This window comes from Castanea sativa, chromosome 1 (assembly GCF_040712315.1).
Source record: "Castanea sativa cultivar Marrone di Chiusa Pesio chromosome 1, ASM4071231v1".
In the NCBI taxonomy this organism is placed as follows: Eukaryota; Viridiplantae; Streptophyta; class Magnoliopsida; order Fagales; family Fagaceae; genus Castanea; species Castanea sativa.
Window position 1 is genome coordinate 30,805,469 of NC_134013.1, and position 114,547 is coordinate 30,920,015.

Consider the following 114,547-nt stretch of genomic DNA (forward strand, 5'->3'; position numbering starts at 1 on the left):
TGCCAAGTCTAATACAAGAAGGGGAATCACCTCTTCAATGCGATTAACCTCTCTGACGAAGAAATTAATTGCTTTGAAAGGGCGAGCCTAAATGACTTGTGTCCAATGAGGTCTTCCTACGTTACCAGAGAACATGGGTTGGAGATGGAGAGGGAGATTGACCCATTTGGTGCATGCCTACCACTCAGTTCTCTCTGTTTTCTTTTACCCTTCTCTCTATTCCTTCATCTTTTCCTTTCTTTCTTTTCGTTTTTACTCTCCTTTCTATTTTCTCTAATTCTTTCTCTCTTTTCTTCTTGGTTTTTTTTTTTCTCTCCCTATCTTTGTGATTCTAGTAATTATATCCCAGAGGTTGCCGTCCCCCTTGTCGTGCACAACAAAGGCCCCTTATATAGTGCCAGCCATGCTTGGCTTTTACCATTTTAGCTCTTAGCCATTTTTGTCTGGTGTGGGTGTCCTTGTCGACCATTACTGACTGATCAGTCACCCAGCCAGTGCCACTTACCTACGTTGGTCGGGCCATTTCACTTCACCAGGCAAAGAAGGCTCTTTTGTTTGTTTGTTTGCTGTGGCATTCCTACTTGCCACAGTGTAAGTACTCTCCTTCTCTCCGTCCCTTATGGCATGCACCTAGTGGTTCCAACTCAGTTTTACCTCTTTTGGGTGGTATGTCATCTTAGCAAGACATTGTCTCTAAAAGAGATGGAGCAGGAAACACGAAAATGAGTTTTTCCCCCTCCCCACCGCCAAACCATGTCCTCTTACCTCTGACCCATGACTTTCACTGCTTCCTGTATTGGCTGGGTACAGGCTGGTGGTGTCTGGGCCTTTGTGCGTGCCTTACCTCCATGTTCATCCAAATTGTGTCTGCCGCGACCTGAAGGTCAATCTGCCCAGTCTGTCATTCATCTTTGACTTCTTATAGCGTGAGCTGCTTTTCCTAACTTCTCATTTATGGCTTGCTTCTTTTAGGGGCCAGGCCTGGCCCGATTGTGGGCTGTTCCATACTTTTATTCTTAACCCTTGTTATTTGTTTCCTGCCGCATCATTTTGTTATGCCTGCCGTGAGGTATGCTTGTCCTAGGGCCGCTGGGCCTCTTTGGGCTTTACTGTTCATTCTTTCTCTAATGGCCCCATAAACTCATTGGGCCCTTTACCACTTGCGAGCTTCCTCGTCCCGCCTTCTTTCCTTTGGGCCTCCTTGGCTTGTTTACTTTTCTTGGGGGCATCCTTGGCCCTTTCCAATTCTATGATTCCCATGGGCTTTTTTGGCCCAAGTACTTCATACTTCATCTTTGGGGCTTATGAATTCTCCATTATCCCTTACTCTCTTTACTTACATTGCTCTGGGCCTGTTGTGACAGTTGTGGTCCATTCTCACTTTTCTACGTTTACACTGCCCATGGGTTTGCTATTTCTTTCTTCCATGCCGTCTTAGGCCCATTTACTTCTTCAGGGTCCATTTGCTTGCTTTACGGACCCATGATTCATTATTCCTACCACTTGGGCTTTAATGGTATTTCTATCTCACTCTATTCTGCCCATGTCTTTGTGCCTTTCCTCCTGCTGGGCTTCTAAAAAATGAGCATCTACAGAAATCAGTACATGATAGTTCGTTATTAGTTGATGAATCTCAACTAATCTCTCTACTCTATCTAACTGTCTCTGTATCTTTGACTTTAAGATTAAAGAGTGAGTATTTGCTAGTTATGAGTGTCTATCGCTTTATTATAAATTTATATATATGTATGTATGTATGTATTTGTATGAATTGTGATGTATGTGAATGTGTGCATGTCTATTATAAATATAATATAACTTTACACAATTTAATTATTAGAAAATACTGAGGTTTTGTTATGTGTGTGTGTACCGTTATCATATTATAATAAAACTTTATTATAAAGTTAGTGATACAAGACAATATATATAGCTAGTAACTGTTCAAGTATTTGATTGGTATGATAGACACCAAGCGTATTATTTATGTATGAATGAATGTGGTTGTGTGAGTTAATAATTAATACAATGTAAGTGGGTTGAGTTTTGTCATTTCGTTTAAAATATTTTCATAAAAAAAAAAAGAGAAATAGATAATGATAGTGGCATAAAAATAATAATGTTATATAACCTTAACAAAATAAAATGGTCGAGAGAGAGAGAGAGAGAGATTAGTGATTTTTGTTATTATTTGGTTTTGGTATAGGTTGATTTGTGTTGTTGTTTTGTTTTGGGATAGGTTGATCCATGACCAAGGTGTGCAAAAATAGTTTTAATGGTAAATTAAAATTGTACCAATGTATGTGTGTGTGTGTGTCTATATTTTTTTTTCAAGTTAGAGGGTTCAAATGGTGTACATTTAGCATTGGCTATAAATGATGTTCAAGTTCAAGCTTATCAAAAATTCTAAAAGCTTTAGCTTAGCTTGATTTATTAGCCAAGTCAAGTTTGAGGTCAATACCATGCTCAAACTTGAACTATAGAAAGTTTTTGCACTTGAAATCTAACACAAGTATTTTATCAAGCCTATATCAAATTTATTATCGAGCCTATTTGGTTTGGACAAGTGCTCCTAAATCCTAAACTTAAAGTCTTGGTAAGATGGGAGTTTCATTTTCAAGATCATATCAAGCTTATTATGAAGCCTATAAAAGAGCTTAGGCTTAGTTTTTTTATTTTTTTATTGAGTCTTATTAATGTTCACAAACATGTTCATGAACTTTTTTTTTGTGGATTGGGCATGACTCGTTTATTAAACAAGCTTAAAACTAAGGCTCAAGTTTAATTTGTTTATAACAAACAAAGAAAAACGAGTTTTTGATCGAGTCAAACCTAAACCGTTTATGAACGACTTGGTTCATTGACAATGCTGCCTAGGGCTGTAAACGAGCCGACCTTTGTCGAGTAGTGAATGTTCAAACTCGATTTGACAGCAAAATCAAAATGTTCAAGCTTGGCTTGAGCTTGATACAAGCCCACAAATAATGTTCAAGCTTGAGTTTGTTATAAAGTCTAAAAGCTTGAGCTCAGCTTGACTTGGCTCAATTCGATTCATTAGTCAAGCCAAACTCGAGCTCTATATCAAGCCTAAACTCAAGCTCAATATTATGTTTTTGAGCTTGGGATCCAACACAAGTATATTATCAAGCCTATATCAAGTTTATTATCTAGCCTATTTGGTTTGGATGAGTAGTTTCAACTTATAATTAATTAAAGTCATAGAAGGAAATGAGTTTACTTGTCAAGCTCATATCAATTTCATTACCAAACTCATAAATAAGCCTAGGCTCAACTTGTTTTGTTACTTTTGTATCAAGCCTTAGTGTTCACGAGCTTGTTTATGACTCGTTTATTAAAAAAGCAAAAAACTAAAATTCAAGCTTGACTTGTTTATAAATAAACAAACATGAACGAGCTTTTTATCAAACCAAACCTGAGTTGTTATGAACGGCTTGGTTCATTTACAGCTCTAATGCTACCAAAACCATTACAAAAAGGAGCCAGTGGCCATGGACAACGCAATTGGCATTCTTTACAATATTAGAAAATGAGCAAAAATGAAAGGAACGAGACAGCTGGTTTATGTTGACGATGATGGAAGAAATGGCCCAATAAAGGGTGATTGCAATCAAATTGACCTCACTACCAAAATCAATTACCAGGTAAGCCAAGAACATTCACTATGACAGGTAGTTTTAAAGGTTTTATTATTATTATTTTTTATTTTTATTTTTATGAAAGAGCTAAATATACAATTTTTTCACAACAGTTAAATTAGTAAATTTAAAATAATTCTCATTTAAGTCACTTTTTTTATCTAACATTAACAGATTCCTTATTTTTTCTGACTACAATTTTCTTTTAATCTATTTGCTAATATTTGGAACTTAATTAAAATGCCAAATTTTTTAAAATATTATTTTAATAACCCGTTAACATTTAGTGTGGCAACTATGCGCTCTGCCTATCAGACTACCATCTAAGCTATTTCCATTAGTGAAATAATAGTGGGGATCAAAACAAAAACGCTTTTTCAATTTTGGGAACTAAAAGTGGTAAAATAAAAAAGTATGAACCAAAATAAAAATATGGTGAAAATGTAGGAACAAAAAATGCATTTATTCCTAAAGTATTCAATGGCTCTATATCTTAGTACTTCCATCTTTTCAATTACAATTCAAAAGGCAAACCCCCCCCCCCCCCCCCCAAAACAAAAAGAAAAAAAAAACTGCATCAAAAACCATATGCCAAAATGTCAAAAATTAAAGCAACCTGCAAAAAATGGGCATTTGAAATCACCATTAGGGGTTTGTCCCTCCTAGCTAAGTTGTTGCTTATATACTAGTTGCCTATTGTAAAAGTGTATATCATTTAGAGTAAACTGGGATTTCCATCTTTTGTGAAAACCACATAATTAACTAAAAATAACATATAGACTATATGCTGAATATCACACCAACTTGATGGTCATCCATTGGCAACAGCATCGGCTCTAGACCTTGTTTCTAATAGATGATGCTCGGTTTCAGAGTCTTTTTGGGGGTTTCACATTCCTATTGCACATTCCCGGTCACAGAATGATTGTTGGGAACATTCTCAGAATTTTTTGGTTGGGCCAAATCAGCTTCAATCTTAGCAGAAATAATCTCTTCTTGCTGCTCCACCTGTGTATTTTTTAGCTTATCCTGCAAAATCAAAGACATGTAAGCTCCAGCTAAAAATGAATACAAAATCAGCTTTGCTCAAGGGAGAAAATCTGAAAATATTCAAACACAGGTTTAGGATAACAGCAAACGTAAATTATGCAACATAGAACCGGATTCCCTGATTTCCCATGTTCAAACTAACCAAATAGCAAAGCAAACAAACCAATCTAAACATATTCATTACTAAAGAAACATCCATCATCCTCAATCGTAGATTTCTATGTCATTATCTTTGTTATCCTGTCAAACTAAATTGACCAAAATGCTGCTTCAGTGTAGTAATGTCTTGGTTAAACTCAGCAAATATGCCATTCCAATCACAATAGAATTGTTTCTGTCAGCAACCGTAAACCCTGACATAGTAGAAATTAAGGCCCTTAGTCCACATATAAAGAAGATTTCTCACTTTTAGATGAAATATAACCATACTTACCAAAACTCCAACATTATTTTTATTGGTAAGCATAGGCACAGAATGGATCTTGAACCCATGACCACATCCTCTACCATATGCTTATAGGGGAAGGAGTCACTTGAGCAAAATTCATTGGTATACCAACCATGTATCAAGAATTATAACTTCAACCAAGTCACTGGCTCAAGACTCGTGAGACAAATTTCGTTCAATTGAGTACAGGATTACCCTAGATCCCAGTCCACCCCAACAACAGCCATGAACTGAAGTCAGGCAACTATTGGTGCCAACTGATAGTTTGATCGCAGACATTATAATTAATTACCTCATAGAATCCAAGCATTAATGAATAAGTAAACATAAATACCAAGTACCAAAAACTGTGGCAAGTTGGCACAAAATAACAAGTTTCTTAAAATCAAAGTGCAAGCACCCGAGAAAGAAACGAACAGACTTTATGAGATTACCATTAATGCAGCATTTTCAATCCTCAATTTTTCGGAATCCTCTTTCAGCTGATCCAATTCAAATTTAAGGGCTGTATTCTCCACATTCAAGGATTCATATCTCCTCATAAGTTCATCCACTTCAGCCTGCTTCTTCAACCTAGATTTCCTTGCAGATTCTCTGTTTGCCTGTTTTCGTCTCTCCCGTTTCAGCTGCCTTTCATCCTGAGGGGAAAAAATTCAGAATGAACAGTGAGAATTTACAAGAGTACTTCTTTCCATTCTCTTAAAGTTGTCTCACATTCCAATTCAGATAAAACTCAAACTCAGCAATAGAACAATGATTAAGCAAGAGCTTCCCCCCCCCCCCACATCAAGGTTAAATTGACCCTGTCTGACCTAACTCTGACTTACAAAATTTGGGAAAATCTTTCATCAACACCATAAATCATAATTCAGAATAGTAAATGAGTTTAATTTCAACAAGTACAAAAGAATCAAGGTAAATTTTTTTAATTCTCATCTTATTAGCGTACATATCGAAGTAGAAAGACATAAAATTTGAGCCCAGAGGTTGAGATATTTCTGTACCAGGATGAAACCTTCAAAAGCCAACCCTGCACCAGCTGAGGAAACAACAGACACAGCACTAGGTTCTATTATCTCATTCGGTAATCCAATGGAGAATTCTGCAACTTTAGCAGGGGCAGGAGCATCCTCAGACGCTCTAGTGGCTCTTCCATTTCCTTTCTCTTCACTTGAAGGACTAACCTGGGTATCGACTTTCTTGTTGTCATCTATTGCCCAGATAATTAAGTAATAAATTAGTTAGTATTGGGTGATCTCGAATTACTGAAGACCAATAATAGGACTTATCAGTCTTTAAGCCAACCAGAAACTATGAGATATACTATAACCTTTTTTAATCAAAATTGGTAGAAAAAAAGGAGGAGGAGAATTAAGTTGAACATTTCATTTCAAAATGGATGCCACAAGAGGCATTAATCCCTTTCAAAAGAAACTCGCCTCTCTAGTCGAAGGATAAACCATATTTAAATTGTGAGCAAAGAATATAACCCATCTCTAAAAACTTATTATTACCAGTGGATAGCACTCTCTCAGAACCATTTTGCACTCTCTCAGAACCATTAATCCTCTGAGCTTGGCATGCCTATTAAAAAAAAAATCTAAATTATTTGAAGATCATAGTTTGATGTTGTGTATTCATCAACATAAAGGATATAAAGGGAAGAGAGAGAGAGAGAGAGGGATGAACAAATAAGCAGATTTAGGAAATGGAATCCTTACTCCAGTGTTTCCAGCATTTTCATCTTCCGAACCATCTGTTCCATGTACCAAACTGCAATCAATCAAAAAATTTTGAGTTTATTTCATTTACACTTAATCAAACGATGGATGCTGCTGAACGGAGGACAACCTCAGCCTGTGCAGAAAGAGCACACATCCCCCCCCCCCCCTCCCCCAAAAAATAAATAAACAAACATATAAAGGCAAAGAATAACTCCAAAGGTAGTCCATGAACCTCTGCGATGCCTCATGGATAAAGCCTCCAGCATCACCCGCAGCGGTATCAGTTCCAAATGATACTTCAAGTCCATCCAATCTTTTTAACTTCTTTTTTAAGCTTTGATCCAAATTGTCTGATGACTTGAAAGGCATTTCTGTGATTGGAGTTGCCACCTGCACCTTAGTGACAGTTTGTTAAGATTCACTTTCTATTCACAACTAACATGTGTGTAGTATAACAAAGTGCTTTCTTTAACCCCCACCCTTCCTCCTAGGTGAAAATGCTACTTTTTTATATATATAAATAAATAAATTATTAAAACACACACACACATATGCTCTCAACAATGCCCAGTTATATTGACATCAATGAAGGAGGCAGCCAAAATTTTAAAATCAACTCTTTGTCATCACTTCCATTATATTTCAAACCTAAAAAGGAAATAAACAAAGTTTTCATGATTTGGGAATTTTTAATGACAAGGAACAGTTGTCATTTATACTGTAAACAAGGAAAAAAAATCAGTATTTAGATTGTCAGAGTTCAACCATGGACAACCCCTTTTTTCCCCTCTTGATTCTTAAGCTAGAAAACCCAGACCCCGGTCAGCTAAAGCAATAACTTCATCCTTTAAGATGGTTCGGACACTTTGAATTTGGTTGGACCAATCGAGATGAACCTTATGAATAATTCTTTGGGATTGATTAAGGCCTATTTACCCAAACATATTAGGAAGACAGGTATTATGCAACAGTAAACAAAATAAAACATGTTCAAGTGATTACCAAACTCCAATTTGCAAATAATTGTTATCGCACAATTTTACACACATACATACATATTAAATTACTTGTGCTTTATAATTCTAAGTTACTCCTTAGTATCACAAACTCAGTATTCATATATGATTCAAAAATTTACAGGATCTAGATTGTTTCTGATGTACCCATGTAATATTTACAAGATTTACACATTTTACACCAAACCCAACTTTTTATTTTTATTTTTAATTTCTATGTTTTATTTAAATTAGTAAATTACACACGCAGCCTATTCGTTTCAGTCCAGACCAAAATAATGAACAAAATCAAACCCTTTTCATTTCATCAATTTCTTTTCACTGTTCTCAAATTATTCAAAAAAAAAAAAATTAAAAGGAGGAGCATTAATTAATTAATAAATTAACAATTTTTTCATAACAAAGTCCCATTGTTTAGAGGCTATTCGATAACTGAACATACCAGACCGAAAATATATATATACAATCTATGGGGAAAAAAAAAAGGAAAAGAAAACGTACCGGAAAGGTTGAAAGTTAAAATACGAATAGCAGGGAAAATTGGAAGAGAGAGAGAGCTAAACCTAGGTAAGTTTCTTGTTGATTTGTAATGGAATTGATGGGAATTGGAGGGAAAGGGTTTTGATGAGAGAGAGAGAGAGAAAGGGACAGGTCACGCGGGGTGCATGTGGAACGAATCTGGATCTGCCGATCTGGAGCTGGATGGATGGTATGTCTATACTCTGTATGTGTGATTATCTCTGAATATTTTGTGAGTTTTTTATGTGGGACCGGTCACCGGTGTTTCTTCTTTCTTGTTTCTTGTTATGGGATTATTTTATTTCAATTTTATAGGACTACAAAAATTGAACTTTTATTTAAGGTTGTTTTTAACATATTATTTTTTACGATATTTTCGTAACAAATTTTAAATGGCAAATTTTTACTGGTTGTTAATAGTAGAAAAAAAGTAGTTTTGTTAAGATTTGTTGTTTAAGTATTATGAAAATGCTGTGAATGTAGCATATATCTTATTTGCATTTTTTGCTTCTTTTCATCTTTACACTTTGTAAAAAGGTTTTTTTTTTTTTTCAATAGTTTAAAGACAAAAAAAAAAATCAATAATTTAGAGATGATTTTTTTTTAAAGTTTAAGGACAAAAAGTGAAACATTTTCAATAGTTTAAGAATGAAAGAAAAACAAACATTTTAAAGTTTAAGGATGAAAAGCAAATTTTTAGTCAAATTTAGGGATCAAAATAATATTTTACCCATTTTATATTAACCTTTTATGTTTGATTTCATATTTGGTCTTGTTGTTCATTTATGTTAATACTTAGTAGTCTAAATTCTGGGACATCTGACATTATATGAGTGACGTATCTTAATAAACGACACTTAATGGTCTGATTACTAATGGAAATAGATGACAAGACCAATTTGAAAACAAAATCAAATATGAAAAGTCAAAATGAAAACTGTGAAAGTCGGAGAAGTGCACTATGTGCCTTTAGACATGACAAAATGGAATCCTAACTCGATAACTCATTGGAACCCTAATGAAAAAATAGTAATATATGGGTAATATAATTAGTAACCCATTTAAGTTCAATACACGACCCAACCTAACTCGGTCATCAAGCCTTTATTATGAAATTTTAAACTTAATGGATTTAATTGGCTCATTTTCAATTTATATTTATATTTTTGTATGCTAAAGTTATATTAATTTTTTTTTTATATAATAGATGAAAATACTAATGATATTATTGGTTGATGACGAGCAATCATCAAATATAAATGTTTTCAATGTTAGATCTATTGCTAACATTAAGTAGCTTTTTCATGTGTTTATTATAAATTTTCTTCATAATTATTTACCCTTTTTTAATGTACCTATGGCTACGTGTTAAGTTTTATTTTATTCATAAAACTGTATATATATTGTGAGGGTGAAAAGGTCAAGATATGTTCTTGGGCCTTGGGCCTAATCCAAGGAGATTAATTTGTTCGAGGAAGGTTTAAGAGTAGTAACGATACTGTACTTAAAGGCCCATAAGCAAACTGTTGCAAAGGAAGTTGGTGGAAATAGTCCGAGGAAGGGCATTTCCTCGGCTATATGAAGTGAAGACTATACTATACGCCGTGACGTTTATAAGGACATTCTAAGAGGTTTGGTGGATGGAGATGTGTTCCATAAGGATACAAAGAAAAAAACTGAACAAGAAATATCTTAGAGAAAATTGCTACCACCGCATTAAAGACTCTGCACCTATCTCTCTGGCCACATTAATGAAGAAATGACCTCTGAACAGTAGTGATCAGTCTTACAGCTATTGTTTGAAAACTTCAAGAGGGAGGTGGATGGGACAAGTATCTAGATTGGTGATCTGAGCCATATGTGGAAAATGGAGGGAAGGAGGATGATATAAAAGGAAGAGAAAAGTATTCAAGCAGGGGGATCAAAGAAGAAAGAGAAAAATATTGTACACATCACCTTCAATTGTAATATATTTTTAAGACAAGGAAAAACAATACAAGTGATCCTCGACTTACGTCCGAGGAGAATTTCTATTACATAATCAGTTTGTCGCACGTAGATTGGGGATCTAGCTCATCATTTTTGTTGTCCAACATCCATAAAACCTAGGTTTTAAGCCCACACTCTACAAATTTCATTGTATAGAACTTTTTGGGCCTGCACCCTTCATACTATTAGGTTCAGGTGCGAATCGTGACCTTGCATATATATATATATATATATACATATATATATATATATATATATATATATATATATATATTATGAGTTTTAGATTAGGGTTTTTTTTTTTTAAATCTTTCAACTTTTTTACTTGTGTGCAACTTTTAATTTCTTTTTTAAGTATAACCATAATTTTGCCAATTTACAACAATAAACAAATAAGTTTTTAGCAAAATGCTAATCCAAAAGTACACTCACTTTATAGGCGATTTCACTTTATTCTATGGTTTATATATAACATTTTTACGTGATAGTGACGTTTTTAAGAAGGCTGACGGGAATACACAACCCGTCAACCAGTCTCATTAGGATGCCGCCTTTTTGGCATTCAAGGCCATACCCACAGACGGCGCCAACTGATGATGCCAAAGAAATCACCAGTAAGCTGCGAATACTCCTCAAATCGAAGCAACACCTGCGAAGAGAAAATAGATTCCCACCTTTCAACTCTGCGAGACTATACCTTTGAGTCTTTCAACCAATTAATTTAACCTTTCTATTTTAATATGTATGAAGTATTAAATATCTAAAGTATTAACATTTTTTTTGAACGGTAAGAGACACCGTATGAACAAATAAAAAAGAAAAGGAAGTCAAATCTAATTTTTAAAAACATTCTCCCACATCGTCGGGAGAAAATTGTTGACGGACCACTCTGAGGGTAAGATGAAGGGACGGTCATCACCAGAGGATCCCGAGGTGCTCACTAAGGCTTCCTCGTCACCGTCACTCTCACCCCCGTCACTAATACTTGCCCTTCCACGAACCCCCTGGTCTTCATCGGCTACCCCTTCTTCGTCACCGCTCACCTCACTTCCTCTAGAACTCTCTACTTCACCGTCAGAAGGAGTTGACGATTCTCTTTCTGACGACCAGGATAGGCCCTCCGCGGGCTCACGACCTGATGGGAAAACTTCGTCGTAACCCGCTCCGTCGCGGATTGACGATTGATCACTCGGCGTCTCCCTAGACATCTGACTACCTACAAACGACGGGTTTTTCTAAGATCCTAGGCAGACGACTTCACTAAAGGGCGTCACTAGAAAAAGTAAAAAGGTAAGGAAAAACTTACGTGTAGGAGGACGGTCTCAAGAAGGTGACGGTTGCACGATCGACGGTGTGATAAAATTGGCAGTGACGAATTCTCTCTCAAGATGAACAAGGCGAAAAAAGTGGGAAAAATGTAAATAGTGAGATATATATAGGAGAGAGGAGGCGCGAAAGACGAAGAGACACACCCGTCCAGACACGGAGCCAATCATTCTACGCCATGTGTCCCACCATTTAATGAAGATGGCACAAACTACCATGCACGAACCATTTCCCCAATAACGAGAACTCCATGACCCGTCACTTATATGTGACGGGGCAATGGAGTGGGGGGCAGTTGATAGTGACGTTTTTAAGAAGGCTGACGGGAATACACAACCCGTCAGCTAGTCTCATTAGGATGCCGCCTTTTTGGCATTCAAGGCCATACCCCTTACGTAGCGACGATAAGCTGACGAATCACGTTGACGAGTCAGGGCTGACGACCTTGGCTGTAAGGTCCTTGGCTGACGTTCTTTGTGGAGGCATACATAAGCTGACGACGGTGTAGGAGGTACACGTGGGCTGACGACCTTGGCAGGTGAAAGCTGAAGGAGTATTCCAACCTTCATTTTTAGCCTATCTTGACTTCTGCTTATGTGAATATAAGGAAAGTTCTTGCGCTACACGTTCGACTTTAGTCAAGAAGATCCCTATAAGGAAAGGGCTCAATACAATAGGCAAAGATCCACGAATTACTCTTTTAAAAGGAAAGTACTTCTTCACCAAGGCGCTTATTTCGGCCACATACCACTATATATACCCCAAGACCCTCATGACCCAAAGGTACGCACAATTACCTCAACTCTGGCACTCTAGGGTTGTTTGAAAGATTCTAACTTGATCGTCGGAGGGTCTTTGGCCGGCACCACACCGGTGCTCTCTGTTCGATCACCTATTTTCTCTTCGCAGGTGTTGCTTCGATTTGAGGAGTATTCGCAGCTTACTAGTGATTTCTTTGGCATCATCATTACGCATGTTCTTTTCTTCTTTTGTGGAGTTATTAGATTACTACTAGATTATTAGAATTAATTATCAAACTATAAACTTAAGGATTTAAATATAATTCAACTTTTATCTTTGGGTTTTTTTTTTTTTTTGATAGAAAGCAAAAAACGATGTTGCAAACTATGTTTATGTAAAAAATTACAAATAGTTTCAGGTTGAACCGACATGTCAAAAACCAGCTAAGGGTCCTAGAAAATAGAAATCCATTTTACTCCAATTAATTTTTGACATGAACTCAGTCAGGTCATACTCAAACCCGATCATCTTATTCATCTTGCCAAGTCTATATACGGTGTGTACCGCGCTCTTTCTTTGGGTCCTCATGAATATTATGTATTAAAACGTCACTATTGATTTTATAATTTATTAAAATGTTAAGTATTGAGTGGTGTAATATTACAATCCAACTACTAACATTAATATCACTTCTACAGTAAAACAATCACTATGAATCATCTTAAGAGTTGTGAAAAAAAAATTGTTTAATTAAATTCTTTACTTGTGTGTGTGCGTGTGGGTGTGAATGGATTAACTTCATTGAGAGTTAAGATTTTTTCATTATCAACAATGCAGTTAATCACTAGGTAGGCTTCGATCCACAAATACTTACCAAGAAATAGGGAAAATTTATACTAAACTCATTACTCATGGAAGAGCTAATTGGATTTTACACAAGCACACTTTCTTGAATTCTTTTCCAGAACCACTTGGTGATGAAACTCTTCGCATGATGAATCTTCAAAAAATCACCTTGCAGCAAGCCTCTCTTGGAGAAATCTATCAGCATGTCCTTATTGCTTTGGAAAAACTGTGCAATCAAAGAAAGTTTCTTTCGGAGATTGACAAGATCCATAGCAAGCTCAAAGACAATTGCAAAAGAAAAGATTTGCAGATTAAGTGTTATGATAAGAATTGTTCTTGTCCAACCAAGAGAAGAGATCATTACAAAAAGTATTCTTGGAAGAAGAAGAAATATTCTCATCCAAAGAAGAAGTTTTTTAGGAAAAAGAAATGGAAGTTTCTCAGAAGAAAGTAATTTAAAGGAAAAAATTCAAAAGTCTATTTTGTATGTAGAAAGCCCGGTCATTTTGCAAAAAATTGTCCAAAGAAAGCAAAAGCAGCAAAGCTTTTGGAGCAAGCCCAGATTCATGCAGATGATACCCCATTTTCAGATGTGGAATCACTCTTTTCACTTGATGATGATTATTCTCCCCAAGCCTTAGCAGTCATAGCTTATTCATCCTCAGAAGAAGAACCAAATTCAAGCATTACAGATGATTCAGATCCAAAAATCCAAACCATATACACATCTCAGCCTCTTATAGCCCCAATAATTGGCCCCACACCAATAGCCCAAGTTCACATCCTTCTTGATACCTACTCCAGACCCATCCCAGTGATAGCCTTGTTTGATACAGGAGCAGCAGCAACAATCCTTCATCCTAAGATTTTACCAGAAGATTTTTGCTTACCCCATCATCAGATGTTCAGAGCAGCCAATGGAGAAACATTCCTGATCACCCAGAAAAGCAACCCCATTCACATTAGAATATTCCCAACCCTTACCATTAAACACCAAGTCCTCGGATCCCCTCTCACAGGCAGAGACCTCCTTATAGGATTTGACCTCCTTCACCAAATACCTAGCCTCAGATGGTCTTCAAAAGGCCTCTTGCATAAACAACACCTTCTCACATGGACCCAGGTACCACATTTGTTTTCACTAAACCCTTTTGATTCCTTGAAAGCCCAGATCATCAATGAATGCTGTGCAGTTACCCACTCAGAATTCCTTCTCAAAAACCCAAAACCACTATGGAAAAACCCAGCCTTTTTCATAACCCTTCCCTTCAAAAAGAATGAAGATGTTAACCCCACAAAAGCTAGCCATAGAGGTATGAATCCAGAACACTTGTCCCTAGCTAAGCAGGAGTTAGCTACCATTCTTTCAGAAAACCTCATTGAATCCACAACTTCTCCATAGGCATGTGAAGCTTTCTATGTTAACAAGTATGCAGAACAAGTTAGAGGAAAGCTCAGATTGGTAATCAATTATCAAGATCTTAATCATTTCCTTGCTGATGACAAGTTTCCACTGCCAAACAAAAGTGCTCTTTTTCAGCATCTTTCCAATGCCAAAGTATTTTCAAAGTTTGATCTTAAAGCAGGATTTTGGCAACTTGGAATCCATCCAGAAGAACGATACAAGACAGCTTTTTGCATTCCAGACCACCATTATCAATGGAAGGTAATGCCTTTTGGCCTCAAAAATGCTCCATCCCAGTTCCAAAAAGCAATGGTAACTCTTTTCCAACCACTGTTGTCAAATGCATTGATCTATGTAGATGATATCCTCCTATTTTCAAAAGATGCAGAATCCCATGAAAAATTGCTTACTGAATTTTACAATTTAGTAAAAGCTCAAGGGATAATGCTTTCAGAAAAGAAAATGGTCATAGGAGTATCCTCTATTGATTTCCTTGGAGTAAACATTTCAGATGGAAAGTACACTTTGCAGCCTCACATAGCAGTCTCTCTCAGTGAATTTCCAGATATACTCACCAGCACCAAACAGATCCAACAGTTTCTTAGAATTGTTAACTACATGTCAGATTTCATTCCAAAGATTTCCAGATACAGAGATTGTTTGTCCAAGTTATTGAAGAAATCTCCTCCAGCATGGAATTCAGTTCATACAGAATCAGTTCAACAGTTGAAAAAATTAGCACAAAAGCTTCCCCCTTTGCAGATTCCAGGTCAGCAGAAAGGATTTTACAGACAGATGCAAGTGATGAGTATTGGGCAGCAGCTCTCTTTGAAGAAATTAATGGAAAAAGAAGTATTTGTGGATACAAAAGCGGTGCATTCAAGCCTTCAGAACTCCATTATCATTCCACTTTCAAAGAAATTCTGGCAGTTAAACATGGTATTGAAAAGTTCCAGTTTCACCTCCTTGGTCACAATTTTCTTGTAGAAATGGATATGTCTTCCTTCCCAAAAATGCTCCAGTTCAAAAGAAAAATGCTCCCCCATCCCCAGTTACTTAGATGGTCAAATTGGTTTTCACAATGGTCCTTCCAAGTCAAGCACATCAAAGGTATAGATAACCTTATCACTGACTACCTTTCTAGAAAGCCTCCAGTCCTCCATACCACAATAATTCCTCCACCCTTATGTGTATACCCAATAACTGATCCATCCTCATCCTCAAACCCTTCTTCATCCTCAGACCCTTCTACTTCATCCTCCAATGACATCATGGACATAATAGAAACCCTTCCCTCAGACATAAAAGACCAAATAAAAACCCTAACCCTTCAAGCCAGATCCAAAAGAATCATCCAAGTCCTCCATAATTACCTCACACAAAACCAGAACCATTTCCTTGCCATTTACCCAGATATTGAGCAACCATGGAAAACCCCATTTGCATTTTGGATAACACGATGGAATGTTGTTCATTACCTTTACATGTGGTACTTACTCAATGAGTACTACTTGTGCATTCACTTTGAACCACGTTTCTACTCATACATTTTTCTTCATGATAATAAATATTTTAACAAATTCTGGCATGAACTTTTGAAAAATGATGCTCATGATGGTCAATGGTCCAAGTATCACAAAGCAGATCACCCCAGGTTTGGTCAAAAAATCACTTCAAAGATGTATAGTTGCAAAGCTAAATTCCAAAAATAATGTTCAAGCAGATGGAATTGTCCACCCTCCAGATGTCCATTGGGTAACAAATGCCGACGGTACTATTCACAGACACACAGATGTATCATGGATATCCTGTCACTATTCACTTTCAATGGCAGAATCTCTCAACCAGGGAATCCTTCCAGAAATTGTACCCGCCGACCCAGACATTTGCAGACAGCAATGGCCTCATCAACACCATTGGGAAATGCCCAGTCCGTTTGATTTTGATGATCCCTATTACCATAATCCTGATCCAGATGCAGACATTGATGAAGAATGGTTCCAAGGAAGAGATGATTAGAAAAAATTATGTACAAAAGATATGTAAAAAAAAAAAAAAAAAAGAAAACGGAAATTGTGGGACCCACTCTGGACCCACTTTTGTCTTGACCTCCTTTTCTACCTTGCCGTCACACTCCTTTCAAGAATGCATGAATTATCACTAGTCCTTTACTTCAGTTCCAGGATTTCCGTTGTCAGAAGAAGATTTTGCAGAAGCCAGCCAGTCCTGCGTCCTCCGCCAGTTTCCAACACCTGTAAAGCAAGAACTCAGAATTCACGCTTTGCTACTGTAAATTATTTCGTCTTCTTGTAAGATATTTGCCTATAAAAAGGCCCTTTGTATCATTAGTTTGGAGAGTGAAGCGAGAACAGAAAAGAGAGAGTGAATAAGAGTAAGAAAAATTAGAGAGTCAGCTAGCTTGTGTAATATTTTACAGTCTATGTCTTCCAGTCCTGTAAAAACCTTGTTCAACATAATAATATCTATCAGTTTGTTGTATCTTGTTCTGTGTTCTATCCCATATTCTGCAGTTATTTTCTATAGTATTCTAGCAATATATGCCATTAATAAGCTTCCATGATCTTCTTACACCCTCCTATGTTCGTCTTGTAGTTGTCTCGTCTTTATCCACATTTCATCCTTTCCATTTCTTCTCCCGTAGCTTCCTAAGTTCATGAAATAATTTAGTTTTGGAGTTTTGTTATTCTTTGTATTTTAGTCTCCTTCGTCCTTTAGTCTTTTACATTTGGTTTCGTCTCCTTTCACTTACTTTTTCGTCCACTTCTCCCTATATAACAGACTATTTTAGAAAAAAATTTATACTACTTTTATAGAAAATATTAAAAAAATTCAAAATAATCAGTTACGTTTTTTTTCTAATAAAAAATTCTAAAATTATTTCTTTATTTTTTTTTATACAATTCTAAAATTATTTCTTAAATTAATGTCTTTAGGACATCTTTTCACTTTTTTCATGGTCAATATTAGTATAAAACACATGGTTATCTTCCTTTCTCTCTCTTGTTTTTTTTTTCCCTTTTTTTTTTGTTTCTTTTTTTCCCCCATTTTTCGGCTAAGTGGTAAAAGAGCCCAACAAAACCAATCCCAAAAGTTTTGGGGCTACATGACAGAGGAAGCCCAACAAAATCAAAATCAACACACCCAGACAATATAATTGATAGTTGCCGAATGGTAATTGTAGTTAGCTTATGATTCAGTTCTCTTGTTAAGGCTTTTAGCACTTTTATCGGGAAGTTAATTAGGTTTTGACTGGTCAAGAGTCTTGTTGGGTCAATAACATTATCTCGTCCATTTCATGTACATAACTTGGGTTTCATTCCCCATTCTTCACTAGTTTTAAGAAAAGCAAAATTCAAGTTGTGGATGCAAAGGTAAGGTTGGGGTTCCATAAATTGATTGCATGATTCTGTGGAAACTCATGCATGCGCATATACAAACACATTGTTTTAGACCTCATGTTCTATTAACATCCTAATTTTTTTTTTAAATCCTCCTAATGTGTTAAATTTCTAGACTTTTGAATTTTAATAACAAAATGAATTGGTTAAAAATGGGAAAAATACTTTGCAAGAATGATAATGAAGGAAAAAAGAAAAAGGTGATATATGCATCATATATCGTAAGACTCGTCCAGTTTGGATGGAGGGAGAGTAGATTAAAGTTGACCAAAGCTTGAGAAATAGCTCAGCAGCGTTAAATAAGAAAGAAGAAATAGTGTCGCCCCTTCTGGAGACAAACATTTTAAGCATAAAAGCGATGTCGTTCCAACTCAGGTAAATAGTGTTGTTATACATAGACTTAGCATTAGCATCCAAGGATGAAAAAAAAAAAAAAATTATCAACTCATTTTACAACTCACCCTACATCCTAGTTTTATTTTTACATACAACCTAAAAAAATAATATAATCTACCTAATAAAATAATATAAAGTACTATTCTCTCTCTCTTTTTCCTCCCACTCACTTTTTCTTTTCACACATGACCACAAGATTAAAATAATTTTTTTTCACAACCTATGAATAGGTTGCAAATTTTTTTAAGTTTACAAACTCGGATGGAGTAGGTTTTGGGTGGCTTGTATATGCAACCTTACTATTCATAGGTTGCAATTTTTTTTAAGTTTACAAACTCGGATGGAGTGGGTTTTGGGTAACTTAAGTTGTAAAATAGCAACTGAGGGGTGTTTACATTACACCCCTAATACTACCGCTCTAAATCATCAGTAGGCGATTTCTGCCCGACCCATGGGTACCCGACCCAGCTCAACCCTAATGGGCTGGGTTTTACCCGGCCCGATAAGGAATATGGTCGGGTATGGGTTTTATAAAAAAAAACCCGAAGGGGGTCTAGGTCGGGTCCGGGTTTTATCAAAAACCCGGCCCGAAACTCAAACTCGGTTACTGTGATATTACTAAAAACCCCTTATATATATATATGTATATATTTATATATATATATATATATATATATATAGCTATAAACAAAGCCTAAGTCCCTAACCTTGATTTCATCTCACGCCTCACCCTCACTCAATCACAGCGCCTCACACTCACAAAAGCACACTCACTCTCAGTCTCACACCTCACACGACCTCCGTCTCACTCACTCTTAAGCATTGCCGCCCAAGCACCGCCAGCCCAAGCTCACTGCTTCTCACCACCAGTTTATTATCTCACTGCCGGTTTGTTTTTCTTTTGTTTTCTCTACTTAAGAAAACTCAGATTGTATGTCTTTGTGGTGTAAAAGATTGTATGTATTTTGTTGTGGTGTAAAAGATTGTATGTTTTTCTTTTGTTTTCTCTACACAAAAGTACACTGATGCTTGAAATTCTGAGTCTTTGTGGTGTAACTATAATATATTCAAATTGTGAATATATCCAAAGGATGGTGAATAAAATAGAGGTGCATGATGTGGAGAAGTGAGCAGTAACAGCTTGGGCAATCTGGAATGTGAGAAACAAATATTACTTTGACCGGGTCCAACTCCATCCAAAAGACATAATGAGGCAAGCAAATGGTTTCTTGCAAGAATACCAGAGATTCATGCAAGCACAGCAGCAAGACAGAGAGGCAAAGGGTCAATAGTGAAGATTTATGAATGACCAACTACCATGTATCAATACTTGAGCATTATATTGTTGTTGTTTTTTATCCCCTATTTTTGGCTTGTTGAAACAAGGTATATACTCCATTTGTACTTACCGTTTTATGACATAAAAGTTTCTACCTATTTACCTCAAAAAAAAAAAAAAATATATATATATATATATATATATATATATGTATTCAGATTGTATGGATTTTGTTGTATCTTTAAGAACAACTTTTGTGTGCATTTATGAATGTCAAATTGATGGATGGACGAGGAACTAGGAAGAAAGTTTTTTATTCATGCTGTGCCACAAATTGGTAACCTGCATTAAGAAATGAAGCTTATTGTGTTGGGCCGCAGATTGGGCCCAAATCTGGTAGGGATAAACGGGGCTTGAAGGGCGGGTTAAAAAACTCGTTTATTAAATGGGTCGGGTCCGGGCCATGGGTCTAAGCCCGCAAGGCGGGTCCGGGTATGGAAAAACCCAGCCCGAACTCGACCCGTTGTCATTCCTAATCATTAGACTCATGAGTCATGAGATAAAGAAACGGTGTTGTTCTCATTAATCCAAGATGTGATGTTTATGTAACGGAATTAGTTAGTCCAAATGGATAGGAACAATGCACGTGATGACTAATGAGTTTTTAGTTTGTTAGATTTTAGCCCTTATTACAGTTATCATATGAAGCTCTGTTCCTATATATGTAAAGTAGTAAAACAAAGATTGGATCTCATTAAGTTAAGCAAGATTTGTAAAATCACATTTTCTCCTTCAATAAAATTCACTCTAGAAATTTAGGATATGTTTGGTAACTGTTTTTTATCCTTTATTTTCTGTTTTCGAAAACAATTTTCTATTTTTGAGACTAAAAGACTTGTTTAGCAACGCAAAAGGGATAGAAAACAAAAACTATTCTCAAAACTTAATTTGTGAAAAAAAAATTGAAAACATGCAAAAGATTGTTTTCAGTTTCTAATTTTCAAAAGTCAATAAAAACACACATTTAATTTAATGAATCTGTTTCATTTAATGAGTTAACATTAGAGTTCAAATACTAGTAACAACATATTTTAGTTTTTTTTTAAAAAACTATCTTTTTAATTTTAACTATCCAAACATGTTTTTGATTTCAAAAATACAAGAAATTTGTTTTTTCTTTATATTCCCAAAAACAAGTTTTGAAAATAGAAAACAAAAACAAGTTTTTGAAAATAGAAAACAAAAATTGTTACCAAACATAACCTTAGCTTTTCTTCAATCATTTCATGAATCCAGATCTGATGTGAGAAGAGTCATCCCTTGTAATATGTACCACACTTTTTTTTTTTGATAGGTGTACCACACTAATTGTTTCAATAATATGTACTCTTTCACCCTACTTACTAATCAGCATATTATCTTATGCAAATCACGTCAATTGAGATGAGACACTGTATTGGGATTTTTTTGGCATTTAACATTAATGTTGGAACATTTTAGTTAGTTGTCAAATTTGCAAAACTATTTAGTAAACTAGCATCTCAAGACTCTGAAACTCGAGTTTAATGATGGAACTCAAGTCTCTAAGAGTCAAGTTACAAGTGGTGGCAATCTAATGTGGAAGAAAAAATCCACGTGAATTCCTGCCGTTGGATAGGGTTGTACTTCTTTAGATCTTCTTCTTCTTCTTCGCTCTATGGAACTCAAGTCTAAGATACTCGAATTCCACGCAGATAAATTATTATATGTCAGTTATGTGCTAGAACTGAAACTCAAGTCTTAAAGGCTTGAGTTTTGTCACTAAACTTGAGTCTGAGATACTCGAGATGCTAGTTTACAAAATAGTTTTATAAAAAACTTGACAACTAACAAAATTGTTAAAAAATTGATGCTAAATGCCAAAAAAGCCCCACTTCCCCACTTTGTTGCTCAGTTGCTCTCCATTGTTTCCCTTTATTTGGTTCAAAATCATTGTGTGCATATGTTGAGGGTGACTTTGTGCGTGCAAGCTTGAGTTTCACATAGAGAGAGAGAGAGAGAGAGAGAGAGAGAGAGAGAGAGAGAGAGCTTAGAACCAGCTTACTAGGAGGAGTAGCAAAAGTTTCATTCATCAATGTACTTCACATCAATCCCAGTAAACCATGATTAACTAAAATCAAAGGAAGATGTTAATTCAATCTTGCCATGTGTGTCTATTACCATAAAAGAGGGCTAAAATTCATGTTTATCCATATGAATTGTGCCAACGCTCCTGACATGACATATTGCTCTCCTAAAGCATTTGAAAATTATTTGTAACATACAAGAAATAAGGAGTGTTGCACAACCTGCATGAATGCTTGTTGGAATTATTGCACAAATAATTTATTTTTGTGATTTTGTAAACAAAATAAAAAATCAATACATACACACAAATCTATGTGTGAATGTACAAGAAAAATTAGAGTAAAACTTACATAGCAAATGAATGTAGAATGGTTGATACAAAACTGATCAAGGCTAGTGTTTGACACTATGTCCTTAAGACAAATTTCACTCCTCACACTATTTATTCAGCGATGTTTTACGTCTCTTAGACATTTGTCTCCCAAGATACAATGATCAACAACACGTAAAAGAAGCACTACAATCTTTGTGCACAACGAATAAAACTCTGTTGAGGACAAATTTTTCACGCCACATTTATTTCATGGCAACCCGCACCACATTAACATTATCATGAATTTTGGAAAAATCTTTTTTAAAGCTCAAAAGAACCCATAATTAGACAAAAATGTGTCAAAGCCCATGATCCAAAACCCATGGCGATATTATCTCATCAAAGCCCATGGTTCAAGCTCGTGGCACAACATCTCATTTTCGGCTCATGATCCAAGCTCATGAGTCTTATCGGGAGAATTTTGGGAGTCGTGATTTGGAGGACCAAGAAGTATGTTTAGTAAAGCTCTAGTGGTTCAAAGTTGATAAAGGAAAATATGTTGCTTGGCATGTCTTCCCCAATTCCTTGAACTCTGACGAGTCAATGTGCAATAGGTAACATCTGGCAATTCTCTCATATCATAAAACACTTAAAATGATAAAATTTCCTATGCTTTTTACATAAAAATTAATGTTCATCATATAATATAAGTTTAAAAATGTAATTATATTATTTCATATAAATTATATTATTATTTTCATTTAAATCAATCCCAAGCACATGACTAAATCTATATTAATATCTCATATATAACATTAAATGCTCTCCTTGTTCTCCAAGATTTGGTCAAAACACAAAGAGACCATAATTACATCTCTAAAACTTCATCAAATGTCAACCAACTAGTCATTTACTTACAAAAATTATATATGGATTAAACATATAATTTTCAAAAAAAAAAAAAAAAACTTAGCCAAAAAATACCAACAATAGTTCTAGCAGAAGCCGTAACAGCTCTAGCAGAAACTGCAACAATTTCAGCAGAAACTACAACAACTCCAACAGAAGCTACAGTACTTCCAGCAACAACTACAATAGCTCCAACATCAACTTAGGTAGTTAACACATGTCTTAAAATGATATCACTTGCCCATTAATGGTCAATCCCAGCAACTCCCTACTATACCAAAAGAAGTAAGAATCCCATAAAAGAAATTCTACCATTTTAAGTTAAGATCCTTAGATTCCAACTGCAGTACCAGAAATAAGAAGGTCTCATAAAGGTTATCTTGCCATTTTTAACCAAACCCATGAATACAATGCAAAATATTTTCTCTAGCAGAAGACCTCACACAGCTGACATCCTTCAGTTGTGTTAGGACAGCTACTGCTGGAGACCTATTAGCTCCAATAGCTACTGCTGTACTGCTATAGTAGCAGCCTTAAAGTCTCAAACTTTCTTCTTTTGGCTAAAAAACACAAACCCATTAATGAAACCACTCACTTTGTCAAAGACTTTTCCTTATTTGCTAAATTTTCCTTTAAGTAATTCTAATCTTTCCTTTAAGTAATTCTAATCTAGTTACATATTTTGCTCTATATAAAAAGGATCAAGCCACACACTAACACGCACACGCACACACACACGCGCACACACACACACACACACACACACACACACACACACACACACTATCCATCCCTTTCTCATCCTCAATAGTCAATATTCTGAAACGTCATTCATTTTGCTGCCATATCTCTTACCAAATCTCTCTTCTTAGATAACACTTATTACACACACTACTACTCATCTCTCCCACACTTTAATATTCTGAAACTTCATCATTTTGCTGCCTAAAAACACATCTCCATCTCCTTCTTTATTTCTCATACCAAATCTCTTTTCTTAAAAAGCAACATAACCCATGACATAACACAAAAAACCACTCCAATAGCAGCCATAATCTTATGTGTTTACGGTATTTAACTTTCATATTATCTATCTCATACTTCCATATATTTTACAAACACATTCCTCACAAAATATCTATACATACTTCTTATATATCTTTAAACTTCATGTCTCACAAAGTAATTATATACAAGATCCATATTCAGCAAAGTATCTACATATACTTCCTATACATATTACAAACACCATATCTCACAAAACATATATATTTTTTACTTTCCCCATACATCTTGTGAGAGTCCTTTTTCGAATAGTATCCAAGCCCAAGTTTAAACAGTATATGGCTCTTTCCTTCCTACCCGTTTCATTGTGCTGACCAAGGACACAACTCATGGCCTCACTCCTTAAACAAGAGTTTACAGCTGACCCAGAGCTAGCCACACCTCCGAAAGACTCCATCACTTGACACTTTTTTATTCACATCGAAGAGCTAGTGCGCAACTAGTGCCCAATGAAGACCCAAGCAATGCATCGAGAAGGCAATGGTTGGTCCCTCCGGAACTGGTAATCTCCGTTTGACTTGAAAGGAGCCTTGTTCAGCAGGTGCGCAGCAAGTATTTTTTGACCCCGGACTCCCTAATTGTAGTTTGAAGGGATTGGGCTTGGTCTACCGCAGCCAAATGGGCTGTTTAAAGACCAAGTGGTGCATAGGGTGAGACTCCTGTAATACACATACACCAGTAATCGAGAATATACGTATTGATTAACAAGAAAACAACAGGGCAGACAAATGTAATAAGGAAAAAATGAAATAATTGCTCGTGATCCTGAAATCAGTGGGGAAATATTTCATTAATTTCCTTAGTTATAGATTACGATGAGCTCACCAAGATTTAATGCAATGTTCAAATAAGCTCAAAAATTACAGACTTAGATGACTCTTTTAGGTCTCCAAAACTTGCAAAATTTGAATCCTTTTGAATCCAAGCATGTGCTCTGGTGGTTGTTTTTGGAATACCGGGAGGTATTTCCCTGTTTTCTTTGAGTTTTACAGAGCTTCTTCTTAATGATTCTATTTGTTCTTTTTTCTTGCTGACTACCCCCACTGTTGGCTGCTCTCCCCCTTTTATAGTGTCACATTAGGGTTTCGGGGTATCATCGATTCTTCCCCCCTTAGCCCCCAAGGTACTAGAGCCCCTTGTTTATCTCAGCTCTTCTGACAACTGCTCCTTTCCTTATTTTCCATAGCTCCCTTCTTTTAATGTTTTTTCCTTGAAAGTGTCTTGCTGACCTTCTTTTCTGAGATGCTTTTGCCTTCCAAGTCTCCTTTTTTGTCTGTCTTCTTTTTTCAGGCTTACCCCTTTTTAGCCACCCCTTCCTTTTGTCATTTTTCTCAGTAAGTGGAGCCTTCTTCTATGAAATCGAAGGTTTTCCCAGCCATTTCCTTTCGTGGATTTCTTATTCTGGGTTCCCCGAGACACCGACTTCCTACCCCTGAGTCGTTGCTTTCCAAATCCTTAGGCCTTGTACTGTATTATTGGTTGCTTCGAGAAAAGTCTCATCTGTTTCTTGTTCCTGGTACCTTTTGAACTGTCTTAATCCTCCTTTAGCCATGCTGTACACAAAGGTCCCAGGCAACCCCCTCAGCGTCCTTCCCCAGCTCCTTTTCTTTCTCTGGTCCTAGCGGGTTGAATTCTTTTCTTTCCCCTCTCCGTTTTCCTATGGACTCCTCACCCCCTTTTGGGCCTCAGGTCCATCATCCCTCTTTCTTTTGTAGCCCCAATCTTTCTCTTCTTTTCCCAATTTTTTATTTCCCACGGATTAGCCCAATGTACCACCTCCTTGGGCCTTTTATCATGTTTTCTTATATATAATTTAGATCTCAACACATCTCAAAAGATATCAAACACTCTTCCAAGAACATGTTACAAAAGCCCTTTTCATGGAAGACATATAATCATAATGCTAAAAGCCCTTCATATGAAAGGCACAAAGTTATAGTTCTAAAAGCACTTCTCATAGAAGGCAATATCACTCATATTTGACTAAAAACTAAAAGAGTATTACATGAGAAAAATCATTAAAGTGCATGATAAAGGGGATAAACTTAACCAATTTATGCACATGGCTGGACATATTCTCTCTCCCTTCAGTTGCATCCATTTTTTCCTTTCAATCATGAAGTCACCATGAAAGGACTCATAATATCATACTGCACCGCTGGACTCATTTTCTCATGATGTTGAAATGTTATAAGTCCAATGATGTTATACGGCTGAAGCTACAAACTATGAAGATAAGTCATTATATTTTTATCTCTAAAATTATACTATTGAGTATATTTTAATTTATTATCATTGTATTATTGTACTTATATTATTCTGCCCCTAGAATGTTATTAATTCACTAACGCTATATGGCTGGAGCCACAAATCATATAAAGAACAAAGTGATGTTGTACAGCTGGAGTCAGAAACATACAAGATAAGTCAAAATCTCTCTATCTTCAAGATTACATTATTAAGTATACGTTAACTACTCACTATCGCACCGCTGGATGCAAGTTACTTTAATATCATCTCACTATTTAATAAATCATGATCTCACTAATACTTCATTAATGAACATATATATTAGTAAATTGATCTATCTCACCACCGGACATATATCATTTGAACCATGAACCACAGGTGGATATGTATTATTTGGATAGACCATTGCTAGACTTATCTTATTATATTGAACATGAACTATACCGCAGCTGGATATGGACCATTTTGGACTCATCCCATTATTAGACGTATGACAATTAATTAATCATTCTAATGGACATCACTTAACATACATAATAATAACGTTCAACTCACCATTTAATCAAATCTATTATGCTAAATATATTATTCATTTATTTCAACTATTATCATGATTCTAAGACTTTGAGTTTTATCTATTTTGTAGGCTTAAAATGCACCGGAAGCCATTGGTCCATGCGGCCCAATGTCGAGTTCCAAATTAGACTCCCCAAAACAAATCTAGGTCTAGCAAAGTCACACCTCCAGCGGAAGACATGTGGCTACGCGTAAAAACCGCCCCGACAAACTCTCTCTCTCTCTAAAGACTCTTATGAATGAATGAAAAACTAAGTTTTTAGAATAAAATGAGAGATAGTTTAGAATAGGTGTAATTGTGAATAAACATATTGTTACATACTCGCATTAGTTCAAAAAATATGCAATAGTGAATAGGCATATTATTACACATTCGCACTAGCTCAGAAAATGTGCAATAGTGAATAGACATATTGTTCTAAACTCACATCAATTCAAAAAAGGTGCAATAGTCAATAAACATATTAGTTTGGAATTAAGTACGGTTCGCACAAACAAACATTGAAATAAATCTAACCCATTTGAGCTAGCATTTATGGAATCAATTTCTCATCCACACCTTAATTGAACAAAATAATTTTGTTCAATTATTTTGTGGTTTTTATTAAAAAATAAAGGATAAATTAATCATTTGGTCTCTAACCTTTAGGCTATATATTAATTTAGCCCCTACTGTTAAGTGATAAATAAAAAATATTAACATGGCTAACAATTAAAGTAAAATAATATTTTTATGTCACATAAATTGCCATATATACTACCACATCAGCATATAATATTCACTCTCCCTTCCCTTTCCCTTTTCCTTTCCTTCTCTTCGGTGTCTCTGTACCCAAGGCCTATAAACACCCAGCACCCACCCAACCAAATCCCTCTCTCTCTCTCCATCAATCCCAGCTTCTCACCCCACCCATCAGATCCGAAAGCCCCCATAGCAAAACCAATCCAAGAAAAACCAAACTATGTATTGGCCTTACTTGACTCTAACTCCGCTAATTTCCGTAACCTATCATTGAACCTGCAACTCTCCTATGATCCTATCCTTCTTCATATTTGTATTATTTTGCCAAATTTGATGATTTTTTAAAGGAAATTAATGATGTTTGGTTCAACCTGTACGTAGAAGATGGTTCTTTGATAGCTTGGACCTTTTATCTTTCCTTAAAGAATTGAATGAGTTATCAATTAAACGCTTGTTTAGTGAACTCCAATGGTTAGTGAAAACATCATGACTCAGTAATTAAATAACAAGGTTATCATTGAACATAAATGAAAATTGCAAAAGAAGGACGAACTGTACATATTGCCAAATCGAAGCTCGTTTTTTCGATGGCATTTGGAGAGGGCTTCATTTGCAAAGTTGCAACTAGTTCTATGGGTCCAGAAATGACTGCAAAATATTGCTACCCATAGTCCACACACACTGTTAGATTTATTGCTTAAGAATTATTGGCTTGGAATACTTGACATTAGTCAATAAAAAATTCTAGTTTTGTCCTCGGTATTGGCTTGTTACTCAAGAATAACTAGTACTTTTTTCTCCTTTGTGTTTGGTTTATGAAAAAGTAGTGGAAAAGGTAGGGAAAATTGGTTGGGTGGGTGTCAGGACTCAGCTGCATGTGTAATTGTGTACTGGCCTAGGTACAGAGAGTCAGAGATGCTGAAGGGAGAGAAAGAGAGAGGGAGAGGAAGGGAAAGAGAGTTAATTTGGGGAGAGGAGATGGAGATAAGTTTGGATGGCAGGATCTCTTAGTTTTAATTTAGGTTTTTTTTTAATATGATGTGGCGGTCCAATTAGTAGCTGATATAGCATGAAAAAAAAATATTATTCTGTTTGACACATTAATTTTTTTCATTTTAGATATAATAATAGAAATTAAATTGACTCAGTACTAAAAAGGTAATGAATCAAATTAACTCAATTAAAATGTTAAAGACTAAATTAAAACATAGTATAAAGAATAAAGACCAACTTTGTAATTTATCCAAAAATAAAATTAAATATAGTTACTTTTAAGAAATTTTTAGAAATTCATTGTAAAAATTGTAATAACAAAGCAATGATATATTAGGAATGAATCTAGCGAACCAAACGTAGTAAACTAGTAGTGCTTTTTTTTTTTTTGAATCAGTAAACTAGTAATGCTATATTGCTGTAGCGTGATTTAATCAATCAATCCAAGATTACAAGAATCCAACATCACACGCTTGAGTTTTTGCCATCTGTACTGTTTTGCTTTCCAGGAATTATAATGAATGCGTTTGGATTCAGCGTTTTGGCGTCTGCGTTTATCCTTCAGGGTTTTGCTCTTTTCTTTTCTTTTTTTTTTCTTTTTCCCAGCCGCACTTGTTGACTTTCCTGCGTTTCACTTTTTTTTTTTTGCTGCAGCATGCTTTTCAGGGGACAAACGGCTACTGTTTATGAACAGTAGCAGTATATTTCTGACTTCTCAGCCATTTTCTGCCGTGAACAGTGCATTCGTGCACTCTTCACGGACTCACAAACTTCATTTTCAGCTATTTTTTTTTATTAAAAATGAGTCTCACAATACTATTTATACATTTAAAAATTATTTTGCTACAGTGTTTTCAGTTTTCAGCAATAAATTATATCCAAACACACCCAATATATATAAAAAGAGGCCATTTGCGCGCGCACACACCAAAAAAAAAAAAGAAGCGAAATTCTAGTTTGACCTCAAAATGTCGTAGGATGTATCTTTGTTTTTTCCTAGCTGCATCTTCCAGCATAGTAGATAACCTTTCCAAACATAATATAAATAAATAAGGGGATATCGGATCTCTTTATCTGATTTCCCCATAAAATTCCAGCAATACTATTCCATTCCAAATAATATTAAATTGGATATAAGTAATCATGTTCATGATAAGTTTTTTAAGTTGTGTAGGGACATGGAAGAACTCTAACGTATCTGAATAAATTCCCACTCCAAACGATTATATACCTTATCAAGATCTAATATTATTGCTAAATGGCCAACCGTTCCTTTCTTCCTTCTCAAAGACCTAATGATCTCTTGGACTAGTTAATATCATCACTCGTGTAACAAAGAATGAATTTTCTTAGCAATTCCCTTTCTTAATAGCTTGTCTGTAATTTGGATGGAGGGGAGTAGAGTAAAGGAAGGAAAAGTAAGTTAAATTACTTTATTTTAATGTTTTTTAAGGAAGAAGGGAGAGGAATTTGAATGAGTTTTAACTACTTCTAATTCCTCATTTTTAATTCCTCTAAATTGGAGAGATTTAAAGAGAGAGTAAAGCATAAAAATGCTTGACCAACTAAATTATCAAATTTATCATTATCATATTAACAAAATTAAAAACTATGAAAATATTAATTATTTTCCCCTCCCTTACTTAATTTTAAGAACATCTAAATAAAGTGGATGATAACAATTCCCTCTACTCTCCTCTCCCTCCAAACTTCCAAACATACCATAAAAAATCAATTGCAACACCCCTAAGTAAAATGAATAATGTAATTTGGCTTTAAACAAGCCCATGAATTCTTACAATCTTTTGAGGACTTTGACTTATGTTTTGTCCATTACTAATAGCCTTGCTTTAAGAATAACGCTAAGGTTGCATTTGCAACGAGTTTTGGAAGAATGCATTTTCTAGAATGTATTATGACAAAATGTTTTTATTTTTTTTTAAACTGTGTGGTATTATGCTTAAACTTTTACTAGAATGTAATTATGTTGAATGAGAAATGTAGAGTGCATTTTATTACATTAAACCAATTTTTCTTAGGATAACTTTAGTTGCACACATATAAATTGACATATATTATATAAGTGTCCTCCATTACATAAAATCTCAAAAATAAAATTTCAAATTATTAAAACACACAAATACACTCACCATTGCTAATAAGATTAATAGTAACAAAATAAATAATGCCAACGAAAGTTTTCAAATTCCTTATATTTTTATGACTTCTTTTTCATTTGGAAAATATTAGAATTACAAACTTTTTAATAATTTTTTTACAAACTACTAATGTGACAAGTGATTATTGGTAAGTAAAAAATCGATATAAATAATAGGCCTAGATGAAAACAAGTAAGAATTTGTTATTTGAACATTTTGTAAAAATATTGTAAAAAAGTTTGTGATTACATCATTACTCAGGAATATATTTAGTAGAACCGGGAGAGTGATAGAGATGATAGGTAGGGATTTGGGGAGAGATGATTTTGGTGTTTGTAGGTTCTAAAATAACAATTTGGGGTCTTACAGTTTAAACCCCAAATGCTAATGCTAAGGAAAAAAGGTTTATGTGTTTAAAAGAGGGATAAAAATAAAAAAATAAAAAAGATTGTAGAGAAAGAATGGAAAGAGTAATGCTATATCTATATTCCTGTCATGATGTGAGCTCAACCCATAAAAAAGTTGATCAACTTCGCCCATCCCAAATAATAATCTAGAAATTGCACGCAGGAATTCGATTTAGCCATTGAACAACCTCAGGCATAGTTGGCCTGCATCTTCGAATCTCACAAGTACACATACCAGCAATTTCAAAATACTCTTTGACTTGGACTTGTACGAGGCCGTCCTCCCTCGAAATATAGGCATCCACCATTTCCATATGCCGATTTTGGAACAGCATGTTCCTGGCCCATTCGACTAACCCAACCTCTTTCCCATCCAAAAAGTTGGGCAAATTGGGACGCTTCCCAGTGGCAATCTCGAACATTAAGATCCCAAAACTGTAAACATCAGCCTCGAGTGAGGGTACAGTGAGGCCATCCTTGTACTCGGGGGGCTTGTAACTGTAACCCCTTGTGCCCGTAGATTGGCTTTGGCTGGACGCATAAGAAGTGGAGTCGTCGATCCTCCTTGCGAGACCAAAACCAGAAATGTGAGCCTGAAAATGGGAATCCAAGAGCACATTGCTGGACTTAATATCCTGATGAGCAATGGGTTTGTCCAAACCATGCAGGAAAGAGAGACCATTAGCCACACCCCTCACAATCTGAATCCGGGTCCCCCAAGATGACGTAGCCACGTCCTGTTTCTCTTCCTCCTGCAGGCGCAACCACTGGTCCAAACTACCATTCTGAATAAACTCGGATATGAGGAGCCTATCGGAGTCGGTCATGCAATAGCCTAGAATCTTAACGATGTTTGGGTGATGGAGCATACCCAGGGTCACCATCTCAGCCCAAAACTCTTGAGAACCTTTGAAAGCGTCTGGGTCGAGTCTCTTGACGGCCACTGTGACTCCTTGGGAGAGCTGGGCCTTGTAGATGTGGCCGAATCTGCCACTGCCGATGATAAAGTCTCTGGAGAAGTTTTTGGTGGCCCTCCTCAGCTTGGTCATGGAGATTTGGAGAGTGGGGTCGAAGGAAGCGCTATTATTGACGGTAATGGTGGAGAATAGCTCGGTTGTAGTTGTAGACACGGGGTTTTGGACTTCTTGGGATTTCTTGCGTTTTCCTTTTCCACACAGGATGACCAAGAAAGCAAAGAACATGATTACGATCAAGGAAGAAGCATGCGGTGACCGCGGCAACCAACGACTGCTAAAACAGAAGACTACTATGACTGTTATGTTGTCGTCAATAACATAACATATAGAATAGCAGTCTTGGCAATCTTGCAGACATCATAGGAATGAATTCAAACACTTTATATATATATATATATATATATATATATATATATATATATAGAAAGAATTACGAATACACCACATATATTCCTTTGTGAAAACTTCACACTGCATCCACCTAAGATTTGTTCTCGAATCACAACTATTTTTTTCCATAACTCAGATATGGGATTATGATAAGCAATTGTATAGACTCACTATTAGGTTTGTCATATCAAAATTGTGGCAATATAAATTCTGTGACAAAGACAGGTGTGGGCATAGGAAATTTTGTCCTACTATAAACATGGATTGGGAAGTCACCTAATTATTTCTACTTTTCTACATTCGCACTATCTTAATTAGGAAGTAACCAGAACTTTACTTCTATGTACTAACTCGTTTTTTTTTTATTGGATGTACCAACTTATTATTATTGTTGAGACTTGAAAATTTACATATATATGTATTGTACTTAGTTCAGAAACGAGCGTGTTCTTCTGTTGGGTGGGAAAAGGAGATTATTGGAGATAATAACCTCCATACTTCCACTCATACCTCATAATTAAGAAGCCTACTGGCAGTGGGTGGGAAAATGCGTGTGTGGTTTCAAGGAGGTTTTCAGCCTTGAAGTTATTGACTTTCTTTTAGCGAGGAGTCACTGAGATACTCTCATGAACCGTATCCGAACTTTCGTGGAAGTCAGGTTTCTTTTCTTTTTCTTTTTTTTTTTTTTTTTTTTTTTTGAGAGAGACGTGGACATAAATGAATAAAAGTGGGATAGAGGATCGCTTGGATTTGTTTTCTTAGAGCATCTGCATCAGTAGGTGCATAATTTCTATCCACTTGGCAAAAAAAAACGTGTTTTTTTCTATTTTACACACCCACTTTTACACAACACCCACATCAGTTTGTTTATTCTACACATATATTCAATAAAATATTCATTTTTGACTCAAAACCCAGCCACCATCAATGATCCGAACAGTGGCAATCATCAACTAGCCTCCATCAACAACCCACACAACCACCACCATTAAGTTAGCCTCCATCATCAACTCACCCATCAAAACCCACTAATCAAAATCTCAAAACCCACTAATCAAAACCATCAAAATCCACGGATCAAAATCCCAAAACCATCAAATAAAGAAAAAAGATAGCAACAGCGATCGGCAAGAGCAATGGCGATTAGCATGAGCATTGGCGAGTGAGGTCATCGGTGGTGGCACAGTTGTGGCGAGACTTGAAAGAGTAGTGGACCATCAAAACCCACTGATCAAAATCCCAAAACCATCAAACCAAGAAAAAAGATAGCAACGGTGATCGACGAGGCAGTGATGATCGGCGTGAGCAGTGGCAAGTGAGGTGATCGGCGGTGGCACGAGGTGAGAGTCAGACCAGAGAGGAAAAAAATAGAGTGAGGTGGAGAAAGAAAAAATAAAATAAAATATCATATGCAAGAGCTATAGTAACCATGCATATATGCACGGTTACTATTTTACTATAGCACTTGTGCATTTATGCACAATTTTACACCCACAGATGTGAGATTTTTTTATATTATGAAAATGTGTAAAATGACTTACTTTTTATATTTTGCAAGATTATGCAACCACTGATGTGGTTGTTCTTGCTTCTTAATCATGAACTGACAAAGCTGTGTATGCACATGATATTTGATCGAAGTCCAAATCTTCAGTTTCATTCTTAATGCTCCATTCTATATTCCATTAATAAAACTTTGCCACAGGTACACTATATTTAATTCATATCTAATTTTAAGCATTTTTTACTTCTACTTCCTAAAATAAATAAAATTTCCAATAACCTGAACCATCCCACCAGTCCTCCACCGGCACCATCAACTTTCACTGGCACCACAAGGAGAAAATCACTGACATCATCAATGGCCAACAACCACCATCATAATTTGGTTTTGATTATGCATAGAAAATTAATACTAAATTTGGTTTTGATTATGCAAAGAAAATCATTTTTTCAAACAAAAGAGTAGATCTGGAATTATATTTGTAAAAGTAAATAATTTTTGTAGAGAAAATATCATTCCTGGTTTTTCTATAGCAAAACAAATGTTTTATATAGAGAAAATATTAGTTTTGATTTTGTATAAAAAAAAAAAAAAGAAGAAGTGTTTTTCATAAGAAAATATTGTTCCGGTTTGTATAGCATATAAAATAGTAGATCTCGATAAATAAAGCATATGGAAGCATGTTTTATACGGAAAATAATAAATTTATGAATATAATGTCTATTTGGGATTCCGCTTATTTTGCTGAAACTAAAATTATTTTGCTAAAGATACTGTAGATAAAGATAAAAGTTAGCTGAAATAGTACAGTGAAACCCATGAATAGTACCAAAAAAATGCAATGAGACCTAAGAATAGTAGCAAAAATAAGTTTTTTTTTTTTAGAGAGTGTTGAGGTACAAATTTTTGGGCTCTAATTTCTTTAGTTCACTCACAAAAAATGCCCACACAAGCCCAAGAATTATTTTGAAACCCACATAAATATTTCCCACATATTACTTAAATATTCTCCATGTTATTAGGCTCCCACAAATATTTCCTACATATATAAAGCCCCACAAATTACTTTGGGCCCTCTCATAAATATTGTCCATTGTATTCCACATATTATCCAACTTGGGTTTTCACAGAATTACCTATCACATTGCTACCAACATTGGGCCACAAAAAAATACTTCCTCCACAACAAAAAGTCCAAAATCATTTAACTTGTGGGCAAGACCCAAAAATCCCAACAAAACCCTTTACTAAGCCCGTTGTTACACAGCACCTCTAAGCTTGTTGCTACACGACACCTTTTTAAGCCCGTTGCTACATGGCACCTCTAAGCCCGTTGTTACACGGCACCTCTAAACCTGTTGCTACACGGCATCTTACTAAACTCGTTGCTACACAGCACATTTCCTAAGTCCGTTGCTACACGGCACCTTTACTAAGCCCATTGCTACACGACACCTTTACTAAGCCCGTTGCTACACGACATCTCTAAGCCCGTTGCTACATGGCACCTTACTAAGCTCATTGCTACACAGCACCTTACTAAACTCGTTGCTACACGGCACCTCTAAACCCGTTGCTACACGGCACCTCTAAACCCGTTGCTACATGGCACCTCTAAGTTCGTTGCTACATGGCACCTTACTAAGCTCGTAGCTACACTGCACCTCTAAGCCCGTTGCTACACGGCAATCTTACAAAGTCCATTGCTACACGGCACCTCTAAGTTCGTTGCTACACGGCACCTTACTAAGCCCGTTACTACACGGCACCTCTAAGCTCATTGCTACACGGCAATCTTACAAAGTCCGTTGCTACACGGCACCTTACTAAGCCCGTTGCTACACGGCACCTCTAAATCTGTTGCTACACGGCAATCTTACAAAGTCTATTGCTACATGGCAATGTTTTCACAAAAATCTCAAACTATTTTAACAAAGCCTAAATACTAATTTGATAACTATTTTACAAAGTCCAAATACAAATTTGACACTATATTATTTCGACAACTATTTTACAAAGCCCAAATATTAATTTGGCACTATTTCATAAAACCCAAATATTATTTAGGTACTACTTCATAAAAGCCCAAATATTGTTTTGGCAACTATTTCTAAAAGCCCAATATTATTTTGACAACTATTTCTAAAAACCCAAATATTATTTTTGGCAACTATTTCATGAAACCCAATATTATTTTGGCATTATTTCTAAAAGCCCAAATATTATTTTTTGCAACTATTTCATGAAGCCCAATATTATTTTGACACTATTTCTAAAAGCCCAAATATTATTTTTGGAAACTATTTCTAAGAGCCCAATGTTACTTTGGCAACTATTTTTAAAAGCCCAATGTCATTTTGGCAACTATTTCCAAAAACCCAATATTATTTTGACAACTATTTCTAAAAGCCCAATGTCACTTTGGCAGCTATTTCTAAAAGCCCAAATATTGTTTTGGAAACTATTTCTAAAAGCCCAATATCATTTTGGCAATTATTTCAAAAAGTCCAAGTATTATTTTGGCAACTATTTTATAAAGCCGAAATGCTATTTTGGCACATATTTACAAAGTTCAAAAATTATCTTAACACTTGTTTCACATATACTAAATCTTTCACTCGTGGGAAATATAAATACTCATCTTTCAAAAAATACTTCTCTTACAAAATTTATAAAAGCCCATGTACATTATCCATGGCAAAACTCTTCATTTTGTATGGATAATCAAGCCCAAAGAAGCTCAAGTATAAAGCCCAGCCCATACTTAAATCCTAGCAGCTAAAGCTCGCATGAGCTAATCAGCCAAAACTCAGCACAAGTCAACAGCTGAAGCCCACTGCCATCAAGTTTCAGCTTGTCCAATCGGGTCAAAACATGACACGTGTCCATCAGAGGTTGAGCCCTTCCTCCACAAGCTGAAATATCATCATTTCTCATGTGACATAAAGTTGAAATTGACTTGACATAAAGCTAAAGGACTTGACAGAAAGCTGAAGGACTTCAGCCATCCATCTCTTCTTTCTCCTCCAACCCATTTGGTCAAGCATCAAAGGCAGTCATGACCTGGCCATTAAAGCTCCTGAAACAAGCTGAAATCGACTCATTTTTCAAGCTAAAAATGTGCATTTTCTGGTTCATAGACCAAACACATGAACCCCTAATGGAGAAACTTAGGGAAATGTGGTTTGGAAGGTACCAAGGGGATTCCAGCAGAGTTCCTAGCAAAGGCTCCAAGGTTGACACCTGGCTTGGGGTGATACAACCTGCCTTAGGGAGCTCTGAGTCTAGTAGCAGCACAACCAAGATCATTAGCCTAATGCATGCTCTAATCCTATCAGCCAAGGCCAATCAGCATTAATGCTAAGTCAGAATCCCAGCTATTATTACCAAAAATAGCAAGAATCTTCCAAAAGGTAAGCTTACCACTCTTAGCTAAAATCTTAAGAACGAATCTCTAAGGATTTTTTGAAGATTGGGGAAGATTTAGCAAAAGTTGTTTGCTAATTACCCCTAAAACTCAACTATAAATGGAACTCTCCATTAATGCCTCATGGGGGGAACAAGAGCATACCAAGAAACATACTCATAGAAAAAAACTCTCACTAAACCCTTCTGTTACAGCTTCTCTAAACTCCAGCAAAGTTCTAAGTCACAAAACTCTAGGTTTCAAGCATAGAAACTGAATTCCTCAACTTCTAGCTCAAAAAAACCTCTCATACCTCTACTTAAAAACATACAACTCCTCCCCAGCAACCCTGCTATATACTCTCACTCATTACTCATACTACTCACAAATGGCTCTCTCCACTCATTATATATACTACATCCATAAGCATACCTTGGCACCATAATGGTCTTGCTGCACTAGCTGGGACCTCTCTCTCTCCTTTTATCTCACACTAAGCTTTCCTCATTATTTGTTATTATGGAACTCATAATATTTACTTATTCATTTACTATTGATGGTTATGATGTAACTGTTACCATAGAATTTTTCCCTCATATTATTGTATTAGAAGACTCTTTTCCAGAGCTAACAGATGATGATTCTGAAAATATGGATGTTTCCCTTAATCTGTGAAATACTCAAAGTTTATTTCGTTTTACTTTACTATTAGGTTACTCTTTTCTACAGAAACATATTACGGCTGGGTCATTTTTTGCAAAAGTACTTTACAGCTGTGTTACTCTTTTCTACAGAAACATATTACGACTGGGTCATTTTCTGCAGAAGCACTTTACAGCTAGGTTACTCTTTTCTGCAAAAACATATTACGGCTGGGTTATTTTCTACAGAAGCACTTTATGGCTGGGTTATTTTCTGCAGAAACCTTCTACTGTTGGGCTATTTCTTGCAGTATGCTTTTTATCCACACTAACGTGTCTACTGCAGGAATTGTTTATGGGCCATTCTTGTAAGTCCAAATCTAGGCTCAAGGCATAAAAATACAGTAAATTATTTGGATCTTCGCCGATAGCCTTTGAGTCGTGCATCGAGTCCATTGTCGAGTTTCGGTTTAGGTCCCCAACCCAACATAAATCTCATTTGTCAGAAAAGGAAACTTTTTTGCCTCCGACAGAGAGAGAAGCAAAAATAAGTTGAATAATAAAATAAACTGACTTTTTAAGTTGAAACCAAACATATACTTAGTAAAAGAATAACCCTAGGTCTAAGACTACATCATGGCATATTGAATTCAAAGCATGTGATTCGAATCTAACAATTAAAACATGTGAGCTATTAAAGCATGTGAACAATTCAAATCTAGCAATTAAAGCATGTTATAAAACATTAATCAAAATAATATACCTTCATGTAGGATAAAAAAAGATCCTAGTTCTCAATTTTTACTAGTTTTGACAGGTTTTTACTGGACAAAATTAGGGTCTTGTTCCTGATTGAACCGCATAATCTAGTCCGATTTTTAAAACTTTGGTCTTTGTGTTACTTAAAATAAACAAATTAGTGGTATTAGCTTTTTGTGCATACAAGAGATTTAATTGACTTTATGTAAATTACATCCATCATTTAGTCATGTTTTATCTTCTAATAATATTTTATTAATAGTTTTTTTTTTTTGTTAATGTGGGATGTTTAAAGCTTTTCAAACATTTGATTATTTGCACGGGTGTGTATAAATCTCTCATCCCACACATAGTATAACTACATAGAGAAATTCCTTTAAAATGACCACTGACTCTAAAATACTGACTAGGAGTTTTAAACCCAACAGTAGACCAACCCTTTAGGGTTACCTTCTTCTTTCTTGGTTCTTGACCTTTCCTGTCCCTGAATTATTTCAATCATTTTCAATATAACCTCAAGGATCACCTTCTTCTTTCTTGACTCTTAACCGTTCCTTGAATTATTTCAATCATTTTCAATATAACATCAAGGGCGGTTAGTCCTAAGGTTCACAACAATCACTTCCCCTCTCTCTATTAAAGTGTGGATTGGCATATCAAACTGATATGATTTAAAGGGTAAATACTAGTACACACAAGTTGTTAAGTCATGATTTTAGTGCAAAAGGCGTGGACTGTTGTGTGAAATAAACATTACCCTTATTTGAATGACAACGAATATTGCAACTTGAAACAATGGCATTTTATTATCTTTGCAAATATTTTCATACTGTCTTGTTTGGTTGTATTCCACATGAGAATATTTATCACCTTCGGTTTAATTGGATATCCAGGTCCTTAAAAATGTTGCTTGCATGTGAAAGTTACAGAACAAAAATTTTAAGATAGATTTAGTGACGCGGAAATCAATTTCGATGCATGGGATTGAGAAGTTTAAAAAAAAAAATTTAAAAAAAAAAAAAAAAACAAGATAATACAATAAAAGACTCCTACAACAGTATAACCCCATTCAGCAATACCAGCTCCATCAGGCATAACTATTAAGAACAAAGTGAATTGTAATGGTAAAATACAAATTAGGGATTGGAATTTGGACTTGGAATATTGAAAATTGATTGCAATCCTGTGGAAACTTACAGTCATATTCATGCATGCGCATATACCTTTTTAACCCGCAAGTTCATGACTTTCAAGTTTTGATAACAAAATCAATAGATTCAAAATGACAAAAATAATTTGCAACAATGAGGATGAATGAGAACAGGTCAATTATAATACACCATATATCGGAAGACTCACTAATCTTTCGAAGTCTCTGCGAATGAGAACTACATTACCTATGTACAGAGCCTCTTGAAAAATACTGATTAGCATGTTAGCATCTATACTCACAAAATCACTCCAATCGAGAAATCCAAGCTTTAAAGACAGCTGGAATCAACTTTTGGCAGAAAAAATCCTCTTCACTTCATGAACGTTGAAAACACATCCGTTAAAGAGAAGGGTCTTCCCTTGCTATATGTACCAATTGTTTCAATAATTTGTCATTGGAGGCAACTCAACTCACACAGCTGCACAAATTGCCCCTGAGATGTTGGGGGAAAAAAATATAAACAAAGATGTCACTCTAAATGAACTTTTTCCCTTTGAGTCAGAATCATAAGTTAAGAGAAATGTAAAACTGCCCAATCCACAAGTAGTTGAGCCTTCATAAATGACACACATCTATAATATTCTAGCCTCTTTGATCTTAGTTATACATATGTCTATGCATGTTTGGATATTCAGGAGTTTGCCCTTCTCTACACTTTTAACAAGAATGCTGAACATAGGTTGCCAATGGAGTGTGACCAGACATCATGGATCTTATTGTAGGGGGGAATAGAAAACTTGTACAAGGCTATGCTATAACATGCAAGAAGCTAAAAAGACTAAATGGAAACTAACTAGACATTGGATCAAAGAAGCTTCACTTCAGCAAAATTGTTATATCACACAAGTGGAGGTAATAGCAAGAGGCTGTTAGGATTGGTGTTGTGTTTTGCCCACAACCCAAAGAAGAAATAATTTTTTCTCTATGCCAAAACTTTAAGGGTCCCTTTGGTTGGGGTGAAACATGGAGGATAGAAAATGATGAAAAAAAAAAAAAGTGTTTTGTTGGGAGTGAAAATGAGGGAAGAAAATGGTGGGGCTCAATGGTTTTCTCTCCAGGTCCATCGAAACTCTCTCCCCAAATCAAGGAGAAAACTCAAGTGGAAACCTGTTGCTATATTTTGGATGAAATTGTCCCAATCCAACATCCATATTATTTGAACTTTTGTCTTTTTCTTCTCTGTTAAATTTTTTTTTTTTTTCTCTTTTATTTATCTTTTCTTCAGATTTTCTTCCCTTTCATGCATATCCTTTCTTCCATTTTTTTTTTATGATTCTTTTCTTTTGTGCTCATCCTTCTTTTCTCAACAGTTTTGGATTTTTTATTTTGGAGAAAAAAGTTTTGGGTTGTTTAAAATCTTTTTTTTTTTTAAATGAAGTAATCATTCATACATAATTTTTTAATAAAAATACAATGTATTAATTTTTGTTTTACCTAATTGGGACATAATGATAAATTTATACCAATTCTATTTTTTATCCTCTCATTTTTCTACCCTCCCAACCAAACACATATGAGAGAAAATAAAATTTCTTCTATCCTCTCATTTTTCCACCCCTTCAACCAAACAGGCCCTTAGAGAAAGTTGTGTCACCATGTAGCTGACTGTTAAGAGTTATCTTATGTTATAAAACCTAATATAAATATATGCTAAGGTAGCGGCTGACTAATTAACGCCAAAACCTTATTTTCTTCTCTGTTCTCTGTCACTCTCTCCCTTTATTTTCCCCTTCTTCCTTCTCTCTAACCTGAACTTCCATAGTTCACAATTTAACTTTGACGAAAACTAAAAAAATTATTTTACCAGTAACATGCATATGAAAATTAAACTTTTCTAGTTTTTAGTAAAACATGAAAGTCCTTTACGAGAGAACCCACCAGATGAGATAGGAATCATAGCATAAAAACAAAGACCCTTTCCCAATGCTCACTCAGCAATATAAGTTATCACCTCAATTGCAATGCCACTTGCTTTTTTGCTAAGTTGCTCTCAATTGTTTCCATATATTTGGGGCAAAAATTATTGTGTTTGTGTTTGAGAGAGAGAGAGAGAGAGACCTGAGGACCAGGAGGAGCAGCAAAACTTTACTTCACTAATGTGCTTCACATCAAGCCCAATAAACCATGATCCAGTGCTAACATCATCATGGGCATATGTACGAAGAATAGATCTGGAGAACCAAAAAAAGATGTCAACTCAATAATGCCAGGTGTGTCTATATTGTAATTAATATTACCATAAAGGAGGGAGAAAATACTTGTTTATTGATATGAACTGAGCCAGTGCTCTTGACATTACATACATCTCCCCTGAAGCATGTCGGAAATATCTGTAACATAAAAGAAACATGTTTTCAGTCAGTTGAAGAGGCAGGTACTGAAAAATTAAGAACAGGGAGCTGCACAGCCTGCATGCATGCTAACATCCTAGGTTCTTGTGCACTGCTCAGTTTTTTCAAACCAAGCAATCAGCTCCAACCATGGAATTTCCCCCCAAAACATAATATATTACCTATGATGATTATTGAGATAGAAGAATTTCACATTACAAGGACTGATTTGTGGGAAATCGCACTACATCATTGCAGCAATATGAAACAATCAGTTCAGTACTTTCATAGGCACATTTTCTTCAGTGGAAAAACTAAACCTTTTTTTGGTATGTTCTACACTAATGCACCTCACAAAACAGAATGAATATTTTAAGAAGCCAACCCTTGCCACCTCACTCAACTTAACTCGAAGTTTCAAGGGAAATTGCAATAAGGGGATAGTTTCAAATGAAGAAGAGTATTTTGACTATGCAGCAAGAAACAGACATGTAAGGCACAATAATAATATTGAATTTTGAAATTGGTGAGCCCACAACTGAGCCAGTTACACTCTGGAATAAAGAATTGCAACATCATACTAGAAAGACTTTAGGAAAAAAACCAAAGAATGAAAAACTCACGATTTTTTATCCCCAAATTTCCACCATTCTGGTTCATACCACTTGTGGGACCTACACATTTCAGACAGTATAGGTAATAATGAAAACATACTAAACATTTCCCATCATCAAATAAATATTTTTATTTAACTCACTGTTCTGAAAAAACTTCGCCTGATTTCATACACCCAATATAAACACGAGGCTTATCCATATGAGTAGTTAGCATTGCTCCCAGGGCATCTGTATAACAAACAATAAGCCAAAACAATCAGCATAGACTACAATAATCTGTTTAGGACTATAGGCTTCAAATTCTCTTAATTGATGAAGTCTGTAATTGCTGTTTTGTCTTTTCTTTTCTTTTCGTTTCTTTTTGTTTAGTAAATTTCTTTTAATTCATGTCAAAATTGAGCTTTTTACTGTGATAATGATGTATTTAGTGTTCAAAGATCAGCTAGCATGTAAAAGGATTTAAATAAAACTAACAAATTTCTGTGACAAATCTTAATGGGGTAAACAAGGGAAAATTTCAAGGAGGAAGGAGGATAAACTAGTTTCCTGTAACATTTCATGCGAACATGTGTTCTTGCATAGCCTACAAGATTCTCTCTCTTGCAAACTAGAAAAATTGAAGGTTACAGGGACACGCTATATTGTCAATCACCAGAAACATTAAGGACATACCTATGTTAACATAGACATCATCATTGACCTTAGCATAAAACTCAGCATCCCAATTCTCTACTGCATGAATAAAAAAAGATTTCATCTTTCTTGGAGACTCCTCAGGTGCCTCCACTTGACCATCCTGTAGGACAGAAGACAAAAAATTGGACTATTAATAACTACTCCTAGTTTGTATTCCCATTTCCTATTAACAAGTGATTCAACTCCATTAGAAAAACTGAAAATTATAAAACTACATTTCAGATCTATTGAACCTTTAAGAGTTAGATATCTGTATGTGAAACAATTGTTTAAGCTCTAAAACACCAACTATTTATCATTGACTTAAATTTAGTAAATGGTTTGACGTACAAGAATGATGAAATCATTGGTGTGCCTATTTTCATTGTCAATTTCTCTGTCCAAACTGTCTCCATGATTTGCACTGCAAGATATATAAACTTAACTAAATTAAAAAATAGAAAATTCTTTCAATTAGTGTTGAGTTAACAAAATAGAGACCTTCTTCCTATGACAAATCGTACAATGATGCCCTTTTCATCGGCCATTTTTTCTACAGCTGCACCTGCACATATTTTTTTTTAAAGCTTTACCATCATAAAATTCAAATAAAAAGTGCAATCAAGGAAAAAAAAACCCTGAAAGAAGCAGTTTCAAGATACTCTTTTCTTTTCTTTTTTTTTGATAAATGCAATATACTCAAAAAATTAATAGATATTGAAAAAGACAGTCACATAAACACAAAAAATCCAAATATCCACTATAAAATCCTCATTTGCAATTTAACCAAAGTAATTTATTTTTAGGTCATGATGTATATTAGCGGCTGGCTGGACACTTGTATGGCATACAGCTAAGGTTATCTATAGCAAACTTCAAACAGGAAAGACACAACAAAGCAATAGTCAGAACTAAATTTGACCAATCAAAGAGATTAAAAAAATTGGGTAACATATCCAGTAACAAAGCCCCAGCCATCACATCATCCTCCCCCCAACCTCCCAAGACAAAAAGGTTTAATTACACATTTAGTCCTCAACCTTAGCCCCATGTTTCAGAAATAGCCCCTATCTTTTAACAGGTTTCACTTTAGTTCTTATAATTTTGTGTCCAAAACAGTCCTTGCTTTGATTTTGAGTTGAAATAGTTCAACGAAATCCTAGGGCTTTTGATTGCTTAAAAGGAGTGAAGACATTCCCTTGTTGTGGCCTTTAAGCATGCCTATAAGCAAAGGAACAATCCTGAGCTAGAAGACATGTCCTAAGGATGGAGTGAAATTAAATTCATGCAAAATGTCCCCTATTCACAGGCTGTGGGCAGCCTCATGTATGCTATGACAAGTACAAGGCCAAATATTGTGGTGGGATTAGTGAGTAGATATCAATCTAATCCCAGTAGGACACATTGGCAAGCATTTAAATGAACTTTCCGTTATCTCCAGGCACCAAAGGAATAAAATTATGTTTCAGCTTCAATGATCTAGAAATAATAGGATATATTGATGCTGGTTTTTCATGAGATGTAGATGATTGAAAATCTATAAGCGGACATATTTCCTATTTGATGGAACGGTTGTTTTTTGGTTAAGCAAGAAACAGGGTTGTATTACAAAGCACACAATGGAGGTGGATATACATATCATGCAGCACAGCATTTATGCCTTCACTTATATGTTTTGCTTTAGTTAGGGTAGGTTACCCTTGTAGTGGTCTGTTTAATGCTTTATGATATGGTTTATGCTGATCTATGGTAATCGATATTGCACTTGTGATCACGTAATCCAATTAATTAATCATTAATTTTTTAATCCTCCGCTTAATTGTTTTGGGGTCAAAACTGGTCTTTTCAAGTTCAATACTCAATAATTCCAGCTGTGATTACTATTGGCTTATGTTTCACATACAGAAGCACCTAAATAATTCTTTCACTAAGGGCATGTTTGGTACACTGAATGAGGATTACGACAGAAATGATAATCTTTATTACTAGGAATAAAATGTGTTGTAATAGAATAAGTTTGGTTATGACGTGTAACAATAGAATAAAAATTATCACTCATACAATTATATTTCCCTAAAAGTAATATTTTTTAAAATTTGGGAGAGAAATGAATTGTTTTTTTATAATTTTTTATTTTATAATTGTTATATTTATATGGAAAGTTTGTTTATTTAGAAATATATTAATTTTCGAAATTATTACACATAATAAGGAATAACTATTACAACCCTTTTAGAGATAAACACTTATTTCTCATTTTAAAGAATAGTTAAATGACTATTCCCGGTAATAAAAACATAACCAAACTAAAAAATAACTAAACCATAGGAATAACTATTACATTACAATGCCTATTACAGTTACCAAACATGCCCTAACTACTTCTTGGAAACGTTCTAAGCCTTCAAATTGTCTTTCCGACTCATTATTAATTCATTTTAAATCTACTATTGTTTAAGCCAACTACATGTGTTGGATCTACTTCAGTTATTCATAATATAACATATTAGTTTGGGTCAAACCTTTCACTTCAAATGGTCTCCACCCACTTCTTTTTATGGTTAGGATAGCATTCAGCATTCTAGATTTAGAACCACCATATAACATGTTAACTTTAGCCACACTACTGATTTATTGAACTATCTCCTTTTCATTGAAGACAGAAATAAGATAACTCAAACGTTAACAGCCATACTCAACTAGCAGTTGCAATGTTGCATTTCAATTTAGCACTACACACTACCATGAGCTTATCCCAGACCCCCAAATTGTAATGTAAGTTTCCAGCCTTTATCCCCTCTAAATATTTTCAATTTTTAGAGCTCCTTTAGAATGGCATGCCTAAAAATTGTAAAGTAATGGAGCGTTTTTTACTTATTTATTTACTTTTAAATGATAAGTTTAACACACATCTAATGGGTCTTGAAGCCACAACCTTACCTCCACTCCTTTTAAGGATGGAGGAAGCGTTGTTTGAGCTAGAGCTCATTATAAGTGAAGTGCTGCCATTGACATAGGTCATTATTTACATTGATCTTACTAAAGGAGGGGAAAATGCAACTAGCAAACAGTTACCGGTTGGCATCCATGCCTTGCGAATAGCATCTCTATTTTTCTTTCGGCCAAATGTTGTGATAATTCCTATGGCAGCTAAAAGCTTTTTCTTAGAACGAGTCCCGTCATTTTTTGACAAGTGCTTTGGAACAAAGCCTTCCTGTGTGGCTGCAGCGAGGTCCATCTCGAGCTCCGACAACTTCTTTTGTTGCTCCCTAGAAAATAAAAAAGAATCCCACTATGAGCTTGAGATCAAAATTTGTCGAATGTGACAAATGGCTGGAATCAAATTACCTGCAGGTTAGAACTTTTAACGTATCATCAACAGAAATGGCAGATTGACCCTGAAAATTTATGACAAATCGTTCATTAATTTTTCATTTTATGCAGAAACTAAACAAAGCCTTATAAATAAAGGAAAATACAGGCGCAGTGTCATGACCAACAACACTTTGCCCAAGGACTTGACAAACCAAGACAACCCATTACACTCCTAACCATGATCCCATCAATTAAGTATTATTGCATCATGAAATACCATACCAGGCAATGCTGGCTGTAGATGACACAGCACATGATCCAATCATTTTTGGATTGTCAATTATTCGAGTATTGCCCATTTACAATAACGTTACTAAAGGTCCAATCAAACCCAAACAAGTCCATTGTCTTTTACAAAAACATCGTATTTCATATGCTGGCAGTGTAACCAAAAAATGTCACTAGAATCACCAAATTACTGCAGATTTTAAAACCATTTATCATTATTTAAAACAATAAAATTAGTAGAGACCATTTCAATTCTGCGCAAGTATAACTTTACAAGCACTTTTCCTTCACCAAATAAATTTACTTCATTAATCATATATTTAGCTGTTCTTATTTTATTTTTATTTTTTTAAAACAGAAAAACCTAAATTTGATACAGAAAATGAAAATTAAAAAACTAAAAAAAAAGTTTTTTTTTGATAAGTAAAAAGATTTGAAAGAATGAAAAAGAAAAAGAATACCTGGCCAGTTTGTTTATCGAGCTCTTGGATCAAATATACTCTATTCTCAGCATCCTGCCATAGCCTATCGAATACAAATTCTTATCAAACACTCATTAAACTAAAATTTACCAATACATCACAATTCACAACGCAAATAAAATTCTTAAATTAAAAAATTTATAATAATAAATAAATAAATAAAACCCTAACCGGCCAGCTACGTAAACTGCGGCCATGGTTGCGAACATGGCGAGCAAGAGAACCGAAATCCGAGACGGAGTAGATAGCCGGTTCTGCGATGCGCGGCTATGCATTGTGGTCAACGGGGAGAGAGAGAGAGAGAGAGAGCGCACTCAGTAAATTGTTGTTGACTTTGACATGTGATTGAATTGTTTTCTGACCGTCTGATTTGATCCGGGGGAATCGGAAGCTCGTTCAACGATGGAGCTGTGAGCGTGAGTTTTTGAATCTGAAATGAAGGGAAGGTCAGGTTAGGTAGTGTGGGCTCTTAGTTAGTTTTTCAGATAAATTGGCCGTTGTTGTAGGCAAATTTCATAGCATGTAGAGCACTAGCATCGGATAAGTAAAAAAAAAATTTACGTCGGTTTTTTTTTTTCTTTTTTTTCAAAATAACCTCAATTTTTAAACTATTTCGTTAGTTGGCAATGCTTTCAAACTATTTAAGAAACTAAGCAAATCTAGCATGATAGAGTCAAACTCCACAGAACTTGAGATTTGGAGACACGATTTGTATAAAAATCGAGTCCCTAAAACTTGAGTTCCCTAGAGCAAATCCAAAACAACAAGGCATAAACCCAGCGATGCCCACAACAAGAACGCAGCAACGCAACCCACAAAAACATAACAACGCACCAACAACGGTTCAGATTCTCTCTCTCTCTCTCTAAACCAGATTTGCACAAACCTTAGCCTTTGGGTTTTGGGTATTTTCTGAATTTTGATTTGGGTAGCAAAAAATTCATATTCTCACTCTCTCTCTCAACTAGATTTGCAAAAACAGAGACTGAGTTTTGGGTATTTTCTGAATTTTTGATTTGGGTGTTAAGAAAGGAAAAAGAAGGAAGAACAAAAAGAAGTGGAATTGGAACTCGAGTCCCTAAAACTTGAATTCCACATAAAAATCAAGTTGAAGGGACTCAATTTGCTACAGTAAACTCAATTTTTTCACACTTGAAATGTTAGTTTCCCAAATAGTTTAGAAACGTTGCTAACTAACGAAATTGTTTGAGAAATGATATTATTTTGAAAAAAAAAAATCATTTCACATCCTCAAACATTACTTTATCTATTTTACCAACTTATTTTACTTACGTCCTAGTTTTTATTTTTACATACAAGACCCTAAATGAGTGTAAGTTGTAACCCTGCAACCCATGTCACTACTCAAACTGAAATGGAATTGTCCTCCCCCAAATTGGTTTAAGCTTAATTCGGATGGGTCTTCACTCTTCATTAGTTAACCTCACAGGTGGTGGTAGACTCATTAGAGATGCCAGCGGAGCTTCGGTTATAGGGTACACAAAAGCATTAGGTTTACCACAAGCACCGCAGAATTTTGGGCCATTTGAGATGGCATAAATCTCTACTTGCTGTTGATATTGAATTAAATGTTGAATTGGTTGTTGATTTATTAAGTACGTTTGAAAAATGCAAAACTACATTGTTGGTCCCTAAAGTTTATCTTATGAGTGCAATTAGTCCCTCAAGTTTTAAGTGTGCGCTATTAGTTTCTTAAGTTTTAAAAATGAATAGTATTAGTCCTTCTGTTAAATGCCATTAGTAATATTGATTAGGTGGCTAACGGAAAAGTGATTAGTCTTGTTTTTAATGATGTGGCATTTTCTTAATGAAAAAATTAACAAAAATGATCTTACACGTAAGAAACATACTGACCCTAATTCCAAAATTAATACAGGTTCCAAATCAAAACCCCATTTAGCCATTCCCCCATCTGATTCAGAGATGCACGAGAGAGAGAAGGTGGCCTAGCCCTAGATGCCGTTGCGATGCCGCCTCCATCCACTATAAATGGTGACCTACTGCCTCACGCTTCCTCCAAGCAACAGCCACGGCCACGGTGGCCTCCTCCTTCATGCTGCTTACACAGCCTTGCCGGTCCTTCCTCCTCATATCTCCGACCAACCCATCTTAGTTATTACACTTTTTCCTCTCTACAACCCAGTTAAGCACAATATGTATGGCCATTTATGAATTTTTGATTCCTAAATAAAAATGTTTGAATTTTTTGTGTTTGTGTTCGTGTCAAGTTGGACACTTTTATGGCTAAGTGCATACAAGTTAATACAAGTTGGTCGTTGCTTTAGCTTATGTGAGTATTAATTAGCTTAAAGTGAGCAGTAGTATTAAAACAATGATGGTTTAAGATTAAATAGAATAATGTGAATGTTAGCAGATGGACAAAACATCTATTCTCAGAGACGCCATTGATTACACGAAAGAGCTCCTGGAAATAATCAATAAATTGCAAGAATAAGAAACGGAAGTGGCTAAAAATTAACTTAACCTAATGGGCATCTACAAGGAGCTAAAGCCAAATGAAGTTCGGTGAGAGATTCCCCCAAGGTAATATGTCTTGTGACTCTTGTCTTACTTTGTTAACCTTTAAGACCAATATATTACTCAATTCTTGAATTGAATTTTAATTATGCTTCCATGACTTTACAGCTTGATGTGGAGAGGAAGGACATGGATACCAGGATTGGTATATGTCGTGCAACTAAGCCAGGATTGTTGCTATCTAGCTATGGAGGAAGAGGTCTGTAGAAGAAGAAGACAAAAAAATTATTTTGGAGTAGTTTACAAGGCTTGAAGATATGGATTTTTAAAGTTGTTATTCTTAGGAATTTTACAAGTGAGAATGTTTAATAATAATGTCTTATAAATAAAGTGTTGCTCATTTATCTGGTTCATCTCAAATCAATTATGTATTGTCTACTGGATTATTATTTTTTCAATAGATAAATCAATAACAAAGTAATTTTGTTATACAATGTAAAAATATTCTTACTGTCATCTGGAGGATGGAAAAGTGTGAGGCGACAAACTGAAATAATTAAATCATGCAATGTTATTGACATGGAGTTGGCAGATGGAATAGCTTCACTGGTAGTCTGGTACCATATTGTCTCCACCTGCATTTAATCTATCAAAGCTAATGGAAAATTTTTCACATCCATGTTATTGTACCTAGCTTAATGTTAATTAGGGTGACATCAACTTATGCAAAAGCATAGCACAATGGCTACACATAAGATTCAGTACTAAAGTCTCCAAAAGGTCCACTACTTTGCCTTTTTTTAGAGTGTTATGTTGATTTTGCCTCCAACAACATAGCAATATAATTTTAAAAGAGAGACTAGCCAATTGCATCATTTGACAAGGTTTCAACAAACATCATTAAATTCCACCATTCAAAATGTTCCAAATAGTAGTAATCCTCAAACAGTGTCAGACAATAACAAAAATTTGTTCCAAACTGTGGTAACCCTCGAATTGTTTCAAAAATAACAAAAAAATATCTAAGTATTCCATCCACTTCAAAATACACATTTATCTCCATAAGAGCCTTCACTTTTGCACATTAATTCACAAGCAATCTTATTCGTTTATGCTCTTGTGCATTCATATAAAACTTTGTAATTCTTTTGGATGTCTCGCAACAGCCATTATTTCTGCTACAACTCCAAAGCTGTAACTTCTGGTAACTCTTTATGTCTCTAACCTGAGAAAGTGCACAAAAATATTAATCTAGTAAAAACAATGAAGGCAATTTTGTTGTTACTTATCAAAAAAATAATAACCTGAGGTGCTGGTTGACTTCGATATACTCCACCAGTCTGTGCTACTTGACATTGGGGTGATGGCTTACTTTGTGCTGTGACATCTCCTTTCCTAAACTGAATGCATTGTACTTTCATTTTAGTACATTAACAACTATAAATATGTCGTTTTCATGTGAGACTAACAAATATAAATATGTACTTGTTTTCATATGAGACAATCACTCACAAGTTGTTTTTTACTGCTTTGACTAACACATTTTTTCTGAAAATATAAATATAGAGTGCCCTCTGCCCCTAGTGCAGGGCAGAAAGGGGAAAAGGAATACTAGAATTCATGATGATATTTAAGAATTCAATGCTTATTGCTTAATATAACATATGGTCTTGGGAATGTATATTGTGTAATTAAAGGGTTTCATATGATACTCTTTTACTAATGTAAGCATTTGCCACCATCTTAAAACTAGCATACAACTGAAGTAGCTACCACCATTGTACATGTTTTGTTTTTGTGTGGGCTGCAAGGGCTGGTGGAAAGACAAATTATGTTCATATTTTGTATTGTTGGAAATACTTTGAAGAAACAGTAACCAGAAGAGTAGCACTAAATTGTTTTCTCTGAACTGTTCATCTTAAAGTAATAGGGTTTTTTTTTTGGTAGCAATCCAAGTGGCTTATGTGCAAAGTATAAAAATTTTGTTATTTTCAATTTCCTCAACTTTCCCACCAAGCAAAACAACCCAAAAATAAAATGCCAAACCTTCTTTTATGAGTTTATCACAAAACGGACTTAAACAATATGTCGTTCGTCTCCTCCTGTGGTATGAATTCATAAAGGGTTCACCATTACTGAAATGGTTCTAATGTGTATGGATTTATTCTAAAATAAAATTTTCTAAGCTACACAACACATTGTATAAAATAATATGACAAATTCATAATTTCAAAAAAAAAAAAAGAGGAAAAATATTAACTTGTATGCACTTATTAGTCACAAAAGTGTCCAACCTGACACGAACACAAACGCAAAAAATTCAATTTTTTTTTTAAGGAATCGAAAAATTCATACATGGGCAGACATATTGTGCTTAACTGGGTTGCAGAGAGGAAAAAGCGTAATACCTAAGATGGGTTGGCCAGAGATGGGAGGAGGAAGGACTGGCAAGGCTGTGCAAGTGGCGTGAAAGAGGAGGTTATCGTGGCTTTCGCTTGGAGTAAGTGTGAGGCAGGAGGTCACCATTTTCAGTGAAGGGAGGCGGCATCGCAGCAGCATCTAGGACTAGGCCACCTTCTCTTTCTCATGCATCTCAAAATCAGATGGGAAATGGCTGAATAGAGTTTTGCCAGGGTCAATTTGTTTCTTACGTGTAAGATCAGTTTTGTTAATTTTTTTTATTAAGAAAATGTTACGTTATTAAAGACAGAACTAATCACTTTTCTGTTAGCCACCTAAGCAATATTACTAACGGCATCTAACAAAAGAACTAATACTAATTATTTTTAAAACTTAAGGGACCAATAGCGCACACTTAAAACTTAAGAAACTAATTGTGCTCATAAGATAAAGTTCAAGGACCTACAATGTAGTTTCACCTTTGAAAAACTTCAAATGCTAGTGATGCCATTGTGACTGAAGGCAGGGAGAGTCTTAGACAAATCCTGTTGGCCAGGAATCATCCCTGCGGGCGGGACTCATCTTTCTCGGGATTTTGGTGTGTACTTTGAGCCCCCTGTTTATGTTTCCTTTTTTGTTTATTTATATTTATCTAAAACGACATATGGACGTTCTGTATCATCTATTAATGAAATTATCCAACTACAAGTTTGATTGTTGCTACAAGAAATACCTTTCAGTCATTGTTATGAGCAAGTTTTGTCAGGACCAGAATGTGCGACTATTCGGTTGCTCCAATAGAGCGAGAAGCCTCGCCTTTACAAACTTAACAGTTGCCTCAACAGGTTTATAGCAAGAATCGCCTATTGTCTCATGCCATGTAAGTTTGGCAAAGGCCAACTTATTTGCTTGAAACTAATTCGCACACTACGATGCCAAATTAGCTCACATGGGAAAGTATTTCTTTCATCTAAACTGAGATGCAACTTTTTAAAGCATCATATATATATATATATATATATATATTCAAAATACAACACTACTTTTGCTCAATAATCAAAATAAGCAAAAAATAACTATTAAGCTCATCCAATTGACCAAAAATCAATTAAAAAGCTAGATAAAACAATTTTAAAAGTCTATTGAGGTGCTAGTGCAACCTCAGGTTCTCTAGGCGCTGTTTGTATCTCAAACTCCTCTGGAAGTGCTAGTAGATCCTCGTATTCTTTTGGCACCTTCAGAAATATACGCCCCCTACGAACCAGGTGTACAGTCTTTGTAACTGAAAAAGGGCCTTGATGCATTTTTATGTTCCCTGAGTAAACCTGACGAAATTGGGGCTCGTCAGGCATAGGCACCCAAACACCCCCGAATTCAAATTCCATGGTGGCCTTACGAAAAGTCACCCGGGCTTCATCTTGTGATACCCCGGGCATAAATGCTGCATATAAGAGAGCTTCGTCGGTCTCATAGAGGCACACATCCGGAGAGACCACCGGAGGTAGAGGTATATCATGTTGTTCCATGTTGATATAATTTGATATTGATGCTGCATCAGATTTTTTTTTTTTTTTTAATTAAGATAAATAAAACCCAATGTTATTTGCCTGGCCAATCATAAAGATCTCCATCTAGAGCTAGGGTATTGATAACACATTTCAAGAGCTCTTTTTTTCTTTTTTTTCAGTTACGAATAATTGTATTGAACAAAACCCAGATACAAACAACAAAAGCACAAAACAAAAAAACTGCTGGACAGATCTGCAATGCAAACACCCAGCATAGGGGAAGCATTACGAAGCACAAAACATCTTACGCTACACTACCCTCCCTCTAAATCAGAAAAAGAAATATTCCACCTGATTCATAAAATTCAATTACAACTAGAATTAGGAACATTTTGCATAAAGAGGATTTGAAACCCAAGCTATGCCATTTAACACCTTCACAATCCTTTGAATCCACAAGTGGGATATATAGAGGCAACCAAAGCTAATGTGCATAAAGAGGATCTGAAACTACACTTCTGCAGATTACTGACACCCCATTGTAACACTCTATTCCAAATTATTTCAGTAACTCTTTTACCCCAATAGAAAATAGAAAACAACAAAGTAGCCTGAAGGGCAAGGCTAGTTCACCTTATGACACAAAATATAGAAAGGATTTCTATCAAATACAAATCCCTATTAATTTTTAAAACCTAAGCTGAAAGTACAGGTACTACAACGTAAAATAAAGTATTCAATCTACCCTTATGTGAGAGGAAGGGGTGGCACATCACTACATTGTACACCAAGTGTTCGAATAATTTCTCTGCAAAAATTGAGACTAGTGGTGGCAAACGTAAAAGGTTTGCATCTTTTTTTTGTATGCGTCATTTTAACGCTGCCATGAAGTTTATGTAAATTTAAAAGATCTATAGATTTAAAATGATGTATCATTTTAATAAAATAGATAAACTCTAATAGACAGGTACATCCTTCTGAAACTCGTGTAGATATAAATTATACGTGTTTGCTCTGTTTCTTATACATGATGATAAAATAAGTCAATCAAATAACTGCAAAAATTTTGAACACGTCTAGACAACAATCATATTCCATCACCCATGTTTAGCATTCAATCATTCACACTTTCAGAAGAGGGGACTAGTTCAGTGCCCAATGTAACAGAGGCAGGTGATAAGACATAAAACACAGAAATGAAAGTAATCTGAATTTACAATTCAAAAAAATACCATGACCCATCAAAACCTAAAAGCACAAAACCCAACTAACTTTCCCAAATAGACAATATCTATATTGAAATATTAATCATATTAATTATATTTAAAAGCCAAAAAAAGGAAAACCCAGATGAAATGTTCTTGACTTGGAGACCAACAAAAACATGAAAACAAAAGATGGGGTTCAGTATCTCTTTAAAGGGCCTATAATACTTGAATGGAAATTTAAAAAAAAATTTAATTCTATATCACACAATAAAAATAGAGTTTTAACAAAACAGAAACAGAGCATGGTAATTACAAGTATACATGTTTAGTCATTCCCTCAAACACCTAGCACGCAAGCCCACTAAAACATTGCAACATAAATAACACAAAGTTATAAACTTTATAGCGTGTATGAATAAATAACACAAAGTAAAACAAAGAATTTGGTCTAAAAGAAACACAAATTTAATGGAAGATATTTGACAAAACACCAAAAAAGAAAGAAAGAAACTTACCGATTAAGGGAGCAGGAATTCAACGAAATTAGGGTTAGGGTTAGGGTTTAAGGAGAGAATCAATACTCTGTGCAGTACATAACAATCAAAGTGGTCTTTTGCGTGAAGAGAGCAGTGTAGTCTGACTGACAATACCATCCCACAACTTTAGCATGAAGAAGAAGATTGCTATCAAAAACAAGGTTGGAGTGACCGAAATTCAAGAATGAATAGTTATAATAATTGACTTGTAATCAAATAGATTCGATACAAGAGAATCAAAATAGGGCTGGGGTTTAGGCTACAACGATTTAACATTGAAAATAAAATAAAAAATTAATTTACAGAAACGTTTATCTTAACTAGCCTCTGAGCACGCGCTCGCTCAAAGGCTCTTTTATTTTTTAGGTAAGGGTTAATGCAGAGCATTTATAATAATTTGGAATTACTACTTTTTTCAATCATCAAAAAAAATTTAAGGGTGTGATGAAAAATTATTTCACAACACATAATACTCATTTTTATCATAAGATTGTTTGCAAATTATGTGCGGTCTCCTTCAATTCTTTCTGTAACTACAATGTAATAATATAAAATGGTCAATTGGTTTAATTATATATAAAAAATAATGGTGAAAGCTTTATAAATATATTATATAAAACTTATCATTATTAACATCAGAATTTATATGACTTGGTCCAGCCTCAAAGTCATTTGCCATTATAGTTGGATAGGTTGGAGGGAGACCTAAATTTAATATTACAAACATTAACTTAGTAATTTTGTATACATTGACATACAACTAACATGCCAAAAAATACGAATTTTGTATAATCTCACCACTAACTTCTTGCATAGCCCTATGCTCAACTGGCATATTGCGTGCCAAGTTACGGATATGTGTAAGACGACGACTTTGTCCAGCCTCGTGATTAGGCAGTATTAGTGATGGGTTTGTTGATGTTGAATTAGAATGTACAACATCTTCTTCATTCAAATTTGTTGGGCCTCCCACTAAAATGTGATCACCACCCAAAGTTTGTTGTCTTTGTCTTGCATAATTGGCACGACGTCTTGCCAATTGAATATTTCTGCTTTCATTGTCTTCTCTTTGTATTCTCAAGCGAGCATAATATCTCCATTGTTCTCGACGACATTCTATGTCATCGGTATCCACCATCGCTGTATTTTGCGAACTCATTCCTACATAGAATTAAATAAAATTTATAGTGGTTGTTGCACATACATACACAATAATGAATAGATTTTTCCTTGTCACAAATAGAGTGTATTAAAACCTCAAAAAAGTGAACTAATTTTGAACAAATTAATCACATGTAAGAATTGTAATAATATGTGTAATTGTTATAAATTTTTAGTAAAATAGGAGAAATAAGTTACACTTCTTAAAATTATTAAATTATTATTTGAGGTAGAAGTTTTGAGAATATATTTAAATTTAGGTAATGATTTGTAAGATCAATATGACTAAAATATTATTTAAAAAATGTTTACTTTATTTCACAAAATCATTAATTATCCATAAAAAAAATACATGGCTTGCATTTTTGGATTGGGATTTGGATGCTTCTACTAATTTTTATATTAGTGAGTATCTGATGAGTTTTAAACTGATAGACTATCATTATCCATACTTATGTTGTATTTTATGAGGTACGTATCATTTTTTATGGAATAGTAAAGTAATAAGCTTTTTGTTAAAGGAAATGTTCCTAAAAAGATCCTAAAATATAGTAACTATTCATCCACTTTTTTTTTTTTTTTTTTTTTCTAGTATTGTTGATGTTGTTCTTTTTTTCAAACTTTATGTATGACAATTACCATTTTTTGTCTAATCCTAAAATGTAGTTTTTTTAATCCTAAAATTTAGTCATTTACTACATATCCATAACATAAGTAAATAAAAGTTTAAATTGAAAATTTAATGGCAAGAGATACATGTTAATTGTATAAAACCACAATTGTATTTTGAGATTTTTTTAAATAAAGTATAAAATGGTGCTTTAACCTTAACAAAAGGCTAATACAATTGGGAATTAATGATTGAAGTATCTTGAAAAAAAATTGTATAAAAACTTCATGATTGTTTGTTGAGAATAAAAATAAATAAATGTAGTTTTAGGTCATAGCAGTAGGAACAACATCTAAATTGACGTTTAAAAATTTGTTTTCAATAAAATATTTTTAAAGATATTTCCTAAAAAATTCTTTAAACTTTTCTCATTAACAAATATAATTTTTTTAATTTCTTTTTTAGTCTTTTTACCTTAAATATAAATTGATAATTAGTTACCAGCCTCTGAGCACGCGCTCACGCGCGTGCTCATAGGCTCTTCTATTTTTTGGGTAAAGGTTAATTTAGAGAATTTATTATAATTTGGGATTACTACATTTTCCAATTACAAAAAAAAAAAACCTAAGGCCGTGATGAAAAAATTATTTTACCACAAACTTAGGGATGTGATGAGCATTAAGCGTTTGTGGTAAAATAATTTTTTCATCACGCCCCTAGGTATTTTTTGTAATTGGAAAATATAGTAATCCCAAATTATAATAAATTCTCTAAATTAACCCTTACTCAAAAAATAGAAGAGTTTTTGCGCATGTTCAGAGGCTAGTATAAATAAATACCATTTGAGGAGTCCACCAATTCTTTAAGTTTAATATCAAAAGATGTAATTTTTTTTTTGTGCAAGTATTAATTTTTTGAACCCAAGCCCAAAAGTTTAATGAATAAAAAATACCTCATAAATTCTATAAAACGTATTTTTTTTTCTTCCTCTTTTCTTTGAAGATAATATTATAAAATTATAGAAAAAGTTGCTTCTAAATAATATCTAAATAATAGGCAAAATTTTAGGAATAAAAATACCTAAGACATGTTTAAAAAAAAAAAATGTAAAACAGTGCTAGCATCTTATTAAAATACCAAAACATGAAACCAACGTTTGTTTGTTTGTTTTTTTTTTTTTTTCAAATTTTACATTTAAATTTTAAATGTAAAATAGTGCTGGCATGTTTTTTTTTTTTTGGCTTGAAAATGTAAAAAAATATGAAACTAACGTTGAAGGACTCAAACTTTGTGCAAATTCAAAAGGCATGGTTTGTTAGGAGTCTTTTTGTCTTTTGGTAAGTTATTTTGAATCCGATTAAATTTTACCAATTTTCAAAATGTATGTACATTAAAATTTAAAATGATGTAACATTTTAAACTATTAAATATAAGATATATTTAAGGGTGTAGGTTTTTACCCCTAAAAATTAGTCTCTACTATTTAGAAGCAATTTTCACCATAATTTTTAAATTTAATCTTTAAAGATAACTTCTCTAGTATCATTCTTGTTTTAGCAAATTTGCGTATATGACAATTGCTTACAAAATCAACAAATGTGCAATGAAAGGCACGAAACAAATTAAATTTCATATGGTAGGATATTTACAAAAAAATGTTTTTTAACGACTACTTGATAGATTGACTACCACTTCGCTCACCCGAATTCATCCAATGTGCTTGCTATGCAATCTAACCAAATTGTTGATATGTCACCCTAAACAAATACAAAAAAAATAGAGAGTAAAGCATAAATGGAAGAAAAATAACAGACTAAAATAATAGGAGAAAGGGAGGGCACCACTTAAAACACATATACTAAAATAATGAGTCAAACTCAATAACCAAAAAAAAAAATCAATATATATCCTTCCCATTCTTAAAAAATAGTCATTAATTAAAGAAAGAGAGGTGTTACATCCACAACATTTTTACAACAAATCAGAGGTGGTTAGTTGTTCTTGGTTTAAATTTGAACTTATCACTGAAATTACTTTTCTACCCTACTCTTAACAACCCGTAACAACCGGCCACATAGGATTTGTTGTAAAAATGTTATGAAAATGTTGTAGACATAGTATTTTCCTTAAAGAAAATATTAAACACCCATCAAATTGACCAAATAAAAGAAAAGAAAAGAAAAGATTGAAAAAGATAAGATAAGATAAGATAATGATATGGAAAGGATAATAGAATTACATTGATTTTTTTTTGAAAGAAAATTAAATACTTTGATCTTGATCTACGTAATTGCAAGTTGCAACAACAACCATCCCGTCACTTCGGTTGTAGAGTAAGGGCCGGATATTTGCTATCCAATGAATCCGGGACAAAGTATAATTTTGTTTCATAGGGAATCAATGAGTTTCCTTTTGGAATCAATGAGTTTCCTTTTTTGTAGACTCCAAACTTGATTTATACTTATCGGGTAAAAAAAGAGGTTTATCTACAATTTACACACTTAGAAAATTAAGATCATCTAGGCTTTCAAAAAAAAAAAAAAAAAAAAAAGATCATCTAGGATTCTTGTTGTTTTCAAGATTAAAATCATCTACAATTTCTTTTTATCAGGATTCATACAGGTGGCTAAGAACGTTTACTGTAAACGATCTTAATAACTAAAAACTAATTAATGAGAGTTTTATATAGTAGAGTATACTATTGGCAATGGAATTCAATCCACGTTGAAGAGTAGTAATATGAGTTGTGAAACAATAGGAATATAAGAAAACATGAAAGCAAATATAAACCAACACAAAGAACCCAACACGCATGAGGCATCTAAAATAGAGGTGATCAAAGATACTTACATTTTGGCAATTGATTACATTTCAAGCCCAAAGTTCAAATAGTTTGTTGGAGTTGGAGGACAAAGCACACGAAAATCTTGAAAATCAACACCCCAGTGCACGTTCCTTGAAGAAATATGTAATAGAAATTAAATGTGAGATTTCTTTGTAGAATATAAGAAGTCGTTCATGAATTAAAAAACCAAAATAGAAACAAACCAATGTACATTAACATACACATAACGTTGAGACACATACCGTTGAGCAAGAGCAAATAGAAAAAATGATGATAATGGTGAAAAGAAGATTAACACACAATTGAGAGAATTGGAGAACTGAAGAGGAAACAATTTCAGTTTGAAAACAAACTTGAGTGTACTGGGAGTGTGATCCTATTTTGTAGATAATGTTTTACGTGGGAGTTAAAAGAAGCACTTTTACCAAATTTTGCCCCTACTTAAACGTAGGCTGCATTTTTAAATCTGATGGTAAAGTAAAGCAGTTTCTTAGGAGTAAAACATGGGAGAGTGGAATTCAAGCAATTTGTTAGGAGTAAAATGTGGGAGTGGAATTCAAACGTGTTAAGGTTTTTTTTTTTTTTTTTTTTTTGAATTTTAAAAAAAAGGGGCAGTTTTTTTTTACAAAAACGTGGTAGATAATTTTTTTGATACAACGTGGCTTTTTTCATTAGGTTTTTGTTTTCAATTTTTATCAATTTAATATTTTAAACCATTTCTTATGATTTAGAGATAAAGATAAGTTTATTAAATTAAGGGTATTTCATTAGTTTTTTTTTTTTTTTTTCATTCCAATGACTCCTCAATGCAATCCAAAAAATTTGTGTGTATGTGAGCCTGAGAGAAATAAAAGAATTAGGGTTAAACCAAGCATTTAAAAAAAAAAATTAATCAACAAACCAAAGTTAAAATTTAACTCTATTATGGATTTTTTAAAATCTAATCACCACATCATCAGCTATTTAAATAAATAACTAAATAAAATAAAATGTAACGCCAAACAAACCATACCACAACCACTAATAGAAATATAATCAAGAAGGATCAAATAAATTCAGACGTAAGATCCAATGCTAAACATATATAGAAGATCTGAATAAGAATGAGAAATTACGAAATTCGAACGGAGACAACAAAATTGGTATCAAACAGATAGTTTGAATTTATAGTTTATAGTGAAAATAAAGAGGAAGTTTTTATTTGGTTAAGGCCAGCTACAATAGATTTGAGGTAATTGAGTTACAATTTTTTTTTTTCCAGAGAAGAATAGAAGTTTTTTTTTTTTTTTTCTTTTTTAAAAGAAAAATCTCTGAGGGAATATTAGAGCCTTAGGCATTGAATGCTTCTTTTGTAGCATAAGGCAGCCCTGTCTTTGAATCACAATACCTATAACATAAAATGACAATTCATTTTAAAATTACATTTAAAAAAAAAAAAAAAAGAGTTAACGTGATACATAAAATAAAAAATAAAAAAAAAAAGACCTCAAAGAAAGTCAATCATAAACCAAAGAAAAGAAAACAAAAAGGAACTTGCAAAAGATAGAACCTGTAAATTTGTTGGAGCCTCTGACAATAAATGTCTTTAATCTAAAGAAAAGGAAATGAGGATTTAGAGCTAAATTAAATCTCTTCAATCTAAAAAAGAATGAGAGAGAGAGAGAAAGTGAAATAGAAACTGCAAAACGTACGTGAGTTTACGGGTTTTTAAAGTGTAAGAGTTTTAATTTACATATTTATCCTTGTTAGTTGAAAACTTGTAAGTGAATATGATAAGAGTACATTAGGCATTTAAAATTTGGAACCAAAACAGGGTGCAGCCCCTTAAATAGTAGTGTAGATAAATATTTATTTACAAGATATACATAGCAAGTTGGGCGTTTGTAGTCCAACGGTTAGGATAATTGCCTTCCAAGCAATAGACCCGGGTTCGACTCCCGGCAAACGCAAATGCAATTTTTTGAGATTTTTTCCCTCACTATGAAATTCTTGGATTTAAAGGTGATTAATGTCTTTGTTTTTGCTTTTCTTTTTTGTTTTGGTGGAACTCCATGAACGAATATCATTCCATTGATTTGTAGTGATATAATTTTGCTAAATTGATCTTTAGATTCTCTAAGCCTAGGACACTCTTGTTAAGTAGTTGTATGCATTATCATGATGTCAAACGGCTCAAAGTAAAAACTTAGGGTTTATTTGAATTTTTTTAAATATTTAGAAAAAGATGAAAAGTTTATTTATTTATTTATTAAGAGACAAGCAGTGAAGGAGAGATATTGATATATTTTCAAACTTTGATTTTGATCTTTAGAGGGAGAGATATTCTTTGGTGTGTGATTGTGGAAATATTGGGTCTCTATACTGACAGCTAAAAAAAGCTTGCAAATATTGAAGACTTATGTCATTTTGGTGAAATTAATTGTGAATAATAATTCGTCATACTAATACATTTATTTTCTAAAACAATTAAAGTTTTTATTGAGCCACAATTTTGGGGGCTTTGTTATGGGTAGGAGACTAGATTTAGAATTGTCCCTCCTTGTTAAGAGCCTTGTAGTTCAACTATGACCCCTTGATGTTGTTGATGAAGATGTACATGATTCAAATTCCTCCTCCGAACGTCTCTCATCAAGGAGGTATATACACACACACACACACATACTAGCCTCATTGCAATGAATTTTTTTTTTTTTTTCTAGTGTCATAATTTTCCTTTAAAAAAAATTGGATAAGTTTGTTTTGAATACATAGATTAGTAGGAGAGTATCCTATTTTGTAGGCATTTTAAGTGAAGTTAGAGATATATTTTTGCTGGATTGTTCTCAAGTTTTTTCCCTATTAAACATAAAGTTTAGGGGTATATCTAAACCACATAAAAGTCCAATCCAAAGAGGAGAATCCTCTTATAAATAGTATAGTTTTTTTGGTTTAGTGTCATAATTTTCCTTTAAAAAAAATTTGGATAAGTTTATTTTGAAGACATAGATTAGGAGAGTGTCCTACTAATCACAAAAATACATTTAAAAAAAAATGGATAAGTTTGTTTTGAAGACATGGATTAGTAAGAGAGTGTCCTACTAATCACAAAAATACCTTTTAAAAAAATAGATAAGTTTGTTTTGAAGATATGGATTAAGAGGAGAGTGTCCTATTTTGTATGCATTTTAAGTAGAGTTGGAGATATATTTTTACCAGATTGTCCTCGAGTTTTTTCCATGATAAACCTAAGGTTTAGTAGTATTTTTGAACCATACAAAAGTCCAGTTCAAAGAGAAAAATCCTCTTATAAATAGCATAAATATATTATTATTATTATTATTATTATTATTATTATTATTATTATGACTAACTCACTTTATACACCACTATTAATTTCTTTAAAACCTTCTCCTCTCTCCCCATGTGTGTATGTGTGTTAAAATACTTAGTATTCTAAAAGAAAAACAGTGGATTAATCTCATATTGAAAAATGAGTGCGAGTTAAAGACGTTTAAAACTTATTTTGTGTATCCAAGAATTAGACCATTTTGGATGTACACCACTCTCGAATTCTTTAAAACCTTCTCCCCTCTCCCCGTGTGTATGAGTGTTAAAATACTTAGTATTCCAAGAGTTAGGCTATTTTGGATATATACCACTGTCAGTTTCTTTAAGACATTTTCCTCTCTTCCTGTGTGTATATGTTAAAATATTTAGTATTCTTTATATAAAAAAATCACTTTATGGTGAAGAAGTTGTATTTCTATAAATCCATAATTTTTTTTTTGGAAAAACACTAAAGCTATTATAAATTTCACCATAAAAAGCTTGCAAATTGATATGGAAACATTGATTCATGAAGTTATCTATAAAAAAATGATTCATGACACTTTAACAAGATTTTTGTTTTGATAAACCACTCCAACAAGATAATAAATGAGTATTTGAATTACTTATATAATAAAATTTATAGTGTCTCTAATATTACCCTTATAAGAAACATTTGATACATTAGGACATAAAATAGAAGTTGCTTCTTTAGGGCCTTTCTCTAATAGGGACCCTAGGCCAAGGCCTAAGGCTGGCCCGGTTTATTGTTTGTAGCTATTGTATTGTTAAAAATAAAAAAAATAAAAAAAAACCACCAAAAGAAGAAGATGAAAAGGAAAGCCTTCTTAATTTTTTTTTTTTAAACAAGATAGAAATCATATTCTAATTTAATCTAAGTGTGTACTCTAGTCTTCTTAATTAGTTGTGCTTAGTTATTATCACATGTTGGAAAGGTACCTAAGAACCCCCACTCATGGGTATTATGTTTAACCAATGAAGATCAATGCCTAACTTGTAGGTTGTAGCCATCAAGAGTGTCTAAGTGTGAGTTTTTTTCCCCCACAAGTCTTTTTTATAATATAACGATTAGGGGAATTATGTTCCTAGTGTATTGGATTAGCAATTAGAGAGAGACGAAAGTACCATTGTGCAATTCATGTAATGTTCTATTAATTGGAAGTATTGAGAAGTAATTGTTAGAGCATTTATGGTGACGCTCTTAAATTGTTAAAAAACTTTTTTTAGTACCATAAACAACAAAATGCATGCTGCATTAATGGTGCTAAAACTAAAAATCTTAGCACCAAAGCTACAATAAATTGCAAAAAAATGAAAACTTACTGTAATTACAAAGTTATAAAAAAAAATTTATTCCAATTTTCTCTCTGCAACTCTCCAATCATTTCTCTCTCATTCTTATCTCTCTCTCTCTCTCTCTCTCTCTCTCTCTCTTCTCCTCAGATTCAATTTTTTTTTCTCTCTATTCACTCTCTCTTTTGTGGTGGTGATGGGTTGTGTTTGGTTGTGAGTGTGGTTGTGATGAGTTTTGAGGCCGGTTATAGGTGTGGTTGTGGTGGGTTTTATAGCTGGTTATGGGTGTGGTGGCAGGGGCGGAGGGAAGGGGGGGCGAGGGGGGGTAGGTGCCTCCCCTGAACTTTCAATTTTTTTACTGACAATGATAATGTATTGAACTGAACTTTCAATTTTTTTCAGAACTCAACAACCTTAACTAATAGAACTCTAAAACTTTAATATAAAACTATTGGTCCCACTTAGTAATAATAATAAAAAAAAAAACCTACTGCTAATACTATATGCCTATACGGAATAGGAATCACAACAGCCTAGTACTAATATAACTTTTTTTTTTTTTTGAATACTAATACTAATACTAATACTAATACTAATAGAACTCTGAAAAAAAAAGTATATATAATACAGTATAAAGCACGCCTCCCAAAAAAAGAAAGTTCTTTGAATTTTTTAAAAATTAAGTAAGGGGAGAATAATTAGTTTTTTCATAGTTTGTAATTTTGTTAATATAATAAGAGTAAATTTAATAATTCATTTAGTTCAGTACTTCTAAACTCTGCCCTCCCTCAAAATCTCTCCAATTTTGGAGAATTAAAAATGCGGGGTTAGAACTCATCCAAACCTCCCGAAATCCCTCCCTCTTCTTCCTTAAAAAATATCCAAATAAGGTAATTTAACTTACTCTCTTTCTCTACTCTACTTCCCTGTACTTACCCTCCATCCAAACAAGCTATTAGAGTTTCTGTTGAGTTTTTAAAAGCATTCAAGTAGAGTTTTTAAAAGCATTCAAGTCATTGAGTCACATTTAAATATTCACAGGTATATTGTGTACTCTTAATATTCATATTTAAATTTTTTTAGATTAATTTTTTTACTTTCAATCTTATCTTTTAATATTGGCCCCCCCGACCTAAATTCCTGGCTTCGCCACTGTGTGGTGGTGATGGGTTTTGTAGCCATTTTGGGTTGTTGGGTTTCATGTCGTTTTGTACCTAGCGGTAGCAGTGACAGTGGCTAGTGGTGTTGGGTTTTTGTGGCTGATTGTGTAAGTTTGTTACGTTTTGTGGCCGGTTGTGTGGGTGTGTTTGTTGGTAGAGAGGGAGTGAGAAAGAACTTAATAAATAAATGAGTTATAAAATAGTGCGTTAAAATAGACAAAATTAGTTTTTTTTTGAGATGCTAAAAACTAAAAATTACGAGTTTTTTTTTTTTTTTTTCAATTTTCCAAGGTAAAAAATGTGCTATATATATTTTTAATTCAATTGAGGTGAAGAATTTGAAACGAAAATGTCCTCTAAAAAAAATCAGGAAATGATGAACAGCTTCAAAGTACAGCAGATGTTATTTAATTTGTATTTTTTTTAAATTTTTTTTATGAGAGCAAATGTGCTGTATTTGATTTGGGATATGTGAATGTGAGACACCAAAAGTGAACAGACTCAACAGAGGAGTACTTGCACTTGTCGTCTAGTAATTTATAACCCATTATTAACAAGAAAACCATCACAAATGTTTTTCCCCTTCTGAATATCACCCGTTGATGAAAAATAAAAAATAAAAAAAGAATATACTGTTCCAAAAAAAAAAAGGTAAAACAAGCGAAGAAACTCGTGAGGATAACTGATAAAAATACAACTGTGAAGGAGAAGGAGCATATATAAATTAAAAAAAAGAAAGAAAAGGAAGGCCTCTCTCTCTCTCTCGTCTTGTACTAGTCTAGATATCTCTCTCTCTCTCTCTTCAATCAATCACAAAAACACAGTCCGATCTTATAGCCAAAATGAACGACACCGATGTCTCCAAGCAGATCCAGCAGATGGTCAGATTCATCCGCCAAGAAGCCGAGGAAAAAGCCAACGAGATCTCCGTTTCCGCCGAGGAAGTATGTATTTCTTTTTCCCCTCCCTTTTCTTTGGTTCCTGAAATTGAATTTTAGTTAAATTTTGATTGTTTTTTTGGTTAGGAATTCAATATAGAGAAGTTGCAATTGGTGGAGGCAGAGAAGAAGAAGATCAGGCAAGAGTACGAGCGCAAAGAGAAGCAAGTCGATGTTCGAAAGAAGATGTACAAATTTCTTCTTTTTTCTTTATTTATTTTTGATGATTTAAACGAATCGTAGTTTGAAAATTTTTGAGTGAGAGAGATTTATGTGTGTTTTTGCGAATTTGCAGTGAGTACTCGATGCAGCTTAATGCGTCTCGGATCAAAGTTCTTCAAGCTCAAGACGACGTCGTTAATGCTATGAAAGACGCCGCCGCCAAGGAGCTTTTGAATGTGAGCAGCAATCACCATGTGTATAAGAGGCTTCTTAAAGATCTAATTGTTCAGGTCAGTAATTCAATACTCTCGCTTTCTGTTCGATTTGAAATAAATAAATAAAAAATTCCTATTTTGATTGTCGTGATATTGAATTTATGCATTTAGATACGAGTGTACGTGTTTGTGAAAATCGTAGAAATTCGAATGGCTTTTCGGGATAAAGAATGAGAGGATTCGAGTATAGAAGAAATTTAAGCATACATGATGAGATTTGGATTTAGGCGAATGTGAAAATTATAGAAATTTTCAGATGGCTTTCGGAGTAGAGAATAAGTGGATTCGGGAATAGTAAAATATAAGTAGTTTGTGGAAATTTTATAGATTGAGATGATGTTTAAGAATAAGAGAACAAGAGGATTCGAGAATAGAAGAAACTTAAGCAAACATAAACTAAGACGATACTGAATCACGGGTAATTTCTTAGGCCAACAAGAATGGTTGTGAGAAATTATAATTCAAATGGCTTTTCGGAATAGAAGAAAATTAAAGCAAACGCTAAACATGTTAAGAGATATATGCTTCGGAATAGAGAATGAGATGATTTGGGAATAGAAGAAACAGTAAGATTTACAAATTGCATTTACACTCAAGATATGAGTAGTTTGCTACTAATTTGTGAAAATTTTAGAATTCAGATGGCTTTCGGAATAGAGAGCAAGAGGATTCGAGAATAGAAGAAACTTAAACAAACATAAAATAAGACGATGCTGAATTGCGAGTGATTTCTTAGGCCATAAAAAGTGAATAAAAAAAGGTCGTGAGAAAGTATAGGAAATTGTACTTGTGCGATGTCTAAGTGTGTTTTGAAAGTGCGGACTTAAATTACCATCATTTCTGATGATGGCTTGAGGTTTCAGAATCAGATTTGGTGATGAATTTGTAACTAAATCAAACCATGTGAAATGGATCGGGTAATCTTCAAAGCACAAGATTAGGTACAATCAGCAGATGGGTTTCTGATATATGATTGCTAATATAATGATTCTGTGATGCAGAGTTTGCTAAGATTGAAAGAGCCTTCTGTCTTATTGCGTTGTCGGGAAGATGATCTTCATTTGGTGCAGTCTGTGCTGGATTCAGCAGCAGAGGAGTATTCTGAGAAAGCAAGTGTTCATGCACCTGAGATTATAGTCGACAACAACGTCTATCTTCCACCTGCTCCCAGCCATCATAATGCCCATGCTCTTTCCTGGTAAATATTTTTTTGTTTAATTTGATACACTAATTATTGCCTGGTTCCATTTAATTTTTTATTTTCCAATTACCCCTTTGTTTGGGCTGTTTGGGGCGTTCTAAAGTAGTCTGCCTGAGTTGGACCAGGTTATTAAGGCTGCAAAAGCAGCTTTTTCAAATAGGACTTTCCAAAATTTCAAAACCGTCCTCCTCTTTTAGCTGTAGCTGTATGGTGGCCAGCCAATTAGGAAAGATTGAAATCAGTGGCTTTCTAACATCTTATGTTCTCAACAGCCTCTTTGTTATTGGAATTCTGTTGATGGAGAAGCTTTCTGATAATTTTATTGTTGTTCAGCTCTGGAGGTGTAGTTTTGGCTTCTAAAGATGGGAAGATTGTCTTTGAGAACACCCTTGATGCACGGTTGGATGTTGTATTCCGTAAAAAACTGCCAGAGGTATTTACCACTGTAAACTATATACATGTACAGTGTTATATTACATTAGCACATACAACTTTGTATCTAGACATATTCTGCCTTTGTTGATTTGTTAGTAGTCACTAATTTCATGGACAGTGATATCATTTGTAGTCATTGTGCTTAGCTGACTATGAGATTAAATGAAGTAAAGTATCAATTATTTTTGGTCCTCTACCCCACATCATTTACCATTGTTGGTTACTTTCTTCAAAAAATACCAACCAAAAAAAAAAAAATTGTTGGTTACTTTCTTCATTAATCACATTATTACACATGATGCCATTAGAATGGATGATATGTCATGTGAGACATATTCCAGTACTTGTAATATTGTGCTGCTTGGATCTGCAGCGATCATGTCTTGTGGAGTTAGATTGAACTAAGTTTCTGTTTCTCTTATTGCAGATCCGCAAGTGGCTATGTGGTCAGGTTGCTGCATGATGGGGAGGATTGTGTTGTTATTGTATTGCTTTGTTGCCCCTAGATTATTTAAGTCCAAATATTGGTCTTCGATGATAAGATAAGATCTGTTGTCCAATTGCTTTTGTTTGTGTATGTCCAGTTTCTTGTTTGCTGAATAATTTTTTTCGCTAAAATTAGTGTAGATGTTCTTCAGTTTGGTGCTCATATCGTTTGGGGCATGAAAAAGTACTTATTCTTAGTAATAACGTTAATAAATGTTACCGGCTTGATTATTTCTCTTATTTGTCCGTTTGAGCATAATTTGGGCTTAATGGTTTATCATACAACTCTGCAGAATAGCCTTCTATGCAAATTTGGAATGTTACTAAAATGGTATGAACTAGTGTGCTTATCAACCTGAGTTGTCCAATACCCCCACCAACTTTTAAGTTATGGTATGAACTAGTGTGCCGTTATCAATCTGGGTTGTCCAATACCCCCACCATCTTTTATGTTATGACTTCTACTAACTACAGTATGCAATGTGTTTATTTATTTATTTTTACATTTTAAACTTTAGTTACTATATAAGGGCGAAAAAATGGAGTATGACAGACTAGGATTGATAGGGCTTAAAATGGAACACTCATAGTGGGATAGAGGATTTTTATTCTCACCTCTTTTAAATCTTCTAAAAATTTTGGGCATTTATGCTCTATTAGGTATGCGATCTAGAATTGTCCATTGAAGAATGACTTTTCCCAGGTAGTGTTGTATAAGCCCTCTGGACATCCCAAATTCTTTTGAATGTTGGAATGCTTTTATTTTTGGGTATACATAAGCTCTAATTCTGTAGCTCATTCTCTAGTCCAATGGGCTTACCTTTGTGGTATCTGTTTTCTAGTTTTGTGGAAAGTGGAGATGCCTGAGTCCCATCCCACAACATTTCCTTTTGCTATCTTTGTACTCCTTAATTTTGGTAATAGAATGGTGATTTATTCAGAACTATGTGTGTGTGTGTGTATGCATCTCAATTTATTTGTATGAATTTATTATTATTGGTCTGTTGGTGAATATCATTCGAATTGTTGTTACTGTTTTATTTGAGATCCAAGCATTATATGAAGCCACCGTTATGTATGCATACTTCACCCAAAGCTTCCATAACTTCAATTGACCAGATTTTCATACAAAATTCCCTCGTAAAATGAAGAGGCGTCTTGGGATAGATATCTTTTGAAATTGAAGGGAGAAAAATATGTTATTCGAGTTCAGGTCATCAAAGGATGTATCAAAGTTTAGTGTGATTGGTCTGCGGCTAAAATGGGTATATTTACCTCCGATACTTTTTTAGCTGGAATATTCTTTTGTTTTAATGATGAGAGATTGTCATATTACTCACTAATTAAATAAAATGGTGAAGATTAAAACCTATTATCACTTGCCATTATATAATTAAAATAAAAGGAAAGTACCGGAAATGTTATAGCTCAATAAATCCACATATCATTATCTTGTGCCTATATCTAAAGGAGCAATAGGAAGGTCATTGGTAACATGGTCTTGGGTTTAGAAATTAAAAATACCTCCCAAAATTCAACTTTTTGTTTGGAAATGTGCTCATCATTGCATCCCTACCAAATTGGTCATTTCTTGCATGCTGCCTTGACAGACCAAGTGTGTCCCCGTTGCAACAAAATTGAAACATCAATTCATGTCCTGCGGCTTTGCACGTCATATTTGGTCTTCATTTCAAGGGCCCTTGCTTATTTTTGACTTTTTCAAGCTTGAGCTTCATGATTGGTGTAAACTTAACTCCAAAATTACTTCTCCTTTGTGCTATATTCCATGGTACATTATATTCACATTTACCATGTGGGCGATTTGGTTGGGATGCAATTCTTTGATATTTGTGGGAAAATTCATCCCTTATCATACCTTAAAACAAAATGCTATAGCTCATGCCATTGAGTTTTTCTTTCTCAGCACAGTGCTGTTACATCAATCACCTCCGTATTCCCTCAACTACATTAGATGGAGCCCAACTCCTTTCCTGTATGTAACTTTGAATACAAACGAGAGCTCGTTAGGTAACCCTAGCAAGTCTAAGGTGGGTGGCGTGGCTCGCTTAGCAAATGGAGCTTGGTTGTGAGGTTTCTCCTTGCACCTAGGAGTCACCAATAATACTATGGCTGAAATGTGGGGTATTAGGGAGGCATCAGTTTGGGCACAGACCAATGGTCATCACCGAGTTTGTCTTCAAACATTCTCTTCTTGCTTACAAATGGTTGAATTCTACTGATGATTATCCTATGGAATTTTCTAACTTGATTTTGGATTGCAGGTGGCTCCTCAACAGGGATTGGGAGGCACGCGTAGAGCATATATGGAGAGAGGCTAATAGCTATGTAGATCTATTGGCAAAGAGGAGTGCTTTTCAATTGAAAAGGGATATGATGTATGATACATGCCCCACCTTTTTGTGGCAATGTTTACATTGACATTCCATGGGTTTTGTCTCATCCAAGAGTCGTCACGGCTAATAAGGATCCAGTAGTATTTTGTTTGGTTTTCAGCTATCCCTCTCTTCCTTTTGGTGTTGATCGGATGTTGTTGTTCGTTTTCAGTTTCGGATGTGTGTTTATATGGTTTGTGTGTTTATATGGTTTGTTAATTTGTAGTCTTGTTGTAATATTTCTGTTGTAAGACTTTTTGTTTTATCTAATATATCCCGTTTATGCAAAAAAGAAAAAAAAAGTATTGAAGATAAGTCAAATCCTATTTTTAAAGAGGTGTGACTTCTGTTTAGTGCATAGGACCCGCTGCGATCATGACACTTGTCCATTTTTGAATACATGTCATGATCGTAGCGGGTCCAGTGTCACAGGACACTGGATAGAAGCTGCACCCTTTTTAGAGTAATGTTATAAACACAAACTATTTTGTAATATTTTTACACATTATTGATGTAGTCACTTTTACTGTTTCTTATTTCGGCCTATTACAAATATTACTTTTTTGCTTACCAAATAACTACTTACTACATCAACAATTTTGTAAAAAGGTTGTAAAATAATTTGTAATTCTATTATTTTTCATATTTTTATCAACCTTTGTTGAATTAATCATCTGTGCCTGCCAGTTGCAATCGGTCAATAGTGATTAGTGTTATTATATTGTCAATATGGAATCGATATTCTTGGGTACATGACTACACGCTAGCCATTACAAAATCAGAAAATTTGGAGGAAATACTATTACCATAGAAGATATTATTGTTATTGCTACAATTAAATGGCGATGGTTACATGGATTGAGATCCCTAAAGTATTGCCAGGATGCAATAACTTTTAAAGATTAAGATTAAGATTAAGAATTAAAAAATAAACTTCAACCTCAGTCTTTGGATCTTTTTATTTTATTTTTAGTTTTAATATTTTTAAAAATCTTTTTCTAATTTAAAAGTTGAGATTAAAAATAAAATTTTAATTCTCAATCTTACCATTGCAATACCATAGGTATTCTAGGGAATTCTAGTTTTATTATTATAATTTTAATAAATCAATTGTTACACTGGGCTATTATTTATTTTTTTATTTATAGAAAGCACAAAGTGGCAATTTGAAGTTTTGAACTTTAATCTATATATATATATATATAATCGAAACTTTTGAAGTTCTCACAATTTTTCACGTCAGCACAATATTTAAATAAAATTATTTTTGAAACCTCTTCAGAGCTTGTCACATCATTATTATTTTTTTTAAAACAAAAAAACTTTTATTTACCCCATACGTTGCCTAAAGAGAGTTGGAAACAAAAAATAATTCCCATACGTTGCATAAAAATATTTGGAAACCAATAGGTTAACCAAAGTAGAGTTTTTTTTTTTTTTTGAGAGAGTTTCAACCTATGACGTTCGCTCCTGATGATAGCTCTTTATCATCAGACCAAAACATCAATTAGTTTTTGGTGTAGGCGGGGATTGAACCCCAGATCTCTTATACAACCATCAGAGATTTTACTAGTTAAACCAACTGGAATCCACTAATCAAAGTAGAGTTGAAAACTATTACAACTCAACAAATTATCCACCATCCTACAACTATATAAAAAATATACACATACACACACACACATTGCATAAAAATAGTTGGAAACCAATAGGTTAACCAAAGTAGAGTTGAAAACTGATTACAACTCAAAAATTATCCACCATCCTACAACTATAAATAAATAAATAAATATATATATATATATATATATATATATATATATATATATGAGTTGGGTTCAAGTTACACCTGGTGTAACTCTAAGTAATGTTACACCACTCAATAACTTGTTATTGAATTAATATTTTGAAAATCCAACCGTTAAATTAGATGATCTATATGTTCTTAACATGCACGCCAATTTTCATATTAATCGGATGTTATTTACCATTTGATCCATAAACTCATATTTTATGCATTATTTTAAATTACAAAAATTTGGATTTTAACAATTGATTGATGACATAGATATTAATTTTTTTATCACCTTGAAATTTTACAAGCATAAAAAATATATAAAGATAATGCAATCTAACGGTAGATTTGTTAATATTCACATCCAATTAAAACATATTGAGTGGTGTAACATTATTTAGAGTTACACCAAGTGTAACTTTAACCCAACCCTATATATATACACACACACACAATAAAGTTGGTGTGGCTGGCTGTTGCTAACATGCTCAAAGCTCAGGCATGGCTCCGTGCAACCATATATAGTACCTATGGTATTCTTTTTTCATGGTTTAATTTTGTTGTTTTAGATGCTATGGTATTGAATTACTCTTTGCCTCAAGTCTCGCATCTTAAGCTTGGTACTTTTTTTTGTCATCTACATTATTATTATTTTTTTAATCTACGTTCTTTTAATTCTTCTATTACTCCATTATTATTATTTTTTAATTATTCTCATTACTCTTTTAATGAGTTTATATGAAATCACTTTTGGTATTTGATTTTGTGCATGTGATTGTTTTTGTTGTTTAGAGTTTACACCAGTAAAATTTATTGCTTTATATATATATATATTTTAAAAAAGTAACTATTTTTCACAATTATCATTTTATTTAAATAAAATTATTTTCGTTTAGTCCAAACTTAACAAGAAGTGAAACTCTATCTCTCAAAAAAGTTCAATTTAAACTCAAACTCATCATTATCATTTTTTTTAAAACAAAATTATTTTTGTTTAATCCAAACTTAACAAGGAGTGAAACTTTATTTCTCTAACAAGCCAAACTTAAACTTAAAACTCAAATATTGATAATTTATCTTCAAATTTGCTAGGTTAATCATGAACACTATAAAAGCAAAGCAAAGCAAACCCTAATATTTTTTTTTTTAAAGCCAAGCAGAGGTATAAGTTCTTCTTATGTTATTTTATTCTCCTCTACTTTGTTAAAAAAAATTATTTTATGGTTTTTCATGTATTTTTTAAAAAGTAATTTTCGTACATGAGCCACCAAACTCTCTTTAGCCTTTTTTTACAAGATAAAAAAGCTTGCAATAATTAAAATTATTTTTTTAAATGTAATCCATCTTTCTCTTATATTTTTCTATTGTTTAGTCATATATATTTTGTTTTGTTTCAATAATTTCTAATCAGTGAATCATCTGATTTTTTAATATTTTTCGGTCTTTCAGAAATTTTAATATTTGAAATTTTGAGTTATTTTTTTGCTGTATCAATATTCAATGTTGTATTTTTTTGCAGAAGTTTTCAAGCAATGACTTCTTCATCAAACTGTAACACAAATTGAAATCATACAAGAGCAAATAATGCAATGGTGTAATTTCTTAAATTTTTTATAAAATTATTTTAATTTACCTCACAAATAATTAAGTTCCCGTGCATAGTACGGATAAACAACTAACCATGTAGTTTTATTGAATTACTAGACTCTTGGTTGTTTTGATAAAGCTATGGTCTTCTATAGATGTGTTCTTGAGTTGTAATTTAAGATGATATATATATATATATATATATATATATATCTCTTTTTTTGCTTTAAAAAAAAGATGGTTTTTAATTCAAGTGATATTAATGAATATTTTTTTTTGATACAACATAGAATTTCTACTATAACTTAATTTAAGTGCATATTTGTGTGAAATTCTCTCCTGGAGACTTGAACGCGGCTCTTACTCCTCATATTCTCAGAAACACTTATACTTATAGAATGATCATCGCACTAAGAGTGTGCGGTAGTGAAAAAATTTCTTTTAAGTTGTACTAATGTAGGTTGTAAGCTTCATTAAAAAAGAAAAACAAAAAACCCATTAACCTCCCCACAAAAATCTATTAATCGACATAGGTTTATCAAAAAAAAAAAAAAACCTATCACGGCGTCACTATCAGTATCACCCTCACACAGTCCATTGTTCTATTTTCTCCTATTTTCCTCTCTTCTCCGTCGAAGCCTTTCACAGTTCACACATAACAAAAACACCGTACCCTTCGGCCATCCACCACCACCGGAGACCAAGTTCCGAAGAGCTCACTGGAACTAGCTCCTCTAGTCTCAGCACCCATATAGAGAAAAATTAAGGTAATTCTTAACTTTCTTTAATCTAAATTGCTTAATTCATGATTATACATAATGGGTAATGAATAATCTTATAAAATTGAATTTAGGAATACCCTTTTGAAGGTCTTGAAGCTTGAAAGGCCTAGACTTGGGGTTTAGAGAGTTGAGGCTAAAACCCCACAAGGTGTTTGTGTTTGTGTCTCTGTGTGAGTGTGTATTATGTGAATGTTGGATCATTTGTTTATGTAGAATGAACTAAAGTAGGTTTCTTTCAATATAGCTATGTTGGTTCATTATGGTTTGTAACTGTAAGTGCTACTTTGGCTAGACCTCTAAACTGGTGATTGTTTTTGTTTTGCTTCTTTTGTTCCTCAACTGTGCAGAGTTTGACATACTTATGAATGGCTTGGAGAGAGCTTACCAAAAAGGTATGTTGTTGGGTACCCATTTGTATTTGAATCCATTTTTCTCTTAAGCATATATTTCTTTCACTTTAGTTCTTTTCTCTGTTATCATAACCAATGTAAACCTGCCTAAGCTGATTGCACCTTGCTCTCTTAGTAGCTTACAATCTTGAATCAAGTTCACACTGATATTTTGGAAATGTTTAGTCTTGCAACATATTAAAGGAAAAAAGAAAACCCCATATTTTTTTTTGGGGTGGGGGTGGTGATTAAATCACAATTGATAGAGGAACTCTTTCGAGTGTTGTGCTCTTTGTCTAATCACTGGATGAGAAACTTAGCATGTTAACTCCGTGGGAAATAAGCCTGTGCTGGCTGCTTAATTTTGAATCAACAGATGGTAACGCATTCAGCTGTTGAAATGGTGGTAGTTTTGGTGCATGCTTGTACTGAAGTCTAAAGCTAGTTGAGATCTGGATCAATGTTGTATTTATTGTCCAGTTCTGGTCAAAATGTTTTGCTAATATATACATGTATGTATGTATTGATGGATCGATGGATGTATAACTGGACTAAACAACCACCTAAATTCATAGTGACCTATTTTTCACTTTATTATTGTTTATTTGTTTAATGATCAAGGCTCCCATTTCCAAGCCTCTAAACCTTTTTTTTTTTTATTATCCATTATGGTCTATTTTCACAGTTTTGATATTTATCATTGTCTACTATATTTTTACCATTATAAGTTATTTTTATGCAGGGTGTACGCACTAGTCTTTCAAGAGCTTTGACTCCTGTGCTACCAAGGCTTGTGGTTGGGTCAAACTTTTCATCTGCCCTTGAGGATGTAATAAAAACATCAATCCCTGCTTCATTAAGATGCATATCAGGTTCTCTTAAATTTCATACATGTTTTTGTAGCTTTGTTTTTTAGTTACTATTGTTGTTCAATTTAACTTGAGAGGCCTTAATACTAACCTCTAGGGTGCTCTAGTTGTTTAGTTTTGTAATTAATTTGTACTATGGACAATACAATCAAGCTCTTGTAGTACAGTGGTCAATCATATCTAAAAGAGAATTAAAGGAAAACGAACCCAAAGCTAACAAACAATTAAACAAAGAATTGAGGAAAAACAACTTAAGATCAAGAATGGATTGTTCCCATCCCCTGAAGCTCCTAGCTGCCATATGCACCACATTAAACAATGAGGCACAACTTTCCATATTGCTATGTGCCGATGACGACCAAATCAACCTGGCCAAGAAGCTTGCATATGCACAACTGTGACATAACCCAATGTACTCCAAAAAGACTGAATACCATATTGAACTAATTGATGGGCCCTTTTTTTAATTTAACGAGTAACTTTCAATATCGGGCTTATAATATGGGCCTTGATCCATTTGCTCACATTACATATCTTTTTATTTTTCCTTGGATGAGCCTAGAACCCTTGGAAGGGGGTGTCTGGACGATGAAGTGGGTGCATAGCACACACGGTTGTAGTTTATGGAAGGGTATTAGAGCAGCATGGGTTGACTTGATCAATTATGTGTGTTTTGAAATGGGAGTAGGAGATAGCGTGCGCTTTTTTGGCTTGGTAGGTGGTGTGGGGAGCGCTGCTTTGTTTTTGTTAGCAATAGATCTTGATGGTTTGATATCTGATTATTTGGTCAGTGGTACTGGAGGGTTTGAGAAGCATTGGAATGTTAGATTTGTTTGATCTTTTAATGACTGGGTGTTAGAATTTATTGAGTCTTTGCTTGGGTTGCTACTTTAGTTAGAGACTTCTTTAGCTAGAGAGTCTGTGTGGTTCTTGTAATACTCTTTAGCTATTGGTGATTGATCTTTTAGAAAATTATTTGAGATGTTTAATTTATTGACGAACTAGCTAAAAATTGTTGGGTTTTCAATTGATTGCTGCTTAATCTGTTGAAGTTTTTGTTCAATCTCTTTCCAAGAATTTGATAAAAATATAATTTTGTTTATAGATAGAGATTTTTTTTTTGAAAATTTATTAGCTTTGAAATTTTTCTGCGCAATTTCTTGAATATGATATTGATACTTATACGGTGTGTTTGGTGGTATTTTTATATGATTTATATGATGATGAAAGAATTTGTAAAAGTAGGCCTTTAGAATTTGGATCTTTCCTTCTTACCTCATGTGTGTGTATTTATGAATTACATGTAGAAGTGGCTTTGGCTGTGTGTGTCGCAGATCTAAGGATTTCTGTGGCTGTGGCTGTGGGGTTCGGATCTGTGTGTACTGGTGGGGGATATTGTGGTGGTGGTAGTGTGAATTTTGAACCCACTTTCATATGGGTGGCTGGCTGGCTGCCAATGGGTGTAGCTGTGCCTGTGGGTTCAGATTTGTGTGTGCTGGTGGGGGATGGGTGGCTGCAGTTTCTCTCTCTCCTGCTCTCTGGGTGGCTGTGGATTTGGATTTGGTGGTGGTGATGGAAATGTGTTTTGGTTTTCTGTGGTGGGTAGAATTTTTTTACTGTTGGTGTGGTTGTAGTGGTGAGGATTTAATTGAAAGATAAAAGGGGGAAAAAAAAAAGCAAAGTAGACCGGAAGACTGGTGCCAAACCATGCAAGTGGCTTTTTGATTTGAGAAAATAGGTTTTGAGAACAAAAATTGAGAACACCTATAATACAAAGTTGAAAATGAAAATCGAAAACAATAACAACAGAAATCAAACAGGGAGCAAAGTAGGAATGACAAAAAAGGATACATGTGGTCGACCTTAATTAGTTTATCGAGTATTTACAGCTAACCCAAAATTTTGGGACTAAGGCTTGATTGTTATTGTTTTAAAATCTTGATAAGTTAGATAGTTATGCGTATAACAAATAATGTCCCTCCAGTAGTTGAACCCATTGAAATAAATTAATTTTTCTAAAGAAGCATTGGGGGATTTCAAATTCACTTGGGGTTCCACTCCCCAAATGACCAATGTTGGAGCATTCCTGTATTTATTAGTGGGTTGATGCCATTTTGGGCTTAGGCCCTTGGCTTAAAGATGATATGTCCTGTGATTAGATTTTTTCCTACATAATGTGAGGCATTTATTTGTTGATCTGTATAGTATAAATTTATTATTTTGAAAAAATTTCAAGGTTGCTTATCAAAAAAAAAAGAAAAAGAAAAAATTTCAAGGTTAATTGTGTGTCGTCATTAAGTGTTTTGCAAAATTTATGTTGCAGAGTTCTCTTCCAGATCAGCATTATGGGGCTCAGCTTGTAACAAGGTTCCGGCAGTATTGCCCCTTATGAGGTTACTTGATCTGTTTTACTTTTTTTTGGGCTTTTTACTTGTTTTTTGGGTACAAGGAATGCTACGTTTGACTAGTCATTGGTATGGTCTTTTGTAAGTTACATACCTGGTGGTCTTGAACCCATGACCTCATCCTTCACCTTAGTGAAAAACTCTTGATAAGTATATTCGGATTGCGTTAATACGTACATGACTAAATGTTCCTGACTAAAATTGATAGGAAGAGGTTGGACTTCTGAAAAAGTCACTGATCATAAATTTAGTTTGCTGGCTACATATGACAAATGATAAATTGCTGTTTAACATATATAATTTCGCAGAACATGTCTGCAATGCAGAAATTTCATTCTAATCTTTTTGCTGCTGGAATTCCTAAAGATTGTAATTTGTATTTACATCTTGCTTAGGTATTTTCATGGCACTCCGGAGCTGTGGGCTAGAAAGAATAATAATGACCCAGTTTCTGAAACAAATTCCAAGAAAAAGCCTTCCAGTAGAGGGAAGTTTGCGAAAAGAGTCAGGACCGAGCCACCTGTTGAAGCCCCTTATGTGCCTCCTAGACCAAAAAGAACCACCAAATCCTTGCCAGATAAAACAATCGACATATTTGAAGGCATGACAATTGTGGAGCTTGCCAAGCGTACTGGTGAGTCAATACCTACACTGCAGGAAATTCTAGTCAACGTTGGGGAAAAGGTTGAATCTGAGTTTGATCCTCTCAGCATCGACATTGCGGAACTGGTTACAATGGTATTTCCTATTCTTAGTTGTAAATATTACATAATAATCCCTCACATAATTTATAGCACCAAATTGGAGAACATCAAAGATATATATATAGTTGTCAATATTCGTCCTTCCTGCAAACAAATATATTTTTTAATTAATACAATATTCCCCTTTCCCCCAAAAAAACCTTATCTATTATTATTATTTCGCTGCTCTGTAGTCTTTATTTCCCCCCATCCATCTTGTACACTATCTTTCGAGTTTTAGTTGTCTTGGAAACTTTTGGGACTCAATGTTAGGTTATCACTTCTTCAGGAAGTTGGAATCAATGTAAGGAGGCAACACTCCACTGAAGGTACCGAAATTTTACCGAGGCCTGCAGTTGTTACAGTAATGGGTCATGTTGATCATGGTAAAACTTCTCTTTTGGATTCTCTACGTCAAACATCAGTGGCAGCAAAGGAAGCTGGTGGCATAACTCAGCATCTTGGTGCTTTTGTTGTGAGTATGCAGTCAGGAGCGTCAATCACTTTTTTAGACACCCCTGGTCATGCTGCATTCAGTGCAATGCGAGCAAGAGGTGCAGCAGTTACAGATATAGTGGTGCTAGTTGTAGCTGCTGATGATGGAGTGATGCCCCAAACTCTTGAAGCCATGTCTCATGCAAAAGCAGCTAATGTGCCAGTTGTCGTTGCAATTAATAAATGTGATAAACCAGCTGCTGACCCAGAGAGAGTAAAGCAACAGCTTGCTTCAGAGGGCTTGCTACTGGAGGAGATCGGTGGTGACGTTCAGGTGGTTGAAGTTTCAGCGACAAAGAAGACTGGGTTGGATAACTTGGAAGAGTGTTTGCTTCTCCAGGCTGAAATGATGGATCTGAAAGCACGTATTGATGGGCCTGCTCAAGCTTATGTGGTGGAGGCAAGACTTGACAGGGGACGGGGTCCATTGGCTACTGCAATAGTTAAGGCAGGGACTTTAGTTTGTGGGCAGCATGTGGTTGTTGGCTCACAGTGGGGCAGAATAAGGGCTATTAGGGATACGGCGGGGAAGTTGACCGAGAAGGCAACACCTGCAATGCCTGTTGAAATTGAAGGGCTGAAGGGGCTCCCAATGGCTGGTGATGATATTATTGTTGTGGACTCTGATGAGCGAGCTAGAATGCTTAGTGAGGGAAGGAAAAAGAAATTTGAGAAAGATAGGCTTAGCAAGGTCAATGATGGGGCAACAGAAAATTTGGAAACATCAGAAGAGGAGTTTAAGAGGGTTGAAATGCCAATAATAGTAAAAGCAGACGTTCAGGGAACCGTCCAAGCTGTCACAGATGCATTAAAGACTTTAAATAGTCCTCAGGTATGGCAAGATCATAATAGCTATATATATATATATATATATATCCTGAATTTGTACTTTTTTGTAGTTTTCAACAATGTTCTACTAATTACTTGTTGCTTTAACTGATGATGATTGTTTGTTCTTCCTCACAATATGATTAGCAGTTGTCATCTGTTGATCATATGTTAGACGTCTTTGGCATCTTAACTGTTAAGTATATACCAGAACAAGGTGCAGCTTATAATCCATCTCTCCCCTCCTTCCCCCCCAACCCCATCTGGGGGGGTGGAATGCTATTGACTATTTGCCTCTGACTACATAATATTTTAACCTATAATTAACCCAACCCCACTCCCTTTACTTGATTCTAGGCCCAGGGCAGGTTCTGCTTTTAGTAAAACATTGGCTTTGTTACCTAAAAGTATTCTCTGGTATTTTACTGCTGACTGAAATTGTTACTGATTGTAGTTCATGCGGTTCAATTTGATTATCAGGTTTTTGTGAATGTTGTCCATGTTGGTGTTGGACCTATTTCTCAATCTGATGTGGATCTAGCAAAAGCCTGTGGTGCTTGTATAGTTGGGTTTAATATTAAGAGTCCACCTAGTTCTATCAATCTGGAAGCGACTCAAGCCGGTACAAAGGTATTGACCTTTTTCTCTCAATTTCAACGCTCTGTTGAGAATGCTATATTCATTTAACCATCAAGTTAAGATTACATATTAACATTGTTTATGGCAGTCGATACTTGATATTATTTTTAGGAAGATAAAAAACAAGCATACAAAGCTTGAAAACCTTATGATTATTGTTGTTTCTTATATTGCTTGTAGATAGTGCTTCACCGTGTGATCTATCACCTATTGGAAGAAATGGGCAATTTGATAGTAGATAAGGCCCCTGGGACTTGTGAGACTCAGGTAGCTGGGGAGGCTGAGGTACTGAATATATTTGAGCTCAAAGGAAGGAGCAAGGCAAAGGGGGATGATGTAAAAATTGCTGGCTGTCGAGTCATTGATGGTTTTGTCTCAAAATCATCAACCTTGAGGCTAATGAGGAGTGGGGAAGTTGTGTTCGAGGGATCCTGTGCATCTCTTAAGCGGGAGAAGCAGGATGTGGATTCAGTGAGGAAAGGAAATGAGTGTGGACTTGTGATTAGTGATTGGGATGATTTGCAGATTGGAGATGTCATCCAGTGCTTGGAGCAAGTTGTAAGGAAGCCCAAATTCATTTCATCAGAGAGTGGTGCTGTTCGAATTGAGTGCTGATGGTACTTTCACTAGATGCTCCTTTATTTTTGACTCGATCGTTTTCCCTTGCATCTCTGCTTGAGGACAAGCAAATTCTTGTAACATCAGGATCAATACCTAAACTTGCCGCAGGGCGCTCTCAGTCATTTTACAACTGGTGCTCCTGCCCAAATACCCCATGCTTCAGAGTGGCTAAGGTTTATTTATGTAGGACAATTTTGAAAGGTTATGGCAAAATATTTGGCTTTCGATATAAATTTTGTTGTACAATAGCAAACCCACAAGATTATTAGATCAAAACATCAACAAAGAGCAATTTGTTTATTTGATTTATACTTTTAATTGCCTATGAGAAGGTTGTATTCTTTTATACTACATAATTTATTCATCTAACAAATAATTATTATTATTCATGCATATGACAGCTTATAAAGTTGAATTACCCTTCTTCCCCATTTAGAAATTTCAAAGAAACCACATTCAGTGTATAACTGGCTAAACAAACCTAGAGAATACGTAACTTTTATGATTTTATCAAACCAGTGCAATAGTTTGATTTATATGATAATTGTTGAGTAGTCAAAATTATGATCATTCTTTCTGGTACATGACATCCACGCGTGCCGTATATTGGAACCATTCACAGGATTAAACAAGTGCCCAACTCAATGAAATCGCAATTTTATGTAGTGGAACCTTTTGCAGGATTGAGCATCTGTCCAAATCAATGAGAAGTGCCCAAATCAATGAAATCGCAGTTTTATGTAGTGGAACATTTTGCGGGATTGAGCATCTGTCCAAATCAATGAGAAGGCAATTTTATAGTGGAACCTTTTGCGGGATTGAGCATCTGTCCAAATAATGAAAAGTGAAAACGCAATTTTATCGAATGGTACAATTCAAAGCTAAGGATTAGTCTGTCTAATTCTTAGGTATGTCAATTTACAAACATTGATGCCCACTTGTTTTGAAAATGGACTTTCCGTGTAAATTTTTTGTGCCTGTTTGTTGTGTGTAGTGTTTCCCCCATGTGCAATGATAGAGGGAAAGTTCAGAAAAATTCTGTAACCACAACTAATTCCACACATACTTTCACAACTATTTGATGTGGTTGATTATGAGTAGTGCAAAAAAAAAGAAAAAAAAAGAAAAGAAGAAAAGGTCCATGTGAACAATTATCTGATATGACTGATTATGAATAGTGCAAAAAAAAAGAAAAAAAAAGAAAAGAAGAAAAGGTCCATGTGAACAATTATCTGATATGACTGATTATGAATAGTGCAAAAACAAAAAAAAAGGTTTATGTGAAAATGACAGACATCCCACCATAGTAACATATAATAGTTGTGATAATGAGTGTGAAATTGGTTGTGATTTTAGAAGAATATAAAAAGATTATTGCACTATTTGTAGCTTTTCTATCAACTATTTTTCACCAAACCATTTAGGATTGGAAAGATACCACCATTAGAGCATCCAATTCTACCACCAAAACTAATACATCCGAATTCAACCTCAACTTAACCCAATCAAGATCCAGAGGAATCCAATCTAGGTGTCACCAAGCTATTAGATTTGTCAATTTTCAATTATTGAATTGTTCAATGGCTCTATGCACACAGAGTGAAGGAGACAACACAGATTGAGAAGATGCTATAAAAATTGAATTGTTTCTATCAAGCCGAAGACTCCAATGCACGTTTCCTAATAGCTATTATATATATACTATGCTAATTATGAATTGCCAACATTTTCCTACTTTCTCCATTTTTCAATCAAACCCAAAAAATGATAAATCAATTAGTCAATAGACTTAATTAACGTGACAAAATCTAGTCTACTGGTTTCATTGTGAATGGACAGTTTCTTAACTACACAAGAGAGAAATAATAAGAAATCCAGATAATATTAATCTATACGTCTCAAACTCCTTTCAATTATTAGATTTTAGCAAATCTAATCTCAAACTTGTCTATCTTCTACTTGATTTAACAAACTCAAACTTTATAAAAATAAATGATGACTACACTATTTTCAGATTTGTGAAAAGTTAAATCTTCACTGACAAATAAGTTGTATTAATTTCACAAAAGAATAAAGATATACTTGGCTATCTAACAAATAATAATTATTATTCATGCATGTGCAGTGTGCACATTCCAAAGCCACTTACTGGGGCTGAGCATAACTTTGGATTTTTGGGAATTTACTAGTACTACTTGTCATTTATAATAACTTAGTAACATTATTACATTAACCTAACTTGTCTCTTCTACTCAAGGCATGGCTTATAAGTTATAAATGAAAGTTCACCAGAATTGACAAACACTTTGTGGTTAGCTACTCTTATCTCAGAGCTATATAAACTGGCCCCATCCGGCTAGGTTGGTTTAGAGACCAAGTGACTTTAATAGGCACTTTGAGGTCAAAACCAGGACAAGGGTGGCCGTCAAGGTTTCGATTAGAGATGAAAATACTCTGTTTTCAATATAATCTGCAGCATATGTTGAACCTAAGTCTTTTTATGTTCTATTCAATCTAATTGTCATTTATGATATAATCATGACAATTTATATCATAAATGACATGTTATTTTCAGACATGTTATAAAGCTTCTTTGAGTCCAATGGTCAACTTAAGAATATTTTTAAATTTACAACTTTTCACTTTTCATATACTCCACAAAAAAATTCTGCCTTCGTTATCTTTTTCCTATCAACTTTGACTAGAGGAAGGGCATCATCTTTCATTTAGATAAAAATATCTTTCTCCTTGACTATATAGCACACCATTTTTTTTTAAACAATCATTGGATCATCTCTCAAAACCAATTGGGTTAGTGCATCGATTTTTCTTCTTGCTCACATAATCACAAGACTCACTGATAGACAGGTAGCCACATGTTTCACTGTTTCAGTTATGTACACAAGAATAAAAAGTTGTCACTTTCTTTTGCTTGCTGCTATTATTTTGCTCTATCTGCAATCAATGAAAACTTGATGATATCTATAAGTGGCCAACAAGCTTTCTTTCTTTCTTTCTTTCAATATTCTTTGTCCTGCATTGATGCGAATTGATGCGAGTTAAAGCATGAACTTTTTTTTATTAGCTCTGTTCGTGATATTATCTTCCATAGATCATGACTTTTCTCTCTCCAAATTTTCAAATGGGTAAAACAAAAGAATATTAGGGACATAATTTTTTATTTCACAATTTGTTAATGTGGTAAATTATGATTAGGACAACATCATTTTCACATATGCCAATTAGTTACACCATTTTTATTATACACCACCAATCACATATGCCAACTCCACAGTCATAAAAAAATTTGTGTTGGTAGATGACTTATTGAATCATAGATTGTGATAGAAGTAATGCTAGAACAAAAAATTTACAACCTTATTTACATCTTACTCTAAGGTTGTAAACAATCCTAGTTGAGTATTAAAGTTCAGGAATGTTCATTTAATTTTATTTCGAATATGAGTCAAGCTCATTATTAAACAAATTACAGGTTCAAATCTAGTTCATTTTCTTGTTGTTCAAGTTCAAATTTGTTCACGAGTTACTTGATTAACTTATATTTTTCCCATGTATAATAAAACCATGACTAAAATTTCCTATTCCTTTACAAATCTATGAATTTTACTACAAATGAACAGTTTATATTATCAATTAACTACAAATATGAATTTAATGTTATATGAACTTAGTTATAGACTTACATAATCCATTATCAAGTTTAAACAAGTATATTTTTGAACAAATATACATAAAATATAATATTATAGATAGTTAAATCGAACTTGCACATGTTTACGGGCTTGTTTACAAACACATTATTATATTTGAGTTAACTTTTTTAACAGAAGACCCTAAACTTATGCTCGACCTTGACTTGTTTGCTAAACAAACAAACACAACTAAGCTTTTTTTCTAGCCAAACTCAAACCGTTTATAAGCAATCTGGTTCATTTACCATCCTACAACTTACCGACATGTCAAGTTCTGACACATAATAGCGTGGCACTAATTTTTACTGTACAAGAATCCACCATGTGAAAAACATTTAATGTGATATATTCTTTTTGGCAAACAGGCGATGCATTAATAAATCAAAGAGTTAAATCAATTATTGACAACTTCTTTTCCGCACTAGTGGGCATTAATGAAGACATACGTACTATGTCACATGCCTTTTTGGCATGGGATCCGCCTGTTATTTGAATAGAGCCAAAAGAGGTCATTTTCACCGTATATGGTTCACGTATGCTTGGATTAAAGTATCCAAGAGATGTTAAGGCTTACGTGTATTTAAACAATAGTTTTTAGTTTTTTCAAAAATATATGGGTAAAAAAATTGTATAAAATTAGGTGTAATATTAGTTAAAAATTAAAAATGTGTCTAAACACACTTATCAAACGAGCCCTAGGTTTTGTGAGTCGTGTACACTGTAATTCAAAGCATTGGAATTTTTGCATCTGGAAGATTTGATTTTGATATATAATTTCTTAATTTAGAAGTTCAAACGGAATGAACATAACCCTTACCAGTTATCAAAAGCATGACAAAAAAAAAAAAGGATTCACGATCCCAGCTTGGTCACGTAGATTTAGGGTCTTAAGAAAAGGAGATAATATTAAGAATGCAAGTCACTCGGATTCGTTTTCAGATTGACAATTGACTAGCAGGCGCTGGTATTCGATGATCCTCCGCGTGGTTCGTATGCTCTGGAGAAACAACTGCCAGTCAGCTAGTCATTAATTCTGTGCTACATCATCTTAATTATATATAACAGGATTTAGCTTCATTATATATAACAAGATTTTTGGTTGTTGCAGACATCATCTTTCTTTCTTCACATTTTTAAGGTTCAGTTTACATAGAAAAGAATACAGATTGGAGGGAAGCAACCTTCTAGTTTATTTCTTGCTTCTATATCTATTCTTCTCAGTGAGCAGGTGCCTTTTGCAGAGAAGGACTTGGCAGTGTAGGTACTCTTTAACTTTAACTTTAACTTAGTAAAATTGAACTTTTACTTCAGTTATAGCTTTTAATCTTCAGTGTATGCATCTAGTGATGTCGGTAGTAAGTTCATGAGCTTGCTTGCATACATGCATTCACAGCTGTATTTTTTTTATTTGCTCTGTCTTCACAAGTATTTCAGTTTTAAATTGATCTTTGTCAACGGCATTTTCCCCGTAAAAGTAGTACCCTACATCATTCAACCTTTCCAAGGTTAATCCCATGTACTTAATCCTAGCTCAAATAAACTTTAATCAATGAGATATCTATACCTTGTGAAGCTACATCTTTATTCTATTTTGTGTATTTTATCTCGTTAAGGTTTTATTTTCTGTCCATAAGATGTAATTTCGGGACTATTTGAAGGGTCTCAAGTATGCTCTTGTAACCGGTTAATTATGGATTTATAAAATTGGGTCTGGTTAATGGTATAAAATTGTAACCGGTTAACTATAGTCCATCTATTTTTAAAAACATTTTATGAGAAATTGAAAAAGTTGTAAAACTTTTTCAATTCCCGATAAATTTTTTTTTCAAAAATAGTATACTATTGTGTGTCCTTAAGGTACACATTAGTAAAATCCTATAAAATTTGGGGTCTTATTCTAATGCTTGGGGCTCTATTCCAAGCAAGCCCAAGTGCTAATTCTTGGGTTCCTTTTATGCTGGTGTTGATTCCAACTTCCAAGCAGCTCTCTGTGCTAATGCTGAGGAGGTTATCTATTTTTCTATCTCATCTGCTTAATGTTGATCAAGCAAGCCCTAGGTGCTAATTCCTAAGTCCCATCCATTTCCTTTGTTTCCCAAATCGATGCCCCCTCCTAGAGTCTTTTGTCCTGCAGCTTGTCTTACATCAAATCTGGCTAAGTTCTTGTGTCCTTAATTGTTTGAGATACCTTTTGTTTGTTGGAGTTAGTAAAATCTCTAGGCTTTGTTGTCCATTACCTGGATTGAGTGTTGGATGATACTGTTTGGTGCTTGAAAACAATGCCTATTAATGAATTTACATGGGAAATTTGTTGAAATTATTTTACATGGGAGAGTAGGCTGTTTGGTTTTTTTCTTTGTTATACGCAGAATGGTTTGATCAGAACAGAGTAACCAATCAGAGTTGCCAAATAATTAGAGTTTGTGAGTGTTATTTTTATTGGAAGTACTGCGTGACCTATAATGTTAGTATTCAGCAAGTTACAAATCAAGTAGTGCTACATTATGTAACGTGGTTAGTGCAAATGTGTTGACATTCTTTTAGTTTACTTGTTTTATTGCTATATGTTATAGTTGTTGTTTTTGTTTATTTTCAAATTGAAATCTAATATAATATTCCAAAGTGATAATTTTGGTTTGTGGTCTTTAAGCGTGTGCATAACATATGAATTTGTTGGGATTAAATGCAAGGTTGTTCTTGTTGCAGTTGTCCTCTGTTTGGAAAAACAAAAGAATGGTAAAAGAGCAAAAACCATGTCCAAATTCAACAGCTAGTCCACGTTTTGGTATGTATGAAGTTAGAATAATGTGTCATTAAGATTAGCTTCTAAAGTTACTATTGCTGCACTTTTTATGTGTCATTTGCATTCCAAATTTCAACTTTCATTAAGTGTTTTTCCATATAATTTCAAATCTAAATAGTAGAATCCTTTATGTGAGACCCTTTAAACATTGGTACATCACGTTGTTTTGCATTGAAATAGAATAATATTAAGATTAGGATTTTGATCATGCATGGTTCTTGTATTGATTCATTTCTCCTCTTCTTCTTCTTCTTCCTTTTTTTCTCCTTTATTTAGTTAAAATACTAAGTCCCTTTATGTTAATGTGAAAATGTTTACATAAACTTCAAGAATGAAGAATTTAGTAACTTGGAAAGCTAATTGAATTTTGTTTTGATATTTGTGTTTTGGTATAATATAATTTTTTTAACATGTGGTTCTTTAAAGTCTATATACATGGTTGTAAGTTTTTATTTATTTATTTTTTTAAAAAGAGAAAAACCTTAGTTTGAGGGTTGGGAGACCCTCAAAAAAAGGTTATTGTTCTTTTATCCCTTCAAAAATTTTCAAAGGTTGCCAATCCTTGATAAAGATAAAACATTTGTTTCGAGGGTCATGTAGGCTGTTGAAATTTCGGTTTCAAGGGTCACAAAGGCTGAGAGAATTTGTTTCAAAGGTTATCAAGGTCAGTCAAACCCTCAAAATATTATCTTTTGAGGGCTTTTAATACTTTTTTCAAGAGTTTTGACCCTAAAAAAAAAATCAATTTTGTTGTAGTGCTAGGAGCTTGTTAAGCTAAGCTCAATATAGCTTAACAAGCTCTGATTTCACAATTTTAACTATAATCATGTTTTAAAAATATAATCAATATATATATATATATATATATATATAAGCAGAGACCTCATGCAGAAGTGCATGAGGTTCTGCCATGTGACGCTTTGTATGTGTACTTTTTCGTTTAGCCTTTCACCTTGCATCTTCTTATCAATGATTAGTTAAAGCCATAAATGTAGAAAATTAAGAGATTTGGTTCTACTCCTCTTTCCAACTTCTTGAACTCTTCCACTTCTAATTTCATTAATTTAAGAAATGAAAGTTTTTCTCCATTCAATGTTAGTTTTCATGTTCTTTTATATATTCCAGTTTCAGAAAATATCAAAAGGCCAAAAGAAAAATAGGACTGGAGAGATAGAGAGGCAAAGAGTTAGAAATTAGTGTCTAAAAGAGTATGAAATTGCCTTTGGTTTTAGGTGCATATGCTCTAAACTCCTTAACAACACTATCAAAGCTTGATACAATGCTTTCATAACATTAAGGGTTTCTAAAAGGTATGTGTTTTTTGTTTTTATTTATATTTTTGGAAAGTGTTTAATCTTTGTAAGTGATTAAGGTACTCAGATGTAAGTAAAATTAAATGTAAGATACGAAATAGTATAAGTTTATATTTCCTTGTTCAATTATTGTTTTATTTTTAATCTCTTGGCATGTATATTTAGTTTTAAGAATTAGAAATTATAAACCTTAAATCTTAAATGTTTAGCCTTCAAAATTTCATGTGTTTTCTTTAAAAAAGAAAAGAAAAGGAAATAATAAAAAATTTTATATTGGAAACGATCAAATGTAAGAACTATATACATGTACACCTAATCAAACAAAAAATGGCATATAGTGCCATTTTTAAACTCTAATTAATTATGGTTACTTATGCATATATTGTGTTACAATTTTTTTTTCCATTCATTATTTTAGTGATGTATAATACATAATCGAAATTAATATTCCAAACATTATAATACACATAAGTATTATAAAATAACTAATAATGAACACGTGCATCGCGCAGGACACCCACTAGTTTAATAAATGAGTGTGTATAGAGTGTGAAATAATGTGGGTGTAATAGGATTTTCCGTTATGTATACATTGCTAAACAAATGTGTTAGCTTGAAGAAAACTGGAAGTGAGTTTATTGTAACATGACAAGAACATTTAGTTTCTCTGCAGCAAAGCAAAGAATGTTGTTAGCAAGAGCAACCTAGTCAATAAGGTTGATTTGCTAAAGGTAGAGTGAGTTTCTAAGGAGGTGTTTGGTAAGAAATTTTAAACAATATTTTTTAGTGTTTAAATAATATTACACGTATTTTTATACATTTTTTTTATCCATAAATATTTTCAAAAAATACAAACAACATTTTTAGAACAATATTACCAAACGTCCCAAACTTTCTTGGAACTCAAGTATTATCATTGTCTTCTTAGTCTTTAAATTTGTATAGTTTTGTTTTTGTCCTTTTCTTTTCTTTGTATTTGTCATTTACTAATTAAATGCTTGGATTGTAATGAAAGCTGATGTGAATATAGTAGCGTTCTTAATTGTACTTTCAACTTATATTCATGCTTACACAGTCAGTTCGAGAATATAACATCCTTGGAATTTGTGAGGTTTCTGTTTTTAGCAGGCAGATGAATTGATGCTACCATTTTCATCTTTACCTTTTGTATTTCTTTAGAGGGTTTGTTTGTACTAAGTTTGCAATTTGTCTGCATATGAAAATTCACTTCTCCCCCTCTCCCTCTTTCTTCCACTATCGGTAAAAACTTTTTTGTAACCCAAATAATGAAATGTTCCAAGTAATCAAATGATGTAGGAATGCACGCAGGGCACTAGATTTTTGTGGCGCTTGTGATGTCAGTATGTTGATGGAGAAGTTAAAATTGCTTTTGTACTCTTGAAGTCGGTTAGAATAGTTGCAGGCTTGTAGGCTAAAGTACATAGTCCATGTTTGAGTGTTATCTAGAGAGGATATAAAAATAAAGGCCTGTCTGGTATCCCACATGAAAGAATAGGAATGTTTTTGTAAATGAATGGTGAAAACCCATTTGTAATATATGTAGATTTAATTGTTAACTTGATCGAAATTCTTTGTGTTCATACCTATCACATGTTTTGTTGTTCTTTCTTATTAGGCTCTTTCTGATTGCTGCTCAAGTACAAAAAGCATCTTGTTTGAAGTAGCAGCTCACAGAGACTACGCATGGCCGAGGTTTTTTGGTCTGTATTTTGTGGGAATTCTGAGTGTTTAAGCGAAGATGGAAAGAGATGCAGTTATGGTTTTGTATCTATAATCGACCCCAACACATGCATCAACAATTCTTTGGTTATTTCTGTTGATTTCCTGCTTATGCTCATGTTCCTATATATGGTCATTTATAGATCATTCTCAAGGAAGATTGTAAAACCATCACACTCTGAACACTTCTCTCCAATTTTGATTTTCTCAGCCATTTCTAATGGTGCTCTGGGTTTGGCTTACTTGGGATCTGGGATTTGGATATGTTATAAAGAACTGAAAGCAATAGGAACCATTTTACCTCTGCATGGATGGGTAGTAATGATATTCCAAGGATTCACATGGTTGCTGCTGGATTTTGCAGTAATTATTAACAGTCTACACTTTCAACACATCACAATTTCAAAGTTTTGTTCAATTGTCGCCTTCTTATTTGCAGGATTCCTTTGCTTTTCATCTATTTGGGTCATTGTTGTGGACAAAATGGTATATGTTCAAATGATTTTGGATATTTTGTCCCTTCCAGGAGCAGTCTTGCTGCTCTTGTGTGTTTTTCGGAGACGCAAGTATGAGGAAACTGAACCAGACTTCAGTCATGATACTTCCTATGTACCTTTACAAGGTGAACAAGACCATGCCACAAGTGAAAATTATTCAAATGAAAATGTTACTTCTTTTGCCAAAGCTAGATTTCTTAGTACTATGACATTTTGGTGGTTGAATCCATTAATGAAGCAGGGTAAGGAGAAAATTCTTGAGGAAAATGACATTCCACAGTTAAGGCAGGCAGACCGAGCTCAAACATGCTACTTAATGTTTAAGGAGAAACTAAGCAAACAGAAACAAAAAGCAACATATGAATCCCCGTCAATGTTCTCAGTAATTTTTTCATGCCAAAAAAAAGCAATTTTAATTTCTGGATTCTATGCATTGATCAAGGTCCTCACAGTGTCTACAGGTCCATTGTTTCTTAAAGGCTTCATTGAGGTTGCGGGAGGCAATGAAGCTTTTGAATATGAGGGCTATGCACTGGCCGGAGGGCTCTTCTTGGCGAAGTGTTTGGAGTCATTCTCTGAGAGGCAATGGTTCTTTCAAACCAGAATAATTGGGCTCCAAGTAAGATCCTTTCTTTCTGCAGCTATCTATCAGAAGCAACTGCAACTCTCAAATGCTGCTAAGGTGGCTCATTCTCCTGGTCAGATAATGAACTATGTCACAGTAGATGCCTATAGGATAGGTGAATTTCCATATTGGTTTCATCAGATATGGTCAACAAGCCTTCAGCTGTTTCTTGCCTTAATTATTGTCTGGTATTCTGTGGGGCTAGCAACTGTTGCAGCTTTAATTGTAATCATACTAACAGTGGTTGCAACTTCTCCATTAGCCAAATTGCAGCATAAGTATCAGACAAAACTCATGTTGGCACAAGATAAGAGGCTGAAGGCCATTACAGAAGCTCTTGCAAATATGAAGGTCTTGAAGTTGTATGCTTGGGAGAAACATTTTAAGAATGTCATAGAAGGGTTAAGGAAAGAAGAATCTGAGTGGATACTAGCAGTTCTATCGCAAAAGGGGTACTATTTGATTTTGTTTTGGTCATCTCCCATTTTAGTATCAATTGCCACCTTTTGGTCATGCTACTTCTTAGGAATTCCACTATCTACTAGTAATGTATTCATGTTCCTAGCAAGTCTGCGCATTGTTCAGGAGCCCATTAGGATGATCCCTGATGTCGCTGGAGTGTTCATTGAAACAAATGTTTCTTTAACTCGGATAATGAAGTTTCTGGAGGCGCCAGAGTTAGAGAATAGAAATACAAGGAAAAAATGCAATGAGAAAGAGCTTGAGCAGTCCATATTTATCAGGGCCACAGAAATATCGTGGGAGACTAGTCCTGCAAATGCCACACTAAGAAACATAAATTTTGAGGTGAAACAAGCAGAAAAGGTAGCTATCTGTGGAGAGGTTGGATCAGGAAAATCTACCATTTTAGCTGCGATTCTTGGAGAGGTGCCAAACATCAAGGGCATAGTAAGTAATCATTTCATTCCTTCTCCAATGGACTAGAATAAACTGTGACTTAGAGCACTATATATTTCTAGCTTTCTTTGAGACTTAGATGACAAATTCTCAATGAAGATATAATATTTTTTCCTTCATTTTCCCCGGTTCTTCCTTCTAAACATTTATACCTGCTTAACTGTATGCATTAATCACAGTGTAGATATCTAAGTTATTAAATGAAAAAGAACATTAATAACACTTCGGGGTCTAGCATTTCAGGTTAATGTTTATGGAAAAATAGCATATGTTTCTCAAACATCCTGGATCCAGACAGGGTCTATACGAGAAAACATTTTGTTCGGGTCCCCCATGGATTCGCTTAGATACAAAGAAGTTCTTAAAAGATGTTCCCTAATAAAGGACCTTGAGATGCTTCCATTTGGTGATCTCACTGAAATAGGAGAAAGAGGTGTTACTTTGAGTGGTGGACAAAAGCAGCGGGTTCAACTTGCACGTGCACTCTATCAGGATGCAGATGTATATCTCTTGGATGATCCATTCAGTGCTGTTGATGCACATACTGCAACCACACTATTTAATGTAATTTTTTTTCCATCTAATAGGTTTTTGATACTATACTATTTTTTGTTTTTGGAAGAAAAATCTAATATGCCCTGTTGCCAGGAATATGTGCTGGGAGCTCTATCTAAGAAGACAGTGTTGCTAGTGACTCACCAAGTTGACTTCCTTCCTGCATTTGATTATGTTTTGGTTGGTATACCAGTTATACTATTTTGCTCCCTCTGTCTTTCATTTATTTATCCATTCATTTACTGGGTTGGGGCTGCTTTTTCCATTATTCTTCTTAACTATGGTCTTGATACCTAAGAGGCTAAGAAATAGTGGATAGGCTGTCTTTTCCAATTTTACCAAACATTTTCTATTATCTGCTTGGAGTGTTGTGAAAAACACTTGAACTAAGTATATTTCAATTTGTTTGCAGTTAATGTCAGAAGGGAAAGTATTAAGAGCTTCTACATATGATGAGTTGCTGGCTTCTAGTCAAGAATTTGAAAATCTTGTCAATGCACACCATGACACTGTTGGTTCTGGGAGGCAAGCCAAATATGCTTCTTCTGGAAAATCTAAAACCTCCAAAAGTGAGATCCAGGGAAATTATAACGAGGAGCAGGTAATGTCATCATTAGGAGATCAATTGATTAAACAAGAAGAAAGAGAAATTGGAGATACTGGTCTCAAGCCTTACATACAGTATTTGAGTAAGAACAAGGGCTTTTTGTACTTCACCTTGGCAACCATTTGCCATATGATATTCATAGTTGGCCAAATGATTCAAAACTACTGGTTGGCTGCTAACATCCAGAATTCTCATGTAAATAGAGTAGAACTGATCACAGTTTACACAGTGATTGGGTGTATCCTAGCATTCATTTTGCTTATTAGATCCATTTACGTAGTTATTTTAGGATTTGGGGCATCACAATCGGTTTTTTCTACACTGCTGACCTCTCTTTTTCGGGCACCAATGTCGTTTTATGACTCAACGCCTTTGGGAAGGATTCTCAACCGGGTAAGAGTTAAAACTTCAAAACTTAAAGTTTTGTGCTATGCTTATGAAAATCTTAGTTGGAGTTACACTAATGTTTACTTTTATAGGTGTCATCTGATTTGACCGTCGTGGACCTTGATTTGGCTTTCAGATTAAGTACAGCCCTTGGGTCAGCTATGATCTCTTACTCTGGCTATGCAATATTAGCTATATTAACCTGGCCAGTCTTGTTTCTCATAATTCCAATGGTTTATCTAACCACACTCTTACAGGTAATACATACACCAATAACAATGAACAAAATGATTTTTTCACAAAACTTTTATAAGATCCCTGCCTTTGATAACTATTTTGACGTATTGCATGCATATGTATTTAATTTTGGTGTGGCATCAATGCATTATCAATGCTCTATTTGGGGGCTGGTTCTCCAATAGTGTGACATTTTAGATGGTAGTCTTGTCTAATACACAAGTTGTCAGTTGAAGTTAGTGAAAGTCTGGATTTTCTGTAGTTTTAAAAGGGTCCAAGTTTGTTACCACATTCTTTGATGTGATGATGAAATAACTGCAAAATAAATATATACTCCTAGAGGTGTACTAAGTATTCCTTTTCTGATTTTCTCCAGACTTCTCAACAAATAAGTACTGAACTTGTTTTTGTTTGGAAAATATACAGAGATACTTCTTTGCTTCTGCTAAAGAGTTGATGCGAACAGATGGTACAACCAGGTCTTTGATTGCAAGCCACCTTGCTGAATCCATTGCTGGAGCCATGACAATTAGAGCTTTTGGGGAGGAAGAGAGGTTCTTTATGAAGAACTTGGACCTAATTGACAGAAACGCGAGTCCATACTTCCATAGTTTTTCAGCAAATGAGTGGTTAATTCAACGTCTAGAAATTCTATGTGCAATTGTTCTCTCGGTCTCAGCACTTGCCATGACTTTGCTTCAACTTGGAGCTTCGGCCTCTGGTTCGTAACATTAGCTTCATTAACCCCATTTTGTTCCAAAAATCAAATGTGACTCATTTACATTCTTGTGGTGTTACTGCATATCATGATTATCAACTTTTTAGGCTTCGCACTGAACAAGTGTTTCTTAGAAGCAACCTATAAATCCAACTCCTCCAGCCAGCAATACAACCTTGCATTGACACTCTGACCTATTACAAACCACAAATGTTTGTGGTTTGACTCCCTTTTGTCATCTCCTATTTGGAGTAACCAACACCTTATAATAGAAGTGATCTGCTTTTGTGAGCTTGTATACACATCTTAATTGAAGCTCCTTCATAAATAATCATTTAGAAATTCCAAAGGATTCCTCACATGATGTATTCATTCCAAAAGTTGGACTCTACAGTTCTAGACTTACATTTTTTAGCTTTGCCAGCCAAAGCCACTGAGGGTGGTAATAGGTTGTTTTTGCTTGAATAACCTACCCTGCCTTGCTAGAAAATTTGGGGTTTGTAAAATCTTGGATGAGTAATTTAAGCTAAAATTTATTGGGTCCGCCATATAAATACCATTGGAGGTTTTTTATTTTTATTTTTTTTGGTTGAGAATTAAATGCCATTGGAGACTAGTTGGTGAAACATAGCCATCTATAATATATTTCTGACTAATATTTTCTATTGTCAATAATTTGATTGCAGGATTAATTGGAATGGCACTGTCATATGGTCTTTCATTAAATGTACATGTTGTTTTTTGTGTCCAAAACTGGTGCTTGCTAGAAAATTTAATTACTTCTGTTGAAAGGCTAGAACAGTACATGCATATTCCTAGTGAAGCTGCAGAAGTAATACAAGGTCACCGACCCATGCACAATTGGCCTGTTGTTGGTGAAGTGAAAATAATTGATTTGAAGGTAATCATGAAAAATTGCAAAAAAGTATCCATCAAAATTTTCTAGAATTATGGAAATGTACTTATTTTTACATGGCATCAATCAGGTGAGGTATCGGCCCAATGCTCCCCTAGTTCTTCAGGGGATAAGTTGCATACTTGAAGGAGGGCACAAAATTGGGATCGTTGGCCGGACTGGTAGTGGAAAGACAACTCTTACTAGTGCTTTGTTTCGTCTAGTGGAGCCAACTGAGGGAATGATCATTATAGATGGCATTGACATTTCTTCAATTGGGCTTCATGATTTAAGGTCACGCTTAGGAATCATACCACAAGATCCAACACTATTTAGTGGGTCAGTGAGATACAATCTAGACCCCCAGTCAGAGCACACTGATAAGGAAATATGGGAGGTAAGGTTTTTATTAACTTATTTTAATTAATTTTAGGATGGATTGAGAAATGTGCATAGCAATCTGCCATATTAAGTTTCTTTTTATGAATTTTAGAACTCATAACAATAATTAGATTTACTATTTATAGTCATATGGCAGGTTCCTAAAAATGTCATTCAATTTTGATGTTATGTTAACTTGCCGATGTGGAAGAAAACTAATTTCCATCACATTAACATCTAAGAAATAATAACAATTGTACTAAACTTACTCTTTCCTAATTGAGTACTTCTTACTGTGTAACAGGTTCTAGGAAAATGTCAACTTCGAGAGGCTATTAGTGAAAAAGAGGAGGGCCTGAATTCCTTAGGTAAGAAAATGTGTGTGTATAGCTTGTCCTCTCATTTTGTTTAGAAAATACAACTAATAATCTATATGTAGTTATGCAAGATGGATCAAATTGGAGCCTGGGACAACGACAATTATTTTGTTTGGGACGTGCATTACTAAAGAAAAGTCAGATACTAGTGCTTGATGAGGCCACTGCATCAATTGACAATGCAACCGACTCCATTATCCAGAAAAATATAAGAACAGAATTCACAAACTGCACTGTAATAACAGTGGCCCATCGGATACCAACTGTCATGGACTGCACTAAGGTGCTTTCTATTAGTGATGGTGAGTGATGTCTTGACTTTCTAGTAAAAAACCATGCCACCATATCAATGAATGGTAGTAATAGATTATTTTGCATTAACAGGGAAAATAGTGGAGTATGATGAGCCACTAAAGCTGATGAGCATGGAGGGGTCACTTTTTGGTCAGCTTGTCAAAGAATATTGGTCTCATTCTGCAAGTGGAAGCATTTACCTAGAAAATTGATAGAAGCTCACTAGATGCAGCAACTGGTTATAAGGTCCTCTCGATTTCCTAGCAAGACTATGCCTCGCATCATGTGATCGGAAATATAACTGAATTAAGCTGTGAAAAAGCTGCAAACAAAACCACATGCAATTTCTTCGGGGCCTTGTTATTAACTAGCGGATATCCCGTGCGATGTGTGTGTTTGTTATTACTTATTTTATAATATTCATATGTGTTGTAATGTTTGGAAAATTAATTTCAACTAGTCATAGACTTGTGCAATGTGTGGAAAAATTTGATATGATTATTTTTTATTAGATAATTACTGAATTAATATATTAGATTGTATATTTTTAAAAATTCAATGCGTTGTTTGAAATTAGATGTTTTTTGTAGTGTAACAAAATATATTTTGTAGTTAGGTGTTATATATAGTGAGATATGTATGAAAACACAATGCAACAATGAGAAAATCTAAGTAGTCACTATTGCAACAATAAGATTTGTATAATATTACACCTAAGTTGAGCATTATAACACTAATATGATCAAGGAACTTTCAGTCCATTTCGTTATAAAATAACAAAAAGTCAAGGAACTTATAACAAAAAGCTTTCTATACAAAATTTCAGTAGAAGGGAGACTAATAGGCCTTCCACTTTTTTCAACACATAGAGTGAAAGACCATACATCCTTTGCCTACCCTTTTTTCTTTCTCAAATTCACAATACCAAAGAAGTATATGAAGCTAAAAACATTGTAAATACGTCTCTATACAATGGAAGTCCATTGGTAGGCACATTCAAATTCATAGCCATGTATATTTTGTTTTGATATAAACTCAAATTTCTATTTAACAAAGGAAAAAAAAAAAACTACGCATTAATCCAAACTAAAATTCATCCAAAGATATAAAAGTGATTTGTTATGGGAAAATTTTAAAAATACAACACAAAAAGTTAAATAAAAAACCATAACCTAAATTAGAGTTATAACAAAGAACACACACAGAGAGAGAGAGAGAGAGAGAGAGAGAGAGAGAGAGAGAGAGAGAGAGAGAGAGAGAGAGAGAGAGAGAGAGAGAGAGAGAGAGAGAGCTCACAAATTTGTGTGGAAAAAAATATGGATTGAACAGAATAAATTATATCAAATTTATACAAAATAAGATGGGGAGAAGGAGAGTTAAAACTATACGGAGGAAATGATGAAAGAAGTTTAACGGTAAAATAAAGAGTAGTAGGGAGATAAAGAGGCAAAGAGGGAGGAGAAAGGTTGGAGAAAGAGAAGAAGAGTTATTTATTTATTTATTTTTAGAATAAGAAGATGAAAGGTTTAAATCTTCAATTTTAACAATTACTTGAAATTAGAAAGAAGAAAACGAAAACTTGAAATCAATTTGGGTAGATGAATATAGTCAAACATTTGCATATAATAAATAGTAACGTTTGTAATGAATAATCAAACATGTGCATGTATCCATTAGAAAGGAAAAATTCTTAGATAGTCCCGAAGTATAGTGAAATAGTACTCTCTCCTCTCACATTCATGGTGGACCCTACCATGAATTTAATGAGCGGACCCCACCATGAATGTGAGAGGAGGGAGTACCATTCTCTGTGCTCTGGGAGTACCTAAGAATTACTCATTAAAAAGATAATGAATTTTTCAATTTTAATAATTACTTGAAATTAGAAAGAAGAAAATGAAAAATTGAAATCAATTTGGGTAACCGAATAGTCAAATATTTGCATTTAAAACAAATGAATAGTAACATGTTGAATAATAATGGAGTGTATTAAGAGGTTTGTCCATGAACTATATTTAATTATTTTATATAAAATAAAATAGAAAAATAATAAAGGAATTTTTTTTGAAAAAGTATGACATGGCTGATGAGGTGACTCAACAGGAATATAGCAACGTTAAATTCTACGTCTCAGCTTTTAGATATATATATATATATATATATATATATATATATAGATTATGTATTATATGTCATTAAAATGATGAAGAGAAAAATTGTAATACAATATATTCATATATAAGTAACCAGTGAGTCTTAGTTAGCTCAATTAGTAAAGTCTCTAATGGTTATATAAGAGATCTTGAGTTCAAACCTTGCCTACACTAAAAATTGATTGGTGTTTTGGTTGGATGATAAAGAGCTATTATCAGGAGTTGATGTCATAGGTTGAAATTCTCTAAAATACATACATACATACATACATACATACATATAATTTTATATTTCTCTGTTCAATTGTTGTTATATTTTTAATCTCTTGAGTCTTGACATGTATATTTAGTTTTGCAAATTAAATATTATAAGTGGGTTCTAGTTAGTTAAACTAGTAAAATCTCTGATAGTTGAATGTCTTGGTTTGATAATAAAAAACTATCATCAGGAGCAGACGCCATAGGTTGAAACTCTCTCAAAATAAAAAATAAAAATTATAAACCTTAAATCTTAGATGTTCAGCCTTTAAAAGTTCATGTATTTTCTTTAAAATAAAAAAGAAAAATAAATACTCCTAAAAAAAATCAATAGGCATGTAGTGGCATTTTTAGGGTAAATTAATTATGGTTACTTTTATATATATATATATATATATATATATATATATATATATATATATATATATATATATATATATATATATATCTGAATACCCGAATACCTCAATCACTTATAAAGATTAAGCACATGCCAAAAATATAAATAAACACAAATAACACATATAAAGACTCTATTTCTTCCCTAAACATACCTTTTAGAAACCCCAAATGTAGTTGAAACACTGATTCTCTCTCTCTCTCTCTCTCTCTCTCTCTCTCTCTTCTTTTGGCCCTTCAATATTTTGTGAAATTGGAATATATAAAATAACATATTTTATGACATGAAAAACCTAACATTGAATGGAGAAAACCTTTCATAATTGAAATTAGTGAAATTAATAGTGAAAGCGTTCAAGAAGTTGGAAAAGGGGGCGGAACCCAATCTCTTAATCTTCTCTATTTATGGCTTAAACTGGTCATTGATTAGAAGATGTAGCAAGTTTAAGTTAACTGGAATCCACTTATAATTTTTAATTTGCAAAACTAATTACACATGTCAAGAGATTAAAAATATAACAACAATTGAATAGAGAAATATAAAATTATACTATAGATATGAAATAGTATAATTTTACACACATTTGAGTACCTCAATCACTTACAAAAATTAACCACTTGCCAAAAATATAAATAAACACAAATAACACATATAAAGACTCTATGTCTTCCCTAAACATACCTTTTAGAAACCCAAATGTAGTTGAAGCACTCTCTCTCTCTCTCTCTCCCCCTACTTTTCTTTTGGCCCTTCAATATTTTGTGAAATTGGAATATATAAAATAACAGATTTTATAACATGAAAAACCTAACTTTGAATGGAGAAAACTTTTAATTTTTGAAATTAGTAAAAATAATAGTGAAAGAGTTCAAGAAGTTGGAAAAGGGGGTGGAACCAAATCTCTTAATCTTCTCCATTTATGGCTTAAGTTGGTCATTGATAGGAAGATGTGGTAAGGTGAAAGACTAAATGAAATACTACTTATACAAAGAGCCACATGGCAGAACCTCCTGCTCTTCCGCATGAGGTCTCTGCTTTTATATATATATATATATATATATACACTAGTCGCGGACCCGTGCATTGCGTGTGATAATATTTTTAGGATAATCTCATTAAATTTATTTTTTGCAGTTTAGACTAATTTAATAAATAGTAATGTATTTCATAACCATATTTTCACTTATTATAGAAACAATCACAAATGTAATATATATAATTTTTGTTGTATCAAAACGAAAACAATACAACTTTTCTCAAGAATTCAAAATGTAGCAAAAATATTAATTTTTTATAACATTTTGTGTATCATTAAAAAGTATATAAAATTTGATTTTTTTTTTTATAGTTTTAAACAAACTTTTTAAAATCCAATTATATCTACCGTACATTTAAAACGTATCCAAAAAATATCAATAAAAACTACAATTCAAAAAAAGAAAAGGAAAAATAAAAATCACATCAAAGTCAAACTTCTTCTTCCAAATATTTAAAAATTTTCAAATGTGATGTGATTAAGCCAAATATCCAATGCATAATCAAATTCAAAAATTTTAATAAGATTTTGAAGTGGCGCAATAGAAATATGTCATTATTCCCAATAAAAAAGTTTTGGTTATAACTTTATATATAATGATTGTAACCAAGAGTACAAAAGCGAAATTTAGAGTTTTTTTTTTTTAAAATTTTTAAAATAAGAATTATTGTGTTAATACTATTATAATCTAATCTAATATCTAATCCAACATATGAAAAATGAATAAATAATTTTAAACATAAAATTGAATTTGTTTTCTTAAAAATCTAAAAGAATATACAAATGAGATAAGGAATATGAGCAATACAAATATTTGTAAATGCTTAAAACAATTACTCAAGCATCTAAAAATATTATATAATAAAAACACAACATTTTGCTGCTAATTTGTTAAACAAAATATTTACAAATAGTGTAAGGAAACTGCATAAATACTATCTTCTTCAATTGCATTAACTGTTCTTCATTGTACTGTCTAGACTATCTTGCTGTTTTTCAAATAAACTAAAACATGACAACAACACAAAATATGGACATATTATAATATGATTTTTTTCCCTAAATTTGGTCAACGACATTAAAACTATTTTGTGTTGTAAATAAAATGATAAAAAAAATACGTGCATCAAGTAACACATAAATTAGTCAATTATAAGACAATGGGAGTATAGACCTTATAAAAAATTCAACAAAAAATGAAAAAAAAAATTGAGAGAGAGGGCCAGAAATAACCTTTTTGTGTGGAAAAAATATGTATAAAATAAGAGAGAGTGACAAGTTTATAGTAAGAAGATGAGAATAAGAAGAGCCAAAATAAAGGAGGATAAATGGAAAAAATTATATGTAAAGTTAAAATTGTCTAAGAGAAATATGTATAGACAATACTTAGTTATAACATCTGTAGGGAGGATAAGCCCAATAGTGTATACTGGGCTGAGGGCCAGGTCCGAGGATGCCCAATTGTCCAAGGACGGGTTAGACATTGTTATAGAGATCAACATTAATGAACAGAAAACGGGGTTTAGTTAGAATGGTCTGAGGAGGGGGCGAGGAGAGATGCCTCCTCGGCTGGGTGTGTTAGAGGTCAGAAGGTGTGGTCTGCCCCCCAGAAGTAATGTTCCAAGAGATTCTATTAGTAAGAATATACATCGTGAGAGCATAGGACAAAGAAAAGTTATGAAATATCTAAGAGAAAGCTGCTACCACCGCATTGAATACTCTGTAGCTAACTCTCTAGTCGTATTAATGAGGAAGTGATACCTAAGCAGCAGTTTTTAGTCTTACAACTACTCTCAAAAACTTCAGGAAGGTGCTGATGGGACAAGGATGAATACCAGTAGTCTAATCTACATGTGGAGGGTAGAGACAGAGGGGAGAAGATGGTATAAAATGGAGAAAGGACCCAGAGGATGGGGATTGGAAAAAGGAGAGAAAAACACTGTAGACTGAAGAACAATATTTGTAGTTTGTCCCTAAGTGAGATAAAGAGAAGAATTAGCCCCCTCAGATTGGGTCTGAGGACGATTTTCCTTATATAAAATTGTTTCATCTTTACTCTATTGTCATCTTGGCCCAGTGTGATTGTTATCCAAACTCATTAAAACTTAGATTTCGAACCCACTCTCTATAAATTCATTGTATTGGACTCTTTGGGTCTATTTCCTTTCCTATTTTGGGCCTAGGTACTAAATCGTGTTCCTACAACATCAAAATTAAAGTAGGTGAATATGTAAAATTAAAACCGCCTAAGATTAATTTGTAAAGCCAATGTATTTATATATTTAATATTGTAAAAAAAAATATGAAAAATAATAATGATATAACAATGATGTGGAGGATGAGGTGGCTTAATAGGAGCGTAATAATAATAAATACTACGATTTAGCTTTTAGATATATATATATATATATATATATATATATATATATATAGATTCTTTAACTGCATTAATTGTTCTTCATCGTACTGTCCAGACTATCTTGCTATTTTCCAAATAAACTAAAACATGACAACAACACAAAATATGAACATATTATAATATGATTTTTCCCTAAATTTGGTCAATAACATTAAAACTATTTTTTGTTGTAAATAAAATGATATAAAAAATACTTGCATCAAGTAACACATATAAATTAGTCAATTATAAGAGAATGAGAGTACAGACCTCATAAAAAATTCAAAAAAAAATGAAAAGTTAAAATTGTCTTAGAGGAATATGTATAAACATTACTTAATTATAACATTAAAATTAAAGTAGGTAAATATGTAAAGTTAAAACCGCCTAAGATGAATTTGTAAAGCCAATATATTTATATATTTAATATTGTAAAAAAATATGAAAAATAATAATAATGTGGCAATGATGTGGAGGATGAGGTGGCTAAATAGGAGCATAGCAATAATAAATACTACACTTCAGCTTTTAAATATATATATATATATAAATTGATTAATATTAATATTAATATTAATTGATTGATTGATTGGGTTAAGACTTAAGAGTATACATTTTCCCAAAAAAATTTTGTGTCAATTTAATCCTTGTGCACTATGGCATCATTTGGAATTTTCATAATAGTTAATATATCCCTCTCTTATAATGATGAAGCACATAATAAACCTAAAAAATAAGTTTATTTAGAAAAACCTTAATCCTTAACCATTTAAAGGGGGTTTAGACGCTCAAATGTGCCAATTATATTAGTCTTATGACATTGATTACCCGTCCAATGATCGGACATTTGATAAGTTTCTTTGAGGTCTATCTCATCATCACAAAAAGAAGACACATCAACAATTTTTGTCATTTCAAGCGATGCCGTAGTGTGGAACGACCAAAATGACTCATTTTGAAATAAAGTGTATAGGAATTAAAATGATACAAAACATGTGATTTTCCAAGGCATTGAGGGTATGCCTTAACCTATCCATTATCACTGTTGTGGTTGTGCTAGGTATTTTTGGTTGTTGTTTTTGTAATAGTCATTGTTATTGTTTGTTATTAAGGGGCGAGTGCATTCTATAGTCTACACTCTTCAAGCCGATTGAGAACTTTCAACCTTACTGCTTCAAATAATCCTCCTCCCAATCCAAATCCAACATCCTGGAATTGGATTTGGAAAACTCTAGGCACTCTAAAACTCAATGTTTTCTTATGGAAATGTGCTCATTACAAAATTACTACTTGGAAGAAGTATAATTTTTTCAAACTGATCCCATGAATATCAGTTTTGTTCTATGCACTTAATAGCTCAATCGGTAAAGTTTGAAGTAAAAAAAAACTTGGGTTGGAATCCCATTTAATATTATACTAAAAGGAACCTGCAGTTAGTGTCTTGACTCTTGACCATTATTGGTCGAATAAAAGTTTGGTACTTTATCATTCCCTATTTCCTTTGGTTACCTATTCATTCATAGTGTAAATATAATGTGTCAGTTTCCTTAAGCTACCAAGGCAAGGCATCCTATGGCCTATTTTACTCTGTAATACTATCTGACAGTATCTGTAGTATTTGGTTGGCAAGAAACCACTTAATTTTTAGATATGAAACTATTTCTCCGAAATCAGTTGTAACTTAAGCTTGGATTTCAAATAGCTCAATTAGTTTGTTTCTTGTTATTGAACAAGAGATTTGAAATTCAAATCTCATCTACAATAGAAACTAATTGATATTTTGACCTGTTAATAAAGAATAATAATTCCATAGATTGAAATTTTATCTAATAAAGAGCAATTATTCTATAAATTGAAATTTCATCGTGTATATACACCCAAAAAAAAAAAAAAAAAATGCAACTCAGGCAGTTAATTATGCAAAGTTTAACACACAACCCGAAATCCGAAACTCTTCCAAGGTTGTTTGGATGTCTTGGTCTCTCCCTATATATCCATTTGTAAAGCTTAACACAGATGGTCTCAATCTTTCGATTGCACGTGGTATCTTATGAGATTGGAATGGCTAAAAATGAGTGGCAGGTTTGGTTTCTCCATTAAGTTGGGGCATCTGTCGAAACTAATAATGAAAAGCTTAAGATATGTGGAAGTGGCCAGCTGGCTTTCTTTCCTTTCACTTTTCTGCGTTTGTAATAGAGCAGTAGTAAACCTCTTTTATTACCTCTGTCATGTCATGTCGTACTTGTTTTCTTCCATAGAACATGGCATTTTCATCCTGCCATTTTCTTCATTTTATTACCTCTGTCATGTCATGTCGTACTTGTTTTCTTCCATAGAACATGGCATTTTCATTCTGCCATTTTCAAATGAAGAAAGCAAAAATTATGATAAAATAAATTGCACGCGGGATGCCAATTTTATTGTAAAAAAAACTTATGATAAAATAAATTGTTGCAGACATTTGAGAACAATTTTTTGGGCAGATTATTGACCAGATTGATTATTCTATGCGTGAATTATAGAGATATAGCTTTAAGCAGGTTAAGTGGGATGGTAACAAGCTTGCTGTTTGTTAGAAGAGTATTTTTATTCTGTTGATTGTATTGATTTAGGGCATGTTTGATAATGTCGTTTGAACAATATTTTTTGATATTTAAATAAAACAATACGTATTTTTATAATTGATGATGCCGAAGAAATCACCAGTAAGCTGCGAGTACTCTCCCGATTGAAACAACACCTGCGAAGAGAAAATAGGTGATCGACAAAGAGCACCGGTGTGGTGCCGGCCAAAAACCCTCCGACGATCAAGTTAGAGTCTTTTAAACAACCCTAGAGTGCCAGAGTTGAGATAATTGTGCGTACCTTTTGGTCATGAGGGTTTTTGGGGTATATATAGTGGTATGGGGCCGAAATAAACGCCTTAGTGAAGAAGTACTTTCCTTTTAGAAGAGTAATTCGTGGATCTTTGCCTATTGTACAGAGCCCTTTCCTTATAGGAATCTTTTTGACTAAAGTCAAACATGTAGCGCAAGAACTTTCCTTATATTCACGTGTGTAGAAGTCAAAATAAGCTAAGAATGAAGGTTGGATTACTCTTTCAGCTTTTACCCCTGCCAAGGTCGTCAGCCCACGCGTACCTCCTACACTGCCGTCAGCCTATGTTTGTCTCCACAAAGAACGTCAGCCAAGGACCTTTACAACCAAGGTCGTCAGCTTTGACTCGTCAGCTTAACGTCGCTACGTAAGGGGCATGGCCCCAAACGTCATAAAGGAGGCATCCTAATGAGACTGGCTGACGGGTTGTATATTCCCGTCAGCCTTCTTAAAAACGTCACTATCAACTGCCCCCCACTCCATTGCCCCGTCAACTATGAGTGACGGGTCATGGAGTTCTCGTTATTGGGGAAATGGTTCGTGCATGGTAGTTCGTGCCATCTTCATTAAATGGTGGGACACATGTCATAGAATGATTGGCTCCGTGTCTGGACGGGTGTGTCGCTTCGTCTTTCGCGCCTCCTCTCTCCTATATATACCTCACTATTTACCTTTTTCCCACTTTTTTCGCCTTGTTCATCTTGAGAGAAAGAATTTGTCACTGCCAATTTTATCACACCGTCGATCGTGCAACCGTCACCTTCTTGAGACCGTCCTCCTACACGTAAGTTTTCCTTACTTTACCTTTTTACTTTTTCTAGTGACGCCCTTTAGTGAAGTCGTCTGCCTAGGATCTTAGAAAAACCCGTCGTTTGGAGGTAGTCAGATGTCTAGGGAGACGCCGAGTGATCAATCGTCAATCCGCGACGGAGCGGGTTACGACGAAGTTTTCCCATCAGGTCGTGAGCCCGCGGAGGGCCTATCCTGGTCGTCAGATTGAGACTCGTCAACTCCTTCTGACGGTGAAATAGAGAGTTCTAAAGGAAGTGAGGTGAGCGGTGATGAAGAAGGGGTAAACGATGAAGACCAGGGGGTTCGTGGAAAGGCAAGTATCAGTGACGGGGGTGAGAGTGACGGCAACGAGGAAGCCTTAGAGAGCACCTCGGGATCCTCTGGTGATGACCGTCCCTTCATCTTACCCTCAGAGTGGTCCGTCAACAACTTTCTCCCGACAATGTCGAAGAATGTTTTCAAAAGTTTGCGGTCCCGTTACCAAATACCAGACGACATTCCCATCCGTCTTCCTGAGGAGGGTGAGAGGTGTTACTCGGGATGAACCGCGGACGTTGGCATGTATGATGCCATGTTCGCGGCAGGGCTAAGGCTGCCGCTGACGGCATTACACCATCAGCTGGCTAACTTCCTCGAGATATCCGTCAGCCAGATTGCCCCCAATGCTTGGCGAACCTTCATTGGTGCCGAGATCTTGTGGGGTCGTCTGAGTGGTGGGAACCGTCAGCTGACCTTGGACGAGTTCTTTTGGTGTTATCGTCCTCAGCACATTTCCTCGTCAAAAGGAGTGTATCATTTTGCAGTGAGGGATAAGGAGTTGAAGTTAGTGTCAGATATGCCCGACTCCAATAGGAAGTGGAAGGGCAGATACTTCTTTGTAGAGGGAACAAACTGGGTATGTCATCAGGAGGAGTGGGAGTCAATGCCTAATGGTTTTGATAACACATGGGCTTACGTTAGAGATTCAGGTTAATCTTGTCGACCCTTCTCGCTTCGTCTACTTTTTTTTGATATCCTAACCTGTCACTTTTCATTGCAGCTAACAATTGTCCACGTATTACCGAGGAGCAAGAGGATTTCATTCGTCGAGTGACGGCCATTCCTTTGGACGAGAGGAAGTGTCGGGATCTAATCACGTTAGATACTCTTCACTTATATTGTGGGGGTCCTGAACCGACGGAGGAAGCTTGCAAATTGAACGCTTATTCCCGTCGTCGTAAGTGTCTTTTAACTTCTTGTCTTTATCCTGATGCTGTCTCTTTCTAACCCTTATTCTTCGCAGAAATGGAGTCAGCTAAACAACGGGTTCGAGCTGCCGCTGCGGCCAAGAAGAAACAGCAAGAGAAGGCTGGGGGCGAGTCAACCCCTCCGTCAGCCCACAGGCCCGTCGGGAAGGTCGCGGCCAAGAGGAAACCTGACGGTAGGGAAGACCGTCCAGGGAAGAAAGCTACCCCAACTCCCGGGGACAAGTCTTCACGAAGACCGTCACCTCCCAGGCCCGTTCATGGGGCAGGTAAGGGGCCCATGACCTCGTCAGGCCCTATCTCCCAAGGGTCTGCACGTCGCCTGCTGACCCATAAAGATTACGCTGTAGAGGTGACGGAGTCCATTTTGAAGGATGAGGAAATGGACCCTTGTGCCGAGCAGACTATTGACGAGATAAAGGCGTCAGGCCTTTTCGACCTTACCAGAGTGAGTCTCGCTTTCTACTTTGGTGCCCGACCAACTTTTTATACCCTGACGTTGTCTTGTCCCCTTTTTCTTTCAGGCTATGGTTCGTATGAAGGCACTGTCAAGCAGGTGCTCTGCCAAGGAAGGGGTGATCACCCGTCTGAACGAGCGCGTCAAGTACCTAGTTGACTGTCAGGCGCAGTTCAAGGAGGCGAACCGCATCTTGGGCACGGAGCTAAAGGATTATAAGGAAAAGCTGACGGAGGAGACCCGCCAACGAGAGATGGAAACGGAGGCCAAGGTGACGGCGGAGAAGGAGTTGAGGTCCATCCTAGTCCAAGTGGAGACGGCTAGGAATGACGCTGTGACGGAGTTCAAGGATTCGTCAGCCTTCATAGACGCTTGTGCTGCCTACTACGGTGACGGGTTCGAGGACTGCTTGAAGCAAGTAAAATCTGTCTATCCTGACTTGGATTTGTCAAGGATTTCAATGGATGAGTCCATCCCGTCAACCCCTGCAGGCGACGTCGTCCATGAAGAAGCTGACGACAATAGTCAGAGAGACAACAGCGTCGTCCTAGCCCAGCCAGCTGCGGATCACTCCGTCACTCTGACTCCAAATCCTCACAATGGCGACCCAAATGCCGTCAGCCCTTCTCTCTCCTGTGCCCAGCCTTTTACGGCCGAAGACGATGGACAACACTGACGCCCTCTTATGAACTTAAAGTTTTCTTTCTTTTTTTTCTTTCTTTTTTTTTTTTTTGGAGAAGTGTAGACGGAGTTGTAGTACTTGGCGCCCATTTTTCTGGGCTTTTGTAAAGACATTGCCTATTTTAATTTTAATGTCATTTTATGCTTCAAGTATGTGTTTTTTATTGTAAGTCAGAATTATGTCCGTGATGAGCTCGTCAGCTTAAGGGTGACGAGGTTTTTCTCTTTCAATTCAATTTTTGAACTGATGACGGCGTCAGCTTCTTTTCCATGAAAACTTAGGGTCGTTTTTTATCATCCCGTCAGTTTCATGGGCGACGTCGTTGGACAAATTAATTGTATGCCTGTTAGTTTCCTAACAGCGTCAGCTTCTCTTTCAGCTAATCTAGCTCGATGTATCCATTTGGCAATACGCCCATCATTTCTACGAACAATGCCGTCAGCTAACTTATTATGCCGTCACTTTGAACATAACACCGTTATTATGCCGTCACTTTGAACATAACACCGTTACTTTGAACATAACACCGTCACCTTGTTGCATCATGGCAAGGTGACGAGCCCAAGAGGGAACATATCAGCATTTTATTGCCCTTGTACATCTTATGCACTTGGTGGTAAGGCCTTCTAGTAATGAGGTCGTCCACCTTGTTGTCCTTAGATTGGGGTCGTCCACTTTGTGGATTTTAGGTGTAAGATTGTCCATTTTGTGGACTTATTTATGACGCCGTCCACTAGGTGGACTCAACAATGGGATTGTCCACTTTGTGGACTTAGAAGAAGGTCGTCCACTTTGTGGACTTTGATGTAGGTCGTAGGCCGTCCACTTTGTGGACTTAGAGGTAGGCCGTCCACTTTGTGGACTTAGCCATAAGATTGTCCAACTTGTGGACTTAGTTGTAGAGGACTTGCTGTTTTCTTCAAGACATAAAAAATTCACTAGTCGTTTCTGAATGAACCTCCTCTTATTATGATGAATGCATGAGTAAAATTTTGTTCAAAATAGGAAAGATAAACTTTCAGCCCTTTGGACTTAAAATATACTGTAAACAGGAATAAGCTAAGACAAATAATTAAGGATCATAAACTGGTAGTGAGGAGTAACGTTCTGCTTGCTATCTTCTATTGGTAGTACTTTCTGAGGTGCTCGGCGTTCCATGGGTGTCGTAGTTTCTGCCCGTCGAGGGTCTCTAGGTGATAGGTGCCCTTTCTTCGCCATGATACGATCTTGTAAGGTCCTTCCCAGTTCGGCCCGAGCTTTCCTTGTATGGGATCTCTGGCCGCGCCCATTACTTTCCTTAAAACAAGATCTCCGACTTTGAAGTCTCGGTGCTTGACTCGGGAGTTGTAGTGCTTGCTTACAAGGTCCTGGTATCGTGCGAGTCTCTGCTCAGCCACCGCCCTTACTTCGTAAATTAGATCTAGTTGTAAACGAAGCTCTTGATCATTTCTTCCCTCGTCGTGATTGGCCACCCTATAACTTGTGAGTCCTATCTCGGCTGGAATGACCGCTTCACTTCCGTATGTCAGCTGGAACGGGGTTTCTCCTGTAGGGGTTCGTACTGTCGTTCTGTATGCCCATAACACGCTGGGTAGCATCTCGGGCCATACGCCCTTTGCCCCCTCGAGCCGAGTCTTGATGATTCGAAGCAAGGATCGGTTGGTGACTTCCACTTGTCTGTTTGCCTGAGGATGGGCTGGGGAGGAATAATGGTTCTTGATTCCTAACTCTGAACAGAAGGCTCGGAAGGAGTCGTTGTCAAATTGTTTACCGTTGTCCGAAATTAAGACTCTTGGAATTCCATACCTACAAACAATGTTTCTCCATACAAAACCCCTTATATTCTTCTCAGTGATTGTGGCTAGGGCTTCAGCTTCAACCCATTTTGTGAAGTAATCGATGCCGATGACGAGGAACTTCAGCTGCCTTGCTGCCATCGGGAATGGTCCAATGATATCCTACCCCCATTGGGCGAATGGCCATGGGGCAGTTATGGGGGTCAATCCTTCCGCCGGTCGAATGATGTTGCTAAACCTTTGACACTTGTCGCAAGCTCTCACATAAACCTGGGCGTCATTTTGCATTGTCGGCCAATAGTATCCGGCCCGAACCAACTTTTGTACCAATGACCGTGATCCGGAGTGGTTGCCGCATATCCCCTCGTGTACTTCTCTCATAACATAGCTTGCTTCTTCGGGGTCCACGCACCTTAGGTATGGTCGAGAAAAGCCCCTTTTGTAAAGGACGTCCTTTATCAAGACAAAACGTGCAGACCGGACCTTCGCCCTTCCCCGGCAGCCTCCTTTTCATCGTGCCACGTGCCATCTTTTAGGTAGGAGATCAAGGGCGTGGTCCAATTGTTTTCGGAACCAATTTCCTGTATGCAGACAACGTCAATTAACGGTGAGGACTGAGTAAAAGAAAGTACCTCGTCAATGGTGGTCATAGGGTCCGCAGATGCGGCTTTGGAAAGTCGGTCGGCATGTTCGTTTTCTCCTCTTGGAATTTGGACTATTTTGGCTTGCAGCCCGTCTATTCTCTTTTTTGCTTGCTCCCAGTACTTCTTCATTCTTTCACCCTTGCATTCGTACTCGCCGTTTACCTGGCTTGTGACGACTTGGGAGTCGCAATGAACAACCACGTTCGTGGCCCCTACAACTTGAGCAAGG

General features: G+C 34.7%; 6 protein-coding genes, 1 long non-coding RNA gene and 1 other non-coding gene across 17 annotated transcripts; 4 read left to right on the plus strand and 4 right to left on the minus strand.

The window, feature by feature from the left end:
* Positions 1-4,533: 4,533 nt before the first annotated feature.
* On the minus strand, positions 4,534-8,617 carry LOC142608050 (G-box-binding factor 3-like). Its single transcript, XM_075779756.1, has 7 exons — positions 8,396-8,617; positions 7,111-7,268; positions 6,876-6,927; positions 6,669-6,738; positions 6,159-6,364; positions 5,589-5,792; positions 4,534-4,685 (listed from the first exon to the last, which is right to left on the minus strand). Exons 2-7 carry the CDS (start codon positions 7,245-7,247, stop codon positions 4,554-4,556), a joined length of 801 nt encoding a protein of 266 aa, XP_075635871.1. The 5' UTR covers positions 7,248-7,268; positions 8,396-8,617; the 3' UTR covers positions 4,534-4,553.
* A 22,606-nt stretch (positions 8,618-31,223) lies between these two features.
* Positions 31,224-32,603, minus strand: LOC142622729 (leucine-rich repeat receptor protein kinase EMS1-like). The gene has a single exon (XM_075796261.1). It carries the CDS (start codon positions 32,534-32,536, stop codon positions 31,481-31,483), a length of 1,056 nt encoding a protein of 351 aa, XP_075652376.1. The 5' UTR covers positions 32,537-32,603; the 3' UTR covers positions 31,224-31,480.
* Positions 32,604-40,160: 7,557 nt separating this feature from the next.
* Positions 40,161-48,394, minus strand: LOC142630166 (hydroxyproline O-galactosyltransferase HPGT1-like). 2 transcript variants are annotated; one of them, XM_075804170.1, is made up of 12 exons: positions 48,103-48,394; positions 47,911-47,974; positions 47,195-47,244; positions 46,922-47,115; positions 44,348-44,411; positions 44,198-44,270; positions 43,844-43,967; positions 43,312-43,399; positions 43,178-43,228; positions 42,483-42,554; positions 42,283-42,395; positions 40,161-40,657 (listed from the first exon to the last, which is right to left on the minus strand). In XM_075804170.1, the coding sequence occupies exons 1-12, from the start codon at positions 48,204-48,206 to the stop codon at positions 40,635-40,637; spliced, it is 1,020 nt and encodes a 339-aa protein (XP_075660285.1). In that variant the 5' UTR covers positions 48,207-48,394; the 3' UTR covers positions 40,161-40,634. The 2 variants fall into 2 exon arrangements, with proteins under 2 accessions (XP_075660285.1, XP_075660356.1); XM_075804241.1 differs by having other exon boundaries at positions 40,473-40,677.
* Positions 48,395-53,873: 5,479 nt separating this feature from the next.
* On the minus strand, positions 53,874-56,345 carry LOC142641545 (uncharacterized). Its single transcript, XR_012845422.1, has 2 exons — positions 56,062-56,345; positions 53,874-54,379 (listed from the first exon to the last, which is right to left on the minus strand). It is a non-coding gene; the product is annotated as an uncharacterized LOC142641545 (long non-coding RNA).
* Positions 56,346-62,575: 6,230 nt separating this feature from the next.
* Positions 62,576-62,647, plus strand: TRNAG-UCC (transfer RNA glycine (anticodon UCC)). The gene has a single exon. It is a non-coding gene; the product is annotated as a tRNA-Gly (tRNA).
* Positions 62,648-67,176: 4,529 nt separating this feature from the next.
* LOC142614434 (V-type proton ATPase subunit E-like) lies at positions 67,177-70,215 on the plus strand. Its single transcript, XM_075786956.1, has 6 exons — positions 67,177-67,422; positions 67,504-67,604; positions 67,712-67,868; positions 68,855-69,051; positions 69,388-69,487; positions 69,917-70,215. The coding sequence occupies exons 1-6, from the start codon at positions 67,321-67,323 to the stop codon at positions 69,950-69,952; spliced, it is 693 nt and encodes a 230-aa protein (XP_075643071.1). The 5' UTR covers positions 67,177-67,320; the 3' UTR covers positions 69,953-70,215.
* A 6,098-nt stretch (positions 70,216-76,313) lies between these two features.
* On the plus strand, positions 76,314-83,904 carry LOC142622602 (uncharacterized). 2 transcript variants are annotated; one of them, XM_075796117.1, is made up of 8 exons: positions 76,314-76,517; positions 76,880-76,924; positions 77,664-77,793; positions 80,114-80,183; positions 80,591-80,933; positions 81,228-82,265; positions 82,742-82,891; positions 83,081-83,904. In XM_075796117.1, exons 2-8 carry the CDS (start codon positions 76,898-76,900, stop codon positions 83,513-83,515), a joined length of 2,193 nt encoding a protein of 730 aa, XP_075652232.1. In that variant the 5' UTR covers positions 76,314-76,517; positions 76,880-76,897; the 3' UTR covers positions 83,516-83,904. The 2 variants fall into 2 exon arrangements, with proteins under 2 accessions (XP_075652232.1, XP_075652233.1); XM_075796118.1 differs by lacking the exons at positions 76,314-76,517; positions 76,880-76,924 and having other exon boundaries at positions 77,732-77,750.
* A 4,135-nt stretch (positions 83,905-88,039) lies between these two features.
* Positions 88,040-100,135, plus strand: LOC142622572 (ABC transporter C family member 10-like). 8 transcript variants are annotated; one of them, XM_075796080.1, is made up of 15 exons: positions 88,040-88,220; positions 88,343-88,491; positions 89,941-90,019; positions 91,270-91,347; positions 92,987-95,121; positions 95,374-95,694; positions 95,779-95,865; positions 96,098-96,685; positions 96,772-96,936; positions 97,343-97,637; positions 98,321-98,535; positions 98,621-98,926; positions 99,215-99,278; positions 99,350-99,589; positions 99,672-100,135. In XM_075796080.1, the coding sequence occupies exons 5-15, from the start codon at positions 93,055-93,057 to the stop codon at positions 99,791-99,793; spliced, it is 4,470 nt and encodes a 1,489-aa protein (XP_075652195.1). In that variant the 5' UTR covers positions 88,040-88,220; positions 88,343-88,491; positions 89,941-90,019; positions 91,270-91,347; positions 92,987-93,054; the 3' UTR covers positions 99,794-100,135. The 8 variants fall into 8 exon arrangements, with proteins under 8 accessions (XP_075652195.1, XP_075652194.1, XP_075652193.1 ...); XM_075796079.1 differs by having other exon boundaries at positions 88,040-88,495; XM_075796078.1 differs by having other exon boundaries at positions 88,040-88,491.
* The last annotated feature ends 14,412 nt before the right edge of the window (positions 100,136-114,547 follow it).

Excerpts from the sequence above, each read along its gene's own strand:
- LOC142630166 (XM_075804241.1), bottom strand. The coding sequence starts at position 48,206 with ATGCATAGCCGCGCATCGCAGAACCGGCTATCTACTCCGTCTCGGATT. Across the intron at positions 44,412-46,921 it reads CAAGGCATGGATGCCAACCG|GTGCAGCTGTAGAAAAAATG; the intron begins GTAACTGTTTGC and ends AAATATGTGCAG. Across the intron at positions 44,271-44,347 it reads CGATTTGTCATAGGAAGAAG|TGCAAATCATGGAGACAGTT; the intron begins GTCTCTATTTTG and ends TATATCTTGCAG.
- LOC142608050 (XM_075779756.1), bottom strand. The coding sequence starts at position 7,247 with ATGCCTTTCAAGTCATCAGACAATTTGGATCAAAGCTTAAAAAAGAAG. Across the intron at positions 5,793-6,158 it reads CTTTTGAAGGTTTCATCCTG|GATGAAAGGCAGCTGAAACG; the intron begins GTACAGAAATAT and ends TTTTCCCCTCAG. Across the intron at positions 4,686-5,588 it reads TTGAAAATGCTGCATTAATG|GATAAGCTAAAAAATACACA; the intron begins GTAATCTCATAA and ends TTGATTTTGCAG.
- LOC142622602 (XM_075796117.1), top strand. The coding sequence starts at position 76,898 with ATGGCTTGGAGAGAGCTTACCAAAAAG. Across the intron at positions 77,794-80,113 it reads TTCATTAAGATGCATATCAG|AGTTCTCTTCCAGATCAGCA; the intron begins GTTCTCTTAAAT and ends TTTATGTTGCAG. Across the intron at positions 80,184-80,590 it reads GCAGTATTGCCCCTTATGAG|GTATTTTCATGGCACTCCGG; the intron begins GTTACTTGATCT and ends CATCTTGCTTAG.
- LOC142614434 (XM_075786956.1), top strand. The coding sequence starts at position 67,321 with ATGAACGACACCGATGTCTCCAAGCAGATCCAGCAGATGGTCAGATTC. Across the intron at positions 67,423-67,503 it reads TCTCCGTTTCCGCCGAGGAA|GAATTCAATATAGAGAAGTT; the intron begins GTATGTATTTCT and ends TTTTTTGGTTAG. Across the intron at positions 67,869-68,854 it reads TTAAAGATCTAATTGTTCAG|AGTTTGCTAAGATTGAAAGA; the intron begins GTCAGTAATTCA and ends TCTGTGATGCAG.
- LOC142622572 (XM_075796079.1), top strand. The coding sequence starts at position 93,055 with ATGGCCGAGGTTTTTTGGTCTGTATTTTGTGGGAATTCTGAGTGTTTA. Across the intron at positions 95,866-96,097 it reads CTGCATTTGATTATGTTTTG|TTAATGTCAGAAGGGAAAGT; the intron begins GTTGGTATACCA and ends ATTTGTTTGCAG. Across the intron at positions 97,638-98,320 it reads ACTTGGAGCTTCGGCCTCTG|GATTAATTGGAATGGCACTG; the intron begins GTTCGTAACATT and ends ATTTGATTGCAG.
- LOC142622729 (XM_075796261.1), bottom strand. The coding sequence starts at position 32,536 with ATGTTCTTTGCTTTCTTGGTCATCCTGTGTGGAAAAGGAAAACGCAAG.